The sequence below is a fragment of the Desmodus rotundus genome, chromosome 2 (assembly GCF_022682495.2).
Source record: "Desmodus rotundus isolate HL8 chromosome 2, HLdesRot8A.1, whole genome shotgun sequence".
NCBI classification, from domain to species: domain Eukaryota; kingdom Metazoa; phylum Chordata; class Mammalia; order Chiroptera; family Phyllostomidae; genus Desmodus; species Desmodus rotundus.
Window position 1 is genome coordinate 207,285,493 of NC_071388.1, and position 123,428 is coordinate 207,408,920.

Genomic DNA, 123,428 nt, shown 5'->3' on the forward strand with positions numbered 1-123,428 from the left:
CCATCCGGACTGGGACTCGGCGGGCGCCGCTCTGAGCCGCGTGCCTGCGCTCCCGCCCCCCACCCCCGCCCCACCGCGCAAACCCCTCTCGGCCACCCCGTCCCCGAGAGTCCTCCACGCCCCGCGGAGGTCCCCTCTCCGCCCTCATCCACGGCCCTGGGGCGGTGTCTCCAGTGGGGGTCCACCGGCCCCCGCGCCCCAGGCAGCCAGCGCCCCCGCGTCCACGCGCCTCCGCGCCCCCAGCCTCCCAAACCTCCCTGCGTCTCCGAGCTCACGGTGCCCGGCCCGCGGGTCCCGGCGCCCGGCGCCGTCCCCCGCGTCCCCGCGTCCCCGGCCCGCGCCCGCTGACGCCATGACGCCGCGGCGGAGGGAGGGGCTGGGCGCACCGGGGCGGAGGGGCCGCGAGCGGCGGGATCGACAGGCCCCGCGGCAGCAGCGGCGGCGTGGCCGATGGACATGGGCACCCAGGGCGCGGGGCGCAAGCGGCTCCCCAACCGGGAGCGGCTGACGGCGGAGGACGATGCGCTGAACCAGATCGCCCGCGAGGTGAGCGCCGGCGGCCGGTTCTGCGGGGGCGGGGCGCGCGCAGCTGTCAGGCGGCTGTCGGTCGGTCCGTCCGTCTGCGGGGGCTGTGGCGCCGGCCCCGCAGGGTCTCGGCGGGCCGGGCGCCGGTCCAGCGGCCCCGGGGACAGGCCGGCGACACTGACCCTCCCCCGCCCCGAGCTCCCTTCAGCTGCTGCCCCCTGGGCGCGCGGAGCTGGGGCGCCGCCCCTGGTGCAAGGTGGCCCCGGCCGGCGGGTGGGGGACAAGCGCCCCGCTTTGTGGTGCCGCATTATAGGGGTGCTGCCGGCCAGACCCTGGAGGCCTGCGGACGTCCCCGGAGGCCCCCCGGCCGCTGCGGTGACCATTTGTCGTGGTTTGTCACACAGGGTGCGGCACGGGCAGGGACGCGCGGTCTCTGTGGCTCCCGTGTCAGGACCGAGCCTGTCGCCGGGTCCAGGCGCCGAGGTTCCCCCAAAGTTTCCTGGGCAGAGTCCATCCTAACGCGGTGGGAGATGCCCGTCCCCGCGGCCAAGGCGCCGGGTGTGCAAACCCGCACACGTGCCTCTTCTCCCAGCAGGACCCAACCCGGAGGTTGGACAACCCCGGACACCCGGGGGGTGGGGGGCGCCCAGCAGGCGGGGGCTGGGGTGGGCCGTGGGGCTTCGGTTTTCAGAAGGTACCCCCTTCTGTACCTTCTCGGTGGTGCGCCGTGCATCTGTGCGCGCGCAGACACACTCCCAATAAAGGACGCGCACGCACATGCGGGGCGACCCTGCGACCCCTTCCAAGTGCTGGGGCCCTCCGTCCCCAGGGCATTGTTCTCCCGTGGAAAGCTTCCCCGGGGGAGGCTGCCGTGTCAGGTGGCATCAGTCAGCTGCTGAGTCCACTCGATGACCAGTTCTTAGGTGTTTTTAGTGTAAATTTTGCTGTTATGGGCACATGGCTGTCTGTCGGTATTTGTTGAATGCTGAATGAATGCGGACTTTTGTTTCTCTCCGTATGAGAAGCGAAAGGGCTTCCCAGGCAAACTCCTCTTCATCCCTCAAAGCCCAGGCTGGGTTTGGTCCTTGTTCACCAGTCTGTCCCCCTGCAGAAGGTGACAGCCAGGCAGGCGGCATCTCACGTTGGCGTCCCCAGAGCTCCACACAGAGGCAGGCACAGAGTAACCGCTCCTCAGTGCCTGGTACATTCACGAATTTAGAAAAAAAGAGCTGCCAGGCGCTTGGAGTGCACTTGGCTAAATATAGCCATTTGCTAAGTGCAGTAGCTTGAATGTAACCCCGCCCCCTTCACAGACAGGCATTCCCGTAGGTGTTTGACCATAGGACCGAGCTCAGCTCCCCAGGCGGCCAGGGTGACCCACATCCATCGGTGGTTTCGGGACAGGGAACCAGGAGTGATCCCAAAGTCTGCCTCGTGGCCGCTGGTTTTTATGAAAGTAGATCGAAAGGAAAAGCCCTGGGCTGGTGTCCTGAGATTCTGCGTAACAGGGCGCCCGGAGTCCTGCCCCCCAGGCAGGGGGCCCCCATGGGCTGGGGATCAGACGTGGGCTTTGAAATGGCACACGGCTCCACACGGACTGTGCCTCCCCGGGCAAGTGGGCCCCCAACCCCTCAGCCTCCCTCTCGTCGTTTCTGAGCGGGGAAGGGGAACCCCCCTCGGCCGTCAGGATTGAAGCAGGTGAACCCCGCCGTGAGGCGAGTCAGCAGGGCAATGGAGAGCCGCCCCCACGCACCCACTTGCAGTGGAACCAGCCAGGGAGCTGGGCGTCACAATTGCTAGTGGGGGCCGGGGGGGAGGCGCACTGGGGTGAGTTTTACTATAAGTTGGATTCTGTCTCCCAGCGGTGAAAATAAGACTCACTAGTCAAGTGGCGAATCTTCACCGTCGAGTTCTTGTGAAAGGGAACAGAGTGCTCTGCAGTTCAGCACTGTTTGCTCAGTGATTGGGGATGCCCGCGTGCCCCCCAAACCCTGTCCTCGGGGAGGAGGGGTGGCCCTGAGGGGCACTGGCCCCCAAGGAGCTGGGTTGGGGTCGGGGGTGGGGGGTCTGACCTGGAGATGAACAGCAGGAAGACGTGTGATGTGAAGAGAGTAGGCTCTTCTGTTCTGCAAGTTTGGAAATGGGAGTCAGCACCTGCTGACGGGGCGAGGAATGGCAATTGGAGGTGACATCCTGGAGGAAGTGGCATTTTGAGTTATTCTGGAGGAAGTGGCATTTTGAGTTTTTTTTTTTTTTTAAGATTTTATTTATTTTAGACAGAAGAGAAGGGAGGGAGAAAGACAGGGAGAGAAAGTGTGTGGTTGCCTCTCACGCACTCTCCACCAGGGACCTGACCTGGGCTGCAGCCCAGCAGGCATGTGCCCTGACTGGGAATCGAACCAGCGACCCTTTGGTTTGCAGGCCGGCACTCAATCCACTGCACCACACCAGCCACAGTCATTTTGAGTTACTCTTGAAGGGAGAGAAGTCCTAACCCAGTCGGGCCGCCCCATGGGTGCGGATTCCCCGCTGGCCTCACCAAAGACGCTGCCATCTCTGTCCTCATGACCCCTGCAGCCAGCTCCGCTGGGCTGTCCTCTGGGGGCGGCCTTGTCCTCGGAGTCACTTGCTTCCAGGAGGCTGGCTGCTATGTTCCCAGGCTAACCCCGTGAGCCCACCCCCATCTCTCCTAAGAGTGAGGAGCAAGTCTCAAGCCCTCTTTCCCAGGCTGCTGCTGACCAGCAGCCCATACCAGTCCCTATGGCGGTGGCCAGGGTTGGGGGGGTGTCGTACCCCGTAACCAGTCAGGACCACCCTGGGACTGGGGGAGTTGACTGCCCGGGAGCACTTGGGGAGGGTGGGGCCCAAATGAAAGCTGGGGAGCAGTGAAGAAAGTGTCAGGGGCCACACGGGCCTGGCGTCCAGGAACGTGCCCTGGACGCTAAGTGCAGAGTTCCAGGCGGAGGTGGTCACCAGGCAGGGAGGCGGGTCCCAGTTCCGCTGGAGCCCGGCTAGGCCGGCTCCCTGCGAGTGATACATTATGTTTCTGCAGTTACATTGCGGTTCATCTAGGACATTAGGAGGAAATGGAGTTGCAACTTTCGGTCACTGCAGACGTGTTTGCAGGAGGAGCTGGCTTCTCACTGTCTGTCTGAGGTGGCGTTTGGGTGCGACGATGTCGGGACAAAGGCCCAGGAGGCACTGTGAGAGCCGGCTCCGCAGGAGGCACAGGCGGCGGGGGTTGGGGGGGGGAGGAGGGGGGGGGCTGTGTGCGGAGCAGGCACATCTTTCTCTAGTCCGCAGCATTCCCCCACGTGGAGAGCGCCTTTCCCCACACCCACAGGGGGGCCCTGTCGCAGGGAGCTTCTCGTCCCATCTGTGACCACATGAGCCCTGGTCCCTTCTGCTTCCTTACCCACAGTGCCGTGCCCTGCCGCACAACTGTTCCCACAGCCTCCTCTCTGAGGCTGTCCCATCACGACCGTGTCCTCTGAACACAGGACCCCTGCAGGGGGGCGGCTGGTGGCCGCCCAGGACCCTGACTGGCAGGGGTTTATTTCCTGGCCTGTGAGTGCTAGCTGTTGGGGTTCACAGCCGCCCCCCTTCACTGGAGATGCTCCATGGCCCCCAGGAGTCACTTTGGGGGGAGGGCCATGACGTCCCAGCCCTGGGACCACCTGTACCTACCACATGGGGAGGTGAGGGCTCAAACAGGCCCCGCCAAGTGGAAACCACTCGGGGGCACATCCAGGCTCTGAAGCCCCCATGGGATGGTGGGGTCGGGTGAGGGATAAGTCCAGCTGAGGCCACCTCCACCCCTAGCCCCACTGCTCCCCGCCCCCTGCTGGCTCCACCCTTCCCAAGTCCCTGCCTTTGCTTCTGCGGAACCCCCACTCAGGGCAAACCTCATGCCTCACTCTGGGGAGCCCCATAATAAGTACAGGACACTCTAACCCTAAGTCCCCTGTGTCCTTCCCAAACCGCCCTCACAGGTCAGCCTGTCGGAAGGGCCCTGTGTCCTCCTCTCCTCCAGGCCATTAGAGGGCCCAGCTGGGAGGCTGGCCCAGTGCAGGACCTCCCCCCCACCCCACCCCCATGTGTCCAGGCTCCTGACTGAGCCCAGGAGGCAGGATGCACTCCTGGTGCCCTGCCTCGGGGAGGGGCCTCGGGCCAGCATTTACCTGAAGGTGGTCTGGGGCCCGTCCCCCTAAGGCCCTTTTTCTGAATAAATCTGCTCTTCCGAGGCCAGCCAGCAGATAAAAGCTGCTGGAAAGTGATTGGATGATTGTGTCACTTAGTGTCACCCACAGTTTGTGACCAGGGGAGGCGAGGCGGTCACCCCTGGCCCTCAGACTCCACTCACAGGAGTGCTGACCTGCACGCACCCCAGCACAGCCCCCCGGGGCTCCAGGCCCCAGCTCGTCTTCCTTGGACAGACACACGGTCTCGAGCATCATCCACAGGCATTAGGAATGTGACTGCGCGGACATTCCAGACAGACTTTTGTCACCCTCTGGGCTGTCAGGGGAATTGCAAACACAGCGCCTGTGACCTTGGGCTGCTTCCGTGAGTCCCAGCAAGATGGCCTGGCTGGAGGTGGACGCAGAAACTCGGCTGTGGGCAGTGCCCGGGTCGCTGGTGGCTGGGGCCCACCCACGGCTGTGTCTGTCGGAGAGACAGCTGTCCCCTGTCCCTGTTGTGCGTGGACCTTCAGTGACTTGCCCGTGTTGTGGTCAGGGCTGTGACTTGCACGCAGGAGACATGAAGAGGTTCCACGGGAGCGTGGAAATCAGGAGACCGGGATTCCAGCTGAGTCTGTCCCCCACGAGCCTGGCCAGGGTGTGGGATCAGAAAGTGGGGAGCAGGGAACTGGGGTTGCTTTTGAGGTGATGGTGTGCCAGGTGTCCCCAGGAGCTCCACTCCCGGAATTACAGTCAGTGTCCTCAGAGGGGTTTAGAGTTATGGAGGGACTTGCCTGAGGCCATTTTATAACTAAGAGGTTCGGTCCCTCATCCAGGCCACGTCCTGGCTCAGTGTTTGGCTCCGTCCACAGCCCTATCCCAGGCCGTGCCCTGCAGTCCGCTGGCTATTGTCCCCAAGTCACCTCTGAGCCATCAGGCGTGACGCTTCGTGGGGGGGGTCCCAGCATCCTCCCTGCATGCCACATCGCTCGTCTTCTTTTCGTTCCCACGTCTCGGCAAAGCTCATTTTTGTTCCACTGAAGTAAGACGCGCTCTGCCCCTCCTCCCGCATTCTCAGGCCCTTCTCCACACAGCGCGGGGCGAGCCTTTCACCGTGTGGGGTCGCGTCCCTTCCCTGCTCGAAACCCGCCAGTGGCTTCTCTGGTCGCCGCGCGGAAGCCGGGTCTGCAGTGCCCTCACCGGACCCTCACCGGGCCCTGGCGACCGTCTGGTGTCTGTCAGTGACAGGCGCACGCCCTGTGCATCGGCATTTGGGTCGTAGGTGCGATCCGGTTTGCTGGACGAGGACCTGGACGCGTGGGGCCAGCTCAGGCCCTCTCCCCCTCCCCTTCTCCTCCTCGTCACTCCACAGCGATGCTGTAAGTTTAGGCTGGACAGTCACGGGAGGACCACTGGACCCGCAGCGGGGTTCCCAGGTCAGGCCCTGACTCTGCCACTTGCCCCTGAGCAAGTTCCGTCCCCACTTGGTGCCTCTGCACCCCATGTGTGAAACGGGGGGATTTTAAGAGTTCGCTTCTCACAGGTCCTTGTGAGGGTAAAGGAGGCGTTTTGGGACGAGCCCTCCGAAGGGTGACTGACACACAGGGAATGGCGGTGGTGACGACGGGACACCGAAGCGCCAGCTACGGAGCCAAGTGGTGCAGGCTGTCGTCTCTCCCGGAACGTTCTGCCTTCTGGGGGCTAATTGTTTCTACTCTTCCCAATGCCCTTCTGTCTACTTGTCTACCGTTTCTGATTCTTCACACACTTTTCAGCAGACCTCCTCACAACACGATTTTCTGTAGTTTTAAACAAATCAGACCATCTGTCAGTTCCACATTATTCCCGCCTGGACCCGCCTCCCTGGAGACGTCTGTCCTCGAGCCCCCGTCTGCCCCCGTAGGCTCTGGGTTTGCTGCCGCTGTCTTTCCCTTCGCACTGTTCTGAGAGTTGCCTTTGCCACTTTCCTGCCACTGTCGTTGTATCTGTAGTGGCTGGATTCTGTATACATTGTCTTCTTCCATAGATTACTCTCTCGTTTTGCTGGAACACATCCTTCAGTGTCTTTCAGAGACAGGATGCCTTTCTAAATGTTTGCATATCTGAGAGTGTCTTATGTTACCCTAGTACTTGATGGGCCAGTTTGGCTGAGTGCTAAAGTTCTGGGTTAAAAATAACTTTCAGAGAAACGACAAAGATTCTTGTGTATTCCTTGAAATGATTTCCAGCACATCTTGTTCACGCAAAAAGCCAGAAAGTGAGACCAGCCTGCTGTCCGTCTGTGAGAAAGCTGTGGTTTGCATGAACCCTGGCTGAGCCCGGCGAAAGACGTGTGGGTGGAAGTGGATTTCGCAAGTGTAACTGTTCACACTCTTGATATCTGAGCCAAGTGGCTGACCGGTTCAACACAATAAACTCATAAACATCAGAAAAGTAAACTTAGAAACGATTTTCTAGCATAATTTTAAGGCACCTTTCCACTGGATGCTCGCTCTCGAGGGTGCGCTGGGAGTGCCAATGTCTCGTGCAATCGCGGCATCTTGCACTGTGTACGGAGTCTTACCCTCCAGAGGGTCTCCTCTCGACCCTCAGTGTTGTGCACTTTTTCTTTCGGGGTTTGTTTGGGGGGGGGGTTGCCACTTTTTGAATGTTCAGTGGGTTCATTCAATCCGGAAATGTGTCTTCTAAAATTCTGGGAACTTTCTGAATGTTCCCTTCCCCACCATTTCCTCATTTTCAGAAGTGCCTACTGTTGAGGATAACTTCCGGTTCGGCCCCCATTGACAGATTTTTGTCTTCCATGGATGCTTAATGGGAGGTCGCTCAACTTTCTCTGCCACTCCTTCTACTGGACTCCTCTGTTCTATATTTAATTTCCCAGTGGTTTCTGTTGTTCTTTGCTTCTTTTTACAGCATTCTTTCTGGACTCACTAATACAGTGCCTGATTCTGAGGACGTCATCCTTTTCCCCCTGAACTTTTCTTTTGCACTGTGGTCCGTTTTCTTTTGTCCTTCGTCCGTTTTGGTCTCTGGCATCTCGGAGCCTTCCCCAGACGTGTGGTGAGCTGTTCAGACACAGGAGGAGGCACTCAAGCCTCCGAGAGCCATCTGAGCGGAGGCATGGAGGGGTCTGCCGCAAGGCTGTGACCGGCCGCCCCCCAGGGGCGCAAAGGCGCAGCTGCGGCGCTGGCTCAGGCATGGAGCAGTGGCCGGGAGACACGGGCACAGGCCCAAACCTGAACCAGGTCCCTGTCACCAAGGCCGCTGCCCTTGCCCACGGCCTGATGTTGAAGGAAACGCTGCTGGATGCTGAGGATGCTGACGAGCCGCCTTCTCTGATCTGGTGCCTGTGGGCAGAGTTTCGTTTCCGACTAAGCGGGTGGAAGGGACTGGGAAGAAAGCTGAAAGCTCATGTGAGCCTTATGCCAGGAAAGCAGAGTTCATTTCGAATGTCCAAACAGCACCCACAAGGGGGCGGGTCATCCTGATACTCCTCTCCGGAGAGTGGAATAAAATGTCAAATTAGGTGAGCCAACAAAGGCGGTGATAAAAATACGATTTTCATAGCTTTGGACGTCAAGGATAACCTGTTTATTTGTTTGGAACATTCTCGGAGAGCTGAGGTACACTTTCCGTGAACCAGGCACGAAATACCTGGAGTGTTTAGGTCGGCAGAATGCGATACGGCCCTGGCAGTGGGCGAGTCCGGTCAGCAGGCCGCGGGAGCCAGCACTGGCCAGGGCCTGCAAGGCAGATACCCCTGCAGGCTGGTCAGGCTTCCTGTGGGGACAGAAATACTGTCCCTGTGCCCTGCGTTAGGGCAGCACTAGTCCTAAGCCTGTGAGCGCCCGGAATGTGGCTGGTACAGCTGAGAACCAGGTTTCTCTCCATTTTCATGTGTTTGCCTTGAAAGAGCCACCTGTGGCAGCGCCCCCTACAGGACAGGGCAGCTAGGGCAACGGTCAATCCTTGGTTGTGGAGCTGGTAGTAGAGGCGCACCCTGTAATGCAGGATTGGGATCGAGGGCCACGGAGCTGCATGTCACTCGTGATCAGGCACAGAGGAGCAGGGACACGGTGACACAGGTGGCTGCTGGAGCTGCCCCGCACAGGGAAATGTTCGGGTCAGCAGAAAGAACTCAGCCTTCGTAGGTTGTGTGACCACAGACACAGAGACGTGTCCAAGTTTGGGTTCCTTTCTCTGAAAAAGAGGAATCTCCCCAGGGTGGGGGCATCATCACCCGGGGTGCACAGAGCAGGCTGCCCGGTACCTGCCGGTGCCAACAGGGCGCTGGCTCTGCCGCGGGTGACTGTGTTCTCTCCAGAGGGAGGCTGCTTGTCCTGACCTGCGGGCAGGGTGAAATTCCACCATCAGAGGAGGGCAGAGAGGAGAGAAAAGGGAGCCAGCTGAGGTCAGCCATAATCGAAAAAGGAGCATAGCATACGAAAAGAAAAAAGAGAGAGGGGAGGGAGAGTGGCAGGAAAGATGGAAAGAAGAGAGCAGTTTGAAGGAGAGACGAGAGAAAGACCCAGGGAAGCCCAGGCCCCGTGGGGAGGGCACCAGCGCCCCGCACTGGGTGGGCACCCCACACTGGGTGGGCGGCCTCAGCACCAGCCCCGGGGCCAGTGCTCTGTCTCACACAGGTGTGCTCCCAGTGTCAGAACCTGTGGGCGGGTTTCCCGTCTGTCACTGAGCACCAAGACGGGAAGGACCCTCCGTCCTCAATGCAATTTCTGCTGCTTGGCCTTGAATTGAAGACTCAGCAGCGAGATGCTGTCGGGTTTCTCCAGCTGCTTCATGGCCAGAAGCCTCCCCCACCCCACTGGGTACCGAGCCTGCAGTCAGCTTCCTGGAGGTCGCCACCGGCCACCCTGCCAGGCCCTGCCCAGGTTTGTCTCTGGTTTGTCTTCGGGCCCAGCTGCCCTCTCAGGAGTGACTCCATGCCCCGCCTCTTTTTAGCCCAGCCTGAAGCCCGCTGCAGAGTGAGGTGGCCATGAGGGCTGCAGGGGAGCGGGGGCCGCACAGTCCCCCAACCGTCCCTTCTGTTCTCGAGTTTCCTCTTCCTCGTCAACTCCATCTGGGCTTCTCCGCCTCGGCCCTGTTGACGTGCCGGCCAGAGAAGTCTCTGATGTGGGGGCCGCCCCACCCGCTGTAGGGCGTGTGACAGCATCCCTGGCTCCTGCCCTGCAGTGGCCCCCAAAAATGTCTCCAGACAGCGACGCACGCCCCAAGGAGGGCCCCTGTTCCGCGTTTCCGTCCCTGCGTGGGTCGGAACCGCCAGTCTCCACTCCAGAAGCTGCACCCTTGGCGTGCAGCGCCTGTCGGTGTGCGGCTGTCCTCCACCAGGACACGCCGTGCTCCACCTCCCCAGACTCTGCCCCGGAAACGTCGGGGCAGGGAGGGGAGGCCACATGCCTGGAGGGCTCGGGTGGGGCAGGGTGGGGGAAGTGGGGCCCAGGCAGGATGGCGGGCATCAGCTGCCGATGGATCGCACTCTGCTGAGTTCCAGAGGTCCCTGTTGTGGGCCGGGAGCAGCGCTGAGACGCTCTTGTCCTCTCCAGGAAAGGGCCCAGCTGCACCACGCAGGCGCGCTCCAGGAATGGCAAGCAGCGGCCCAGGCAGCTGGGGCTGCGAGGGCTGCTCAGGGCCGCCTCTGCCCGAGAGTCGGGCAGCGCAGGGTTGGCATCTGAGCCAGCGGGGGCCACGTCCCCACGCTGCTCCTGGACTCTCCTGATCCCTGTGGCCTTCCAGGCCAGAAGTCGACAGGAGACTGAGGAGGGGACCCTGTGGTCAGGGGCTGCCTGGACACTGAGCTGGGAGCTTCCTCCTGCAGGCCCTGTCTGCTGTAACCCTGGGGCGGCATTGCCATAGGGCCCACAGGCTGGGAAAGGACCCGGAGTGAGGCTTCTGTCCGTCTGAAGACCCCCGGAGGGCAGGGCATCAGCACAGTTCAGTAGGGGCTCGCCTGCCACTGGGAAGGACAGGAAAGACGCCTGACCCTCAGCCTCTCTGGTGGGGGGCAGGGCTGGCCGCCCATTAATTTTTTCAATCCTCACCCAAGGATGTGTTTACTGATTTGAGAGAGAGAGAGACAATATGAGGGAGAAACATCAATCAGTTGCCTCCCACACCCCCCTCCCCAGACCGGGTGCAACCATCTGGCAAACAGGACGATGTTCCAACCAACTGAACCCCTGGCCAGGGCAGCGGCTGGCTGCCCGTCTACATTCCAGACTCCCCGCCCCCCCCCTCGGAGGCCCACTGCCCAATCGGGAGGGGGGGCTGGCTGTGGGAGGGGCCTGGCTGTGGGACAACAAAAAGACCAGTGACAGCACATTTCCAGGGGATTAGCAGGTCCTCATACCTCCTGTGAGGCACATTGCTTCTGCCACTTGCTGCTGATCTTAAAATAGCTCTGCAGAGCCCTGGGCCGCTGTGCTGCAGAAAGTGGCCTCTCTCCAGTCTTCCTGTCCCGTCCCGGTGACAGAGCCTGAAACCCACTGTCCCAGGGCTCACTCCGTTCCCTCCCAGCCCCCTGTCCCCAGGCGGCAGGGATGAGACAGGAAGTGGCTATTCCCCACATTAGTGCTGTGTCCTGACCCGCCCCCTGGGGGTGCAGACGGCTAGCTTTGTCCTGTGACAGAAAACACAATCCCCTCCCCAGTATCCGTCTCATTAACTGAAAATCCAGCTTTGGGTTTCCTTTTGGTAGGATCCACCTTTTTCCTTGGATGTCGGGCTTTTGTGAGCGCTGTCAAAATTGCAACCTATTTTTCCTTTCCTAAGCCTCTGTCAGCTCTCCTCAGGACAAGGCCGCGCCGAGTCCAGGCTGCAGCGGGGCGCGCGCCTGGGCGGGGGGGGGGGGGGGGGGGGGGGGGGGGGCTTGCTCTTGATGTGAGTGCACATAGAAGGCGCAGCAGGTAAAAAGCATAACCCATAACCTGCCCCAGACACCGTATCGCTATGATTGATGCTGCTCACACGGGTTTGTGTGCGCCATTCAAACACTCCGAATGATTTCAGAAAAGGATCGCCCGGCCCTTGGAGTGCTTCCCAGGCTCCCTCCCTCAGGCCCTCGGCAGGCTCTGGTGGGTGACTCATTTCTCCGGGAGATACCCGGGGTGGGCGCAGGTGGGCTCGCTCTGCCGCCCACCGGGACAGCCCTTTGAGCCACTGAAGCTACCGCAATAACCAGAACCCGCATGTCCTGTTCCATACGAGCAACTGGGAGCCTCCCGTACTTTGGCCCATCCCTGACCAGCAGGCCCCGCTCTGCCACTGACTGGATCAGGGACAGGGGTCCTTCGCCTTCTCAAAGCTTGCGGTTTGCATGGGGCTGTCCCAGACGCTGGCCGGAGGCTGTGTCTTTGCCGAGACCACGTAACATTCGCCTCCTCTGCGCCTTCGTGGGTATGTACCCGAGAAGTCGGCTGTTCTCAGAGTAGCAGCCACCTCTGCCCCTTGGTGTTCCCAGGACCTGGAGGACGCCGCACTTCCTCTTTTTTTTGATATTCTGATGGGGCTGAGACGGACTCTGAGGGCAGCGTCTCAGGCCTCATTTTGCCATCTGCATTTGGGGTCTAATGTCACATTCGTCTGTTCCCACGTCAGAGTTCTGTTAAAGTGACTCATTGCTTCTCCGTCAGCTGTGGACGGAGGCAGCCTCAGGCGCGACCCAGCCTTGCAGCCTCCCCCGGGGCCCCCCGCTGCAGGAACCGGGAGGCCAGAATAGCCGAGGCTGCCCACCGCGTCTTCCCGGCATCGGCGCTCTCTCCTGACCCCCGGATCTCCTCTGTCCCTATTTGGAGATTGTCCCCCTCGGAAACCGTGTGCCTGCACCTCCGAGGCCTGTCGAGTTCCCAGTGTCCCGAGTGTTCATTTTCACCTGGAGCGATCGACACCCGCCGTTTAGAACACCTGTGGTCCCCTCGCACCTGTTAGGACGTTTGTTTTGTGACCCTGGGCAAACCTCTTTGCGTCTCTTGCCTTTGGGGGGTGAGCAGCTGACACCCTTTTACCTAGAACCCCCTGCACCCCCATCTCCCTGCCCGAGCAGTGTAGATGGGGGCAAGGGTTCAGAGCCTCAGGGTCCAGAGAGGGTCCCCCAAAGCAGGATGAGGTCGGGGCTCCGCAGGAACAAGGGAAAATTCTGAAGTCAAGCGGTTTATTACCTCTTATCTCAGTTTTCAAGTTCCCAGAAGACTGACATCTTTTCAGGATTCTCTCCCTTTCTCCCTTCTGCATGTATAATACGGTGCGATGTGCTGGTTCCGGCTGCCTGCCAGTGAGTTCTCAAAGCAGACGTGACAACCACCAAGAGGTGGCCTTTGCCCTGCCCCCCACTCACTTTCACGGTCAGGGTGGTGGCTGCAGCCTGCAGCCTCGGCAGGGGCAGGGGGCGCCATGACCCCAGCTGTGGACCGAGGGACAGCCTGGCGGTCGCTCCCTCCCCACCCACGGAACAAGTGCTATTTAATTAGCTATTAAACAGCTAATGACAGGTCATTACATGCCATTACCAGTCAAGCTGCGGGCATTCTCAGCGTATTCAGACTTCACTTTCCAAAAAGAAGACGGTGTTTTGCAGGCTGCTGACGATGGCGGACTGTGCGGGATCCAGACGTTTCTCAGTTTCCACCTTATTCCCTGAGCCGTGGCTTTTTCTGCCCGTCCCCTGGGTCCAAGCAGCCGCGGGGGCTCGCTCCCCCAGCTCCACCCCCTGTGGTGGCACGAGACAAGGTTTCTTTCTTTCCTGAGGCTGCGTGCCGTCCCTCCCCGCGTGCGGACGGAGCGCGTCTTGTCTATCCGCTCCCCAGCCCGCGGACACCTGCTTTCTCCGCCTCTTCACCCGTGTCGTTGCACCGTGACAGATGCCGCGTGAGCTCGGTGCACCCACGTCTGCTCCAGACCCCGGTTTCGATCCTCCTGGGACGTGCCCACAGGTGGAATGCTGCACCGCTCGGCACGGTGGCCTCCCCTTGCCTGTGGGGGTGCACGTCCCAGGACCCCCAGGGGAGGCCCGAGACTGCGGCGAGCGCCGAACCCCACCTGTCTCGAGTGCTTTTGTGCTCATACGTGCCCACGGTAAAGTGGGATTTATAAAGCGGGCGCAGGAGGAGAGCAAAGACAAGTACAGAAATAGACCGGTGCCCCGTAGTAACGCTCCATGGACCTGGTCTCTCCCTCAGTGTCTCCTTGAGCTCCACTCCGGGGGCTTCTCTCGGGCGTCTCTGAATTTCCGGCATCACGGCTGCTGTGCTTTGGGGCCGCCGCTAAGGGGAATAAGGGGACCTGAACACAGGCGCTGCGATGCCGTGACAGTTGATTTGATGCCCGGTGACTGGGGGTGGGAGGAGGGACAGTGATCGGTCCGGGGCGGGCGGAGAGGATGGCACGTGGTTTCACCCTGCTACTCAGAACGGTGTGCGACTCCAGACTTAAGAACTGTTTAATCCTGAAACTTTTCATTGGATATTTTCACACTGGCGTTGACCGTGGGTGACTGCAGATAAGGGGGGACCCGAGGAATCCTTTGCTCTCCTGAACCTCCTCCAGTGGAGCGTCCGCCCCCACCGGTCCAGGGAAAGACCAGTCCTGTGTGATTTCACTCATGGAGGTCCCTGGAGCTAACAAAGTCACAGAGACAGCAAGTGAGGTGGGGGTGCGGGGGAGGGCAGGGTGGGGAATCAGTCTCTATCGGGGACAGAGCTTCAGTCTGAGAAGAGGGAAAGGTTCTGGAGTGGACGGTGACGGCGACTGCACAACAGCGGGAATGTGCTTAATGCTTGAAAGGTTCACTTTTATGTTACCACAAAAAGTGGTAGGGGGAGATCGGGATGCTGAGGCGGGACTGCCGCAGGGCCAGGCGCCCGGGGGGTGGGGGGGGGCCGGGGGCGGGGGAGGCGAGTGCTGCGTGAGAGGCGGGGTGAGACCTGCACACCAGGGAAGAGTAGAAGGAGGGCCTGGCTGTATAGGGACCAAGGGCAGCACAGAAACAATGTTACAAAGTGAAGGCAGGAAGCCTTGCTGGCAGCTGCTTCTCCATGGACCTGGACGCAACAAAAAAAATCCAGTGACCTCTTGCTACAGGGTAACTTTTAGGTGGGGTCAGAGAGCCCACCCAGCGCACCAAGCCCCAACCCCACCACACGGGACCTAAGGCAGACGGACACCCCCGGGGTGAGGGCCCCGCTCTGAAACTGCGGTGAGGGCTGTGCCTCTCTGTCCGTTCACTGACCACCCTGGAGCTGTGCCCATGAGGAGGAGGGAGGTTATGATGTGGAGTGTACGATCCTGCTTCCCAGGTCCCCGAGTGTGTCCCTCATGCAGAGGCCGTGCCCCCAGCCCCCGTTTCACCAGGCACGGAATGTGGTCTCTGGCCATGGGCTGTGCCTCCCGTATCCGCCCTCTGTCTGGGCCCGTCGCTGGGAAGTGCTCCGATCTGCACGTGGTGGCCTCATCAGAGGCGACTCCCTAAGTGGCCCAGCGAGACTAGCTCCACTCCTGGACACCCACGAGTAAACCTCCCTGCCAGCGGGGGCCGTCAAAAGGGCTCCAGCAGGTGGCAGCTCCCCGGGCTGCCAGCCTCGTTTGCTGGCCGTTGGCCTGGGCAGCCCTTGAGGAGTCTTAGAGGGTGGGCCCCGGCATCCCCACGCCCGCCTGTCCCTCGGACCGTCTCCACCTGGCGGTGTCCGTCTGAGAAGCAACAGCCGGGTCAGCAGATAGCAACTCGGCGCTGCGGTCCTGCAAACGGCTCTGAGCCCTGCCTTTGTTTCCGAGCCATTCGTCACCTCATGCCTGTCCTCTCTGTCACCGGGCCCTGGCCCTATGAGGACATGCCTCCGGGGGGTGCTCACTGCTGGGGAGGCATGCTAGCCGGCCACCGTGACGGGGGGAAGAGCAGCTGTTCCGCCCGGTGCAGGCTCCATTAAAGGGACATGCTGAGCAACCTCACTGAGCTCAGGCAGGACAGCTGCTAAGCGCTCTCCTCTGTGAATGGCAGAAAACCAGTGAGTGAGTCAGAACTGGAAGGAGTATTAGCGATTGTCTGCACCCCGTTTCCTTTACTTGAAAGTGCAGTTCAGAGGCCCAAGGACACCCACCAACTGAGGGTCCGGACGCAGGCTCGATCCCACGTTTCCCGACAGCTCCCGGCAGCGCTGCTTCCATGGCATCTGGCCCGGTGCCCCCGGCACTATTTTTAAGTGCTTCGGTGAGGGCGTTCTTTCACGCCGGCGGGCCTGCCCGTCCAGTGAGGAGGCCGTCTTCCACGCTCCGAGTCAGAGCAGCCTGCGGTGTCGGGAGACCCGAGACGGCTGCGACTCGGAGTGCAAGCAGCGTCTTCGCCGGGAATGAAATGGATTACGGTGGAACTGAGCCGGCCCCATGGCCGTGTGGGAATGTTGGCCACTTCGTTTCGAAGTCTCTTAGGTATTTAGTTGGTTTCCGCGTTCCCAAGTGTCCGTTTTATAAGTCAAACCTGGCACACATAGAACATTCTTAAATGTCAGCTTTTATTTTATGATGTGAGTCTCTAACTTGAAAAGCAGCCCGCGGTGGCCGTCCTCTGGGAGAGTCACTCAGTCTGGGTGGCTCGGGGCCCCGGGTGCGGCTGGCGCATGTCAGTGACTAAAAGCAGCGTGTTTATGGACAGACCTGCACCGGACCTGCTGCTCTGGGGCACCTCAGTGTGGCTGTCTGTCCAGCCTTGCCCTCCCTGCCAGCCCCCCCCCACCCCCGGCAAAGGCAGGAGAGAGAAGGTCCCTGCGGCCCATCACCGTCGGTGGAATTTAAAGTGAAGCTGACATCTTGTTATGGAGATGTCTAAGTTCATGGGCACATTCCCTCTGGGAGGAAGGCTGGGTCCCAGGTGTGATTCGACTGTGGCAAGCACACACGTCAGTGCGCTGTGCCCGGGGACAGCTCCAGAACGACAGGTGGCGGCGTTTCTTCAGTCTGCCCCTGAGGGACCTGTGGGGCAGGCTGTCCCAGCCCAGGCACCTGTACATCCCCAGGAGAGGAGTCACCAAGATCCTTTGCAAAAACTGTGACATCTGGCCGAAGATGGTGTGCCGAGGGCCAACACAGGACGACACATTTGCGTTGGTGTCCAAGGCTGCCAGAAAAAGTTGCCCCTGACCAGGTGGCCTCAGACCAGACAGATGTTCTCTCACCGCTCTGGGGGCTGGACATCTGAAGTCCAGGGGCCAGCAGGGCTGGCTCCTTCAGGAGGAGCTGAGGAAGATTTTCCCAGCCTGTCTCGTCACTCTGGGGGTCACCCGAAACCTCTGGTGTCTTCACGTGGCATCCCCCGTGTCTCTGTCCACATTCCTCTCCTCTTACCTGCACACCCGTCCTCGGATGATAGCCCATCCCGACCCAGGTGGCCTCACCTTGGCTGGGTCGCAGCTGCAGAGCCCATTTCCAAATCCGGTCCCTGCGCAGGTTCGGGGCGGAGGGGAAATTTTTGGAGGACACGGGCCGATGGAGTGATGTTCTAGGCCCCACGAGCGGGCATGCGTTCCCCAGGGTGCAGGGGTGGCCGGGGCCAGGGGCTCTTAAGCCCTCTTCTCCGTCCAGCTGCTGCACGTGTGTCTCTCTTTCTCCCGGCCCTTGAAGATGCCCAGTGGTGTGTCCCCAGCTGACCTGAGATACTTGTTGGTTCCGCAGCAAAACCCATTAACAACACCTCGCAACGGGGACAGTTTGTGCTTCTATTCTCAATCTGGCTATTTATAGTGAAACCTAATTTTCTCTGGATTAAAGTGCATTGGTTAACATTAAAACAGGAACTGGTTTAACAAAAATGACTAGAATTCGTGGTTTTAAAGAACGATAAAGATGGCGGCCCTTCTGCGGGACAGGGAACGGCCTGCCTTCCAGACCTGCAAGGATGTCCATGCCAGGTGCTGTCTGTGGAGCCCGGGACTCTGATGGGTGAGGGCGGGGCTGGGGGCGGGGCGGGGGCACTTGTTCTTCACTTTGGTCTCTGGCCTGCTTGCTGCTTCGGACGGCACCTCCGGCGCCTCCTGCTGGACACCTTGGCCTCCGTCACAGCAAGATCACTTCGAGCCGAGAGGGCTGTTCTGGGAGCTGGCACCCTTGGAGAAGCCCTGCCTGGCCTTCACTGAGTGATGGCTTCACACCAGGCCTCTTACCTCCATCTCCCCAACAGTGCCTGGGACACGGGGAGACGGTCAGGGCAGAAGCCAGCAGACGCGGAGGCCACCAGCTGGGAAGCAGAGGAGCCGGCCGTGGACACCCTCCCCGGGCACCGGCATCGGACACGCTCCCAGACGGCCCTCTGGTAGGAGCAGCCTTCCAGGGCGCAGGCGCCCGGGGAGGGGCCAAAGTGTTCTGACGCTTGGATGCCACCTTTGGAATAAGCAAGTGATGTTCTGCATAAAGACAAAAGCTCCAAGGAGGGAGGGTTTTATTCCGTGTAAAAAGGAACTTTCCAGAAAGTAACAGTGCTCGAAAATGGACTTCTTCTTGAAGGTGTGAGGGTCTGGTCTCAAGAAGTGAGGTTCTGCTTCCTTCTTTGAAATTTTCTGTTTGAATTGTTAAATTTGGAGCAAATACCGTTTTATACATGTCATTCCAGATGTCCCCACTAGCTGCCCCCTACTCTGCCCGTGTTGACCACAGTTTACATGTTGAAGGCCCTGCGTCCCTGGCTGTGAGTCACGTGCAGACGCACGCCCGCATTCAGTCTTTTCGAGCCTCGTGGTTGCTGCTGGGGTGGAATCTCGGGGCCCCAGGGCCGCAAGCATCTGTGAAGACTTCGGAGCCCGCTGGACACCCTGGCTCTGTGACTTACTTTTCCGTCGCATTGCAGAATTTCGTGACAGCCCCAATTTCCGTTCACAGAGTCGAGTGCGGGGTTCGCTCTGGAAGCTAACGAGTGACTGCAGACTCGCCATCTGCCCCGGACGCTGCGCTGACTCCGATGTTTAAGTTTCTCACACATGGTAGAGAATAGTTACGACTCTAGAGATTCAGGAAGCATTTAAATAAGCTTCTTCCTCGCTGGTAAATAAAGCAGCATTTCTCATTGAGAAATAAACTACTCACTTCTGCTTCCTGAGGCTGACGAAACTAACGTCTGAGAGTTTCGTGTAAGTGTTAAGGGGATATATAGTAACAATTTATCCCCGACTCCTCTGCTGGTGGTGGTTAGGAAGCCAGGGCTGGGACCCACACTTCCCGGAAGGATGAGGGGGCTCCCAGATGTAGCCAGAATATCTTTCTTTATGACACGCACAACATTTAAAGTTGGGGTTTCATTGTGAGCAACTCATTTCAGGCCCTGGAACTCCCAAAAGCTCCTGCCACAGCAAAACAAGTGCAAGCTCCCCGCAAACTTGAGCTGCCTGAAGGCTGGAAGCCCCGTAAAGGCGTCGCTGCGTGTTTGCGGAGGGGGCGTCGGACACTCTCCAGCCGCACAGGGCTGGCTCGCAGAGTCCCGAAGCCCCGCAGCCTGGGCGGGTGACACGGCCCCTGCGTGGAGCAGGGGCCGCTCTTCACTGTTCGGAAGGAGCTCAGACTGCGGTCAGCACAGGCCCTTCGGGGCAGGGCCTTCCTTGCAGGATCCATCGGCAGGGCCGGCTCTGACAGTCTGTGTGGAAATGCCAACAGTTTCCATGACAACTCAGTCCAGCCCCAGTGACCCCTCACCCCCATTGTCTTTGGTTCAAAATGCCCAGGACCCCGCAGTGTCCTGTGGAGGGTCCAGGTCCCAGCCACACCACCGAGTAGCCACACCTTAGGGCAGGCTGTTTCGCCTTTTGGTGCCTCAGTGTCTTTACTTGAAAAATAAGAGCCCGGGCCCAGCGCTGGGGCAGAGCCTGGTGCAGGGCAAGCTCTGGAGTCGGCCCGCCCCTCCCTCCTAGAGCGCACTGCCGGTCCACGTAGAGTGGGGTGACCCCGGGGTGACCCCGGGGCATCATGTGTCAGCAGCCCCGGCTGCTTGGTGCTTTATTCTTCTTGCCCCACTTCTCAGTACTGGGACTTTTACCTCCTCCTGCAGATGGGGGAGGCTCTGAGGGGGCCAGGGCAGGGCAGGGGTGGAGCAGGCGGGGGCCAGCCCTGGTCACGCTGCAGGGCCCACAGGAGGGTAGAGCTGTTCAGTCGGCCACGTGGTCATTCCACAGTCCATTGTGTGGTGCCCGTGGCATCCATTTAAAGGTGACCTAACCAGGAGACGCAAGACTGGCCAGCACCCCCACCTGGCTTCCTGACACCATCCCTGGGTCCCCTGGGTCCCCTGGGTCCCCTGGTCCCTGGTTGCCTGTCCCTGCCGATTGCTGCCTTCCAAGGTGTTTTGTGCGCTCTAGTCTTTTTCCTTCATCATACCTGCAGTTCCAGCGGTGGCTCTAACTCCCCTCCATGGCTCCACGTCTGCCCTGACCCCCGCCACTGAGCATCCTCATCCCCTGCCAGCCGCTGCCCCTCCGTCTGCGTGTCTCTGTCCCCAACTCCTCCCACCCCCATCTCCCCCCCAGTCACCTCACGTGGCTGTCTCAGCAGCCTCCTAGTCTGCCTGCTTCCACCATGGACCCTGCCTCAAACCTGTGGTCCCTAGAAAATACACGCCTCATGCCACGATTCCCCTCGCTACCCTCCTTCGTGACTCCCTGTGGCTTCCAGGATGAATGTAAAGCTTTTTATGATAGCGCCAGAAGCGCTTAGCACCTACCCACTCCCGCTCCATCTCTGTACCTCCCACAGCACCTTGCAGTCCACCCGTCGCTTTCCATCCCTTCCCTCCTTCCAGACTCAGTTCCCCTTCCTCCAGGAAGCCCTCCCTGACTTCCCCAGGCTGGAGTAGGAGCCTTCTCACTCAGGGCATATTAGTCACCCTTGCAGCACTTATTCTGAAGTCTGGCTTACAAGTTTTGTTATTGTTGTTGTTGAATAAATAAAGAAATTACCAACAAAGGTAATTGTTGGCGAAAGAATGCATCTAATTTATTATATTAACTATAATACATGTTTATGGTAGAAAATAATAAGCAAAAGTCAGACAACAATAGGAAATAAAATTATGCCTTGTCCTGTGACCAAGCATAAACCGTGTAAACATTTTATTTTATTCCCTCCGCTCTTTTATCTGTGGACATTTTTAAACACAGTCTTAATTATGTATTTGGAAACACTGCACTTTCATTATCTTTTTGAAGGAAAAGAAAAAACACAACCCTTGTAGCAAACGCAAACTTACAAGTACAAACGTGGGGGGGGGGGGCTGGCGCCTGCTTCCAGGGGCTCTCCTGGGAGGTCGCATCCCTCGCACCTGCGCCACGGCGCAGCTCCCGCCGCGGGGAGAAGCGCTGTGGCTCCTCCCAGCCTTTCACGATTAGCTCAAAACGGGCAGCTCTTCGATTCTCATTGTTTGAAGTTCTTTTTCCGATTGTCAAAACATGTCTTGGAGTGTGGGCATGTATTTTTTCCGTGATTCGTAGGTTACGTTTGAACCCTTTTCCTAGCTGTTGCAATTTTTTTTTTCCTGGTCGAGATTAAGAATTGCCGAAGAAAATATGCCCGGCCCCTCACCTGCAACCCTACACTGGATTCTCCACACTTTGTCTTGTAAGACTCGGAAGCCAGCAGAGGAGGGAGCAGAGGAAGGCGAGCAGGAAGCAGGAGCTCCTGGGACCAAACTGATGATTGCACCTTGGCTAAACCCTTAAACACTCTCCTCTCTTTAAAAACAAAACCATGATCTCATTAAACACAGACTGTCTGTTCCATCAGCTGTTCCCTGGAAACGGTTGCCGACAAGCAGAAGCCCCCATGTGAGATGAGTCCGCCTGGCACAGAGGCTCATGGGTCGCCGCCCGGAGTCAGCCTGAGTCAGACCGGAGAGCGTGGACGGCTTTGAACGCCAAACACCAAACCCTCCGTAGAAAACCAGCGGGGAGGGGCTGGCTTCCCGGTGTTCCTGGACACCTGGCGAGTGGTAGGTGGCTAGAGCTCGAAAAGGGAAAAAGCAAAGCCTCCTCCAAGGAGTGGTTGCCAGCTGGGCCCTCACGGAGGAGCGGACAAAGTGGGGAGTGTCCCCAGTGGAAGCTGTTGGCGGAAACACCGCTGGCGGGGCAGAAGGTGCTCCTGTGAGAATGCTGGTGGCTCCGTCCTGGGAAGCCTGCATCCGAGCCTCGGGGTGTGTGCCGAGCCGTGTGGGCTGGGGCAGGTTGCTGGCAAGGCTGGAACACGACACCTCCTGTCAGGAGCAGCGACCAGCCAGATCTGGTTTGGAGGCCCCTTCTTGCTGTGGTTGCAAGAAAGCACAGGAAACCTTTGTCCACTGGAGGCCGGGGACGGGGCAGGGAAGAGCCGGGCCGGAAGGGCCAGCCGGCTGAGCTCCGGGTCCGGTGGCACCACCTTAGGCCTGCGCCGGCCTGAGCTGGTTACTCAACCGGAGCATCAGTTTCCACCGTGGAGCCGCAGGAGCATGAGCAGCCTTTCGGGGCTGCCGAGGCGGGAATGAGAGAAAACACACAAGGAGCCCGCCTGGCGCCGGCACACGGTCGGTCAGTGTTCAGGTGTCCACCGAGGTCTCTGTATCGGTGTCTGTGTGACAGGGCGCGCCTGGCGCGGGTCTGGCCGGTGGCCCACACGCTGCAGACCTCGCCCTAAACTGGAGAGCGGGTGTCTCCTGTTGAGAGGGCTGTGGCGAGAAAGAACAGAGCCTGTCAGGCGTTCGACAACCCCAGCACGTGGAGTTGGCGCTTGTCCTTGTCATTGGTGGAGGTGGGGCGCCCAGCATGGGGGGCGGGGGGTGCCCACAGTGTGGAGCGCAGCCCAAGTCCTCCTTCCGAGGGCTGTGCCCACGTCTGGTTTCACCTGAAGAGCCTGCAGCCTGTTCACGCTCTGCGTGGGAAACCCGCCTGTTGCCCCGAAGAGGGTCTTGGGCTTTGGAACCAAGGGGACCCCCTCCGGTTCATGGGGAGGTTATTGCTGTGACACCAGGGGTTCCCTTCTCAGGTGACGAGCAGGGAGCTCACGTCGGCACACAGGCTGTGGGCCCCCGGGACGCCCCGCACTGCACACGCATCCTGCCGGTGGCCCTGGGGGTCGCACGCTGCCCCCGAGGTGCCCATCCGAGAGCCAGAGGCTTTCGAGCCAATCAGGCCCTGAATCATCGACCGTCCGCCCGTGAAAGCGAATCCAGCACAGCCCGCAGTCCCGGGAAAGCTGGCCGTCTGTCACGCCTCAGACACGCAGGGCGGCACGGAGCAGGTTCTCTCTCGCCGGCCGTTGGACATTTAGGTCGCACGCTTTCCCGTCACGGGTGAACCACCACGATGACAGAAGTTGCGTCCAGCCTCTCGTGTCCTGGCCAGGACCAGAACTGTGGCAGGGGGGTGGGGCCGGGGCGGGGGGTGGGGGTGGGCTGAGGCTCGGGGCCCTCCCTGAGCAGAGCCGGCTCCCCGCCCCTACTCCCGCTCAGGTCCCCTTGGAAAAAAGTGGCCAGGGGCTGGGCCCATACCAGTCCCCTCGCCTGGTCAGTCCTGGCTTTACCTAACTAAGTGCATGCCCATGGGCGTGCCGTGCGCATGTGTGCGCCCATGCATGTGCTGTGTGTGGTGACATCGTGTGCACACATGTGTGTGTGTGTGTGTGTGTTCTTTTGGAATATACAGGGTCCGGCACAATCACGCCCCATTTTTATCACAAAACCGTAAGCGTGTCGCTCCATGATATGACACTGTCGCACTCCAGCACAGCGTGTGACGTTTCAGGGGACACGTTCACATTAAAACTACACACTAGCACACCCATGTTCTCACCCTGCCCACCGCGTAAAGCAGGCCTGAGCTTGGCCAGACCCTGCGTTACACAACCTCTCTGAGTAAATTCCACTTTGCGACGAGACTCACCGGTCTGGCAACACAGTTCTGACGGCTTTGTCGCGGTTCACCAGGGCCAGCTGCTGTCCTCATTTTGATCTCCACAGCTTTTACTCAGTGAGACGAATGACACTGTGGAATCCTCCCAGATGCCAGGATTCCGTGGAGGCACCAGCAAGTCACCGCTGTCTCGGGACCCCTTCGCAGAGGACGGGCCAGGGCGCTCCACTCCTAGTTCTGTCCGGGACTTTTAGACCCAGCACACGGCCCTGGGCTTCTGAAAACAGGGCCGGGAAGTGTGATTCGTGTACAGGAGAGTCGGACTTTGGTGTTCACTGATAACTTAATATTTGAAAATAAGAATTGAGTATATTTAAAAGATTCAGACATTCTTGGCTATCCCTCACGGCCATACTACTTGATCAAAATAGACAGCAGAGAATTTTCTGCACCCCCATAGCACAAAATTTATCTTGCCCTTAAAAAATAATGACCTGAGTTTAGTTTGTTTTAACATTGGTTTATTATTCTCATTATTCTAAGAGAATAACTACTTTGTCATATATTGAAACAACATCACACAAATAGCCAAAAATGGATGGTATATATTTTTAAATATCTCCTGTAGCATGATGCTCGAAGCAAAACCTCTCTCTGGGATTTACCCTGTATTGCCAATATTGCTGTGGAGAAGCCACAAAACCCTGACTTCCGGTGTCTCTAATAAACAGTCGCCGCTCTCCTTTCTTTACTGACCACCACGAATTCGTCTAGTTTAAGAGCAATCGTTGTGTGCGTATTCACCCTAGGAGACAAGTGGTCTTGTTTCCGTATTCAATGAAACTGAGACATAGACCAGGTGTTCACTGCTAAGTTCTTCAGCTGATTAAATGTTTCACTGTTAGATGTTTCTAAGTCTGAGTGAAATAGATGAGGAATTCACTCTGAAAGTCTGGAAGTCACCACCAGGCGGCGACACAACAGGCTCCGCTGTCCCGGGTGTGCGGGAGTCAGCTGTGGGAGGGAGGGTGGAGGGCTGGTGGCAGGAAGCCAGGGCCACATGTGGAAGAGCAGGTGGGCACTCTGGAGGACCCTCTGCCCCCTACCCCAAGAGGGACGCTTTTGAGGGGTTCGCACAGAGGCCTCCCCTCTTCCTCCCCGCCACTCCTCACGTCCCCAGGAGGCACAGAGCCATGGCTTCTGCCTGCGCTCCCTCCACCAGGCACCCGTGGGGACAGTGATGATTAATTGCTTATTGTGCGGTTATGTAACTTCAGTCTCCCTCTGGAAGGTATGTGCGTCCCTCGTTCGTTGCTACATCTGCTGGGGGCAGGTGTCAGGCCCTCGGCCCATGTTTGTGGATTGAAAGAATGCGTGAATGAGTGAGTGAGTGCGTGAATGAGTGATAGAGATTACACCAGCAGCAACATGGGGTGCGGACTAGTGGGGATCATTCCCATCATTCTGAGCAGCCTGATAGGAGGCAGCGGCCTGGGGTGCACTGAGCGGACACTGAGAGAGGACGTTGAGTGGATGCTGCGCCGAAGGGGAGGTGCAGAGGGGCGCTGTCTGAGAAGAGGGCCGGCCGCTGGCCGGTGCGGGCGCTGGCCGAAGCCAGGGTGGTGTCATCTCATTGAGTCCTTAAAACACCACCCCAGGTTCTCACGAGGACTGTCCCTTACAGGTGACTTGGAGCAGAGGTGCAGGTGTTGAATAAGCCTTAGGGGGAAGTGCAGGAGAAGACTCAGGGGCAACAGGGGTCTGTCTGGGTTCGTGCAGTCGGAGACGCCTTTGGAGATTCCAGGCAGAGAAGCCCGGCTGGCTGGCGGGTGGGCTGAGGCTTGGAGGAGTAAGGATTGGAAACACAGCCCTGGTGCTCGGGGACACGTAGGCCACGGTCACAGTGGTGGGGCTGACAGACCCCAGGGAGCTCTTGCGGCCACCCAGGGGTCCGAGTATGTCCCCCAACCCACCCCCCCACCCCCCCTGCCGTGAGTATGGGGCGGGATGTGAGGGCAGTGGCGTGTGCTCCCCATTTTCCATGGCAGTCAGAAGTGGGTCAGACACAACCCATGAAACGCAGCAGGGGCTCTCGTGTCGGTGAAATGAGAGGTGTGGACAAAGGCAGGGCCTTGATTACATCTCAAGAGCTCCTTGAACTTAGATAGGAAAAAAAAAAAAAAAAACCAGCATCATCACCAGTCAGGAATGTGGGCCAAAAACTGTGGTATCCATGTGTGTGACTCTGTCACCGAGAGAACTCCCCGGGGACTTTCACGACACTTTGCAGTGGTTGCAGACCGCTGGGGACACCCCTGTGTCGGTGTCGTGCTTGTCACTATTGCAGGTGAAGAAACCCGTTCTTGCGCCGGCTGTAAGCCGGTGCCTGTCTGGACCCTCCCTTCTTCGCTGCCCTGAGGTGCCAGCCCAGCTGGGCACACCGCCTGGTGCCTGGCTCTGCCACGGGACACAGGGGAGGCCGGAGGGAGCCGGAGAACGAGCCTGCCCCGCCCTGTCTGCTTCCTGTTTCTGGGAGCTCTGACGCAGCGAGGCTCTGCACCCTGGCAGCTGCAGCTGCTTCTGTTTCTAGTGTTTTCCACCTGTTTGGAAATGACCACCATCTCGGGGCCTGTCAGAGCTTCTGAACCCCCACCCCCCACCCCCGCCCATCCCCACCAGGGGTATGACAGGGGTATGACAACCCAGCCCTAGCTGTTCCCGAACTCACTGCCCTGTGTCACCTGAGTCCCCGTTGAGTCTCAGTCATCCAGCCCTGTGTAGTGGGCCCCTGTGTTCAGCTACTTCCGTTAACATAGCTGGTGCAATACCTTTTTTCCCTGCTCTGATTGATACAGTGTATCACGATTTGAAATGTATTTTGATAATGTGTTTCAGAATGACCCATTTCCTTTGTAACCTTCTATACTTTGTCGTAAGCACTTAAAGACACTATTCTGAGACTGGCCACAGGCTCCCCCAGCCTGTCGAGGACACCAGTCCTGCAGAAGCCAGGAATGGCTCAGAGCGGTCGCCCACCTAGCCACAGCCTCGGTCAGCTTTCGAAGCCTCCAGGAGCACACAGCACAGAGGGGACCGTCCTCTGTTCCTCCTCTCTTTCTTGGCAAATACATGGAGGGGGAAAGTGAGCTCCGTGTTCTCTTCCCTGTGAAAGCCATGCACGCTCATCGAGAAAACACTGGAGAACAGACGGAAGAATGGCTTTATCGGTAACCTCACTAGGACGTGAAGACAACCACGGCTCTGTTCTGATGGGTCCCCTTGGAGTCCTGGCTGGTGGTATTTCTTCAGAGGTGCTCTTCGGGGGGGGGGGGGGGGGGCGGGGGCAGAGAGGAATACTCACGCACCCTCAGCGTCGTCATAAGCATCTGCGTTCTCTCGTGTACTCGTTATAAGTGCTGTCTTCACAGCGGGAAGGGGTGCCATGAAGTCTGCATCCCAGGGCTGACCTGGCCACTTTCTTCTGATGAAAGACTTTAAAAATCACTTATTTGTATATTGTGGTAAAATGGACACAAGGTTGAAGCTACCACCTGACCGTTTCTAGGCGTAGGATCAGTGAGTTCCCATTGTCATGCGGCCACCACCATCCACCCCTAGGATTTCCATCTTCGCAAATCGAAACGCAGTCCCCATTAAACAGCAAGTCTCCATTCCCGCCCCCGCCCCAGCCCCCGGCACCCGCCATCCTACTCTCTGGCCCCATGGATTTGGCTAACGTGCCTTTTTGCTACAATGTGTTTGCTTTTCCAATAAAAGTTCACAGCGAGTGACTTACGTGTACGTCCTCTGCGCGCACAGGGTTTGCCCGATGCCTGCCCGCCGTCCTTCTTTCTCTTCTAAAACATTAAATTAGCCACTGTGCACGTAGGCTGCCCTCTTGCCGGCCTCCTTGTGCTAGTTTTTCCGATGATCTCTGAGAAGTCCCGGAGGCCGTGACAGCTCCAGTCGGCCCGTTTCTGTGCATTTCCAGCACAGCGAACTCGTGGCAGGGAGCTGGCTTTTCGGCAGAGATGCGCTCTGCTCAGGCCAAATTCTCCAGAGATTTCTGTCCACCTAGATTCTCTGATCCCATCGTGGGGCCGATTTCACATGGAGACTATTACAGCTCCCACCATCCCACTTCTGTTTTCTGGGGAAAACTCCACCCTGGCTTTTCTCTTCCTCCTTTTGAGGTCTTGCATAAACAAAAGAGTCAAGTTTTTTTTTTTAATTGTGGAAAAATGCACATAACTAACGTTTTAAACGCACACTTCCGTGGCATTAAGGACATACACGCTGCTGCACAGCCGTCCCCACCGGCCCCATCCGTGGCTCTGGCCATCTTCCCGAACTCCGTCCCCATGAACACTCACTGCCCCCCCAGCCCCTGGCCCCGTCCTTCCGCTCTCTGCCTCTCTGAACGCCACGGTCTGAGGCGTCTGGTGCACGTGGGGCCGTGCTGTCTGTATCCTTTTGCATCTGGCTTCTCTCCCTCCTTCCTTGTTACTTCACATGCGTCGAGGTCTCTCCCACGATGCGGCCTGTGTCAGAACATCCCGCCTTTGTCAGGGCCCCGAATGGTCCCTCACGGGAAGAGGCCGCAGGGAGCCCGCCCGTCCCTCTGTCCACGATCGCATGTCCACTTTCTTCTTATAAAAGACTAAATCGGTTCTTGTATTTAACAGTAGTTATTAGGAATATGAATGTGGGTTGATGTATCAAAACAGGTGCTGACGCCCCTTTTCATCACTGTGTTGGTTACCTGTACTAGGAAGCCAGCAGGAGGCCTCTAGCGTTAGGCCCCTTGGAAATGCTTAGCTGTGGCCAGCAGGGGGCAGCCGCTGGAGTGTAGCCACCACCCCCCACCACAAGATAAATGTTTCCCTCTGATTCCTCCTGTTTGTTTCTCTGTCTGCACCCCTTTGCTATCTCCCAGAGATAAAGATGCTAAAAGGTAGAGTTGCTTCTACTATGCTTCATACTAAGTGGAGGGCAAACATTTTAAATAATCATAGAGTATTAGTGCTCAAAGATTTGAATATTTTTGTCTTTTCGATAGTGTCTTAGTTGCTTCGCTGTGGGCAGAAAATTTCTTCTTTTGCAAAAACCTATGCCCTAGGACAGTCCCTTCACCCCAGAGGGGAAGTTCATGTGCTCCCCTTGCCCAATGTCTCCTTGTCTGGCTGGAGAAGTTCAAGTCCAGCCATTTAGATCATAACTCAGCCAGGAAGTGGCTGGGGGCCTGGAAGGCAGCAGGTGTCACCAAGTTCGGGCCTCTCGTGCTAGAGAGAAACGTGGTCCCTCCTAGTAGAGCCCCATGACTTAGAATGCGGGCCGGTGTGGGGTGTCAGCTGCTTGTCTGCACCAGGATGCACAGGGCTCGTTGTGGTGGGTTCTGGGCTGTGGGTTCTGAGCTGTGGAGAGGGCTGGTCACATGGGCCTCAGGGGCGGGGCAGGAAGGCAGATGGGGAGGGGCCCGTTGGTCTAGGACAAAAGTTAACTCCCATGTCTCTTCGTAAATGATGACTGGATACATTAGAGTTACATTAAATGCTCCTTGACCCATTTCGTAAGAATGTGCAGCACGCAGACCAACAAGATGGACAGTTAGTGTTTTACTCATTGACACATGATCACGAATAATCGCTCACTGAACGCTTGTAAACCCTGTGAGCTAAGTACCATCATCACTCCCGCTTTCAGAGGAGGAAACTGAGGCAGAGGAGAGGATGTGTAGCTAGCTTGTTCAAGGCCAACAGTCAGTCTCAGGCAGGGCGGGGCTGACCCTGCCCCAAGCTAGTGCACTCCCCGCTGCGCCCCTCCCCGTGTCGCCCCTCCCTGCGGAAAGCAGTCCTAGCCCAGCTGACAGCTGACTTCAGCACTCTCCCTCCCCAGGCCTCTGTGCCCACGTGTCTCCTGTTGGTCAAAGAGTCTATTGTTCTGGGACTCGTAATTGGTTTCCTCCCAGGTGCCAGCCAGGTGACTGACAGCACTCTACCTGCAGACGAGTCCGGTCAGGCTGTGACGGCACAGGCACCCACTCACAGAGCTGCTGTGTCTTCATTGGTTCTCTAGGGGCAGGACATCCAGCTGAGGAAGAGACGGGCCAGCCAGCGCCACTGGGGGAAACATCACAATCATGGGGGTCCTGGGGCTCAGCCGGGATCGAGAACCAGCACCTGCTGCTGCAGATCCCATCTCCACCTCTAACCCGACCTTGACCTCAGACCGAGTTCAGCGAAACAGTTTGTAATGACATCAACAAACCCCGGAGCATTCCCGTATCCCCCAATGATGGTTTTTAAAAAATAACAGCAAAATGGTAAGATCCCATTCAAAGCAGAATTTAGGAATAAAGAAATAAGCCGAACCCCCTGAAAGTAATACAATATTGTATGTCAACTGTAACTGAAAAATTAAAAAATATAAAGCATTTTCTTACATTAAAATAAAAAGAAGAAATATGTAGGACCTATATGGAGAAAAGTATAACAGCCCTGCCTGGTGTGGCTCAGTGGATTGAGCGCCAGCCTGTGAACAAAAAGGTCACCAGTTCAACTCCCAGTTGGGGCACGTGCCTGGGTCCCCAGTAGGGGGCGCATGAGGGGCAACCACACATTGATGTTTCTCTCCCCCTCCTTCTCCCTCCCTTCCCCTCTCTAAAAATAAATAAATAAATCATTTTTAAAAAAAAGGAAAAGTGTAACAATATACTGAAGGACATATCAGATTTAAGAATGGAGACAGAGCTACCTTGTTTCTGAATGAGAAGACTCCCTGTTGAAAAGATATTAATTAATCCCCAACTAATTTATAAATACAATGTAACGCAAATAAAATCCCAGCTCAGGGGAGAAGGTCGGTTTAAAGTTCACCAAGTAAACCCTCAAGTTCATCTGGAAGAATAAATAGCACGACCAACCAGGAAGGTTTCGGAAAAGAATCACGAGGGTGATTTTCAGTCTTTCCGGGCGGGAATCTGCAGATTCTCTGTGCGAACGGAATCTCACCTCCCTGTTCAGATACTTCCAGTGGGCCCCTCACTCTTCCTGAGTCAAGTTCTAGCTCCTTCGCCTGAGTATTGTCTGTCTGTTTGTTTTTAAACATCTGACAAGACCTGAGGGAGCTCCGGAAAGCAGCGCAGCTCCCCAAGGCCCTCTCGCAAAGAGCAGCTCTTCTCTGTCTCTCGGTTCCTCCCCGTCTTGGTCTGGAAGCAGGTTTCCCCATGATCACAGGCACGACACAGCGGTGGAGCACACCGACACCAAAAGCTTGGCTTTGGGAGTAGCGAGGAAGCAAAGCCAAAATTATGGGCTTGGAGGTAGGCAGCCGCCTGGGAGAGGGCGAAGCTCGTGAGGGCCCGAAATGCTGATGAAAGCTGGAAACCTCACCCAAGCTAATTAAGTGACGCCAGGCTGCCCCTGGCCTCCCCAGACCTACGTGCAGACGAACCCCAGAGCCCCTTGTTTTGCAGGAAAGGCCCCCTGTACTTTAGAATAACGCACACAGTGTCTTCATGCCGGACGGGGCTCCCGCCGTCACCTGCTGTCCTGTCTGGTGGCTGTGTCCGTCCCATCTCGCACAGGAAGCTGGAAGAGGGCCCCTGAGTGCCCGGAACTGCAGACTAAGAGGTGTCAGAGCAGAGGCTCCGAGCAGTTTTTCTCCCAAACCGCCGCTTCGGCGCTGGGAGGACTTCCTGTTCAGTCCCCACCTTCTTTGTGTGGGCCACGCAGGTGGCCTCCCGCCATCAGGTCTCGGACCTCGTCGCTTATAGCATTCTTCTTTCCAGCCCACCTGCGCGATCACACCCTCGGCCTTGGCATGGCCGTGCAGGCCCTGAACCTCAGCTCCCTTTCCACCCTGGGGCCCCCTCCTGTCCCTGAGGGTGGGGTGTTCTGCCTGACCGCAGGAACTACGGGGGCCTGGCATTCTTACAAGACGAAAAAGGGGGCCACCGGGGTTAGGTCACGTGTTGGAGTGTTCCCACCTGGGCCACGAGCTCTGTGCAGGTCTGGCTGCGGTTCACATGACTTACCTGCACCAGCTCGTGAGTCAACCTCCTTCTACAACGTGGGCGCCCGGGATGAAGGCCAGTGCCATCTGAGTAGCTAAGGTCGAACCCCCGGCTCAGGAGAAGCCTTTGGAAAGCTGTCCCGGGCCCAGGGCCACGCCCTGCAACAACCACAGGCGGGAAAGCTGCCCGGAGAGGTGAGGGCGGTGATGCAGCGCCTTTAATTGACCTTCTGTTGGTCCTCGGAGATGACGTGGTCAGGAGCAGCTATTTGATCTCCAGTTATTCCAGAATTTCGACTCGCAGACCAGACATGTCTCTCCAGATGGCTGTTCCTTGCTCGTCCTCAGACTTCCCTTGACGGCCACCCAAAATCATCGTTTTTCAAAGGTGAGGGCTCTGTGTTCTGTGTCAGTGGCTTCTGCAAAGATATCAGTTTGTTCAGGCAAATTGATGGTGTAGAAGGTGCTGGTGATCTGGACCCTGGTGGTGGACGGCTGTTCTTTGAACTCTGTTTCGGGGCTGAGTGCCGAGGGGGACCCCTGAGACGCGGGTGTGGGCGTGTGTTTCTAGCGCTGTGCTAAAGTGAGCTGTGTCTCTTTTCCTTCAGAGAATTCCTGCTCTTAGAAAGGTCACCACAGTGATGCTGCTTTGGGGCGTCTGCACCTTCGGAGGGAAAGGGGCTCCCTCCCGCTGTCTTTGTCCCTGAGGCAGCTGAAGTCACGCTGCTCAGCGAGAGCTGCGGTCTTTTCAAACCCCCGGATTCACCCTGAGTGCCTCTCTGTTTCCCTGTTGGCGGTGGGTGCTGCTGGGTGCCGTTTAAGTTCAGATAAAGTCCTGTGCCCCGTGCTTCCTTTCTTTGTCTTCAAAATCCTCACCCAAGGATACATACTTATTGATTCCAGAGAGTGAGGGGGAGAATGAGAGAGACAGACAGACAGACAGACAGGCAGACATTGATTGGTTGCCTCCTATATGCACCCTAACCAGGGACCAAACCTGAAACCTAGGCTTGAGCCCTGACTGGGAATCGAACCCACGGCCTTCTGATTTAGGGGATGATGCTCCAACCAACTGAGCCCCCCCAGCCAGGGCCCCCCACTTCGTTTCTAGGAGTGACATTTGTCAGTCATGTCAGCAGACTGGTTGATTTCTGGGCTTCCCGGCTAGCCAGGAAAGTGTGTTTCGTAGATGTGATTGTCGGGAACCTGGGTCTTCCCTGCAGCGTCACCCCCGTCGGTGGCAGGATCTCTGGGGCCACAGCGAGGTAAGAGGGTGAAGATCTGGGGGGGGACGTTGCTTTCACTTTTCATTCGTCGTTTTCTACGCCCGTCCATCTTTCGTCGGTGGGGTGCTCTGTTGGCTGGTGGGTACAGTTGTCGAGAGTAACGCCCGTTCCCCGAGTCACTGTTCCGATCGGAGTGTTGTAAGTGGGCTGTCCTGGCAGCGCAGAGAGTTTTCCCCTGAGCTGTGGTTGACTCGGGGGGCTTTCGGGGCATACCCATAGACCGCGGAGTGCAAACCAGGGTATGGATTGTGGTGGTTTTGTGATCGCTAGCTTCAGACAGCAACCAGCGCACATTCGCAGTGTGCCACGTTCATGAAAAATGGAACCGGTTTTCCCGGGGACGCCATTCCTGGGTGACAAGACGCCAGGGCTGTCCCTGGGCTCGCCGCCCCGCTCTGGCCTCGAAGCCCTCCAGTGCTGGGGGGCGGGGGGGGACTGGGGACAGGTGTGCCTCTGACCTTCAGGACTGCTGTGGACTCATTCCTGGACACTTTGGAGATGAACCTAATTCCAGAGGAGAATGCATTAGAATGCATCTCGGTGTGAGTTAGAGTTCACCCTGTGGTGGCGTTACTGGGCTTTTCCTGAGACTCCGCGGACGGGCTCTGCTCTGGCCCGGAAGGCAGCGGCACGGAAGGCAGCGGCACCCCAGCCGGGTCAGGCAGCACTGTGACCGGTCCTTCCGTTTCTGTCCCACAGTGCCTGCTGCAGTCTGTGCTTCTTGTCATCTGTCCTCTTCCAGCCACTTGGCTTTCTCTCGCCGTTTAGCTCAGAACCCTAAAAGCCCACACACGTCCTGCCTGCCCCTTCCGTCCCCTAGTCAGGGGTGTCTCTCCAGCCCCTTCGCCATCTCTCACAGGTGCCCAGACCATGGAGCGCTTTTCATTGTAGCATTTGAACACGGAGTGCAGTGGCCAATGTTTTCCTGGTTGCAAACGCGATGCTGTGCTCACACCAGCATGCAGGGGGCGCCAGGGAGCCCTGGCTGCCAGGAGACGCCTCTGGTTTCTGTCCCTGTCACCTCCCATCAGCCTGGACTTGTCCCCAGCACACCTCTAACCCATTCGATGTGCGCATCCAAGGCTGCCTCTCCTCCAGGCCCGCTACCATCTTCGCCACCGCTTTACAGCAGGTCCTACTCCTAGGGCTGAAGCGCCCAGGGCCCCTCCACCCACTTCCTGCCACCCCCTCAGACTCAGTGCAAACGGAACTCCCCCTCTACCCCTTCCTTGGAAAATCCAAGGGGATTTTTTTTTTTAACTCCAGGAGATGAAAAAGAAGTTGGTGAATTGCTGGGTGCTGGGTAGTTATGCAAAACTAGTAATACTAATTCCTGAAGATGTGCCACTTTCCAAGATTTTATTTTCTTATTTTTTTAGAGAGGGGAAAAGAGGGAGAGAACCAATGATGTGTGGTTGCCTCTCACATGCTCCCACCTGGGGACCTGGCCTGCAACCCACACATGTGCCCTGACTGGGAATTGAACTGGTGACCCCTTGGTCCACAGTCCAGCACTCAATCCACTAAGCCACACCAGCCAGGGTGATATACTGCTTTTAAAAGAGAGTTTCCATTCTAAGTTGCTACAGAATATGAAACATTTGAGATCAATGAGGGTCTGTTATGACCTATCGAAGTCCTCATATTATTAGGAGAATCATCCCTCCATCACCATTTATGAAGTGATAAGAATGTGCCCCCATCTGGAAGAGCCCCCTCACCATCTGGGAGGAGGGCAGAGGGAGGGCGGGGTCATGGGCAGCCACGAGGAGGAAGCGCGGGTGACACCCCGGCACCGGGGCATGCCCAATGAGCAGGCGCTGTTTCATGCTGGACACGAGCCCAGTTGCTTCACAGCATCTCGCTCCCGGATGCTCTGCCACTGGAGGCGGTCAGGATCCTGGCCCGAGGGTCAAGTTCACTGTGGCCCTGAGCTGGCCCGGCTGACTGTGGGGTTCAGCCTTCTCTGCCGACGGCAGGCAGGGGCTGGTTTCCCCAGCTGGTGCCCCCGTCAGTGGCCCAAGTCGTCCTGGGTGTGTGCACCGCTTCGCCAGCGCCCCTGGTCCAGGCTGAGCCCAGGGAGACAGCTGAGGACACTCCCAAGCCTGTCTGTTGACTGTTCCCAGTGAGGACCCCTGGCTGGCTGGGTTGGGGGAGGGACAACTCTGCCAGGCCGTGCCCTGGATGCTGAGCGCTTAGGACTTTTTGTGGGGATTTCGGTTAAACCTGGCCTCACTCTTCAACATGCAACCTGTGTGTGTGGACAAGTCACACAACTTCTGTGGGCATGGCTGTGAGTGGAAAACACGGCATGAGCCGAAAGGCACTGTGCAAATCTGGGCGATTATGTCACGAACACCTTCATAACATGAAGGGTTTTTGATACCAGTCAAAAGGACCCACAGGAAGTAATAACAACACTTCTGTTTGCAGAGGTAACAGAGAAGTTTATTCTGCTCCCATCAACATGGCTAGTGATTCGTGGAAAACACGTTGTGGCTGCGATTTAAAAGAATGGTTTCGTGTCACTCGTCTGAGTAGTGGGGAGGCCGCCTGGAGCCCCTCTGCCCCGCCCCTGGCTGCCTTCTGCTCTGCGAGAGGGCTTCTGGAAGGGCTTGTCTCTGTGGCTGCAGCGCTGAGAGCCACACCGCAGCAGGAGGCGAAGCTGGTGAACCTAGCAACCGAGCAACACTGTGGAGACCAGCAGCCGAGCTTGGGTGTGGCCCCACACTGGTGACACGCTCTGGCGTTTGCTGGAGCCACAAGTTCCTAAAAGAAAACTAGGCCATTCTATTTACCTCTTGCTCTTTTCTTGAGAAGGAAATTGAGTTTCTGCATATAACCATATTGTACATCAAAGAACTGCTTTTTTTTTTTTTTTTTTAATTAGGGACATTGCACTTTTGTTGAGCGGCATGGCATGAGGGCATTTAGGGGTGCCCAAGACAGTCAGCTCCCCCCAAACCTCAGGCCCCCTTGGCGCAGAGTTCTGGGTTTCAGTAGTGACCGCGCATTTATGGCTCATTCACCGCCCAGCAGCCCGGAAGGGACTGGAAATTCAGAGTCGACCCATCAGAAGTGGCATCCTGCCCAAAAGGGCCTGTGTCATTGACCCAAGGGGTTCACACACAGGTCCTTATGTATGTTTATGTGAGGGCCCTGGGCCCTGGCTGGCGCAGTGCAGGCGGATGGCCTCTCCCCACCCCAGCCCCCCCCCACCATGCTGCTCTGACCAGGTGACACGCCCTGGGCTCCTTCTGCGGACCTTCCTGAGGATGGAAACCGGGGCTCTCGTCTGGTTTCTTCTCACCAGAGACGCTCAGGTCACTTCCTTCTGTCTCCTTCAAGGCGGAGGGTGTATGGTATTCTGCCCAGCCGCCTCAGAGCCATGAGCACTGAGATGAACATCTTGTGCCCGCCCCCCCCACCCCGTTTCCCAGTCTGTTCACACAGCCACGCCCCTTCCTTTGGCTCTTAGAGGACTTTTCACAGACCAAGTGTGTAGGTTCCACCAGCCACTCAGTAGCCATCGTCACAGTGGCCTTGCCCTCAGTGAGAAAAGTAAAAAGGCTTTCTTAGCAGGCGGCTGGCTTCCACGCGGGACCCTTTTCCTGAGAGAGCTGCTCATAGCAAAGTGGGCAGAAGGCAGCCAGGCCCTCCGCGCTCTGCTGTCGGGCCTGGGGGCTACCGTGCAGCACCAAGCAGCTCGAACTCAGCACTCTATGCCCGACAGCCAGCCCTCGGACCGTGGGCTGAGACTCAGCGACAGCACCAGGGCAGCTGGGCTGAAACGCGTCAGAACATAGCGGCCTCCCGTCTACAACAGCGATTTTCCACCGATGTTCCACAGGAATTTTTAAATCGTGCCATGCCCAATATTTAGTCAGGGGCACTGACCTTTTCCCCTCGGTTCATCAAATTAAAAAATGGCAACAGCCAACACAACAATAGCAGCCTGATGTGAATGAATCAAAATGATACCTATTTTTTTGGTCAGATCAGCAAAAAATATATTTCTGGTGTGCCACAGAATTTCGGTAGTCAGTTTGTGTGTGCCGCGCGATGAAAAGGCTGGAAACCGCTGGTCGGGAAGCGTGTTGGGGAGAACAGCAGTTCCCTCCACCAGGCCACCATTCAGCGGAATAAGGCGTCTGGTGCACCTGCGGTCACTGCCCTGCTGGTACTGTCAGCTCCCCCCCCCGGCCCCGAACCCACTCAGCGGCTTCTTGCTCCTGCACTCTTGGCTTCTGCGGCTGCACCCGCCCCCCGCCGTCAGCTTTTGCGGGAGCTCTGGGTTTGCTTTCCCTCCTAGGTCTGTCCAATCTGTCCAGACCATCCCATTGTAACTCACTGTTGCCAGCGTCCTTCCTGCTGTGGGCAGGAAGGCCTGGGCACATGGGGTGGGGACTTTCTGGGAGCAGAGGGAGGGGTGTGGGCTCAGAGGCTGCAAGGCAGGTGTTGGTTTGAGGATTCGCCAGGCTAACGGGTCTGCGTGCCCACAGCGTGTCTTTAGCCCTCTGTGCCCCGGGGCCACTACCACTGCTGGCATGTCTCAGTAAGACTCCACACACAGACAGGGGCAAGGTGACTTGCTCAGGATCCCCCAAGAAGTGTCAGAGCCAGGAACCGGACCAGACGGCTTTGGGACAGAGCTCACTTAACCGCTTCCCTCCCTGGTCCTTAGGCAGCTGATAACTACCAGGCGAGGGCCACCAGGGGAGAATTCGGTGCTTCCCAGCTCAGCCTCAGAGACAGGCGGGTAAATGGGACCTGCTCCCCATGCCCTGCCCTGGGAGATGTGGTCTCGGGACCCTGACTTCCCCAGCCCGCACCTCCCCCCAAAGCCCGTGGGAAAGGCTGTGCAGTCCACAGTGGGCACATCATGCGCCAACATGTTACCAGGAGCTAGGTTATGGGGGCAGGGGGTGGGAAATTGGGGAGCAGTAACATTTAAAACGTTTAAGTGTGAATTTGCGGTCTCTCCAGACTCCTTTGGGGGCAGCCTTTGCGAAGAATTAGGCCAAGCGGTTCCGTTGAAAGTTCCCCTCTGGAGGCAGGGAGGTGGTCATTCTGAAATGAGCCTCCAAAATCCTGTCCCCGGGGCATGGGCTGAGAGGGGGCGACACGCCCTCCCGGCCTGGCCAGAACGGGTTGGTATTCTGATGAACGCCACAACGTCGTTCTGTGGCTTCAGCCCGGCCCCGGCGAGGTCGGGCAACGTTCCGCTGCTTTGCCGGCAGGACTTTTCAAGAACGAGCGGCGCATGTCCTGTGTCTGGAAGAGGCGCGCGCGGGGAAGTCGGGTCCCCTTCCCCGCACGGGAACGACTCCACCCCGCGCCCTGCCTGTTCGGCCCGTGCCCCGAACGCCCTCCCGGCCGGACCCTGGACGGTGCGGCCTGGCGGTGAGCCACCGGATCCGCGCCGAACCGCTGGCGACCGCCTTCGTTGCTGCGCCCGGATTCTGATGGGGAGGCGGGCGGGGGGCGCACCGGCCTCGGACGCTCGTTCTCCCGGCCTGGGCCGCGCACTCGTGTCGTCCTGGAAGCCAGCGTCCCCCGGCCGGCAGGTGCTGCTGGGCCCGGCCGAGGTTGCCAGGTCCGCCCAAGCTCCATTTGGCCTGAGTTTCGAGGAGGCTGCTGGGCTGTAGCGGCGGGAGCCGGCGCTGCGGCGGCCACGGCGGGAGCCGGGATGGGGGGGAGGGGGATAAAGAAGGCGCTCGCCCCGCCCCCACGCAGGCCCCGCCCAAGAAGGCCACACCCCCTCAGCGTGCTGTTACCTCCCGCGCCTCTGGGTGGGGTCGGCTGGGGTCTGCTTTCCCACCGCTTTCCGGCGGAACGGAGGGGATTGGGCGGTGATTAATAACCGCGCAGACGGGGCACGCACAGAAGACCGGGCGGGGGGCGTGGAGCGCAGGCGGGGGGGCGGGCCCCTGGGGAGGGGCCTCTGGAGGGTGGGGCGGGGCCATGGCGGGCGGGGCGGGGCCTCGGGAGGGGCGGGGCGGGGCCTCGGGGAGGGGCGGGGCGGGGCGCGAACGGTCGGGCGCTCCTCCGCCCTCCCGGCCCCCTCCCCGCCGGGAGGGCCGGGGCCACCTGCGCCACGCCCCTGGGCCGCGCCCGAGCCGGGGAGCGGAGAGCGCGCCTCCGCCTGGGGAAGGACGAGTTCGGTGCCGTCGCGGGCCTGTCGCTGAACCGGAATCCGCCGCGCTGGGGAGGCGGCTGCGCTGAGAGCCTGAGCCCGCGGACCGAGGGCCGGCGCTCCCCGAGGTTCTGGCCTGGCTGTGTGCGGAGCCGGACGGGCAGCCGGGCAGCATGACGAACCCCGCGACCGCGCAGAACAAGGAAATAGACTGCCTGAGTCCAGAAGCGCAGAGACTGGTAAGGGGAAAGCCCAGGAACTTCGGTGCTGACCGCGGACGTTGGGTCCGTGTAGACGTCCCAAGGTCCAGGGCAGCGGGCGCCTTCGGCCGCAGGCGTCCGTGCCCGGTGCGGTGTGGGGCGCGCGCCACCTGGCCGGGGCCCCCCTGGAGTGAGCGTCCCCACGCGAGGATGTGCGGCTGGGAGGGGCCCTGCCCTCTGCTCCGTTCGCGGCTCCGCGCGCGCGGACCCCCTGCGCGGAAGGCAGGTGTCACTGGACGCCGCCCCTCCCGGGGCGGAAAGGACCAGGGCCGCTCGCCTCTGCCTGGGACCGGCTCTGCCCAGCTGGGTGACCGGGCCCTGAGGCCTGCGACCTGCGCGCTGTCGAGAGCCTAGAGGGAGCTATTAGTTTGGAGTCTGACAAAGGACAGCGCCTAGCAGCAGCCGGTGCGCGGAGCCAGGCCCTCAGCCTGCGGCCGGCGGCGTTGGGCCCGGGGTTCAGAGCGCTGCCCCTGCGCTGGGCCTTCCGACCTCTGGGGACTCAGCCGACCTCCCCACCGCCCCCAGCACCCCAGTCTCCAAGTAGACTTCGGCGGGTCTCCTGGGGCCGTCTGGGTTTGGACAGGGTCCCGCAGGGTGTCACAGCTATCCGGCTTGACACCTGTGGGCATGGGGTAGTTTGGTTACAGCTGGGCAGGGGGTGGGGGGCTTCGCCATTGCCCGTTGTCATGCGGCTTGTGGTTGATCAGTGCCAATGTTCAAAGCGAAAAGGCGCACTTGGGAAAAGAAGCATTCTGTGAAGCGAGTACTGCAGACACCCTGGTTTCCACGTCACTGGGCCTTCGTGGGAAGTCGATAAAAGTGGTCACTACTAAAACTATCACTCCTTCACCAGGTTGGAATTAGTGATCACCTGCTGGGTGTCTGGGGAGACTCCAAAGGAAGAGACTGCCTGACCTTGGAGGAGCTTAGCAGTAGATAAACACCACAGAGGGAGAGAAATGGGCTGTGATGAGCTCCCACTTGAAAGTCACCTCCCGGGGTTGCAGGGCGGGATTTTACCGCCCATGCTGGTGTGCTGCCTGTAAGACCTCGCCTCCAGCTGGGGGCCGGACCTTCGGAGCCATTCTTGTTTCCAGGGGCCTGGGAGCCTGTAGAGAGATCCTGGGTCACCCCGGGGCAGAGGGCTGCAGAGGGAGGTCTGTGTTCCCCAGGAGCCACCTTGGATGGCCAGGGCAGGGCCACGCCAATCCTGGGCAAGACTGAGCTCAGCTCGAGGAAGGAACTCTGGGCAGGGACTTTCTGAAGAAGGAAAGCCCACGCAAAGGAGAAGAAGGCCGTGAGGAAGGGAGGGAACTGTCCTTCAGAGGGAAGAGTAGAAACAACACCTGGCTCCCAGGCAGCGGCTGTGAGGTCTCCGGAACCCTTCACTTAACCCTTGGATTGGGTCTGATGGGCGTGCGTGCGTCGTGGAGTTAGAGGAGAGGGCAGTCTGGACCGGGTTCTGATCGAGACGGCCCGCCATCAGCACTGGCCCCCCACCCCCTAATCCAGCGATCCCCACCCATGCGCACAAGAATTTTCGCAACATGAGGAACCTGACTGCTTGGTCAGGGGCACCGGCCCCTTTTCCCTTAGACTGTCAAATAAAAACATGACATCAGCCAACACAACAGTGGCCGTCTGGTGTGAATGAATCAAAACTATACTTACTTTTTTGTCAGCAAAAAATATCGTGTCTGTTTTTGGCGTGCCGCAGAATTTTAGTGATTGGTTTATGTGTGCCCTGAGACGGAAAAGGTTCAAATTGCTGCCCTACCAATTCCAGGACCCAGGAAGCTCTAAAACCCAAAAGTTGTTGCTTGTGTGTGTGTGCGCACGCGTGTCTGTGGTGAGTTTGTGGCAGTATTCATGGGGCAGCGAGGCTGGCCCTGGCGGGCGGAGGCTGCTCTCCTCAGTGCGCTTCCTCTCACACTCCCTGCGGCCCTGCTCCAGGACTTGAAGTGGGCTGTTACAGGGTGCATGGGGCTGCACCTTAGCACCTTTCTCAAACACGAAGCTGTTGAATTCTGAAACATATTGGGTCCCAGGATTTCCAGAATGAAATTGTGAACCTGTAGGAGGCTTTTTATTTTACTAATAAGGAAACCTCTTTTGGAGTGAAAGCGGGAGCAGAAGTTAAGCCGGCCCCTGTGTCATGAGGGGAGTGGTGTCCTCGGAAGGAAGCATGCTCAGTAGCCAGCGGGGGGCACAGATGGAGGTGGGGTGCCTTGGAGGGGCGTCACCCCGTGGCCACCCTGGGCAATGCAGGGCGACCACTGGGCATTTCACACTGGTCTGTGCCACTTGTGTTCTGCTTGAAGTGACTCCGTTGTCCTGGAAACAGGCATCTCCCGTGAGGGTGGAGGGCTGGGGGCCACATCAGTGCCAGAGGAGAGCTGGGGCTGGCCTTGCCTAGGGAGGCCGGAAAGCGGGATCAGGGCAGAAGCCCAGGCCCCTCCCATGGCCCTCAGCGGCAGCCCCAGAGCTGTTGGGGAGGACAGTGTAGAAACCACACGTTTATCTAACTTTTGTAACTTCCCTCGTGTGACATGGGTTGTGTCACCTGTGGTTACTTTCCACACACTGACTGGCGTGAACTGACACACACCAGCCCTGTCCTTCCGAGAGGCGGGCCCAGTAGGGCGCCAGCCCGGTCTCCAGGTCCCAGCTCAGGTCCGTCCCTGAGCCAAGGTCCTCGGTCTCAGCACGCAGGCAAAGGTGTGGACGAAGGTGGGGCTCAGGCGGCTGGCCCTGCCCGCAGGATGCACCGCTGGAGATGTGGAGCCCTGGGGTCACATGGCTGGTTTCAGATCGGTCATTCCTTGAGGCAGCGCAGATACAGAACACTGAGGGAGGTGTTTTCGCCCCCTGTTAAGAGTGCCCCGCCAGGGCGGAGATAAGGCTGCATTTCCCTTTTTCTTTACAGTCAGTTTCTGTTTGGCCTGAGCCAATGTCACAGAGCGGAAGCCTCCTTAGCAACATTTTTTTAAGCCCCTGTAGCCTAAACTGCCACTTACGCTGAGCACAGGAAATCGAGCTATTTATAAGTGCAGAGTTCTTTTCTCTCGAAGTTGATTGGAGTTTTTATTACCTATTAGAGTGAGGCCTTATCTCGTTTCTGCAGAACCACGAGGCGCAACATTGGTGCCCCGTGTTTGCTCCTGAAAAGGCAATGTTCAAGAGGCATGCCTTATCCCTGAGAAATCGGGCCGTGTGACTCAGCGGAGGAAGCACGATGACTAGTTAGTTACTCATGTGCCAGAGCTTCCAAAATCTCCGTCCACAGTTAGGAGCTGGAGGCCCAGAGCCCAGAAAGTGTGCGTTACTGACCTGTTGTGGAGAGCACCCCGGTTCGCGCAGCTGTCAGGTCCACGAGGGCTCGGCGGGAGAGCGCTTTTTATTACCCCACAGTTCTAACTCCGAGCCTCCCAAAGTTTAGTTTGCTTTCTGGAATAAAGAAGCTTATTTTCATGGACTGAATTTACTGAGACTTTCATTATTCCAACTACCCAGATAAACTTAAGTGAATTAACTTCTTTCTCCTAAGTGAAAGCGTTATTTTGACTAGCCCCGACCCCCAGCCACACTTCAACACAGGCACCAGAAGCAAGCAAACAAACAGGAGCCCACAGCTCGCTCATTCATGGGCTGACTGGACAGAGCTTGGCGTGGTTCTCCCCTTAACGAGGAGACTTGGTAACTTTAAAGCAGTTTTGCTTTGAATTTAAAGAACAACTACTTTGTAGCAAAGACATAATTTATCTTCAGTTACTGTGATGAGCATTTCCTTTTAATTTTAGCCAAAATGTTTCATTCTCACGTTTGTGTGATAGAGCTGGTGAAAGCAGCCTCAGCCTTTTTTCTTGTCTGTGGCATGTGGGCCTGTGGCCCTGGGGCGGGGGTGAGGAATGAGGAGTGGGCTGTCCCCACCTCTGCTCTGACCTCTCCCTGCACGTCCTGAGCTGAGTCCACACTGCTGTAGCACTGGTGACAGTGGGTAGCGTTTCCCGTCACCCAGCGCCCCACCCCGTGTCAGCCTCTTCAGAGTTTCCTGTGGGCGTCTTCCCCAACGCTGGCCGTCACCCCATCTCATGAGGGCTCGGTTACCTCCACTTACAGATAAAGAGGAAACTGAGGCTCAGAAGGGTCGGGGACTTCCCCAAGTGCACACAGCCAGCAGGCTGTGGGGCCCTAGGACTCTGAGCCGGCAGTGACAAACTGTCCCCACGGTGGCAGTGCTCCGGGAACAGGAAGTTGCTGTCGGAAGCTCCTCTCCTTGCAGCCCCGGGCCTCACAGCCCAGTTTTGGTTCATTAGGGCAGCCTCTTCAGACGCAAGGCGTTGCCCCTGAGTGCCTCTCGAACAGTGGTCATTTTATAAATGTCTCATTTCTATTTCTGGTAGTTTTCAAAACTTTTCAAAACGAAAGAACACTCAAAGGACTCAAGTTTTCTAAATAAGGAAGAGAGTACCAGCAACGGGAGAGCTGCAGACGCTTCTCTTTTTCCCATTTTGTGTACCTGCTTGATTTGTCCTGTCGGCCAGCGTCAGGCGACATGGGGACCCCGGGCAGCTGAGCCTTGTCCCCTGTGCTGTGGAGCCCCTGCCCCACGCCTCCCAGACAGACAGGCCCCTGGAGGGGAGAACAGACAGCGTCCGAGTGTCCCCTGGCCAGTTGCAGGGCTGTCACACGGACACAGGGAAGGAGGCCAGTAGCCGTGTCCTGCAGTTGTGTCCTGCCCAACACGGGAACGCGAGGTGCTGCCGCAGAGCCAGCCTGACTCTCAGAAGGAGCCTCGGCAACGCTCTGGTGGGGCCTGCGGGGCGACCCTGAGTGGAGGCGGGAAAGCGAAGGGAGTGGAGCCCGGATGCGTTGGCTGCAGGAGACATGTCCCCAGGTGAGCCTCTCAGGTGCGCCAGGCCGCTGTCACTTGTCAGCCACATGCACGGTTGCAGGTGGCCATCACGCTTTTGTTGGGGGTTCCAGCGTGTTGAGACTGTTGAAGGAAATGTGGCCATTCACTCCTCTCAGGAGAAAATGTAAAATGTAGTAACAGCCAGAGGAGGAATTTATTTGCATGGAGGCTGATTTATTCACCGGCAGGATTGTGCGGTGAAGTTCGAGCAGGTAAATGTTCTAAAGGCATTGGCTCCATAAGGTAACGTGAGTAATTTTGTCCCTGGGGAACACAAGTTGGTTATTTTGGTATGCAGGGTACTTGGAAGGCGTTTATTATTCTGAAAACTACATCAGGAGAGAGGCTGGCTGACTCAGCACGCGGGCCCTTGCCGCCTGGTGTGGGGACAGTGCGTCAGCCCCTGGCGGTCCCGGGGGCCGGCCCCCACCCCCACCCCCTGGAATGAGGGCCGATGTTCAGGAGGGATGCGGTCTCCCGAGCTCACGTCACGGTTAGCGGTAGGGCCAAGACTGGGGGCGAGGTCTTGAGACCCCCTCTGGACAGTCGCCCTCTGCGGAAACTCAGGGCCAAGCCGAGAGGTGCGGCCTAGACAGAGGTGGCATCCACGGCTTTTTGGGCTGTTCCGTGAGGTCCCCCAGGAGCAGAGGACAGGGCACCCAGGGCTCAGTCACGACCAGCCCGGCGAGCCGAAGGCTTTTTTGAAGGCTGCTGTCTTATCACAAAACTCCATGGTCATTTTAATCATCTGAGTTGATTTGGGGGGAAACATAGCATTTTAAATAACAGTTAAACTCTAGTCTTTGACACTGCGTCCTCCAAATCTCCCAGTAACATCGATGAAGGGTGGCTTGTTTATTTTGTGGCAACACATTTTTAACATCTTCATTATGAATCTGACGTGAAGTTCGTGGGCCTAACATCTACCCGTGTACATGGTATCAGGTCGATAGAATGTTTAACTGTAACGTTGAAAATAAACAAAATGAAGGAAATTGCAACACTGGAGTGGGAATTTCGATACCTAAATGGTGTTCCAGAGGACAAACGCAGTTGTCGGATGCTCGCGCAAACCTGAGCCCGGCACCACCGCCCAGAACGCAGCCTGGTGCAGACGCGCGGTCCTGGCGCCCGAACAGCACGGCGTGCAGCCACTGGTGACTTGACGTCCCGAAATCGTGACTAACTCTCCGGAAAGCTCTGCGCCAAACCAAGCACACTCTCCCCTTGCTTTCCTGCCGGGATAGCCAGGGCTCGTTAGGACCGTGCGGGACATATCCTGAGTTCCTGTGTCAGCTGGAGTCCGTGCTCAAGTCTGAAAATGGTCCGTGGTTTTTCTGTCTGCTCGAGGGGCCCGTGCGAAGGCGCCTCCTTGTTCAGGCCTGTCTCAGCACAGGGTCTTTGGCAGGCCACGCCTCGCCCCTAAATGCCATTAGTCTCCCCTCCAATCACTGTCACCTCCCAACGGGCCCCCCCACAGCCTTTCCAAAATGCTCTCCTAGAGCTGCCACTCCCCCCACGGACAGCTGTTGTCCCTGTGATGACCACATGATGGTCTTGGTCCTAAAGAGAGGCCCCCTCGTTGGGGGAACTTACTGTGACTGCCTGCTCAAGGGGTCTGGAAAGATGAGACTTAGTGACAACAGTCAAGTGCATGGTGGCAGCCGAGGGACCTGGGGATGGTGGGCACATGGCACAGAGGGCAGCATGGGCCACGGCTGGGAGCTGACGGCCTGCCGGTGCCCGCTCACAGCATCACAGGCTGCTCCCCGCCCAGCCCACTGGGCTGCTTTGAATGGCGGACTGTTTGTAGAATCTACTGCATATGAGGGGCTGGGGGTTTGCATAGAAAACAAAAGTCGGTGGCCGTCTCCACTTCTGTCGCAAAGGCGGCTCAGGGAAGGGACTCTGGCCCAGCCTCACGGTCCCCATGCACTGCGCTGTCTGCTCCGGGTGGGATGCCGCCCCGTCCCAGCCGTGTCCCTTTGTCACCGCGGGAGAGACTCACATGTGGAAGGAGGTCCCTGCGTGTTTCTCCGTCACCACCTCAGGCGTCAGCTGGGTAACCACCGTCTTACGCGAGTGAGCTTGAAATGCCTCCCTCGGCGGCTCCCGGGAGGCTGTGCACTACACTCGCGTCACTGGCCTGGCAGAAATCCGGCCATTTCCCCGCTCTGCACGGTCTTTCCACCCGGAGGCCAAAACGAACGTGTACAGTCAGCACCGGAACTTCCCGCCGTGCCGCGCCGTCCTGTGCAGCTGCGAAATGCTCATGTCCCTGCACCGCCCCACATGGCGTCCTGTTCTCTTGGCCTCTGAGGCAGCACCCCAGGGAGGCGGCCATCCCCAGGGTCCCTCGCGGGTGTCTGAGGCCCAGTCGCCTCTCCGTTGGCCCAGGTGGTATTTGTAATGTGCGCTGACAGTCCCCTCCTAAATGACACCGAGAATGTCAGCGCCCAGCGCGACAGGCGGTCCGTGGGCTGAGTGTGCCCTGGGCTCTGCAGGGCGGGACCTGGCTTCCTGAGCTGTCATCTCGGTGCCTTTCCAGACCCTAGGGCTTTCTCTGGGTGGGAGGGGGGAGCGCATCTCAGCCCATTTCGGAAGAGTGGCCGTCGAGCGGAGTGGCCTGCGTGCCCCTCCCGTGCCCCAGGTAGAACTCCGGAGCCCCTGGGTGCAGCTGCAGCGTTAATAGCAGAGAAAGAACTGGTTCTCCGACTACAGGGTAGGGTGTCGTAGGGTGCGGAATTCCACACTCCCAGGGAAGCCCCGAATCTCAGGACAAGTACAAGCAGAGCCAGGAACCCTGAAGCGTGCGGGGTGCCTCCTGCCGCACCCCATCCACTCCAGGCAGTTGGGACTCGGGCCCCTGGCATCCATCATGGTTCTGTTCTCTGAGGCTCACCACGTGGGCCCTCTGGGTAAGTGCGCAGGAACCGCAGGAAGGACACAGACCTCAGTGGAATTGAGGCGCGGGCTGCTGGGGAAGGTGTGCGGCCACCCCGCCCTGGGGAGCATCTCCTACTGCGCAGACCCCCCACCGCAGGAGGGAAGGCAGGTCTGGATGCAGCCACACGCAGCCCGGCCGGCTGGCTGGGGACTGGGTGTGCCTGCTTGGGTTTCTCCTGGTGCCCTGGTCTCTTTCTAGTTCTGCTCGGCCTGAGTCCACAGCCAGAGCGGGCTGTTCCAGTTCCTGGCCCCGAGGAAAGCAGCAGCCCTTATCTTTGGCGGAAGCTGTTATCTTCGGAATTCCTGGCGTGCAGGGCAGGCCTGTTGGGTCCCTGGTGGGACAGGCCTGCGTCTGCCTGTTTAGCCGGAAGCCTTTGTGTTCTGCTCCTGTGAAAGCCACCTCCGCTCTGCGGCTGGGTCCAGAACTACCGGTCACCAGCCCTTGGCACTGCCCAGGGACCCATCCCCGAAGTGACTGCTGCTGTGGCCACGGCTCCTCCACACAGCTCTGCAGCCTTTGTCCGGACCGGCCCAGGTCTGTGTTGCCCCAGGAGGGCCGGTCACAGGGGGCAGGGCCCCATTAGGGTCTGTCTCCCTAGCCAGCCCATGCACCCTGTGGCGGGCCTCTGTGCCTGTAGCCTGGACTCCGCTGGGCACTGGGGGCCCAGCCGTTTGAAGCCACCAGGTCAGGAGGCCCTGGGGCTGGGACCTGGGCTTCTGTGTGTTTTTAGCCTCTGTGGTGCCTTGCGTGTGGGAGTGCTGACTTTGTCTGCTATCAAACAAAATGTAGAAGAGGAGCTTTGGAGGCGGGGTTCAGCTTTTTAGCAGTGTAATGAGACAGCTTAGTACTAAGTGATGTCTCTGCCTCCCCACCGGTTGCCCAGGTCTCTAAGGCTCTGTGGACGGGATTGGGGCCAGGACAGGAGGGTCCTTAGGGGAGGGCCAGGCCCTGTCACTGGAAGGCAGGTGTGTCCCCTGTAAGCGGCGTTCCCCTCCCACATTGTGGGCGGTCCTGAGAAAGCCAGGGGTCCTGGATCTCATCAGTGTAGGGGGGGGGGCCCTCTCAATGCCTCCCTCCCTGGACTCCAGCTGACCCTGCAGGAGGAATCAGAATGGGTGGGAGTGGGGGTGGGACACAGCAGCGCGGCCGTCAGAGCCACCAAGCCCTGGCCACCTTCTTGCGGGAGTGAGCACGGGCACCTTCGTTTCCTCCCTTCCCCCCCTTGTCTCCCTCCACCCGCTGTCACCCTCCCCCTTCCTTCCTTCCTTCAAAAAAGTTTGCAGTTTATTTGAAAACTGTCAAACAACCCAGACGTAGATGGGATGACAGAAAGCAGAGGCCCCCACACTTGAGCAGTGCCAGCCCCCCTCCCCACCCCGGGGGTGTGGGTGTGCTGAAGCCCAGATGACTGCCCCACCCCCAGGCTCTGACTGAGGGGGTCTGCTGGAGGCTGCAGCTTCTGCGTCTCTGACAGATCCCGGGTGATGCACCTCTGCTGGGAAGGACACTGTGACACCGTTGGTGTAGAGAGCCCCAGAGCCCCACGTCCCACCTGCAGCCCCAACAGCTGTCAGCCCACAGCCTGGCAACCCATTCCCTCCCCCACTCAGGTCATCATCTCACCCTCCAACGTTGGAGAGTGTGGGCGGCACTGGGCAGAGGAGGCAGGGCTCGGTGCCCAGTGCTCCACCCCTTCCTGAGCCCCTTGAGGGGACTCGGGCTGAGGGCTTGCAGCTGCCTCCCGGGGTGGCCCCTGCAGGCGGGGGAGAGAGTAGCCCCGGACCTCCAGAGCTGTGCCCTGGGGGCCAGAGCCTGAGGTCCGAGAAGGGGCTGGGAGCACACTGGGGTGGGAACTACAGCTGGTTCACTGACTCCGGTCAGGGAGTGCCCATGGTCTTGTTTCCAAACTTTCTTTCTGAAGCCCCGAGCAGTCTATACAATACTTTGTCCCCTAAATTCCATAAATCCATCTACATCCCTCTATCTGTTCTCATCTCCTGTGAGGCTGGGGGAGGGGGTAACTAACACAGAGGGGCTCCCTGACTCCCAAACCGCCAGCGCCTTCCAGGCAGGAGGTGTGTCCAGGTGTCAGTGAGCTCTGTGTGTGAGTGTCTAGGTGGTAGCTGGGCGGCAGGGCTGCTTCTGGGACCACAGGGGCGTCCCTGGGACTCGGAGCTCCTGACCCCCTGCAGTGGCCTCACAGCCTTACGTCACCCTCGGCTGTGCGTCATCCTCGGCGGCGGCCCAGCCAGCCCCACCCACTTGTGTTCCCGGGCTCGCCCACTGGGATACAGCCGCTTGGCACTTGCTGGACTTCCTGCTGCCTCCCTACCTGTTCCTGCACCAGCATTCCAGACAGAGGTCAGAAATCAGGCCCCGCTGTGTTCCTGCTGAAAACCCTTCCGTGGTTCCGCATGCCTTTAAGATAAGGGTCCAGACACAGGAGCTGAGCACCGGGCCTGGACCTCAGCCCTCAGGACTTCCTGCGGGGCCACGTGCCTCGTCCCTCCTCCCTGGCCTGGCCGTCCTCACTGCCACTCGGGGTTTGGCCTTGGGCTCCTGTCCTCCTGGAAGCCCTCCTGACACCAGGGTTGGGTGAAGTCCCCTCCACCCCCCACCCCCATGTCACTTGCCACTTGTACGTGGTCACCAATTGCTTTGTGTGCATCCCAAGTGCGGGGACCCAGACCGCACTGTGCAAGTCCTTCCCGGCCGCCTTGGGCAGCTCTGCGAGTTTGTGTGGCCGGGCTGGTGGCAGCCGGTGAGCGCCGGTCCCCTACAGAGTCCAGACAGTGACAGTAAGCATTTGGAAACTCTTAGCCCCTCTGACTGACTGTGGGCCCAAGCATGCAAGTTCACGCTTCACACTCTTGTCGCACTGTGATGGGTCTGCCCTGCACTGTGGAAGTGCTGGCTGGAGGCCCACCGGCCTCTGGTCGCGCCTCGAGGCCTGCGGAGGGCGGGGCAGGGCCTCACACGGCGTGTTGGCGGGATGAGCTCCTGTTTGCGTGTTGCCATGGGGGGCCGTTGCTGTTGTGTATCCTCTGCTCACTTGCCGACTTGATCGCATCGGTTGCAGTCTGGGTCGTCTTCGGAGCTCGCGCCCGCCCAGAGTAATCCGTCTTGTGATGCACTCAGCCGAGTCTGCCGACAAGGGGCCTTCATTATCTGTTGGTGCCTTTCTCGTTGCCATAGACTGCAGCCCGGTCACAAGAGTGGCTTCCGTCATGCCGTGGGGCCCACACTCAGGGGAGTGGGTTGTGGGGAGCACGCGGCCTCCCTGGAACCTCCTGCCCCACTGCTGTCTCCCTCCGTCGCCCTCTGGCAGCCTCTGCCCCTCTCTGACATTCCCACTCCCCTTCTTCTTCCCCTGGCACCCTTCTCTTTCCCCAGCTGGCCCCACCCAGCTGATGGGCTGTGGCTGCAGGTCGGCGCCGGCAGGGACGCAGGGCCAGCAGGCTGCTGGGAGGCTGCTGCCCGCCCGTGAGGCTGGAGGGAGTCCCTGTGGCCAATGAAGGTCTGACGAACCTTCCCCTGCCCTCCCCTCCAGCTTTGCCTCTCACACCTTGTCCAGAAAATTGAAAACGGCCACAAAGAGCCCAAGTTCTCACATCGTCATGATTTTGACACCTTGCATGGAAGGACCTGGGCTTGGTTGTCGAAGGAGCCACATGAACAAGTTATAAAGTGAATTCCTTCTGAGGGCACAGCCGGCCAACCACGGACAGATCAGCTGGGGGCCAGTTTCAACTCAGATTAGAATGTAGAAAGCAGATGAACTTGCAATTCAATGCCAGTGTAGGGCGGGGTGACAGATGTCTCTGACACTGGGACCCGCTGTCCTGACATCAGCCTGCGGTGCAGGGGTCCCAGCCCCTGGGGGGTCACCTCCAAGCACCTCACCGCTTGCTGGCCCACTGTCCACACCAGAAGCCTGCTGGCCGTCTCCGTTGGCCCCAGTTCAAGGTTATCCAGGGAACCTGGAGACATCTGAAAAAGTCTGCAAAACTGGTGGGAGAATTACGGGTGTATCCCCGAAAAAATTAAGTGGAAAGAAGGTGGAATTTGACACCAGAAAACCTGAACCCTGACACTGGCACGCTCACCTCCCTGAAATAGCGACTGAGTGCGAGATGGGCGCAGCGTGAAGCAGCGTCCAGGTGTCAGGTTCAAGGGTGGGGTCGGCCCTGGTCAAGCATTTTAAATGCTCTCATGCAGAATGTGGAAAACAGCCAAGTTGGCAGATAGTTAAACAGAGGCAGAGATATATATCTAGAGAAAAGATGGGCTTCCCGGTGCTGCAGGTATGGAAGAGGAAGCTGAGGGCAGCAGGGTGCAGCAGAGGGGACTAGAAAGGAGCTCTGGAAATTGGGGGCAGAGTCCCAGGCCTGTGCCCTCGGATGTGCCTGGCAGCCTCTCCAGGCCTCCACTTCCTGCTCTGTAAAGGGAAGGGTGGGACCAGTGGCCCTGCCCTGCTCAAATGCTTTGCCTCGAGCATTAGTCTGTTGTAGCTCCAGAGGAAGGCAGACTGCCCAGCCCTGCCACTTATGGGCTGTGTGACCTTGGGCATGTTACTTACCCTCTCTGTGCCTTAGTTCCCTATATATAACCTGGGGATGATAACAGTATCTACTTAATAGCACTAGTTGGTAACAGTATCCACCTAATAGAGCTGTTTGGTAACAGTATCTGCCTAATAGCGGGGTTGCAAGTCTCCATGGCATACTGTACCTGAAGCCCATGGAATAGTGCCCACGGCCTTTCATGGGCTCCATCAGTGGCAGCAATCATCAGGACTTATAACTGCTACTACCGTTGGCCCTTTTAACTCTTCCAAGCCTGTGCTGCAGTCCCGTATGTGTGTTAACCTCTGAATAGGGTTTTCTCTCAACAGCATCTTTGTTAACCATGTATTTGAAAGGGGCCACTGGTCCATCCTCTAACGTGATTTCCGCCTGTGTTTCAGGCAGAGGCCAGGCTGGCGGCGAAGCGAGCAGCCCGCGCCGAGGCCCGAGAGATCAGGATGAAGGAGCTGGAGCGGCAGCAGAAGGAGGTAATGCGGGCCTCTTCCTCGGTTCTTTCTAGGCGTTTCCATTTCAGGCCGAGCGTGCGAATGCGGGGGCCCTGTCCCTGTGACACGCTTGCAATCAGAATGCACGTGCCTGGGACTTCTGTTCCCGGTCAGGCCGGGGAGGGTGCATAGCTCGGATGCCAGTCGTGCCTGCCCCAGACTCGACCTGGGGGATCCGAGACCAGCCCCCGGCACCTGACCACCTGCCTGTGTAGGTCTTCCCAGCCCGGCTTTCTGGCTCTGAACTTCAAGGTCTCACTGCTGAGTGAGAATCCCGATCCCCTGAATTAGAAGTGTGAAAAGAGAACAGATGATTATGTTTCTCAACTAACTAAACTGTTTTGTTTAAAAATATGTCTCCTGAGGTTCCACAGTTTTGAACAGGCTTCACGGAGCCTGAAGCCCGCACGGGGTACAAAGCACAGCGTAAACACCGTGGGCGAAGTAGCCAGGGAAGAATGTGGATGGCAGTGTGTTTGCTCACCTGTTGATGGCGTGTGCTCCTTATTTGCATAACCTTGAACTGGAGCCAGAGTCCTGGGCACAGCCGAGGGCCCTTTAACTGGCCGTTAGAGCTGTGAGCTTCCCTGTGACCTTGACGTCTTGGAGGGCACAAAGGAGTCCCTGCCCAAGGGACCCTGTTCTCCTGTGGGCCACGCCCTTCGAGAACATCCCCCCCCCCCCAGGCCCCACCCAAGGCTCTGCTTGTTCAGAGGTTTTGAGTTGAGTGCGTCAGGGAGGGCCAGCCAGCTGCCTTCCCCGGGGCCAGTTTTCACACACAGTCTTGTCCAGCTTACCCAGCCAAATTTTAAAAGTTGAGCCAATGTTTTAAAATTTGTCAGCTTCCAGGAAAAAAAAAATCCCGATTTCCAGTTTCTCTTAAAACTATTGCAGATTCTGCCACTTCCCTGTGGGGTAAGGCCCTGGGGCCAGTCGCTTGGGGCCAGTCGCTCGGGGCCACCCTCTGCCTGAAGGGTGCGTCACACCCCCTGGGAAGCGTGCCCGTGGGGGAGGGGCAGGGCCAGATGTGAATTTGGGGAGGGAAGCACTTCCCTGAGCTTTGAAGGATAGGTTGAAGGTCATTAGAAATAACACAGACCAAGACGATAGCCAGAAGAGTCCCACCACAGCCCCGATAACAGGAGGGGCCGCAGGCAGCCCCACAGTGCTGGGGACCAGGGGGTTGGGGTGGTGGGAGGTCCTGCTGCTGAGGGAGAGCCACACCGCACTCCAGCGGTTGTTGGTCGGGAAGTGGCCGCCTGTTAGGTGTTGTTCGTCCCGTGTTTCCATGGGGACACAGGCCACACAGGTGTCTGAAAGCAGGTCGGCGCGTCCCCCTCCTGGTTGGAAATGTGAATGAGTTGTAAGCAAGTTCTGGCGTTCATGGTACTGGCCCCTGGAGTGAGTTTAACACTTTCATTGTTTGTCCTTTTTTCTCTTAATTTACTCCAAGAAGCTCGGGTTTAGCATTTTCTTAATGTGCCCTGCCCCCAAATCGCATTTCTCATTCCGAAATTGGAAATAGATGCTCCGGAATTTTCACGTGAATGATTTGGACTTTGGCTCTGTTCCCACGGCCTGATGGCCTGCTGGCAGCTCCTCGCCTGCCCATTGTCTTGGTCCAGGGCGAGGGGTGGGACCTGGCCGACACCCGGCCACAAGCTCAGGGCGCGGCCAAGAGTGACTGCCGAAGGTCACTCAGAGGCATTTCAGGTACGAAGACGGGTGCTGGAGCCGGGATGTGGAGAAAGCTCAGAGCAGGTCTTGTTTGGAGACCTTCGTCCCGTGCCTGTGTCACCTGTGCTTAGGGGGCTGTCCTGGCCCCACACCGCTTCCGCCTCTGGTATAAATCAGTCGTGGGAGGTGGACAGGAAAGGTCTTTTAGCCGGAACTTCTTTTTAGTAATCAGTATTTTGAGCGACAAATTGCTTTTTCAGACTGCCTGGTTTGGTGCCTCTTTCAGATGTCTCTGTTCATGCAGTAGACACCCGCAGGCCCACTGGGAGCGGGTCACCAGGGGCCCCTCCGCTCTGCTTTGGAGCTCAGAACGGCAGTGGGGTCAGGACGCTTACTCGGTGGGCAGCAGGGTGAGGGGTCAGGGGTCAGGACCTTTGCTCGGTGGGCAGCGGGGTCAGGGGTCAGGCACACATACAGTGGGCAGCGGGCAGCGGGCAGCGGCCCATCTCTCAGGATGTATCACCGTTTGAGGAAGCGGTTGCTTCCTTCTCCAGCACCAGGACCACCCACCCTCCCCTCGGCTCACAGTTTTCATGGGCTTACCCCCCACCCGTTCCTAGGTCTCGAAAGAGCTGTGGGAAGAATTCCCCCACATTTTTGTTGCCACTCCAGCTTTGCCACAGCCGGTTGAGTTTCAACCTCGACTCTCCCCCTCCTCCCTGCCTGTAAGAATTTCTGGTGGCCTGTGACTGGGCCTGAGCTCTGTCGTCGGAGCCGAGCCACAGACTCGGGAAAGCTGGCAGTGAGTCTGTGGGGGCCCTGCCTTTGGTGTCCACGGCGGCCTTAGTCATCGTTTTATTCTTTGGCTCCCATTTAGGAGACAGTGACTTTCACCAAGTGCACAAGTGTAGCCTTCCCACAGAGTCAAGGTGAGCACAGATTACAGTGTGCGTGCGTGCACATCTGTCTTCGAATCATACATTTAGGTGAAATGCACCCTACCCTTAATCACGGACGGCCTTGACCGAGCATGCACTTCATAACAGGAGTGGGCTCCTGCGGAGTTCTGTGTGAAGTCCTTGATTCAGAGAGCCCATGTGGGGAGGGTGTGAGGCAAGAAAGCATGTGTTTGCTTGGCCTCCTTTCGATGGAGAAACGCAGCCCCATTTCTCCGTCTGAGTCAAAGGAAGTCGTCTTGTTTCGTTTTAATTCTACAGCCTGCAAGTAACCCTTCCTGTTAAGTCCGGGCCCTGTAATTTTGGTAGTGTGAGAGGGGGCTGGAGGTGGGCTGGGGCCTCGGCAGCTGCCACACAGGGATGCCCCCAGGGTCACCCTCCCGGCTGCGGGCTGGCGGCACCAGACTCCGCCCAGGCCAGGGACCAGGTGCTGTGCAGCGTGGCTGCCCTCGGGGCTGTGGTGCCTGCTTAGGCTCTGGGGCTCTGCAGAGAAAACCTGATTAAAACCTGGAAGTCCGGCTAGAAAGGTCACCGCTGCCTTCCTCAGTCATACACACAAGTGTCACTTGGTTAGCAGGTGGCCTAAGAATTCTGAAACCCTTCATGTCCCCGCACGCTTCACTTCCATGCCGAGCACACTCCAGGGGTTCATAGGGAACAGAGGTTTTGTCCCAATCCAAGTTCATGGGCTGGCTCACACGGAGGCAGCCTGGTAATTTGGGACCCTCTGAGCACTGAGCCGTCCCGCAGAGAGGCTCTGAGACACAGGACAGGGTTTCCACGGGTGGCATCGAGTAGTGCAAGGACACGGAAGGGCACATGGCATCGCCGTGAGCAAACGCCTTAGGTAACGTCCTCTTTCTACCTGTCCTTCGAAGGCTCATTCTCCGTGGGGCACAGGCTCCTACTGGGGTCAGGGTGCAGGCCTGGTGACCATCCCCACGCGTGTGGTCAGGGTGTGCAGTGACAACCCGGCGCGAGCTCGGGAGGAAGCAGAGAAACGAAGTTGGGTCAGCGCAGCCAGCCCCCGGGAAAGCCCGGGCCCCCGGGAGGGGGAGCAGGGCCAGGCGGGGGCCCAGGGTGGTGGCAGTAGCCCCGCTTGTCCCGGGGTCCGTCTGTGGCCGTGGCCTGAGCCCAGCAGCTACGTGGCTTACACGGACGACGACTTTTCGGTCCTGCATTTCGGGCCTTCGGAGTAGGACAGCACCACTGTCGAAAGTGTACGTCTGCTCCTTCAAAAACGGGATTGGAAAGGTTTTAAATAAAATAGAGGGGTCTTTCATTACTAGTCGAAGAGACCCGGGGAGGGGCAGAGGGGAATGGCAGAGACATCCTGGAGCCCTGGCCACGTGGCAGCCCTGGGCCCAGCGACTATCACCGTCTGGGAGGGGAGGGCGGCTGAGTTTTATTTACAGGGCAGAACATTGGGCTTTATCGAGGCAGACGGTTTTACCCACAGTGAAGGAAGCAGCCACGACATCAGGCTAGATCTGAAAAAGCAGCGAAGTTGTGGAGTACGCCCTCTGCCTCAAAATCCCGGTGTGATCGGCACTGAAGCAGGCGGAGAGGCAGGGCAGGAGCCCGTGTGCTCACCATGGTGTGGGTGAACCGCTGGCACTCACGGTGGGGGCGGCGGGGGGCGGGGCAGGGCGAGCCACGTGAGCCAAGTCCGTGGAAACGTACCTTGACAAACAAGTTTTCTCCTTGGTGCTGAACTGGAGGAACAGTGTAATCAACACAAAACAGACCGTTCTATTAGCAAGGGTTTTGCCGAGAGCAGGAGGCCGTATCTGGGGTGGGGGAGTGTTCGTGTATGCACCTGTGTGCACGGGTGTGTGCGTGGTGTTTGTGTGTATCCGCAGACAGGCTGGTGTGGCCTGAGCCTGGGGGGGCAGGGGGGCGTGCGTTAGGGTTTGGGAAGGCGTGCAGACCACGCCTCTCAGCCTCTCCTCTGTAGACGGCATTTCTGGGCCTATTTTTAGAAGTAGCCCCGGCGGCTGGAGGTTTTACAGTCTGCTCGCCCAGGGCGCTGGCGTTTTAAGTTGTTGATGAAGTGGAAATGCGTATGTCCATAAGGTCAGTGTGGAGCCTGAAGGACTGAAATTTTGGTGTAAAAATTGAGAGAAGGGATTCTGCCTTCACTGGGTGGTGAGTCAGCCACCTGCAGGGCGGGTTTCCTGGGGAAGGAGCCCAGATCGGCTGAAGGTGGACAGAGCCTGTGAACGCCCAGAGCAGAGGTGACTCTCCCTGGCGGCTCAGGAAACCAGGATGCTGGTGACGCTGTTCGGGGGTTTCCGAGACAGGTTGTGGTGGAAGCCACCCTGGGGCCTGGGACCCTCCAAGGAGGGTGTGGAGAGTGTGCAGAGAGGACAGGTGAGCAAAGGGACACGGGTGTCCGAGGACTATAGACCTGTCACCCAGCCCCAGCAGGCCCGGGCCAGCCCCACCCCCTGTCGCAGCCCACTGCACCCACCAAACGGGCCTTGTCACCAGCACAGACAGTGAGAACTGACCACAGCCGCTGTGCCCCGGGCTGTCTGAGAGGGTTGGGCGGGTTCATTAAGGAAGAAGGTGTGTCGTCCGTCTTCGGGAAACCCAAGTGAGCCTTTCATTTGAGGACCTGCACGAACAGGGACAAAATGGCAATGCCACGGCCAGGGGATATGGTGACCCGGGTGCATCTCTTCCGCGGCTACTGACGCGGTGAACAGTGTGCTGGCGGCGCTGTGTCTCACACAGTCGTAATGTTGGGTGTGCTCCCCTGCGCCCACCCGCGTAAGGCTGGAAACGCCAGGGTCTCATCTTACAGTTTGGTAGTGCCTCGAACAGTGGGCGGCCCCGGTCGATGTTTTCTCAAATGAGGGAGGGAGGGCGGGAGGGCAGCACTTCTCAGTCTTGCCTGGGGATGCCTACAACCTAGGAGGGACCCCGAGCAAACCGCTACGTCAGCGTCAGCGCGCGATAATAAGCTTTTACGAAACGCACTTCCGTCCCATTCTAGCGCACGCTGTGTGGCTGGGACCTTCCCGATGTTCTGTTCGTACCCTTGGGGTCAGAACCGGAATGCGTCTCTCTCCGCTGTTTGTGGATTTGACCAGCCGACTTCCCCGTTAAGTTTCCATGCTTTCTTGTTACACTTTTATCGCTGTGAAAAGGAATTCTGAGCTGATGACGAAGTGCTTTTTCCACGCATGGTGACAGGTTGCCGCACAGCCTCCCGCTGCAGAATGACGGCAGGATTCTCGCAGGGACGCGTGTGAGACCACCGTGTCCCCCCAGGGTGCCTACCCTGAATGTGAAGGAAGCTCTGGAGTGACCGAGGATTTCGTTGAGACTCCGAGAGTTTTTAAATTCATACTCTACCAATTCTTCCGTTTTTTCCCCTTACGGCTTTTATTCATGTTGCTAGGTACTTACAAAACCTTTCTCTCTGATGTTTCTACTTTTTAAATTGATCTCATGTTTCTCTTTCTATTTCTTTCGCCCTTCCCTGTAGATCTATCAAGTTCAAAAGGTAGGCTCTACCTTCTCCGTTTCCTCACAAGCATGTACCGGGTTTTCCTGCCACGTTTCAGAAATAACACCTTTCCCCGAAAAGGCACAGTGTTCTTGCCGCTTCTCCTACTGCTTTGCTATGGCTTGGCTTCCCCCAGAATGCGCTCGTTCTGGTCCGCACTTCTGTCTCTGCGAAAAGCAACTCTCCCGGACACGCCTGTGCCCGATGCGTTTCTCATCTGCGTTTCTCTCGAGAAATTAGAAAACTGTCTCTTTGAGGACAAAAAAAACCTAATTCTAGGACAAAATTAAATCCCATTTCACAATTTGGGAAACCTGTTCAAATCAGGTATTTCAAGAGAAAGATGGTCCTTCCATATAATTTTATTAGAAAACTGTTAACATGCAAAGTACCGTATATTAAGAGATGATTGCAGACTATTAAGGAAATCTGAGTAAAAAAGAAAATGCTGACATAACAATGACACTCAGTAGTTCCCCATAAGCCCGCCCTCTGCCTCTCGTATTCCAAGTGCTGGTGTGCAGCTGGGGTTCCGGAAGCAGCGCGCTGAGCAGGGCAGATGGCGGAGACGGAAGAGAGGGGACAGCTCTGGGCTCAGCCCTGACGCGGGAAGGAGGGAGCGGGTCCCTGGGAATTTCCAGACTGTGCCCACAGCCTGTCCCGCACGTGGGTTTAATCTGTCACATGTGACACCTCTCCTAGCTGCGGTTTATGTAAATGGATTCAGTTCCCAGATCAAGAGCGAGAGCCACGGTTTTTCTTTTAGAGCAGCTAGGCCCTCTACGCACACTCTCAGGAACTGCGAAGTGCCGTGCTCGAACTCCCTTACCAGCCACAGCCCCGGGTCACCGCCCCTTCCTGCCCGCCCCCCGCCTGGGTGACCGCATTCCGTCTGCAAAGGGGTCAGTGAAGGGAGCGCCGGCACGGATTTGTGCTTGGCTGGTGTTTGTAGGGTCCAGGAATTAACAGGTATGTGGGCGCTCGAGCCACACGTGCAGGGTCTCGGGAAGAAGTGAGCGGGTAGAGGTGTGGCTGGAACCCTCACTGTGACTGGCAGGACAGACTTAATTGTCCCAACCCTAGACAAGGGACGCCATCCGGAAATTGCCACTTGGACGCACTCGTGACTGGCTCTGGGCAGCAACACCGCGCTAGAACGGGGTCAGGGCGGTCACCGGTGCACAAAGTGTGACTCGCCCTCAGCAGAAACGCAGGCACACGGGTGGACGCTAATGATGGTCCTCGGTCCTGAGATCGTGACGAGGAGGACGAGGCAGTACATGCTCCCTCCCAGCCCACATGGCCATTTCCAGGGACGGTTTCTCTCGTCTGGAATCAGAGCTGTTCCTGAAAGTCAAGCCCCTTTTGCACCCTTGGGGACCCTCCCACCTGCATGCCTCGCCTGCTGCCCCCGCGGGCTCGCATGCGAAGTTTGGTGCACTTCTGGGGTTTGCTGGGCCGTCCCTCGAGCTAGCGTCAGCATGACCCGCTCACGGCACTTCCTTACTGTTTGTCTCTGGGGCCTCCTCCCCCCCACGGAACAGCTCGGAAATGCAGCGAGAGTTACTGCAGCTACTGCAAGGCCCCCTGGGAAGGAGGTGGAGGGCTCCGATCACCGGTTCTGACATCTGGAACAGAAAGAGCGATAGGTGGGGCGCAGCATGCAATGAAGACGGGGGCAAAGGAGACTGAAAGTGGGGGAGCCGATCGTAGATTCCTCTTTCGGAATTTAAATACGACCTTATGAATTTATGTAGGCCCGTCTCCGGTTCGAAAACCCCTTATCCGCCTCTGTAGTTCAGCGCGAGGCACAGGAGGTGGACAGCCTCCCGTCTTACTTGCTGGAATCGGACAGCGAGTTGGATAATACTAACTGGAGGCCAAGGAGCTTCGAGCTGTTGCATGTCGCCTGATCAGATGTTAAGACGCCCGGGAGGTGTTGACTATTCTGCCTGCAGTTTGTAGTCTAGGGAAAGTCACCTACAGACAAAGGTCAGGCCCACGTGTGCTCAACACCACCGTTCTGTGCAGGTTGAGTGCTTAAAGCCTCGTCCAACCCTCCCTCCCGATTTTCCCTCTTCCGGTTTTCTCCTCGAACCACCGCGAAGAGGCAGGCGAGGCCGTCGCGCAGCCTGAGACCTGACATTGGGCCGCCCCTCCAAAGAGACGGCAACTGAGCCAACATGGCAGCGGCAGAAAACAACGCCAAAACTTGTGCTTCTCACACCCACTTTTCCCTCCTAAATGTAAGGTCTCACTGTGTAAAGAGGAAAATCTCATCTATGTGGTGGAGCTTTGCTTGACTGTTCCTTGATTTTCCACCTGGACATTGAGGGCAAAGTGAGGAGGAAAGCAAAACCCCATCATCTGTACCTGGGCTCCCCCTGTCTCGGGAATGACTGTATTTAGGGACAGTTAGGGCCAGTTGGGATCCATTTTCCTAATTCCAACTAGGATGCCCAGCTTAGACAGGCGAGGCAGAAACACGGAGGCATGAGCGGAGGGACACGCAGGGCGGGACTCGAAGACAGGACTTCCTCCCTGTCCAGAGGCCTCTGTGTCTGTGACTCTGACAACACCCAGAGTTCGCCACCTCCTGCACCCAGCTCAGCACAGGTGTCAGGCAGCGGGCACAGGTGCACGGGAAGCCGGGGCGGTCACAGTGGCCCCCTTTCCACCAGGTTTGCTCATTCCTGGGTGGCGACACGGGATTGGCCGTCAGCCGCTGTCCCTCTGAACTGGCACACAGGGCTCAGGGTCCATCCTGGTCTCTAGGGAGCCGCCCCGCCCCCAGCCGTGCTTTGCTCCTGCTCCCTGGGTCTACGGGCGGGTGGGGGGCCACAGGGAGGGTGTGCCCAGGCTCCCGGCGGCGCTGCCTCTGCAGAACCCCACCCTCTGTCACAGCTTTGTCTTGGCGTGTGACCTGCACCGTGTGGCTTGGGCAGCAGCTGGGGAATGCATGTCACAACAGTTCCTCACGCAGTGACCATTTCACTTCTTGCCTAATTTTCTCTTCCTTCTGTCTGTAGAAATACTATGGGTTGGAGACGAAATGGGGAGACATCGAGCAGTGGATGGTAGGCCTCGGATGCGGTTTAAGGAGCTGCACGTTCCCAGTGTGGGGGTCGCACAGAGTAACTGCATCAGGGGCCCCTGTTGCCCCATAACTTAATACCGAGGGCTTTCCGCAGGTCCCTCCAGCGTCCAGCCTGGTGGTTCGCGTCCGTCCAGGCCTGGTCAGAAGGGCCCTGGCCAGGCGTGTGGCCCAGTCTGCTCAGTGCCTACAGTCTCCAGGCCGGCGTTGGTGGGGGGCCTCCGCCCTCTCTGACCTCCTGGGGCAGAGGACTGCCCACTAGGGACACTCGGGCGTGTGTCCCCAGTGAGAGAACTCTCCCATTTCCATCCTGCCTCCCCGGGCTCCAGCTGGAACCCGGAGGTCACAGTTATGCTCTGTCTCCTTCATTCGCCCTTGCAGTCAGCGGGCCGGTTGCCCTCATTCTGACCTTTTCTGCCTTCAATGTCCGCCTGCCCCCAGCTTGCCCGCTAGGCCCACCGAAACCGCTGCCGTTTGGTGCGAAATTCCTTTAGCTTCTTACCACTTCCCAGAACAGCTCCTCTGTCTTCCTGTGTCCGCTGAGAGCTGGCTCACCCCTCATGACACCCTGTCCTCCCGACTCGCCCCAGAGGACGTGGTGCTGTCCACCGTCCCCGTCCCCAAAGGCCATGGCTCCCCCTCATTAAGTCACGCTGCTGGCCGTATTCACCACCCCGTCCTGGTCTCCGGCCTCCTGGACGTCATGACGTGCCTTCAGCACTCGAGAACATGGCCAGTATGGAAGTGTGCTGTTAAATGTCCCCCATACGTACTGATAACACAATGTAAGGGGACGTGAAGTTACTCCCTGACCTCCTGGACGCCTGTCTAAAGTAAGAAAGACACTAGCGTTCTGGGACCGAGAGGCGCACGCTCCCTCTGTCTAGAGAATGATGAACTTCGCCCTTTCCTGCCGGGCTGCCTGGGGCTCCGCGTGTGTCTCTAACCTTCGTGCTGTCTCCTCCTTTGCTCTGGCAGGAAGACAGTGAGCGCTACTCACGCAGACCCAGAAGGAACACCTCGGTTAGTACTGCGTCCGTGCGCTCCTCAGGCCCTTAGATGGGAGCCTAACCTGTGTTTTTAGTGGCTGAGATACATGTACACATGTATTTTATATATGATTACACGTGTGTATACCTCAGTGATGTTTATTAAAGAAACTAAAGCTCCTATTATTACCTAAATGAAAACTATGAACTCAGCTTGTAGCATTTGGACCTAGTCTGGGGGAGGGGAGAATGTTTGAGAAACTGCCGAGTAATGATATATTCACGACAGTTTGGGAGCGTTTTTGCTACCAAAGCCCCCTGAATACTTCACAGAGTAAATGCACAGGGTAATGTGATACACGCAAAAACGTGTTTTCCTTAAACCTTCCTAAAGTGCTCATAATTACCTTTGGGAAAATGTGTGCTTTGGGAAGTGAAGTGATATCCAGTGAAGTCAGTAGCCGCACTTTAAAGAAACTAACGTAAAGCCGTGTTAGCCCGAAACAGCCCTCGGGAAACAGAGGTGCCCAAGCGAAGCCCGAGTAGGTGAGGACCTGGGCTGGGTACGCTGGGCGCCTGGAGGCTGCCTGGGGGGCCCCTGCTGTGGGGTGTCAGCCGCCCCCGGCCCCCCACCAGCGCGGTTTCTCTGTGTCCCACCGCGGCATCACGCCCATCTCGTCCTTTCTCTCGCTAGGCTTCCGACGAAGATGAGCGCCTGTCCGTGGGCAGCCGTGGGAGCCTGAGGGTCAGTGCCCGGGCGACCGAGTCCGCCGCATGGGTCAGTGTGTGTCCGGGGCCCTCGCTTGTTGCTCCCTGTGCCCTTGGCGTCAGTGTTGAACCGCCAAGACGTGTATGTAAAACCTACTCAGGAGGTGGACGGAGCGGGGAGGGCATGTGGGGACATCTGCAAGAGTGCCAACAACAAAAAACAAATTTTAATGGAAAAAAAAATCTAGGGTGGGAAGTGGGGGTGGGGGGGTGGGGGGAGTGGTGGCAGGAAAATAGAGACAATGGTACTTGAACAACAATAAAAAAAGAAAAGAAAAATCTACTTTGGTGGTGGGATGGCCCCTTGTCGCTTTGGGGACAGTCCTGGGAGGCACAGGCAGCACCTCTGTGGCATCTTTCTCCAGGAGAGGGGGCCACTGTGTTTTTACACGTCTGCCCCGGACAGGACGGCCACCCCTTTGCCGGTCAGGTCCATCTGCACGCCCACTCCCCAGCACCCCGGGGTCGTTCGCTCCGAGCCGGAGCGAGTCTTACTCAGCGGTGTTGCTGCGGAGCGCCTCGCCGGCGTGCGGGCTGCCTGGCAGGAGCCGGGGCGGCGGGTCCCCGGGGCTGTGTCTGCTCTCCTTCAGGGGATGCCCCTTATGTCAGCTGGATGAAACTTCTCCATCACGGCTGCTTAGTGGCTGATAAACACAAAAACCTGTTTTCCTTAAACTTTCCGAAAGGGTTCATGATTACATTTGAAAGCTATCGCCTGCTTTGGGAAGTGAAGTGGGGAAGCGGTGTTTTTAAGCCGGCCCATTGACCTGCACTGTCAGGCTAGCTCACCTGCGGGTTAAAGTTGCATCCCGGCTGGGAAATAGTCAGGTCTCGGAGCCGCCGCCAGGCCCGAGTGGAAGGCTTGTCTTTGATCACCAGGACGTGACACCTGGATGTCACTCGCAGACTTCTGTGGGCTCCAGGTATGCCTGTAACTCTGCCGTGTAGAGCAGTCGTTATGCCGAGGTGCCACAGGGTTGTCGTCCTTGTCCCTGCAGCAGCCAGGGCGGACTTTAGAGGAGGAAATGAAGTTGCTCTGACCGCTTCAGATTCAGGGATTCCAGCAGCATTTGCCGAGAGCGTCCTAGTCCACGTTGAGGCTCCTTTTGCAAATGCACGTGCGGTCCTAGAGGTCACGAGAAAGTTGACGTGGTGCTAAGCTGTTCAGGATTGCCTGCCCTGTGGTGTTGCTCTGCCTCACTTCGTGTTTTAACTGGCTGTGGCCTCTCTTTTCTGTCCTCCCCCTGGTCCGTCCCGCTCCGACAGCCACAGCCCGACTTGGAGTCCGGGGGACCCTACGCCTGGGTGAGACAGTTGCATGATTTGCTGTGTGACCCCAGCGGTGTCGTGTGACAGATATTAACCGGTGTCACCCCACTAATCTCATGCGTGTTTGTCTAAAACACCAAGTGCATCTTTGTCAGAAAAGATATACACGCCACCCACCAGTCGCCACCTGGGGACCACAAGCCAGAGGCAGATACCCCTACAGTTCCTTTAAAACATTAAATTTAAAGTCACTTCATTTGCTGAAAAAATCCACTGTTTTCTAATCCACTTCCATTCAAATTAACGTCGGACCAGGCTCCTTTGCCTGAAAGGTCCCAGTTCCAGCAACAAAACGAAGGCTTTCCGTTCGAAGTGGAAGTTGTTCCCTCACACCTACCCAGGAGAGTGGTTGTGCTTTCTGAGGCCCGCGAGCGCAACCCACAGGAAGGAAGGTCTCGTCTCCGCAGGAAGCGCACTGGGCACGGTGCGGTGCCGAAGCTGTGGGAGCAGCTCACACCCTTCACTTTCAGAGCTCTTCTCAGACTGTGCCCCGCCCTATGCATTCTCGTACACCTCACAGTTCTTTACCAAATTCCTGGTTTAAAAGCACTTACCTTTAAGGTGACAATCAGTGCCATCCACTTGCCCCTGAGCCTCCCGGTGGGGCTGCTCAGCTCCGTGGAGGAGACTGGAGGTCCAGCCCGGCCGTGGCTCAGCCACCAGAATGAGGGGGCCGCTGTGGCACTGGACGAGCAGGGGCACGTCAGAGCTGCAGAAAGTGCTCTTCCCAATGACACTGGCAGGCGAGAGCATTTCTGTGACAATGCCGTGGCCGCTTTTCCATTTTTTAGGTCATTAAGTGCGTTAGTGACACCTTTCTGGGTGTGCGGCCTTTTTATTTCCAACGGAAAGCGAGCCGCACTCAGGGCCAGCCGGTCCCCGGTGCAGTGGGCTACTGCTGCATGGGTTGGCGACAGGCAGGAGCAACTTTGGGGTTCGCTTTTCTTTCCCGCTTTCGTTCCGCCTCGGTGAAGGGCGGCAGGTGTTGCACGTGAGGGTTTCGTGTTGTGTCCTCCCTTTGTTCCCCGTCTCTCACGCCCCTGAAGAAAACCATCCTCACATGGTTAATCAGAAAAGCTAGCGACCAACTCCTGCGTGGCCACATGTGAGGTTGGTGGACGCGTTGAGAGCCCTGACCCACCGGTCACGCACCACTCCCCGTGAGGATGGGTGGTTCGGGTGGGGCGTTAATCCTTGCATCGGATTTTTCCTCTTGTAGCAAACGTGAGTCTGTGAGTCTGTTGTCCTCTCTGATGCTAGCTGCCCCACGTCCCGTGGGTGAGACTCCCCATGGGGCTTGTTAAAATGCAGATCCCAGGCCTCCGGGTGATTTCCCAGGTCAGGGCCCAGAGTGCTGAGGAGCAGGCCAGGTGACGGCGATGTGGTGGACGGCACAGCAGGGAGCGGGGAAAGCGTTCCGTAGGAAAAGCTGGTGGAACAGCAGAGACTTCGGATGAAGTTGGCCCGGGGTCTTTGGGCTTTCTATCCTTGTGTTACCGTTAATTCTCACCTCTCCCGACCCTATTATGGCACAGGAAGCAGTCCCACCCACCTCCACACGACTCCCAGAACCACCTGAGAGCAGAACACTGGTGGCTTCTTCAAGGAGGCCAAAGAACTTTTCACTGTAGATGTTAACACCCAGTAGGTTTGGGAAATGTCCCAGGAAGGTGCTCCTCATGACCAACTTCTGCTCCAATGCAGAGGGGTGCATGCTCCCTGACGCCTTCGAAGGCAGAGTCTCCCAGTGTCTTCATGGAAGGCCAGAGGGAAAGGATGACAAATGGGAGGGGACGCTCCCCAGCCTCCCCCGCCCTCTGCTCCCGGCTGTGGTTCCCGTTGGAGGAGGAGACCAAAAGGAAGGGCTCGTCTAAAGCAGTTCCTGCTTTATTGGCAACACTGGAGATGCAGAGTGTTTATATGGGATCCATTTTTAATTCCTCACTTAGTAAAGTAAAAGTAAAAGTTACCTAAAATGGATCACTGTCAGCCTTCATTGTTATGTTTTTTCCAGAACCTAGTGGGGGTTTTTTAAAGATTTTATTTATTTATTTTTAGAGAGAGGGGAACAGAGGGAGAGAAACATCAATGTGTGGTTGCCTCTCGAGCACCCCCTACTGGGGACCTGGCCCAAAACCGAGGCATGTGCCCTGACTGGGAATCAAACCAGTGACCCTTTGGCTCACAGATTAGCGTGCAATCCACCGAGCCACACCAGCCAGGATCAGAAGCTAGTTATTAAACAGATACCAAGAGAATAAGGTCAAGGTCTGAAATACGGAAGTCAGTGACACTCATTTCCATATCAAATAATCTTGTTGGTCAAGAGAAGAAATCAGACCATTAGACTGAGGAAAATTCCTGACAATCTCTAAACAATTTTTTCTGCTAAATTTGCTTCAGAAACGTTTTAAAATTTCTCCTAGAGTTTTCCAATTGAATGCTGAGAGATTTCTCCACACTCTATTTTACTTTAGAAACTTCAAGTTGGGTTTTGTGGGGGGGGGGGTTAGTTGTAGCAAAAGTAAATACAGACTTTTAATAGTCCAGATCTCATGAGCCTGGATTTATACTCTGGAAATTCATTTATTGATTCTATACTAATGTCATGGCCACAAAATATGTGCTGAGCGTCCCCTCCCCATTTCAGTCAGGGCCGGTCCCCCGGTGGCCTTGGGAAGTACAGGATACTGTGCACGTCCGCACGGCCCAGACGGGCAGGGCCCCGGGGTTCAGTAACCCAAGGGCCCGTACCGGGGCTTCTGCTGGGAACCTGGACTCTGTCCACGAGCCTGGCATCTCCTTCCCTTCCCACCAGTGGTGTGGCCCGCCCCTCCTTCTTCTGCCACTAGGCGGGTGTGTCTTTGTCGAGGGACCTCTGCTCCGCAGCAGAAACCCCCTTAGGGATGAACGAGAGCTGCTTAGAAGCCCCGAAGCACGGGGCTGGGGGAACTTGGGCCGGGGGTGGAGAGAAGAGACAGGCATGTACACAACGCGATCTTTCTCTTGTTTCTTACTGGAAGACGAATTGTGAAATAAGTCCTCAGATTTCATTTTGAAAGAAAAAAAAAGTAGGAAGACTGGACGAATGAAAAACTAACGTGGAGGACGGACGTAAACCACTATTCTTCCCGATGCGCTTTTACGTTTAATTGTGGATTGACCAGAAGCTGCGTCTGAACTTTGTGAACACAGCCTCCTCGTGGGCCACGCGTGTGGAGGACTTGCCCGAGTGAGGCCTGACAGCTGACTGGCTCCGGCCGAACCTCCACCCCACTGCCCAGGAGCCAGCCTCCTCCCAAGCTGGGATTTTCACAGCACAGCCGAACAGCTGGAAACGAGAAGAAACTGCCAGAAAGCAACTACCCCCAGGCCCTCGGCTGCCTGCATAGGAGTTGCCCTGTAGCTATTTACAGGTGGCCCCGAGGGGACTCCCCTGAGCTGCAGAGGGGCGGGTGGAAGGCAGGAGGTGTTCAGGGCTGTGCTAGGCATCCGGTTCTCCTGGGCTCTCCTTCACCCGCTCCGCTCGGAAAGCTCGGTTTGTGCCTGGCTCGTTCCCCCTGCCGATGTGCAGCTGTCTGTACACTGTCCCCTCTCGCACGCTGATGTCACGTTTTCTTCTTTTCTTCCTTGAAACAGACGAATGGTTATGATGGAGACTTGTATGGATCGCAGTCCCTGAGCAGAAGATCTGGCAGGGTCAGTATCGTCGGTGTGCATGCCTGGAACCCGGACAGGGTGCGGCCGAGCTTTCTGAAAAGATGGCGCATTGTGGCCGCTTTGTCTTTGCTGTGTTGTGGTGGGTCTTGTTCCACCCCCCGCCCCAGTGCATGACAGAATGAAAGCTACCGTTTTTCAGTAAGCTTCTTAGAATATGAGTCCTCTGACATTCTAAGTGTCAGTGTAAGAGATTCATCTTCATCCAAATCTCTAAATTTAAAAGATGTGGAATTACAGATCAGCTCCTCCGTTATTTTACCGCCCTGGGTGTGTGTGTGGGTGGTGTGTGCGTCCTGTTGGAATTCGACGTGGCCAGTCTTGCGGCCCTGGTCTGCGATCTTGAAGATAGCAGAGCCTGTGTGTTCTGGACCTGGGGGTTGGAATGCTCACGGGCAGCGGCGGGAGGCAGAAGGGGGCCGGCCGCGTGGTTCTCTCCCGGGGAGGGGGGTGTGGAGGGTTTATCCAGGAGGGCTCCGTGGATTTCAAAAGGTTAAACTGGATACACTTTTCAGTTGCAAGGCCTGCCGCAGATGTGTTCTACATTAAGTTGCTAGACTCTCCCCGCACTTCCCATTGCTTCACCTTTCTGTAGTGATACATTTTACTAGCTGTGCAAAATACTATTTCTTTAAATGTATCTCAGTTGTATTAAGACATCTCATCCATACAATAAATTATATGTTCAGGTTTCAAAGGGGGGCGCCAGCCCCACCCTTGCTTCCTGAGAGCTGATAGGTCCCCCCTCCCCCCCCATGAGGGATCGCATACGCTCTGTTTCATAACAATCCTCCCCCACCCCGTTTGCAGCTCTGTCCTCCTGCTCGGCCGCTCTTTGTGTGGCTGTGCTGTGGACTTCCTCCAGTCTGTCCCGTGTTTCCCTGAGTGTCCGGCCACAGAGCAGGTGGCTCGCCCTCGTGCCCCGCAGCCTGTGTCGTGCGGGCTGTCGGGACGAGAGCCGCCAGGTGTTCTGATGGCCCCACGGACTGCTCCTCGGGGTCGTACTGGCTGGTTGGCGACTTCCCCCCCTCAGCGCATCCTTCCTCTGTAACTGAGCACGAAGCTCCGTGGCCCGGAGCTGGAAATCACTGCAGACGGGCTTTCGTGCAGCTTTCACCCAACACTGCATTCTTCTCTAGAATTCTGCCTCAAACGTGGAGCTGTCACCTTTGTGAGAGATCAGGGTGTCTCCAGGCTCTGGGGCCTACATGTAGCCGTATATTTTATTGTTTATCGCTTTTATTTTTGAGTAAAATTTTTTACTGTATTTTTTCCACTACCATTTACCCCCTTACACCTTTTTCCACCTACAGCTCTATGTTAATCTTTGATTTTTACATTAAACCAGTAACAGTGTGCTTTATGATTTATTAAGATTTAAGTCATGCCCTGAGAAATACACGAGACCTTGATTGTAAAACTGTTCACCACAGAGTAAAATTGGACGTGAATTTGATTTCATAAATAATCAAAGAAGCACGATGATCGAAGAACCAAATCACCCACAGCTCAGGCAGTGGCGTGTGTGGGCAGTCCCCCCAGCAGGACACCCTGAGGATGAGTTAGAGAAAGGCTGGGTGGGGCTGGGAAGCCTTCTCGGCACAGGGAGGACCTGCCGTGGGGGGAGTGAAATGCCCAGGCAGAAGGCAAGCGTTTGCAGGTATCGTCCGCTCTGCAAGGGGGCCCACTCTGCACAGGAGGGCCGCTCGCTTGTCTGGATCCCCGCCTCGCGGCCTCGTCTGCCCGTCCAGATTCTGGGCTGGATCTGAGCTTTTTGGAGTATATACCCAAGACACCACGAAGACAGCCGCAGGGCCGTCACTTTCTGTGGACAGTGGTCCTCAGCTGGAGGGGACGGCTCTCTCAGGCCCCCCGCCTGCGCGGGGCTCAGGGCCAGGTGGCAGCCCTCAGGTGTACTGGCCTGGAGGGAGATGGGAGATTTTGCCACAGATGGAGTTTTAGTTAGCTGAGAGGGCAAGGGATACCGAATCCAGACTGGGAGGCGATAGTCCGTCCCTTGTAAACTTCGTAAGAGACACTAGAGATGGGAAATTGTGAAAACGGTCGCAGTTCAACCACACGACTCTCGGAGACGTGGACGCCGGAACGTGAGACGCAGCTGCAACCACGGGTTGCTTAGAATCTCTGCAGCGCAGACTCTCGATCCTTCCTGTTCCCGAGGGCTGATGCAGTGTGGCTGTGTCCTCTGTACTGTGTGTTCGCCTTGGCCCGGGACAGGTGGGCTTTGGGGACAGACCGGAGTGCGCGCCACTTACAATGTCTTCTTTGGTGCCCAGAATTCCAGCTACGGCGGTGACGGCAGGTCCTCCACTTTGCCCTCATCCAGAGAGGAAAAGCTGGTTGGTTTCCCTTTAAATCTTTCCCACCCGCCCCTCAGAAACGGCAGGTTGGCAGCATGCGGCCTTGCGTGTGTGCACGTGAGTTCAGCTCTTTCCGCTTTTGATGCCCGTGTTACAAACTTCCCTTGGACGGATGGCAGAGTCCGTTCCGGAGCACTGTGGGCGCGCTGCATCTGACTCTGACTTACCCACGGTCCTTCTGAGTCCACATTCAGCTGTCGGACAACGAATTACGGAATGCAGCTCGGTGCAGTGACGGGAAGTGTTTACGTGGCTATGTTGCAGTTAGAATTAATCAGAAGAAAAAATGTATAAGCAAGCCTTGATGATCTTTCCTTGAAAGTCCCTGAAAACAGAATTACTTTGTAAGGTGCACGCAAACTTGGAGCCAGTTTCTCAGGGAGACTAGAACTTGGAATGGAAGTCAAGTCCCAATCCACACGTCTACACGTCAGTTCCTCCCCATTGTCAAGGGTGCGCCTCCGTTTGGAAAGGCATATATTGCTCAATTCTTTAAGAGCCTGGAGAGGTAAGGCTTGTTTTCCCAGGTAAGGTTCATGTTCACAGCGAACAGGTAAGATCAGGTAGGAGGAAGGTCACTGACAGCCGAGTTTCCTTCTGGAACAGAGGACACACCTGCCTGCCAGGTGCACCTGTGCCACAGTAAACAAGGTGACAGGGACAAACTTGTCTTCAGCAAGTGGCACGCACAAGACCATGCACTCAACTTAAGGTCTAGGAAAATGGGGTGGGCGGAGAAAGAACACGTGGAAAGTGACCAGGGGGACCCATAGGGGTCTGTCTCCTCACCTCTACCAGGCCTGGTCCCCCCCACTTCCTGCTTCTACTTGCGGGGGCAGCAGGCGGTGGGTCCAGACACTGCTGGCAGCTCCCTCACCCCCGGCAGTGTGCTCAGCCCCTCTCCAGATGCCCACCGCCCATGCCCACCGCGGCCGGGCGGGATCCGCACTCCAGCCTCGCTGCCGGTTCTGGCCCTTGCTTCCCCCAGCAGGTGAGCTTTGAGTGACTGTAAGTAAGGCCAGCTCCAAGCCACAAAATATGGGTGGGTATGAGCAGCTTGAATTTGGGGGATATTGTGTATATTTTCTTAATTCCAGGGAACTGTTGCTATTGCAAAGAGCACTTTCTCCTTCAGAGGACTTCTTCCTCCTCCCTTTCCACATGGAGACACTGGTTCTCCAGTGGAAGAGGGTGGGGGAGACCCAGTGCCCCAGTGAATTAGTCACCAAAGCTCAGCACTGGAATTCATTTAAGAGAAATAACCCACATCTGAAGTGTCAAAGTCAAAATTCTCGTCAGAACTTCCCCCGGGCCACCTGTCCCCACGCCGCACTGCCCGGCCTGTTTCACTCGCCCGCCCGCAGAATCTTCCCGGGACCCTTGTGCGCTGCAGACACCAGTCTGCTCCTGCGCAGGTGCCTCTGCTGGTCTGCTTCCACTGAAATCTGATCACCGCAAGGTGTCCCTGTAGCACATAGAGGTGACGCAGTGACACTGCACGAAGACCCTCTCCAGGCTTTCAGATGCGTCAGACACAAATCCTGGACTGGACCGCACGGTGTCAGAGGCGCTGTGGGCGCTTTCTCCCACGTGGCCACGCAGGCCTCCGGGCTGTCAACACAGCCCCTGGAACAGTCGCAATATTTGTGTTAGACCTTAGGAAGCATCTCCCTGTCCACCCCAGAATTCCACCTGCCTGCTCCTCGGGTCCTTTTGGTGTCACTTATTCGAGGCATAGGAGTGACAGGCACAAACCATGGGACCTTCAAGGGGTGGGGGAACATCTCGAGGTGCCACCCAGTTCCCTGAATGGAACCACTTTACCTTCAGGAACGGTTCTTGTTCTCATATGATTAGTGGAATATTGCCGACATAGAAGCCTGGGCAACACAATTTATTGGAGGAGATCACTAAGTTACAGAGGAGTACTCCCTGGAGATACCGTAGAGACCCTCGGTCTCAGAATTATCCCGGATTTGTGGTGTCTGCTGTGCGCTGTGCGCCCCGGCTTCACACGACTCCCTAGGGGCCAAGCCGAGCACCGTCTCCGGTGCAGTACCCCACTGGGTAAAGTAGAGGCCGCTGCCTCCGCAGAGCCTTGGTTTTGAGCTTCTCCCACCAAACTTTAAAAATCTGACCTCGAAGGACAAAGACGTCCAAACCCCCCACGGTCTCGCATCCAGTTGAGAAGAACGAAACTGGGTTTTGCCTGTGTGTGGATTCACGAGCCCTGACTCGGTTCTGCCGCCCCCGCAGTTTCGTCCCTCAACGGGACCATCGCGATTTCCCCCTGATGCTGCTGCGTTCTCCTGCCTCTGCACCTACATGCCTGTTGCTGGTTTTGTTGTGAAAAGTGGTTTTGTGTGAATTTACAATGCCATGTGCCTTTGAGATGAAACAGCCGCGGTCCCCTCCTGCCGGTGTTCTCCGGAGCCCGGGACTGTCCTGCTCTGACCCCGGCCTTGCCCCGTCTGCCCAGAGCGGAGACCGGGTCTGCCTCCCCCCCTGTCACGCCCCTTCTTCTCCCTTCTCTTCCACGAGCGTCACCTGCATTGCAGAGCGCGTGTGCGGACTCCTCACCCTCCTCCACGTGAAGTCCAAAGAGCCGAGCCCCGCCAGGGTTTTAATTGGCTTGATAAACTTCCTAAGTAAGGCTTTTCTCCGCCTTTAAAAACACTGTCGAACATAACTGAAGACCTTATATAGAAAAAAGGAACTTAGGGAAAAGGGGACCCTAGTCAATGCGTATTTTCTAAAGCTCTGGCCCCCAAAATTGGTCTCTTGGGTCTCTCCTCCTCTTCCAGCAATTGTTCCCCATTTGGGGTTTCATTTGTTTTTTAAAAATATTTTTCTCTTGTCATTGTGTCCAGGAAGCAATTTGGGAGGCTTTTGCGCCTCATTGGACTCCCGGATCGCGGAGGCGTGGCGAGGCGGGCCTGCTGCTCTGGCTCGCTCTCCCCTCGCTTCCTGTTTGTGCTGGGCGGCTCCGGGCACCCAGTCTGGTTCTCACACAAGGAAACCCGGGTCAGAGCTCTAAGTACGGACCACGTGGTGGAGGCTGAATTGTCCTCTCCTTGCATTGTCCTCTCCCTCGCGTCGCTGAGTGATTCATCCGCGGTCGTGCGCCTTCCAGGACTGGCCCCCGGGGGCCCTGTGCTGTGGGCCTGCCACGGCCATGGCCTGGAAATGAGTCACGGTGCTATTCATGGCAGAGCTCAGTGGCGGCCGCCCCAACCTTTAGGTGCCAGCACGTCCCAGTGCGTGCGGGCGCGAGCCGGCCCCGGGCTGGCACCTGGGTGGAAAGGAGCGCGCTCCCGCCCCCTCCGGCTGGCAGTCTGTGGATTAACGCCGGTCCAGTTGCTCTTGGTCCTGTTGTTTAGCTTGACACCTTCTGTGCAGCCCCTCGCCTCCTCTTCCAGGAATGCCTGGAAAAAAATGGCTAACAAAGAGTCACGTGTCAAAGATTCCGGGGAAGGCTACTGTTTTAAAGTTAAATCTCGTGTTTATCTTACGCGTAAACTCGCGTTTGCATCCACTTGCGTTTGGACTGGCTGAAAGCATGCACTTTGCCCTTGGCTGCCTTGCTAACTGAAAGCATGGAGATCACGCCGACCGTGATTTGTTGCCGGGTTTTTTCAAGGCTTTTAAAAACTTCCGTTTCCTTCCGTCCTCCAGCCCTCCTATCTGCACAGCGCTGCCGGGCCGTCGTCGGGGAGCTCCTGGGTGCGTGCGCTCCCCACCCCATCCGTGCGCCAGGGCCTCCGCCCCGCCCCACTCCCTTTGCGCACCACACGTGCGCGCCCCACCCGCGCACCTGCTGTCTTGGGTTGAATTCCCCGAGGTGGGGCTTGCACGTGCGTGGTGCCTGTCCGTCCCCTTTGGCCAGCTAACAATGACCGTCACCCCGCTTCAGTCTGCAGGAAGTCAGTATTTGTGTAGAATTATTGGGCAGGGATGGAGCAAGGCGTTTGCCTAAGTCATCGGCAGAAAGAAAGGTGGTTTCTTATTGCTTTGCTGCGAGGTGGACAGGTACCAATCCCCTGTACTGCGTTACTTTGGAAATGTCCACTTCTACATACAAGGGACTTACACCACGCAGGAAACTTAAATATCCAAAGTGGCTACGCTGGATCGTTAGCAACCTGCTGACTTTCCTTCAGATCGTGCGCTTATGAGTTGGATTGGCATGTACCTGGCCTCGCAAACCAGCCGTGTGGGGGAATAGGGGAAATCGGAGGGTCCTCGGCACGGGCTGGGCAAAGGCTGACACGGCCGCTCGGGGTCGTAAACTCCTGTTCTCCCTCAGAGGTTAATTACGTAGGGTTTTCAAGCTAATCAGCTATTCCGTTTGCCAGCTTATGATTTTTAAAGAATTACAAAAATCGAACTGTAACTGGCACCCTTTTTCATCCCAGAGCCACTTCCCGTTAGAGCCATTTCCTAAACGCCAGGTATGAGGGTGCCGTGACGGCGTCCAGGCCATTGGAGTGATCTGCTCTTATTAAATCTGGATTAACACATCGTCCCTTAGCCAGGCGTCTTTTTCAGAGTAACAGATTTAAAGAGTCGCTTGGCCCTTATATCGCATGCGGGTGACAGCAACCACGCCGTGTGTCCCTTAGGTGTCACACCTCCCCACCCTGCTGCCTGGCACTGGGCCTGTTGTGGAGGTGGCTGGGGGCCCTCCCTGCACGTCCCCCATCTCGGTGTTTTGGGGGCATGTCCCTGGCACCTGTCCGTCTTCCTTAGCCTGTGTGTCAGTCTGTTCTGGGTGCTGGGGGAGGAGGGCGCCCGGTCTGACAATCTGTTTCACTCGCAGGCATCTGGGTGGGATGACAGCAGCCTCGGCGGGGCTCGGCGGGGAAGTGTCTGTGGCTCGCAGGCGGTAAGGCCCTGTCTGTGTCCCTGGACTTTTCTCCCGTCTGCTGCATGGCCTGGGTTGGCTCGCTCGGCACCGTCCCCGCTGCAAGAGAGCACTGGCCTGAGCGAAGGGTCGGGCGGGGACGATGTGACTCACGATGCCCGTGGTTGTTAGTTGAACGTCCTCACTCGTCAGTTTCCGTGGCCCTCAAAGGGGGAGACTAACCTTGTTTGAGCTTCCTCCGCTCCTTCCCTGCCACACGCTGGCAGCACTTATGTAGTGAAGGGGCCACCTTAAAACAGCAACGGAGGTGGGGTGGGGGGCGGATTGGACAGGCCCCAAATTATTTTCACCTCCGGGTAACTGATGAAGATGAACAAATTCAAAGACCCAGAACGTGGTTGTTTCCTATTTTTTTGTCTTTCGTCTTCCCACCTCTTCAGAGGATTGGAAACGGTATCACAATAAAGGCTTGGTGATCGTGCAGGAAGTACTTGTTGAATGAGAAAGCAGGGTGCGTGCATGGCAGAAGGAGGCAGGTAGAGAACCGATCCGTCCGCAGAAGCGCGCAAGCTAACGGGACGGCCCTGAGGACCAGCTGCAGCAGCATCAGCCCGGTCCGCCCTCCCCTGCGGTCAGTGCGCCCGCACCCACGGCGCCCCCACGAGGCCTGCAAGGACCCGCGAGCAGGAGAATTGCTTGCTGAGAAACACTCGGAAGTGTTTTCCTAATTTTGCTTTCGAAAATGACTGGCTACATCATAGATTAGCCAAGTAATCCAATGTCATGACTTTTTAAAATTTCTGCAGTCATCATCATGAATACTCAGGGCTCCTGACAGAGGAACCGGTCTCACCTGCAGCTTTCTCCGGGATGTAATTTTTATGAGTATCGTATCTAATAACTCATTGACACAGCATTAGTTCTCACTGACATCTGATTAAACGTTGATCAATTTTATATTGTGCAGCATTTCTCCTGGCGTGCAGCCTGTGTGTTGAATCTTCTTCGCAGCTCTCAGATATTCCTGTAGGCCGTTAAAAAGTTCGTGAACCTAATGGAGGAAATGCCATATTTGCCATGTATAATGCACACTTTTTGCCCAAACTTTTGAGGGAAAAATAAGGATGCACATTACACACGGGTGTAATGATTACATACCATGGGTATAACAATCCCGTGTATAATGTGCATAGAAACGTGGGAGCGTGTTTCTATACACGGCAAAATACGGTAGCTCTCACTTCTGTGTGATGGGTAAATGCAACGAAGATTTTCTTTGATTAGAAGAGAGACAGCCTGCTGGCTCTTCAAGAGCATGGAGCTTCCCCGGCACTAAGTTTTCAGGTGCCCGAGGTTGAACTTCTGAAGACTGCAGGGGGTGTGTCCCAGAGGTTCCCTTTAAACGCCACCTCGGTAGCTGGACCTTCCTGGAGCGGCTGGGCTCAGCCTGCAGAGCACGGCCCCTGGTGTGGCTGACCGCTCTCCGTGCAGCCGCTGCTTCTGCGTTTCCCGCCTCCGTGGGACTCGCCCAGGAGGACAGCTTCAGCAGAGTGCAGGAAACGAGAAGTGTCGTCCTGGTAGCACAAATTCCTAAAATACGGCCGCACGTCCCTGGTATCCAGCCGTGCCGGTGAAATAAAAGAATAAGAAGAAATTCTTCCTCCGCCTCATGGTGTGCTCCCCCACCAAAGGAGCTCAGCGGGCGTATGCTGACTTCAACTGGGCAACGTGAACCCTGGGGCGTGGTCAGCACCGTCCTGACCGCCATGCAGCAGGCCCACAGGGAGGCAGGGTCAGCGAGCTCCCGCCCCCACCCTCAGGGTCACTCTGCAGCAGACAGCCAGGCCCCCACGTTCAGGAAGGGGACTTGGGGGAAGAGCTTCCCCAGGCTCTCCCTCCGCCCAGCGAGTGGCTGTGCCCACTGATGTGTGCATGCACGGTGTGAGCCAGTGGGGGTGTCCACCCTGTCCTGAGCCCCGAGAGCTGCGACCTCAGAGCCCGGACTGACCCCGGCCTGCATGAGACAGTCGTGATCTCAGAACACCTTGCTGCCTCCGTTCTCCCGGGAAGTTAGCCTCCCCCACACTCTGTGTTTACGGTTAAATGACTCCATCACAATTAAATGATTAAATGAACCCGTAGGACTCGTTTTCAAAAGTATAGCTGTTTTGCCTGAAAACCTTTCTATCCAACACCTTCCTTGCTGTTACTGAGCTGTGTTCGTTCTGCAGAACCTCGTGGCGTTTCGATGTGCTGGGCAGGGGCCGTTGCCGCCTTCTGATCGGGAGCCACGGAAGATGTCTCTAGCAGCAAAGTGAACCACGGGGAAAGCCCCCCGCATGCTCTCCTGTGCGGTCCTCGGTGCCTCTGTGTGGTCGGGGTCCTTAATTCCATGTCACAGGTGACAGGCTGACTCACTGACACCATGGTGTCACCGCCATTAACAGACGGAGCCTGGACCAGAACACGGGTCTCTCCAACTTCCCCGAGCGCCCCATGAGCCACGCCGACTCCCAGCCACAAGCAGCTCCCGGGGCGAGCTGTGGGCCATAGCAGTACCGACTGGAAACGTCTTCTGTGCGGCCCGGTCGGGTCGGTGGGTCGGAGGCGGTGTCTGCCTAAGGAGCTGGGGAGACGGGTCGGCAGTGAGCTCCGTTAACACCCTGTCTTACGGCTGCACCCCCTCCCAGGGTGCAAGTGGCAGGGTATGGTAGGAGGCAGGCCTGTCTCCGGAGGAAGGCTCCGCTCTGGTGTCAACAAACCCAAAGGTGAAATTCTTCCGCCTTGAAGTGCGCAGGTCTCGCGTTTTCCTTTCTTTCTCACGACGAGGCTACTAGACGAGGCCAGGGACACTGTGACGGTTCTCGTGTACCCCTGTGGCTGTGGGCCAGACGCACGGTTGTCTGCGCTCCCGAGACAGCGCGGCGCCTGTGAGTGCGCCTGTACCATAGACACTCGTCAGAGGGAGGGTGGGTGTCGGTGGGATGGGTCTGGGGGGCTTACTCGTCCTGACCAAGGCTATTTGTAGTCTAAAATTGACATTTTTCATTCAACAAGTATTTTTTGAGTGCATGCCGTTTGCCAGGCCTCATCTGGTCACTCAGGACTCAAAATACATGCAGACCTCACCCTCAGGGAGCCACCTGCCGGTGGGAGAGCAGGCCGAAGAGGAGGTGGCAGGCTCGAAGGCACTGTGGCCCCTGAAATCTGCAGTAGGGGCGATGCCCACAGGCGCCCCGGGCGGTGCTGGTGTCGGGAATGCTGCCCGCAGGCTGCTCCCCTGGCCACACCATGCCCGCTGGACGCCTGGGTCTCAGCTGGTGCTGGGACCCTGCCTCCCCTCCCCTCCCCAACCCTGCCTTGCTCAAGAGGAAAGTGAGAATTTTTAAAAAACAAGACAATATGAAATGTGCCTAGGATGAGGACAAACGAGAATACCAAAGTGAAAAGTCGTGGCTTCCAGATAAATCAGTTGCCGCTGTTTTCCTCTCCTGGGAGAGAGATTGTAGTTGGGTGGACGGACAGACCATTACGGGCGCCTGAGAAAGCCATGCCTGATTTTTGCCTGGACCCTAGCTCTTTCTTTGCTTTCACTGGAGAGGTAGTGGAGGAGCAAACGTCTCCTTTGCCCAGCACCTGGCCCGGTCAGGCTCTCCAGGCGCCGTGCTGGGCTGGGAGGCGGCTCCCAGACGGTCCTTTCCGCAACGATGAGGTGGCCTCCTGTGCGCCCCAGCTCAGCGGTGCTTTGTGTCTCTCTCCCTACTAACCCAGCTCTCCGTTCTTCCAGTGTGTCGATGGACGTGTTTTATGCTTCGCAGCCTTCGCTTTCCCAGGGAGGCCCGCGTGCCGTGCTCCCCTCTGTCCTCCTCCGCGCGTGTGGCTGGCCTCTCTGCAGAGGGAGTGCTGGGCGGGGCCTCCTTCCTCCTGCACCTCTGCTAACCCTGTCCCTTTGTCTCTGTCTTCCTGCGGCCCTGCGGGCTGTGCGGGCAGCCCTCGGAGCACAGCGGCCACCTCAGCTCCAGCTCCCGTGCCTCCTCCAGAGCCAGCTCCGCGCGGGCCAGCCCGGTGGTGAGTGAGCCTGCGTCCGCCACCTCTGCTTCCCCTCACCTGTCAGTCCTCTGCCCGCCTCCACAAGTCAGGATGCGGGAGAAGGCAGCAGGGCTGCGCCATCATCTGCGAGGTCTGAGTACCAACACAGGGTGGGGGAGGCGTGCCGCCCTGTTTGGAACGGCCCTGACCCGTGACGCCGGGATTGCCCTGCCGAGCTGCTGAAGGGCCCCGCAGGGGGTTGTGCATGGTGCTGGGAGGGGGGCCTTCCTGGGAGGAGGGGCCTCCGAACAGTGGGTGGTGTGTAGCCAGGTGCGTCGCTTTTATGATTTAAAAATGGGAAGGACTGATGTTCAGTGTTTTGATGGACACACTCTTTGCTACTGGTCCAGGTGGTTTTGAAAACACACTTGGCCTGTCCCGTGCTGGGAAGCACACCCCCGCTCCTTGAGCCTCAGATGCTCCGGGCTGCGTGATACTCCAAGCCCCTGGTGCCATGCAGCAGGGGTGCCCACGTTCTGCCTGGGAGAAGAAGGGGCCCTGCCACCCAGGCCTCACCCGGAGTCTCGTGTTGCGTGTGTTGCCTGGAGTCTGGGGACTGTTAGGCAGTTTCTCCTCATCTGCATAGGAGGCTGCTGCACAGTCTTTGAACAAGAAGGGTCTGCAGGGTGGCTCTGCCCCGAGGACATCCTGGGGGGGGGGGGGGGGGACTGTGTGACCGGAGGGCGTTCAGTGAGCAGGAGCAGGGCCGCATGCGTGCGCTCAGCGGAGGGTGGCCACTCCAGCCAGTGTCGCATCCATGATGAGCCCTGGCTCAGGAGGGCAGAGCTGGGCCACTTCAGGCTGTTGTCTCTGCTCCTCGTCCTGGGGAGGCCTGAGCGCGGTTCTTGGTGACCCGACACCAGCCTGAAGTTTAGGCGCTGCTCTTTGTCTCCGGGGAGAAGCTGGGGAGCTAAGCTCTCCACCCACACAGATGCGCCCACCAGCTGGGGGCTGGTGACTTGTTTGTCCTTTAAACTAGATACAGTGTTTCAAAGCCCTGAGGGTTCCTACCAGATGCAGATGTGGGCTGCGCCTGGAGAAGCAAACCAAGGGATCCCTGGAGACAAGCAAGTGCTGCCGAATCGGGGCGCAGCTTCAGTGCCCACTCCCTGACCATGACGCCGACGCCAAGGCCTAGGCCAGAGCTGGTCATGCCTGGTGTGTTTCTGATGGTGGGGAAATGTTCCTCTCCACTACTTACCCGTTCCGGGTGGAGCGGGGGGTCAGGGGGGAGGGAGAAAACAGAAGGTGGGTCGAGAGGGCAGGTGTCAGACCAGGAGAGCCCCTCTGTGTGAGCTGCAGACACCACCTCTGTGCATGGGTCACCTCCCCGGCCCACCCCCCGCCCTGTCCTGGAGACCAGCCAGGAGGGGACCAGGGGAAGCCTGGTCCGGAGCGCGCTCCACTGGGTGGTGAGTTCACCTATAATGCCGGGCGCTCGCCTCTCCGCAGGAAGAGGGAGACACCCAGCCGTTGGATGTCATGTAACTTCACTTTTTAAAATCTGGGAAGTGGCTCCCCACGGACACTGTGTCCTCAACCAAGGGGAAGTGTCTGTGAGCTCAAATTCCCGCCGGCAACCGGCTCGGCCTGTTTCCTCAGTTTTCACAAGCCAGTGAGCCCTTGGAACTGCTGCGAACAAACACCCTCCACGGGGGCTCACGCCGACCCAGTCCTCAGCAGGCACAGTCCTGCCTCCCTCGTCATCTGGGACGAACAGCGCATTCAAAGTTGGCCGGACAGGGCCGTGGCTGTGCTGCCCGAGACCTGGCCCCGGAGTACAGGGCTCCGTCTGGCTCGGGCGCAGCCCGGAAGCGTAAAACCTGTGAGCGTTCGGTGTTGAGGTTTATTCTCGCGTCGGGATGAAATCACAGAAGGACAGGACTAAAGAGATTGATATCGGACACACGTCGTTATCAGAAGCTTCCAGATTTGCGACAGACGTACTTACATAACCCAGGTTTAGTAGGAGACCAGGAACTGAGAGCGAGGCGTGAGATGTGCCCCAGGGTCTGGGGACAAGAGGCGGGCGGTCTCTGCCCCTGGGGACCTGGCCAAGGCTGAGCCCCCACCCTTGGGAGCTGTGGACGGGGTGGGGGGTGCTGCTTTCCTCCAGCTGTGGTCAGGGGAACAAAGAGAGCAGCAGGTGGGCCCCTGGCAACTCCTAGTCTCTTTAACTCTGAGCTCGTAGCCAAGGGGACTTGTCACCTGCCTTCCCACAGGCCCTCGGTGCCCGGGGCAGACAGGTGCTGACCTAGCTGATTGGCAGTTGCTCACAAACAGGAATCAGTTCGATCCTGTTTCCCCTGAGTCCCTTGCTCACTTAGCAAAGGTCGGCTGACGGTCATGTTGTTGACCCATTGAGGGAGCGAAGGTCAGCGTCCTGCAGACTATGGGACAGGCTGTCCCCAGGCCCCATCGGAGCACCTCCCGGGGCAGGGGGGAGGACTCCAAAGCTGAAGACACCTCTGTGTGTGGTCCTTAAACCGCAGAGATACCTCCGCACCTGGCAGGGCAGCTCCCCAGGGGGTGTGGTCACAGTGGCACTTGGCCATCTCGAGGGCAGGAAGCAGTGAAGTACAGAAGACAGAGCTGAGCTGGCCCTCTCTTCTGCGAGTCCCACGACTCCCCGCCCTCTTTTTGTTTTCTGGGTCCTGGGTGGCTGCACCGTGGGAAGGCGGTGGGTGTTGATGTCTGGGGCTCCCTAGACCCGCGGGGAATGTCAGCAGATGTGTTCGCCCTGTTGATTGCAAAGGAGCCAGGGCCGCCCTGCCCGGGAGGGAGGGGCAGCATTCACAGGCGGCGCCCCCCCCGCCCCCCCCCCCCCCCCCGCAAGGCCCGCGGGGCCAGTGACCCTCCCAGCCTGGCCTCGCAGAGGGCCCCGGAGCAGGGAGCAGGAAGGGAGCAGGGAGTCACCGGGGCCCCATGTCGCGGCTCTCCTTCCTGGTTGGGCCACCGGCCAGGCGCATGAGCTTCCTGAGCTTCACCTGGAAAGAGCGGTCATGAGCCCTGAGGAAACGAAGCAGCACAAGAATTGGGCATCAGCGGGGCTGGAGGCGTGGCCGTGCGCCGCAGCTCGTGGGACATGACCCCTGCCTGGTGATTCGTCAGCACTCTGAATCCAGGGGCTGAATTACAGACGCGAGAGTTCAAGGGCAAGCCACTCAGGGTAATGTCAATATTGCTGGATTTAAAACCAAAAATGTCTGCCCTGATGGTTGACGCCATTGCTGGGTATACCTGAAGGAAGATGGCCCCGAGGATGGGCGTGTTCTGAGCGGTGTTCACTGGGGTCGGTCTGTTTGTCGGGAGGGACGATGCAATGACCTTGTTTCTGTGGTCCCTTTCCCACCGGGGTCTGGGGTTGCCGGCTGGGGGCCGGGGACACCCCGAGGCAAAGCCCTCATTTACCTGGCCCCCGTGCTGGGTCTCGCATGCCCACAGACTGTGTGCTGCCATCAGGGAGGTGGGCGGCCAGGTCGTGGCGGAGACCCCGGATGTGGCCCCTCACCAGACCAGGTCAAGTGAGTCACCTCACAGACAGGACGTTAGGAGGCTGGAGTCAGTGACCCCCTCCGCGTGCTCCTGTAAGCGTCTGTTTTCAAAAGGACAAGCTGCCACGACCGAAAATTTCACAGACGTTTTTTAGAAGTGACCTCTCCAGAAGCTGTGGAGGCTGTCCCCAGGGTGCACTCAGCGGGGACAGAAAGCTGCAGCACGCGTTTCCCACCCCCGTTACCGCGAGGCCGTGGCGCTGACCTAGGTATCCAGGGCGGACGTCTCAGAAAACAAGAGAGATGGACGCAGCAGGCTGCGGGAGGCGTGGCGCTGTTGCCCGCTCAAGGGTGAGGGCCCAGTCCCCTCCGTGGCGGTCCCCACCCTTCGGCACGCGGCGGCCACCGCAGCACTCTTCCGTTTGGTTTCTTTGTGTGTTATTTTCAGAGGTAAAGGGCTGTGCCGTGTGTCAGAATTAACACACCTTCTGGGCTACGTACTTGGCGCTTTGTTTTGGGAACAGCAGGGTGCTTCTGCAAGTGGGTGCCGGTGCCTGCTGGCTGGGCACACTGCCATCTAGTGGGAGTCCAGGGCACTGCAGCGGCTCCAGGGAGCTGGGTCACTTTCCCAGGGGCTCCAGGTACTTGTGTCTCAGGAGGGCGGGCGGACACACCTGTCCCTTGTGGTTCGGACAGCGCACAGAACACACTTACTCCAACGTGCGGAATAGCAATCGGAAACAACCGTTAAGCACGAACTGGCCATCACTTTTCACATTCTGAGTCCATTATGTACGTGAAGCAAAGGTTCCTTAAAAACTGCTTTAAACTTTTTTTAAATCCTCACCTGAGGATATGTTTATTGATTTTTTAGAAAGAGAGGGAGAGAGAAACATCGATCGGTTACCTCCCATCCGCACCACGACCGGGAATCGAACCCGCCACCTTTTGGTGCACTGGACTGTGCTCCAACCAACCGAGCCACCTGCACAGGGCCCTTTAAAACTCGTTTTCAGATTAAAGAGAGGACTGTGGTTTGGGTTCTTCTCCCTCCTTATTTGAGAACTACGGGAGCAGTCTTTATGGGGCGAGTGGAACGATGCAGAGCCAAGTGTGTTAAAGCCGCACGAGACCCAAGCTCGGCTCGGCGTGCATTCTGTCTCATCGTCCTTGCAAGAAATGCTACCCAAAACATGGGGTCCTTCTTTTGCGGGGACGGGTGTCTTTATGGGTGGACGCAGTACTTCTGGAGCTTCGTGTCCCTGCTGCTGATGACCAGGCAGGAAAGCTGCCCTTTCAACCACGAAGCAAGGCGCAGCAGGCTCCTTGCGGGAGCTCGATCGATGGCTGTTAAACGGGACCTTGTCATTCCACGAAGGGTGAAATGACCCTCTTTCTTTTCATCTCGTTAACATTTGTTCTGCAAACCAGCTCGTTCTGGGGAATGAAGGTCGTAGGCCCAGGAGGTTTAATGAGTTGATTTCCGGCAGACCAGGCGACAGACAGTTAGCTTTTCCTTAGTTATTTGAAATTCTCGGGAACATTCTTGGTCCCAGGCTGAGAGAAGGCCCACGCCCGAAGGGCTAAAGTCACCACGGCTCAGAACACGGGTGCGGGGCGGTGAGACAGAACCCTCTCGACACCAGAGTATCAGGGTGCATCGACGTGGCACGCGCAGCAGAAAGAACCACGATGCTGGGTGTGCACCTCTACGCGGGCAGGCAGTGCCGTGCACAGCTGGAGCGCCAGCCCCCTGTTACGGGATGCGGCTGCACTGCCCGGGGGGGAGGGCGCCTGCGGGACACACAGGCCTGCTCTGGTCATTGGAAGACAGCAGGCAGAGGGCACATGGGCCACAGGGTGCTCCAAGCAGAGGGAGCACCAGGACCGCAGGCCCCACCCAGGGGCTAATGTGGGAGTGGGGCCAGCCTGCCCTCGGGCGCAGCCCCTGGCCTGAGGGATGTGACCTCCACTCTCATTTGCTCTCCTGCTCATAGGAGGCTAAGGAGACTGTCAGAGGAGAGCAGAGAGTTCTCCGAAGGCCCCAGCGTGGGTGGCTGGGTGAGACCAGGTGCCTTGGCAGCCAGAGCCTGGGTTGGACTTGAACCTGGTCGTCCTGAGCGGAGAGCTGGTCTGGGATCGCCTCCTTTCGGAGAAACGGAGTACGTTGTCCGGTTCTGTGACCCCTTCGGGTGGCTGATTAGCTGTCACACTTCGCTGCATCATTTTCATGGTCCCCTCAGAGAGGCAGTTGAAGGTGCAAGTTTGGAGAAGAGCAGGTGGCAGTGATCGAGCCTTCTTGGTGGGGACTGGACGGCACGGGCCCGGGGCGGTCGTCTTTACGGGACATCGCCCCCTGGCCGTGCCGACCGGGGCTTGGCCCGCATCCATCTGCTGCCCCGTGAACGACGTCACCTCACCGTGCAGGCAGTTGCGCCGCTGCGGGGGTTTCTCAGCCTGCAGTGTGCACCAGCTGTGGGGCAACGTGCAGGGGTGGCCGCGAGTCCCGGGTCACCGATGAGCTGACTGACTCAGGTGCGCTCTGCCCTGGTCAGTGCATCCGTGGAAGACCCTCTGAGCCACAGGAGGCAGGAGAGAGGCGCAATGAGATGGCTTTTCCGGGAGAGCGTGGAGAAAGCGGGGCACAGGGTATTCCCGTCCTCTGTGAGCCTCCCAACAGCCTATGGAAATGAGCCCTCAAGGAACCAAGGGAGGAAAAGAGAAAGAAAAGAAAAAAAACCAAAATGCAATTTCATTGCTCAAAGAAAGAAGTAGCACCCTGGCCAGCGCGGCCCCTTGCCGAGACCCCCTCGCCACACAGGGTGTCCCGGGGTTGGGGTCACGCAGCGTTGTGGCTGCTCTGGGTCCCCACGAGGCCCCCACCTGCCAAAGGGAGACGCCAAGCCTCAGAGACACATCCAGGCAGCAAAGATGAGAAAAGCCAAATTCTTGGGGTCCCACTTTTCACCCAGCAAAGTCTCCTGTACCTTCGGCTGCCGCCCCCGCCCCCCAACCAGCCTCCCATGTCTGGCACTCTTCCAAAGATGCTTAAACCAGAGTCTCGCACGACCCAGTCACTCGTGAGAAGTAGGAAAGGTTACAAGCAGCTCGCTGCTTTCTCTGGCTGCCCAGGCCGAGTTCAGGGAGAGTCGAAATTAAAACTCCTGCGGTTGCACCTGCAGCCCCCAGGCCCCCTGGGGTTCTGGCTCTCTAATCACAGTCACGCAGAGGGCAGACAGGCGTGGAGTGTGCCGTCCCCTGCCCCACGACGTCAGGAATCTGTAAAGCCAACCTCTGCAAACGAGTTCACTGACAAGTCCCCATTTCGGGCCTTTGTCTGACCGCGCAGCTCTGACGTCCTCGTGTTCCTGGGGAACTCTGGGAGCTGAGATGCCCCAAGGGACCTGCCTAGCTCTCTGAGCTGCTGCAGGCCGGCTGGACCCGCCCCGCCCCGCAGGGGCATGCCAGCGGGTGTTGTGGGCAAAGCGGATTTTAAATCGCAAAGGACGCTCTTGTGTTATTTTATTGTCACCCTCCCCCTGTGTCCGGAGGCCCATTTAGTGCTTACATGTGACATTTGTGCACTTTCCTCTGCAGGTTGAAGAGAGACCAGAAAAAGACTTCAGCGAAAAGGTGAGGAATTCTGCAAGCCTTCATATCACGTCATTGGTGCACCTCGTGGGTCCCGGCATTTAGGGGTAAAACTGACAAGAGAATATGTTGCTTGATCTTTGGTAAAGACCTTCACCGGTGAGTGAGCAGAACCAGCATGCGGCCCACAAGCCAGCGTCACAGCCTTGGGGAGGGTCCCCAGGGGTCACTTCCACTGCGTGTGTTAAGCCTCCAGAACAGGGGAAGGGTTGACCCTGACCCAACCGTGGAGCTTGAGGGGAATCCAGACAGGCTCCCCAGCCCGCACGGCCCCCCAGTGCGACCCCCTCTATACTGCTCTCCGCAAGCTCACGGAAGGCGTTCCAGGTAGGAAGCTGGATTCAGGCGAAGGTGGCACGACAGCAGATGTGTGGGTAATGTGGGTTTTTTCTGAAACTATGTTTGGTCCTTGTCTCACTCCAGGGGTCCCGTAACCTGCCCAGCCTGTCTGCAGCCACCCTGGCATCGCTGGGTGGCACCTCCACTCGGAGGGGAAGCGGGGACACCTCCGTCTCCGTGGACACCGAGGCGTCCATGAGGGAAATCAAGGTAACACCCCCTGGCCACGTGGGGCCCTTCAGGAAAGTCTGTCTTCCAGGGGGACGAGGTTTCATTCCCAACGCTCCAGCTCTTTCCTCCCCGGCCCGTCCCCCCTGTGTCCCGCGGACAGGTGTTCCAGTACCACCAAGGCTCAGCTCAGATTTGGCCTCCCCCAGGGAGCTGGCCCTGACTGCCCGCCCCAGCAGGACGCCCCCCAGCCCTGGGGCCCACCTGTGTCCACACTCACCAAACCGCGTGAAGGCGCTGGGCCACTCTGCCCACCTGCCCTCTGCACTCTCTGTCCGTTCCTCCTCTCCATCGTCCACCTGCCGTGGCGTCTGAGTGGTTTTTTCCTCTCCCTCTGGAATGTGGACTCTGTTCTGTCACATCCCGGACACTCGCGGCCCCAGAGCGGAGTGCGGCTCTGCTGGTGAAAGTAGCTGCGTCCGAAGAGGAGGCCCTGCGAAATGGGGGGCGGGCTCTAGAGCGTGTGCCCCCTGGGAGCAGAGGGAGGCGCCTCAGGGGTCAGACGTGGCTTCATTTACAGAACACTTTCTAATATTCAAGCCGGTGAAGGAGGATGAGCCTCCACCATGGGCCCGTTTGCCGGGGAGGCCGGAGAAGGGGCTCAGCGTCGGCAGGGCGCCCAGGTCCCCGCGGAGGTGCCCTCCGACGCCTGTGCTGTGAGAGCACGTTCTGACTGTTGTCCCTCAACAGCCCCACGCACTGTCCACACAGCTCTGTTCACTCCTTCGAGGCCGAGTCTGCCGAGGCCCGGATCCACCACCGCGCCGAGGCTGTGAGCGCCGTTCTTTGGTGCAGCGAGCCTTAGGGAGTGCCTGGCTCCCAAGGACGCTGGGCACCAGGGATGTGGCAGCAGGGACAGGCAGAGCGAGACCGGGGCCTGTGAGGCCCGGCCCAGCCCTGCGACGTCTCTCTCTCCCGGCTTGCTTTGCCAGCACGATGTAGGGACTGCAGGAGCGAGAGAACCTCCAACCAGGAGGGACGTTTCTTGTTCCGCTTCCGGCAGCTCTTCTGCCTGTTTTATAAAACTGCCAAAATATCATACAAGAGAGACCTCAATGTTACAGAAATCGTGGGAATATATCATGAGACACACCCAACTTTTAATCTTCGTAACATGGAAATTTCTCTTTTTTTCCTGGCACTTCGCAAAAGCCGAGGGAAGCCCTGCTCCGACTACTAAGGGCGGGCCAGGCACCGGATGGCCCGGAGCCACCCCCTGTCCCCACAGGCCTGTCCGTCCCCGACGTCACTCGCCTGTCTTGCCCTTTCCCCCAGGAACTCCATGAGCTCAAGGACCAGATTCAGGATGTGGAAGGCAGATACATTCAGGGGCTGAAGGAGATGAAGGTGCCGGTGTGCGGAGTGTGGGCTCACAATACTAACCCAGCTGGCCGTGAAGGACCCAAAGGGGGCGGGCGCTCAGCATGCATGCTAACCCTGCAGACGCCCAGGCCCCCCGTGGTGGGAGAGCTAGCGTGCGGCGTGCACGCAGCGTACCCCCGCGCAGCCTTCAAACCACAAAAAACCCACTAACGCGATTCCCGATGCACGTCTCGTCCTCACACAGCCTCCCTCCCCCGGCCAGAACCAAGAGCTGCGGAACACTCAGGAAGGGTGTTCGGCGTTCTTGGCCTCCCTCAGCAGCCTCATGCACAGTGCCTCCTGCCGCATGTGTCCCCAAACACCTGATGTCTGCAGTGACACTGCTGCAAGGCCGTGCTTTGGGATGCTGAGAGGGGTGCAGGTTTTAGCGCAGTACTAACAGCAGTGGTGTCTGAATGCACTCCTGTGTTGGGTTTGCTGGAGCGAATGTACACCGCTCTTGGGAGGCGGAAACTGCGCTATGCCAGCCGGGACATTCGGTCGCCATTCCTCGGTGGCGAGGCGGTCGGGCTGCACTCTGTCTTCACGGGGCAGCGGTGGCAGACCACGGCTGTAGCCTTTCACTGCCCCTAGCTCCCCAGATAGTCTGAGTTCCTGTCACAGGGGCGCCGAAGCAGGGGACAGATCACATGGCTCGTCGCTGTTGTCGTTGTCACCTCTTTTTAAAAAGGGGAGAAATGAGCACGCTGGATTTTAACCCACGGGAGACAGGAGCCTGTGGTGCAGGCGGCAGCCACGCCCCTCCCTGCCCGAGTCGGTGCCTGGCTCACAAGTGCAGGTGGGACCGCACCAGGCCCCGGGAAGCCTGGGACACCCGTCCAGCAGCACCTGCCCTTCTGTAGCTGTGGGTGGTTTGTACCCGGGACTCTGCTCTCTCTTCCGGAGCTGCTTCCCCGATCTGTTTCGGGACCTGAACGCCACTGTGCTCTCCCTGTGGCCTGACCTGTGGGGGTGCAGGCCAGGTGGGGCCACGTGGACTTTGCAGGCCCCTGTCCCTTCGAAGGGATGACGGTTGTCTTTCCAGAGCCTGCCCACCGAGGCCTGTGCCCCTTGTGTAGTTGTTCTCCTGGGGGTTGAGAATGCAAAGCTCCACCTACCTCTTTCCTGGTCCCTGAGGTAGGCAGGCCTGGCAGCTCGCGGCAGGGCCCGGTTCTCCCCGCCCTCCTGCTGGCTCTGTGCCCAGTTCTGGTCACTTGTCGGGAGGGGTTACTTCGGAAACCTGTTGAGCAGCCTGACCCACTACACCCAGCCCCCGGGTTGTGGGGTCAGGGCTGGACCACTGTGACCAGAACCCTTCCCGCCAGGTGTGTCCCTTGTCCTTGTGGCTGTTGATTTTCTTTGTCCCTCTGCACAGTGAGTAACCGATTTTCTGAGTGAGGAGAATTCGGTCAAATTGAAAAGGACGAATTTCTTAGCTTTTGCAATTGCTGTGGTTTCTATTTTGATTCATGTATTCGAAGAATTAAAGTCTAAATTTAGGGCTGAGTTTTTTGTTTTTAAGAATACAGAACTAGCCCTGGCTGGTGTGGCTCAGTGTATGGAGCACCGGCCTGTGAACCGAAAGGTTGCCGGTTCGATTCCCAGTCAGGGCACATGCCTGGGCTGTGAGCCAGGTCCCCAGTTGGGGGCGTGAGAGAGGCAACAGATGGATGTATCTCTCACACATCCATGTTTCTCTCCCTCTTTCTCCTCTCTCTAAAAATGAATAAATAAATAAAATCTTTACCAAAAAAGAATGCTGAGCTGGCCCTGGCCCGGCAGCTCAGCTGGTTAGAGCGTCATCCCAATACACCAAGGCCGCGGTTCAGTCCCCATGCAGGGCACACGCAAGAGTCAACCCATGAACGCGTCAATGAGTGGAACAACGAGTCGGTGTTTCTCTCTCTGTCCCTCTCTCTGCCTTCCTCTCTCTCCCTCTCAAATCAATTTTAAAAAAAAGAATGCCGAACTACTCTTTATTTGTGTTTTCTTACTACAATTTCCAAACTGTGGCCCAATTCCCGCAGGACTCACTGGCAGAAGTCGAAGAGAAGTATAAGAAAGCCATGGTGTCCAACGCCCAGCTGGACAACGAGAAGACGAACTACATGTACCAGGTGGACACCCTGAAAGACGCACTGCTGGAGCTCGAAGAGCAGCTGGCAGAGTCTCGGCGGCAGTACGAGGAGAAAAACAAGGTGAGCTTGGCCATGGTGAAGAACGGCAGAGGAGTGTACGAACGGAAAGAGACGGGGGTGAGGGGGGTGTCTTCTGGGCTCCACGAAGTTATCAGCTTTTTAAAAAATAATGTCTATTTTTTAGTTTTCAATGTCTGTGTGCATTTAACAACGATTCTCCACTTGTGTAGGAAGCCCAGACCTCTGAGAAGCACGCTATGCCCTTTGCCCAGGGACTTCCGATACTGATGTGCAAATTTCCATAGTAAAGTAGAGGTTATGTTACTAGGAGAACATTTGCGTGTTCCGTGTAAGGTAAAGTGAGAACCGTGGAAACACCCGCCTACAAAAGAAGCAGCTCCAACCAGGCATGATTGGGTGCTTTGGGGTCTTCCTGTGCAGACCCGTTTCCTGGTTTTTATTTTCTTATCCCTTAACACTGTAGACAAACAGCCAGCTGCAGGTATCAAAGATTATAAGAAAATTATATTGATTTATTTTCTACTTATTGGGAAATGCACACTTACTGCAATGAAGAACTAAATATTTCTCTTAAGCCCAGAGAAGGCTGGCGTCTTACTCGGGCTCCCGTTACGAAGCGCTGGAATTAGTGTGATTTACGGCATCGGCGCGCAGCACGGGCACGCGCTCAGGTTCATGGCAGCAGACTGGCCCTGTGATCCGCCGCGTTCACCACCCACAGAACAAGGGGTCCTTAACGTTCGCGTTTTGGGGAATTAGTTGGTTCCTCAAACCCTCGAACATTGTCCACTTTTCCAAATTTGCTGAGATAAACAGAATATTTAATTACTGCATGTCGTTATCTTGGGAAAAAACGAAACAAAAACAAAAAACCTGGCTCTGTGCTGTAAATCCCAAGGGCTGAGTCAAGGTTCCGTGGCCAACTCCAAGCCCCGTGCCCCGCCCCTGGTTGCTGTGCAATTGAGTCAAACGCTCGCGGGAAGGCCCCTGACACCGGAGCTCTGGAGGAAAGAGAGGAGAAGCCTCTCGCGAGGCCCGAGGTCCCGTTGGGATGAACGAAGGAGCAGAGAGCTGTTCTGACCCCAACTCAGGGGGAGGGGTCTGTAAAGGGTCCTTAATAATCTTCAAGTGGCCTCATGTGGGCATCAGGGGGCCAGGGACCCTCCAATCTAATTCCACAGAAGTTGGGTCGTCCTGGAATGTTGTCCCAAGGAGGAGACCGTGGGCCAAGCAAAGCCCGAGAGACACACCCTTGTCACAGCTAGGGGGGACCAGTGGCCCCAAACTTCAGAAGTGGATGAGCAGAAGCAAAGTCCGATCCCTTCTGAAGTAACCCAGCTGTCAGGCCCGGGGAAGACGGCCCCTGAGCTGCTGGCAGTTACCAGACCGTCACTGGGGACGGCGCTGCTGGGCAGGGCTGAGCGGGGGGACCAGAGAGCCGCATTGCCGGGTCTCTGGGGCAAGTCTCGTGCAGGAGGGGTCCGACGCTGCCCCACCTTCTCGGTTTTGTCCCTGGAGCGTGGCGTTTGCCCAGCCACTGTTGACGACACAGGCCTGCCAGAGTGGACACGTTTTCGCCCCTTTTGTCCCAAAGAGTGTTTCCTTGTCATATTTCACAATTGGGCATGATTTTAGCCCAAGTCCTTTGCAAACCTGCCTCCTCACTCGGGCCGGCAGCACAGCCAGCTCCATGGAGTCGGCAGATACCCTGACAGGGGCCCTTCCTGGGGCGTCACCCACCAGAGGGGAGCCGAGAACTGCCACAGGCTCCCCCAGCTGCCCCGACTGTGCAGTAAACCACAGGGCGTCTTCTAGAAAGTCCAGAGAAATGAGTTCATGGTGTCGTAAGGGCCTGGGACGCTGTGCTGGCGTGGTCGCAGGTAATTCGTTCGGAGGCAGAGGGGAGTCGCGGGAACGGGAGCCTGAACTTGAACGATGCACCTGAGTGCTCTGCTCTGCCCCTCCTTGCAGGAGTTCGAGCGGGAGAAGCACGCCCACGGGCTGCTGCGCTTTCAGCTTGAGGAGATGAAGGCCGCCCTGCAGCAGAGAGAGGAGATGCTCCAGGTGGGTAGCTGGCCCTGTGTCTCTGGTGTGTGTGTGTGTGTGTGTGTGTGTGTGTGTGTGTGTGTGTGAGAGAGAGAGAGAGAGAGAGAGAGAGAGAGAGAGAGAGAGAGAGAGAGAGACAGACTTAGGAGCATTTGGCTGGTTCATTACTAAAGTCACAGGGCTTCTGGAAAATTGGGCGCCTAGGCTAATTCTCCTTGTGACTTTCCACGGCAAAAGGGCCCTTGTGATGGGAGATGTCCTGGGTTTTCTGGGTGGGCCCCGTGTGTCACGGGGCCCTAACAGAAGGGAGGTGGAGAGTCAAAGGCAGGAGAAGGGATGTGACAACAGAAGCAGGTGTCAGAGCAACAGGAGGAGGGGCCATGAGCCAGGGAATCGGGCACCTCTAGAAGCTACCAGAACTTTCTCCGTGGGACCCCCCGGAAAAACCCCCAGGCCTGCCCACACCTTGACCTCCGTCCGCAAGGCCCACCGGGGCTCCTGAGCTCCAGCGCCAGGAGAGTGCGCCAGTGGTGTTCGGGCCGCAGAACGCGTGCTCACTGGTTTCCGTGGCAACAGAAAGCGTACAGGGTTGACTTTTACCTTTTTAATTTTTTTTAATCCTCCCCCAAGGAGGGGGCAGGGAGGGAGAGAGAAACATGGATCAGTTGCCTCCCATTCCTTCCCTGACCAGGGACTGGGGACCAGGGACCGAACCCGCCACCTTTTGGTGGACGGGACGATGCTCCGACCACCTGAGCCACCCGGCCAGGGCCCCAGGGTTTTTAACCTTGTTAACTTGATCCGAACTTGAGTGCCTCTCAGTAAGAATTTCACCCAGTGGGGTTCTTTCTGCCCTTCTGGGGTGGGGAGCAGGACCCAGAGAAAGGGTCGCCTTCAAAAATGAGCTCTGGAGCATGAGCGAGTGTACTCCTGCATCCCCGGGCCTGCCAGCTGGAGGACAGCGCTCAGCCGGCCAGTGTGGTCAGCACTTTGACTTCTTCCTGCTTAATCCTTTATCTGCTTTCTTTCCATCTGTCCCTGTTCTTCAGGAAATCCGGCAGCTGCAGCAGAAACAGGCGAGCTATGTCAGGGAGATTTCTGACCTTCAGGAAACGATAGAGTGGAAGGACAAAAAGATAGGGGTAGGACTCGTGAGTCTTTGAGAGTCTGTTCAGAGGGGCCGCTGGCGTAGCTGGTGTGTTGCTTGCGGAGTCTCTGGCTTGCTTGGACGAGTGTGCATGCGGCCCCCACCTGAGGCAAGCTCAGTCATGCAGCGCATCCATGCCAGCCTTCCCGAAGCGATGCTGACTCTGGATGGGAAGCTGGCGTCCAGCATGGCGAGTCTCCTTAGGTCAGCGTGAGCTGGGCTCTCCAATGCCCTGTGAGCTGCCTGGGGCTCATGGAGACCGCCCCCACAACGAGGGAGGCCCTCGGGCAGCTCTGGTGTGTGGGTTTCCCTGCCCGTCCTGCCTGGGCCTTTTCTCAAGGGGTTCCAGGAAGCTTCGAGGCAGCAAGGGCTGTGCCGCACGTCACCCCAGCTTGAAATCTCCCCAGAGGGCCCTCAGACCTCCTCCCTCTCACCCACCTGCAGGGAGGGGTGAGGAGGAGGGAGGAAGGGACCCCTCACAGTAACGGCTGTGCTTCCTGACTCTGGCTTCCAAAACGTGGAGACCCAGGACACCACGTAGCCGAGACACCCGAGTGTGTCCTCGGGGGGTTGACAGCGTGATGCCGCCCTTGTCCTCTCTCCCGTGTGCTCACCCGCTCACGCAGGGCCTGTGCACGTGCATGCCTGTTTGCTTCAGGGCCCCTTCCTGTTCACCTGTGCCAGCAGCCTCCGGGAAGCCGCATGGGGAAGCAGCCTGGATCGCTGACATAGTTGTCACTGGGCTTCCGCGGCATTTCTTCCTGCTCTGTGTTTACCCCGCATTCAAATGGGGGGCCCGTGGCCCCTGCTGATTTGCTGACACGGCTGTGAAACCCAGATAAGCTGGACCATGATGCTGATGAAGCCCTCCCACTGCCTTCCGGGGCTCATGTCCTCGGGGGAGCACAGGCGGCTGCATTTCCTGGCTGAAGAAGAGTTTGTCACTGGCGTCTTGTTTGTATCTTCAAGCACATGCTCTCTCTAATGCCCCGACTGTCGGCGTTCTGCCTAGCAGGAGCCGCCTGCTTAGTCCGCTTCCGAAGTCCGCCGCTGACCTATGCGACTCCTCTCTCTCTTTGCTCTGCCGCACGCTCAGGCCCTAGAGAGACAGAAAGAGTTCTTTGACTCCGTCAGGAGTGAGCGAGACGATCTCAGAGAAGAAGTAGGCGTGCTGAAAGAGGAAGTAAAGGTAGGGCCCGTGGACAGACAAGAGGGAAAGTTCCGGCGACGGCCGCGCGCTCTGGGGTGCTCAGGGGCGTGTCCGCCTGTGGGCCGGCGTTGCTTCCTTTCGCGTCGCTGGCTGTGGCTCTATTGATAAAGGCAACTCTAGGATGAAGTGTCACCGAAGAGACATGGAAAGCGAGCCCGGGTTCCACGGGGTCTGCCCATGACCTTCAGATGTTCCCAGACTATTGGAGCTAGAAAGCGACTCTGATTTCCCAGAGGTTTCCATCCTCATCAGTCAACTCCCCGGGCCCCAACTCGGCGTTAGAGAAGCACGTGTGTTCTCTGAAAGGCTCAACCGCGAGGGCTTCTCCCGCTGAACAGGGGGCGGGGGCGGCTCCTGCCGGCTGCACTGGTACACCCACGGGGTTGTTGGAAGGTCGCGCTCCGTCTGGGCCGGGGCTGGGACGCTTCGGCCACTGTTTGGGCACCAAGTCCAGAAACCCAGCACCCAGTGCGGGGGTCAGAGCTCTGGGTGGGCTGTGCACCCTGGAGGAGGCAGGGCTGAGGCAGGGCATGGCCATGGGCAGATATGTCCTATACAGTCAACGGACATATCCGTGTGGCTGCTTATTTCCAGGGGTCAAGGCCAGCATGGTTGAACCAGAGGGAGCAGGCTTAGGGCACAGGTCCGGCAGACTCACCCCCAGAGCTGAGAGTGCATTGTTAGGGCTCCCTCCCAGCACAAGCGAGGGAGCTGGGGCGGCGGAGGGCCGGGAAGGAGTCGTCTGTGGTCAGGGGGACCCTGCAGTCATGACGTGCAGTTGTGAGGGGGAATATCCCAGCCATCCTGACCCCTTGTCCACCCCACCTCTCAGATCAGAACACACACACGGTCCTTTCTTTGTCTCTGTGGCTCTTTTCCAAGAGCGCGGCCCAGGCTTGAAAAGCCAGGGTCATCCCCGGGCTTGCTCGAGGCCTCCCGTCGTGGCACCTGCAGCCTCAGCCCCAGTCCCAAGGGTCCCCACCGAAAGTGCCTGGTCGCCGGCACATGAGGATAGGGTGGGGACCCGAGCAGGGACGCTTCCTTGCCGGACGTGCCCCGGAGGGGTGGGTGTTGGTAGAACCTGCACAAGGGTGGTACCTCGCTCTTCCTGACGCTGCCAAATTTTCCTCTGCACCAGGAAACATAGCTTTCCTTGGAATTATTATTAATAAAAGAGAGCGTAACCTAGTATCACTCGGCAAGTATTACAACGAGCCTGTTTTTGTCCCCAGAAACATGGGATCCTCCTAAACTCGGAGGTGACTACCAATGGAGAGGCTTCAGACACTCTGACGAGCGTTGGACACCGAGGTCCCACCAAGACGACGAAGGAAGAGCTGAACACCCTCCAGGCGACCGGGGACGGGCCCCTAGGTAAGTCCTTGTTTTCCTCTGGACCCTGTCACCATCCAGCCAGCATCGAGTCACCTCCCACGCACTGTCAGAGTCCTACTCATCCTCACTGGCCATTAACAGCCGCACAGCATGCCCCGCGCTCTGTCTCGTCATGGACGTGCCCCGCCCCACGGTGTGCCCACCCACGCATGCCATCTGGCCTGCCTCCCCGTCAGGGCTCCCCACTGACGCTGCGGGTGCTGAGTGAGACTGTGGGTGCCAGAAAATTGCCTCGAGGTTAGGCGACAGTTTTGGCTGTTCGGTTTTCCCCAGACATGTGCCAAGTGTGGCTTTTAACCCCGTTGCAGAGCTGTCAAAGGTCGGAACAGCGGAGGCTGTGAGTCCAGTTAGCCGACCGCATCTGCAAGCCGAGTGGCGCCTGCTGTCAGCACTCGGGCAGGAGGGCTCGTGGACAGGGGGTGGAGGCCAGGACACAGGGTGCCGCGGTTGCCTTCCTCCACGTAGCACTTGAGAGGGGCAGGCAGCCCTGGGCGGCGAGCAAGGGACGGGCCCCAGGTGTTGGTGTGGGCGGTGTGGAGGGCACGCCACGCCATGCCAGCGAGTCTGAGTGTGCCCGTCCCTCCGGCCATGGTGGCGTTTCTCTGGGAGTTGTATCTTTGCTTCTGAAAGGGCACACACTGGGGGTCCCAGGAGATGGCGGGGATGTCCAAAAGACCCACCGACCGCTGTTTGTCCTCGTGCTTGGCCTGGGGAGGAGCCTGCAGAACCTGCTGGCCATGCAGCCCGAAGCTGCCCCCGTATCTGAGGCCACCCTGGCCACTGGCCGCCAGCGTGTCCCGGCTTTACGGGGAGGCTGGAGTCAGGCCAGGCCGCGGTGTCCTGTCCCTGGGAGGGTGACCGTCCCACCTCTCGTTCTTTATGGAAATGCAGAGACCCCAGCTTGCTCCCCAGGCTCCCTCCCTGCAGAGGCTCCCTGCCCTCACACCCACGTGGCAGCTGGCGTTTGCTCTCTCTGCTCTCGTGCAAACACGCTTTGTGAATCTTCGGTGGTCGTTGTCAGACACTTGAAGAACCAGAAATGTCAGTTTTGTAGGTGGCCTCCATATGGGGGTCTTCCCAATATTTACATTCATTTTTTAATGTTTTTTAAAAGGTTTTATTTATTTAGTCTTAGATAGAGGGAAAGAGAGGGAGAAAGACAGGGAAAGAAACATCACTGTGTGGTTGCCTCTCGAGCGCCCCCTACTGGGGACCTGCCCTGCAACCCAGGCTTGTGCCCTGACTGGGAATCAAACTGGCGACCCTTTGGTTTACAGGCCGGAGCTCAATCCACTGAGCCACTCCAGCCGGGGCTGCATATTTATTTTTTAATTTATGTATATGATATTGTATTAATATAAAATGTCCATTGTATAACATGCACTCATAGACATTTTTAAAGGGCAAAGCAAAACTAACTAACCTCCCTTGCTTTCCCTGCGATAAGTGCACCCCTGGGGAGACCCCCGGGTCGACCCCCAGGCCCCGGCTTCACCAGCCTTTGCCCTGCAGTGAGGGTACCTCCCACGCTGCGGTTTGTTGGGTGGGAGAATCCAAACTACAACTTCATTCCAAAGCAGTGACAGGTTTGGTCCTTCACGATCGGTCACTCGATGAGTCACTCCGTATTTCGGTAAGTGCTCATCCAGATTTCAGCGTTTGCCTCCCGCTGGGACGCCCTGTTCCGTTCGAATGGGGGCGGAGCGAAGGTATTTAGGGTGCAGGCCGCCTCCTCAGGGGACAGTGATCAGATGGAGGGGGTGGATCTGTTTGGACCTGATACAAGTTATTGCAAAAGTGTCTTCCTTGAGACTGACCGGGAGGCTGTTTCTTAACGCGATTTGGAAGCCGCCCTCGGGGCTGTGTGGTGTGAGTTGTCCCGACGTGCGTTGGGAAGTGAGAACGGGGAACGCGATCCCGTGTCCTTCTCAAACCCCTCATCCCCGAGGGTCCGGCTGCCTGGCCCAGCGCGTGTTCTGCTGGTAACTGCTTAACTTCACTCGAGATGGCACCAGCAGCCCCCTGCCTTGAGGTGGTGGCGCAGGCCTTGGCCGACAGTCTTTGCTGACGCGGTGGCTGCTTGGTGGCACGGGGCTGGTGGAGACTTCGCCCTGGGGACTCTCTGCTGACTCTCTCTCTCTCTCTCTCTCTCTCTCTCTCTCTTTCTGTCTCTTTGGGAACGGGGCCGGGTGGGAACAAGAACGTGTGTCTACGTTGCAATGTGCGTGTTAAGCGGTCACCACATCATGGGGTCCCTTCCGTTTTCTCAATGGTCTTTTAGGAAAAGCCACTGAAGTGGAGGTGAAAAATGAAATTGTGGACAATGTGGGGAAAAGAGAGATCTTGCAGAATACTGAGGAGGACCCCGTAGAGGACGGTGTGGACACAGAGGCCTTACCTCCTGGTGACAGTGCCAAGGACCAGAGACCCTCCGACAACAGTGCCCTCTCCCTAGCAACAGTAGCAAATGCTACAGATGAGGACCAGGGTCAAAGCCAAGTTCTAGCAAACATGTCCATCCTTGAACACACAGAGCAGGTTGGGTCCAGTGAGGTCACAAGCACCCCAGGTGCTGGGGCCGGGGCTTCAGAGTGTTTGAGGGAGCTAGATGGTGACATGTTGGGCCCCGAGGCGGAGCAAGGTGGCTGTGATGCCTTGGATCCCGAAAAGCAAAGTGGAGAATCCACAGAAACACAGGAACAAGAAAAGCAAGATTGTGGAAACAGTTTGGGAGAGGTTAGCTCAGAACCCCACCAGGAACCAGCTCCCTCGCAAATCTCCGAGGTTGACAAGGTGAGCAGCTCCCAGAGCTCGGTGCAGGCAGGGCCCACTGGGTCAGGGGAAGCAGAGGGCACAGTAGCCTCCAGGCCTCCTAGGGGTAGCGTTGACACAGCAAGTCAGGATGACAAATGTGTGGCACATGTCCCCAGAGAGGTGGATGCCAGTACAGGGTGTGGTTTAGAGACAGAGCTCACCAACCAGGTAGCAGCGGAGCCCAGGGAGGCCCCAGCACAGAGCACAGGACTCGGGGGGTGCAGAGATGAAGAAGAGGCGGAGTTTGAGAATGAGAAACCCTCCCAGACAGAAACCCAGACCAGCCCCTCTTCTGCGGCGGCCACACACAGTGTGCAGGAAGCAGCAGGCCCACGCACAGCAGATGCCAAGAGCAAACCCCTAGATGCGAAGGAGCCGGGTGAGGACAGCAACGACCCGCAGGGAGAGGTACTGGATTCGCCTCAGAAGAAGACGAAAAACAAGAAGAAGAAAAACAAGAGGAAGAAGCCGCCAGTAGCCGCAGAAACCCGTACGGATGCGAAGAAAGAGCTGCTGTCTCAGAGCCCAGACCTGAGTGAGGTTCAGGAGGAAGAGCAGGCGCGATTCACTGACGAGAAACCAGGTGCAGAGACAGCAAACGAGGCCTCTGGAAGTCCCAAACGGAACTCGGTAGCAGGAAGCAGGGAGACCCAGGACGTTCCGGAAAGTCCTAACGTGGAGGTGGATGGAAGACTTAACCCCGGAGATGGCGATACAGACACGGAGGTGGGGAAAGTGACCACCAGCCGAGAACAGGCGCTGCCAGAAGGGGACGCCGGTCAGGCCTCAGGCTCCATAGCGGGTGCGGGAGGGCTGGAGGAAGGAGGCGGAACAGACCGTGCTGAAGGAGACAGTGCCACCCCACACAGGCCCCCAGGGGACGCCGACGTGCCCCACAGTGCCCTGCTCGGCGGCCAGCGTCCCTCTGAGGACATCGACAGTGCGAGTCAGGGAGTTAGGGAGGTTTCCGAGAGCCTTAGTCCAGAAAGCGACGGCTTGGCACCCGCAGAAGAGTTGGGGGACTCCTGTTCAGACAGCAGAGAAGAGGCGGAGGGCCGGAGTGAGAGGGACAAAAGCAAAGAAGACTGCACCTTGTCGTAGGTGAGGCTCGCCCGTCAGGTGGAGTGAGAGAGGGGCCACCCGTGACAGCCCCCGAGCGGCCCTTGACGTGGTCCGGCTGCAGGAGGACAGCCGACCACCCCGTTAGCTAGGACCCTGAGTTATAGACTGTTACTTGTAGATTTGTGTGTTGTGAAGGCTAGCACCCAGATCAGGACGAGGGACACATTTGGAGTCGGTGTGAGCTCTAACCGGGAGCACTCCGGCTTATCAGACAGCAGTGCTCTGCTTATAGCCCACACTCACCATCAGCGGAGTCCCACCTGCCTTAAGCTGGTACGCACGTGGATCTTCTTGACCACGTATGTTGCCCTCTAACTGAAACGCCCAAATAGCTTTCTGAGATTCCCACAACAGGAGTGGAATCGATCTTTAAATTCACCTGTCCCACTCAATTACATGTATTTTCTTGTTTGCTTTTGATATGTGCATTACAACCTGTGGGGCGTTTTATGTAAAAAGGAGACGAACAGCCAGACAGCGTGTAGGTCACTGAGTAAGCCCTCGTTTTAGGGATGACGCACGTCTGGAAGCCCTGGGCGTCTTACCTCACATGCAGACTTGTCCTCAGCTCCATGGACCTGAGCTCACAGCGCGTGCGTCTGTTTTGCAGACTTTGACTTCCCGTCACGCCAACCACGTGCCAAAGTCATTTCATACAAAGACTTCTAAACACTGTTTTCTGGAAGAGGTGAATGTTGGCATTGCATTTCCTAGAGTGTTACAGGGTGGGGGGGGGTCACGTCTAAAGTTTATTTTTTTAACCTTAAAGTCACTTCTCTGTCTAATCATTATTCCAAAGAGCAATGGAAGACGGGGCTTGTTATGCCGTGGGAACCACCAGTTAAACTACAATAGGGGGTCTTAAATTGTTCGGGCACTTTTGGTATTTTGATATAAATATTTGCCTTTGTTGTTTGTCCATTTTATTGGAAAATTCTTGTTTTGATCTTCCTGAGCAAAATATGCATTGTCTACATAAAGAAGCATTTTTTTTAATAATTGTAACGTTAAATTTAAAATGATTGTGAAGCAGTGAAAGCACAAGTGGACGAATGCTGTTAGTGCTTGTGGGAGTCTGTGAGCCGCACTGCGGTCGTAGGACACACGCGAAAGGACCAAAGCCTCGCAGTGTTCAAGGCGAATGTGGTGTCATTCGGTCCCAATAAAGACGTTGCCGAGCGTTGCAAGCCTGTGGTTCCGCTCTTTGGGCTGCGCGGATTCCGACCGTGGCTGCTGCGGCACAGCACCCCACCCCTGCGGTAGTGCCCACCTCCAGGGGCCCAGTCCCTGGCGGGGCTCTGGGAGGGGCCACGCCTGATGCCCATTGTCAGTGAGGACTGAACTTCTCTCCTGGCATCCAGACCATCTAGGTGGGGCTGGGGCTGGGCCATCACGGGGACAGGGAGGGGGGCGGGGGGGGGGGCCAAGGAGAGCTTCCGCCACAGCGTCACCTGTGAGCTTAGGGTCCGAGGAGGAGCCCCCATGGAGAACAGCATCCGTGCCGTGTGCCGGGACAGGGGATGCTTTCAAGAGCGTGGTGACGTGGCAGGTGCACATGGCCTTCCTGTGTAAGTGTCCTGAGTGGAGGGTACTGGGGCCACCGTCCTCTGTCCACCTGGGCCACAGGAATAGAGGAAACACAGGAGGCTTGGTAGGGAATCAAGTCCAAGGGTGGAGAGGCGTTTCAGGGGTTTGGCTGATGCCTCGGACCTTGGAAAAGCTGTAGTCACGCTGCAAGGCACACTGGGAAACGGCTTAGCCCTGGGCCCAGACTCACTGGAGGCTGAGGTCCTTAAACCACCGTGCGATTGCTCCCGTCTTTCCCGTGTTGTTTACCGGCACACGCAAGGATGGTATGACACGCTTCACATCCCTCGAGCCAGCCAGCAGCCTCACTTGGTCACTCATTCATTCCACAAATAAATATTTGACCGCTTCCTATATGGGAGGCCCGGTGCCTGTGAGGGAGCAGGTAGGACCCAGTGTCTGGGGAGTTGGGGGGGAGCTGAGAATCGGGCGTGAGCGCCACAGAGAGAAAGGGTTCTGAGCCCTGAGCCGCTTCCTTGTCCTCTCGGTCCGCACTGTGACCATCAGTCCCTCTGGTCCGAGTGGGACAGGATGTCCTAGCCCAGCAAGTGGCTGATGTTCCCAGTGGAGCCCCTTCAACACTCAACACGGGGTGACCGGGGTCCGTGAGGGTGAGGAAGGCATGGAGGTGGACCAGGCATGCGGGGACGATTTCAGGGTCAAAAGAGTCAGAATCAGACAAGAATCCAAAGGTGGCCCGTCCTGCACGTCCCCCGGGGAGCCCAGGCCACGAGCGCCACCATGACGCTGAGCAGAGGAGAAGGGCAGTCACAGTAGCGGGCCCCAGAGCGCCCCTTCTGCAGGCGCAGACAGCCGGGGCCCCTGTTTTCTGTCGAGAGACTCCTGACCTGGGAGAGCCCTGACCCTGCGTGCCGCCGAGGCCACCAGACCAAGGAAGCGGACGCCATGGTGAGAGTTGGTCTGGACGTCCGGGCTCCGGAGCAGAGGAGGGGCTGTGTGTGCGTGCGGGCACGCGTCTGTGTGCATGTTCCCTGCGTGTGCCGGCCACACGCAGGGAAAACTTGTCTTTCGGGAAAAAAACCCTTTCTCTCGTCCCTCTTACACCAGAGAGGACAGTTCTCCAGATGTTCACCTGGAAGGAAGGCCGCGGGGCCGGTGGGGACAGTTCCCATCTGCAGACAGACCCCGGGCCCTGCGAACAGGGGAGAACCGAGCCCTCCGCAGCAACCTGTCGGCACCTGCCTTCCTTTACAGGAAGTGGAGCCGTCCTGCCTGGGCGGCTGGCCCAGGGACCGTGAAGCCAACTGTATAGCCAGACTCAGTCCAGCGAGGAGGTAGTGGGAAAGCCGGGCACTCGGTGGGCTTCTGGAGAGACCTCAGTCTCCCCTTGGTACCTTGGCGAATGTGGACAGGAGGGGACTGTCCCCTGCCCACCGCCCGTGCTTCCTGAGACCAGCACAGGAATGAAAGCTGCACTCCTGATAGGGTGTTGTCACCTGCCAGCTATGTGCCCTGACGGGGCCTCATTTCGCGCCCTGAGAATAGGGTTGGAACCTGCCTTTCAGAGTTGTGGAGAGGGCCAGGTCCAGGCGCAGCACTGAAAGAGTGACCGCTGGATGGCACGGCTGTCACTGGCTGTTGACCTGACCGTGCCCTGGGTGAGCTAGGTGGCAACGTGAGGCCACAGGAAAGCAGCCAGCGGGCTCGGAGAATTCCAGCACGAGCTCAGTGGCCCACGGACTGGCCGTAAGCCTTGGCTGTTCGTGTCTCGTTCCACGGGCCTCTGAAAGGTGCGCTGGAAACATTGTGCGAATTCAGTATAAAAACAAGATTTTTTAAAAACGTAAGCTTTACCAGTATTGCTAAAACACTTTCATTACCACCTCATGTTCTTCTCACTGTTAAATCCCTAAATTTGAGACATTGTCACTTCAACTACTCTGACGACTTCTTTCCGAATGTAGTCACGGGGACTTTGAACGGGTGGCGTGCTTGTGAACTGGGTGTTTTAGAGCGACGGTGAGCGGCACCCGCCGTGAGCACAGGGCGGCGACGGGCTCGAGGTGCTCTTGTTAACAGTTACAGTAAGTATATTACTGACTGGGCGCCAGCCAGTCAACGAATTAGAACACCGATTTTTAAAGCTCTAAAAATGTGCTCATTTTCTTCCTATCAAATAATCTTGCTTCTTTCTTGTTTCCATCGTCTTAAAACTATTAAGTTTTAATCTTCTTTAATTCCACTTTAAAATTTCTCTTCCTTAAAAGTTTCATTTCTTTCTCTCTCTTTCATTTTCTTGCTATGAGTCTAAAGGTTAGATTATGCTTATTTTTTTTCCTAAGGCTATTATTACATTCTAACACTTGCTTTGTTACTCACTATCCAGAGCATTTGAAGTCTCCTAACAGAAAAGTAGTTTAAAAAGTTGTCCAATGCCTACGGGAGCTCCGAGACCACTTTCTGACACACTCAGCACTTCTCGTGGTTTTGTGTGTAGGAATGTGAAATACGTCAGATCAAATAAATAAAAAGTTATGTTGAATAAAAGGTCTCGGTTTATAACTACAGAAGTTTTTCAGTGTTGGGTGGATTTATGGAAGGGAAAGAATGAGTCATCCTAACATGTTCTGGTTTTGTTTATTTTGTTACCGTGCCTTCCAAAATACCAGTTTGGGGCGTTCGGAAAGAACAGTCTGCGCGAGCGTGCCATTTGGGTCAGGATGTGGACACACGGCTTTTCAAATGAAAACAAGGGCGCATTTATATGAATTGCTTCCATTTCCCATGGCCAACCAGAAGCTGGGCAGCCTGAGGACGCCGGTCCCTCCAGAACAGGGCCCTTGGGCCGGGGGTCTGGGCCCAGCTCCGAGGTCTGAGTTCAGAGCTGGAAAAGCAGTGGGGGGTCGGGGAGGGGGCAGGCCTCTGGAAAGTTGCTTAATTGTGCTGGGCGTTGGGTCTTAGGACCTAAGAGTAGTGCCACTCACGGGCTCCGGGGGTGAAAACGGGTGACGGCCGTGCCGGCACACACTGGGGGCCAGCACACGTGAGCGTCGCTGTCTCATCCTGGTTCTCCTCGAAGCTGCTGTAGGATTCGGCCCGAACCCCTCCACCCACTTCGGGCTGGGGTCTCCCCCATGTACTGAAGACTCAATCCTCAGCAGCCCTTCAGGGAGAGGTTTAGGGAGATTGCTAGATGCTTCTGTGCCGCATCCTGATATATCTGGGGGGAGGTGGGGCGGAGGACGGAAACCTATTGTTACTGCGTTCTTCCTCAAACAAATAGAAGTGTTTGACAAGTGGGTGAGCACAGCAAACTCTGATTTGCAAATGTGTAGTCAAAACTCCGACCCTGGTGAGCTAGGAGAGAGCCACCTCTGGGGTGTGCACTCAGGAGGTGCGGCGAGTGCGCACGCGCACCTCGCCAGGACGCTAAGCCGTGAAGCCTGTGAGATTTTGTGTTGCAGCGTGGTTTGGCCCCAGCGCCCCTGCATGCTAACCCCCGGTAGAAGACGGGCCCGTGTGCGTGTGGCCGGACCTGCCCCTGACGAGACAAGCATGTGCTGGGAGGCTGGCCGCCGCAGCCTCCCGTGGCCGAACTCTCCCCCACCCTGTGTGTGGCCTCATTCGCTGTGGTACGTGTGTAATGCCCTCATCATCACCTCCACTAACCTGAACGCTCCGGCTCCAGTCCAGCCGTCTGCTGGGACGCACGGCCCGCCGAGAACCCTAAACCTGTGTCTTTCTCATTTCTTCAGACATCAGGTTGAAAAAGCTTGTCGATGAACGGGAATGCTTACAGGAACAGGTAACGATCTTTTCATTACTTCGCGAGTCCTCCAGTGGGGCTCCCGTGCCCGAAAATAACGATCAAGCCAGCCCCAGCTCTTGCAATTTTTTTTTTTAATCCATCTGAGTCACAGGAGGTTTAGAGAGGAGGTCTCTGGGACCCACGTCCATGTACTGAGTTGGATGGGCCCCACACAAATTGCTGCCTGACAACGATATTTAACTAGAAGGCTCGGATGATCCATAAGACCAAGGGTGTGACTGAGCTGGTCTGGACCCCACATGGAAGTCCGCTTTGACATCGCTCAGTGACCAGCGCCCCCTTCCGGCCGGCACATCTGTCACCGCCGACCAAAGTTGTTTTCCCCGTGGTTTACCTTCACCACTCTCAACAAATACAAAGCGGTGCCCTCTTTGGTCTTTTTCCGTGCCGGGTAGCTGTCCAATCCCTCCACAGTCACTTTCCAAGGAAATGGGGGTTCCTCTCACTTCCCCTCCTGAGCCTAATCCGAGGCACCTGCCTCACTTTTTCCAGCTCCCCTGGCGATTTCTCTCAAAGTGGGGGGAGCTCCCAGTGTGACAGGAGGAGTCTCCTGAAGCTCCTTTGATCTTTCAGTCACCTGTATCCGTGGTGCTTCTGTACTTGTTTGCTTAAAGCAGTGTGCACGGATGGTTTGTATGTGCCGGGGGCCAGCCTGGGGGGCTTCCACCTAGTCTGCAGAAAAGGTAACAGGACAAGGGCTGGTAGCCCCCCCTTACATAGCAGAAAATCCTACAGTCATGGCGGCTCACCGCACCCCCAGCCAGAGAGCGCTGTCCAGCTGGCCACTCCCACCAGGCGGTTCTCCTGCAGCTGCACCGGGCTCGTGGGGAAGCGCCGGTTCTCCAGGGAACTCCGGTAGAGCCCTCCTGTGCCTGGAAGGCTCCAGGTGGCCCTTCCTGGCTCCTGAGTGAATAGAGCAGAGGTTAACAGCGCCCTGAATTGTAACTCTCAGACAAACAGTTAAACCATTTTACATACCATCTCCTCCTGAGTTCGAGAGGAATCTCAACCTTAGAACAACTTCTCTGGTACCAGAGTTGCAAGAGAACCCACGCCTGATAGTGTAACTGTAGTCGTGCTTTCATCCCTCATACCTGGTTTCTGAGAAGCGTGCTAACTGGCAGGAGTTAGTCCATTTGCTTCTTTGTGTCGGTTCCTTTATTAAAGGGGAAAGATTCCCTATCTCCCTGGTGGACTGCAAATCTTTTTCTGCATTGCCCTTGGGCTGCATTACATAACCCCTGTCTCTCTGGCATCCCAGAAACACAGGAAATGACTGCAAGGTGACACCCGGTTGTATCAATGGGGCGTGTTCTCCCTCAGATGGTGCTTCCTTGCAATAGGCTCTAAGCTCCGCTTTTTAGTCTTGTTTGGAGGAGAGAAATTAACATCCTTTCTCGGTGGGTGTTTTCAGATTAAGAAACTCAAAGAGCAGCTGGGGGAAAGACAGAAGAATGGCAGGCTGGACCCGCTGCGCCCCGAGGACGGAGTCTTAGAAAACGGGACAGACGTGCACGTGATGGATCTACAAAGTAAATGTCCGGCCGTGTGCTGGCGCAAACGCTTTGACACGTGTGGTTTTAGCGTGCTTGTGTGGGAGGGGAAAGGCCCCACCCCCCAGAAGTCCTTGATTACAAAGGCACGGAGACATTTTCCTCTGTATAAGACAGAACAGGATGGGCAGGTGGGCGAGGCAAGGGTGTTTCTGTGTGACCTAAGAAACAGAACAGGCGCCCCAAAGCGTGCCCGCGCAGAGATGCCCCCGTAGGGCACGCTGCAGGAACCACGCTTACTGTGCTGGATGCAGCCTCCTTTTGAGCTGCTGGTTGCAGGGAAAAACCGGAAGGTATTTTTCTACGCCAGTAAATGGGAAGGAGGCTTGAGGGGATGCAGTGAGGCCCAGTTTCTCTGCTCCCTCTCTGCTCCCCGACCACTTCTTTGTCTTCTGTGCTCCCAGGTGCTCCCTCTCTCCTGGGCACCTCCCGGCTTGGTGCATGGAATCAGTGCCCTCCTGTCTCAGCTCAGGAGGGCTCAGGGCCACTGGCTGGGATGTGCAGATATAAGCTGGTCACAGAGTGAGGGCTTGGTTCCCAGGAACTATGGTTCTAACGTTTTAAAAGCCCAAGCGCTTAACGAATTTTCCTTCTTTTTCAACCTTCAGGGGATGCCAACAGACAGATCAGCGACCTCAAATTTAAACTTGCAAAATCTGAGCAAGAGATTACCGCGTTAGAACAAAATGTACGTGCACATGGTAGGCCAGTAACGGGCGGCTAAGCCGATGACTCACCGGAGTTGTATTTGCTGGATCTTGCCCCTGGAAGTCTGAGGACAAGAAAGAAGCAGATATTTTTAGAACAAAAAAAAAGGTCCTCGGTGTATTCGCTGAAAAGAGAATGCAGAGAAAGAAAGGTCATTCATTCTTGGGGTTTGGGTTGTATAATCGATACTAACCCTTTGTAGAAAAAAGAAGGAAAGAAAGAAAGAAAAGAAAAACATGTAGAAAGTAGCTAATGTGGCTAAGGAGGGGGTTTTGGGGGGATTTTGTTGTTGTTGTTGTTGTTCTTTAAAAATGATTTTTAAAATACTAACTTAATTTAAAGAGGCTCCCTTCGGGGATGTCACTGTCCCTGACCCGTTCCCTCCCGGCCGGGCCACTCCCTCGGTTCCTGCAGGTGACCACTCTTGCCTGTAGCGTGCTGGGTGGACCTGAGGCGCCCTGCGTCCTAACCCAGGGACAGAGAGCAGAGGTGCTCTTCCCCCTGCATTGTGGGTGCATGTGGGAGAACTTCCTGGTCTTTGTATAGGGACAGAGGGAGACCAGCTCGCAGAAAGTGACGAGTGTGCAGAAGCTGCCTAGATCTCTGCAGAATGGGAGCCTCCGGCAGGCAGTGAATTGCCACCCCGCGGCCTCTTCGCTCACTCCCGTCTCAGCTCTCTGCCTTTCCTCCTCCCTCTCCTGCCTCCCTACGCCCACTCCCCAGGCCAGATTAGATGGAGCAGAGGTCCTGGTGGGGCCTTTGCCTTCCCAGCCCTGTTCTGCTTGGACTGGCCCGGGTCCGGCAGAATCATCCGGTAAAGAGAGGGATGGCAGCACCGTGTGAGTGGTGTGGGCCACGCTTTCGGACTTGGGCCAGAGAGGAATTAAGTCCCTAACAGGAGTCAGTCCAGGTTGCTCAAACACAGGAACAGATAGCTTGCTTGGCTAGAACCTGTCCAATAATCACAAAGGCTAGGCTGTAATTCTCTGCACGGTGTATTCTCCCATTTTATTAAGTGTACACCCTTGGATCTCGAATGTAATAAAGCAGAGAAAGAAAACAGGCCAATCCACGTACACAGATGGTCTTTCCTCCCTTGTAGGTAATAAGGTTAGAGAGTCAAGTATCTCGTTATAAATCAGCCGCCGAAAATGCAGAAAAAATAGAAGATGAACTGAAGGCTGAAAAACGGAAGCTCCAACGAGAGGTAACTGTTCTGGGCTGTTTCTGGGGGAAGAATGGGCACCGATACTCTAGTTGGCGGAGCGGAGAAGGGATTTACCAAGGGGGACCCAGCTGCTGGGTGACTCGTCGTCCCATCCGGCCACACCCCTGGAGGGCTGCAGCCCATCCCACAGGAGCCCCATGTGGGGCAGGAGCCCGGAGCCCGGCCACGAGCCCTCGGGTTTTGCCTGCGGACAGTGCCCTCTGCCGTGTTATAGGGGGGAGTCCCGTGTTATGGGGGGGGTCATCGTTACTCATTCCACTCGGCATGTGTTACGGTTCGTGGTCTGTGAAGTCTTTTATCTCAATCGATTTTGAACGTTTTTAACCATGATGTCCTCACGTCATTCCCGACCTCTGGTCTTTCCACTGCCCCTCTGGGACACAGAGGTGGGAGTTTGCCATCGCAGCCTGCAGGACCACCCACTAGCAGGCTGCCTTGTCCAGCTCCCCTCCCCTCACCCGTCTCCCAGACACACGGTCTTGCAGAGCCCTCCCAGCTGCCCTCCTTTTGTTTTTCTAAAGAGTGTCCACTCCCGGCAGCTCCTGGAGGTGTGGTCACACTCACTCTGTTTCTCACCCGTGCCCTCACTCTTTAAAGGTGTCGCACACGGCTGTGCAGTGTTGCGTGCCTGGCGACTGACGCGCATTCAGTCTCATTCTGTGGGGTTTTGCTTCTGCTGACTCCAGCGGTTTGGTGTTTTGTGAGGTTGTTTGTGTGTGATTTTAACGCGTAGGAATACTCCAGGCCTGACTTGGAATTTCCTGCAAAGAGGGCTTGCAGGGCCGTGGGGTTGAATCTCTCCCATGACCCCAACCCTCCTCTTCCAGGGCTTTGGAGCCCAGCTCCCAGGTGTCACCACCTTGGCCTCAGGTGTTCCTGCTCTGGTTTCTGCCGGGGCGGAAGCCTTGCCCTGGCTGCCCAGGGCTGTGGGAAACACCCCCTCCAGCCATCCAGGCTCAGCTCCTGTTTTTGTTTGCCTCGCTTACCTTTCATGACCTCATCAGGCTCTGCAAGCCCACTCCCTGCCTCGGGTCAAGTTGTTTCAGAGAGGAAGTTGCCTGCGAGGCCAGAACCCTGTGCCTTTTTCAGTTGCGAAGCTCGGGCATTCACACATGTACGTCAGTACATGTGCTCGGGATGTCAGGGGCCCAGGTTTTAAACTGGGGTGCTCAGTAGGACTGAGATCTCACAAGCCTGTTGTGTTTGGAGAAGCCGGGTCCTCAGAGCTGCCTCTCCTCCTCGTTCCAGCTCCGCTCTGCCCTGGACAAGACTGAGGAGCTGGAGGTGAGCAACGGCCACTTGGTGAAGCGCCTGGAGAAGATGAAGGCCAATCGCAGCGCACTCTTGTCCCAGCAGTAGCGCCAGCCATGCACAGCAACCGGCCAGCGAGGGAGACGGTGTAGCAGGCTCTTCTGCGCTCCTGTCCCGGAGCCGCTGCTTCCCCTGCTTCTGAGAGGCCACCCCGTGGTGGCTCAGCAGCCTGTGAGGAGGCGCCCGTCTGCAGACCCCAAGCGGGCCGGGCGCCTCCCCCGGGACCCGAGGGTCTTGTGATAAGCACACTGGGCCTGGGGATCTGTACCCGCCGGTGCACCAGCCTCTTCATGCCATTCACAATGGTGGTCAGAGTAAAGATTAAAGGGGGGCTTGCGTTTTCTTTTCACGTGTCCTGATGAAAACAAGGGGAAATGTTACAAGTTGGGACTTCCTTTCAGGGCAGAACCCACAATTGGAGCGGTTTCAGTAGTATCTCTTAGCCTACGCTTTTCACACACAAACACTGTGGAACCCGAAGCCATTAGCAAGCAGAGCTCTTCCACTGGAAACAAGGGGACGGTCTACAAGTCAAAGTGACCTTAGGAAGACTCCTTCCAGGCAACAAACGACGCTTTTCTAAGGGGTTTTTGCATCAGTTCGATCATAATACTTTTTCCCAGGGAATTAGGCAATAGCTTACCGAAAGTGACAGATTTCATTTGCATTATTTAATCCTTATATTTGGAATCGAAGTTGTTAACTTCTTTTAAAGAATGTGCTATTAGAAAAATTAAAAAAATGAAAGTTAAAAACTTTATAGCTGTGTGGATTTTTTTTTCACTGAGAAAGAAGGTCTTGAACTGTTTTAATTATTATGTATACTTTGGGTCTTTTTTTTATTTTTTAAGCATATCAAATCAATTCAATTTTCTTTCCCTGTTTTCCAAAAAAAAAAAAAAAAAACAAGGTCTGTTCCTAATGAATAAGAACAGCGCACTTAGAAGAATCGGTGTTCTTAGAAATAACAGTAAGCTGAGGAAGTCACGGGCCGGAGCGGAGACAACTGTGGTGTCCTCAAGGATAAAAGGAAAGAACGTTCGGCCGCTTGCTAATTTTTAGCTACTCTTTGTATATGTTGTGTTTCAAATAAGGCTGGTTAAGTAAGACAGCTTTTCAGGGTAAGAGTGAGTACGAACCAAGAAAGACAGTATCACCCCAAACCATATCTAGTGTTGACACTCGGAGAACGCCGGGGTGGGGGCGTGAGGTGAGTATATAAAGTTAGGAAAACGCTCCCAACGGCATGCCACAGGCCACCCGGGCCGGCCCCCAGCATGGTCTGGACCCGGCATCCACAGGCTGCGCGTCGTCAGGTGGGAGAGAAGCTGAGTCCCTTGTGCCGAGGACACTTCATGCTCAGACCCTCTCCCTGAGTATTGCGTAGACAAGGCAGCCCCGTCACTAATGCACGGCAGTGGCCGCATGCCCGCTCGAGCTGCGCGTGTTCAAAGCCCAGGAGTTCCCACCGAAACCCGCCCTGGCTGCTCCCGGGGAAGCCGCCCCCTCCGCAGCAGCACGGCCTTACGTTCGCCTGAGACTGCGAATGGAACGGCGCTTGGTTTCCAAAGAGTTCCGAGTCTGAAAGCCTACTTAGTGAGCGTTGTGCGTCCCGAGCTCTTTCAAGAATACGGCAGACTGGGGTCCAGCCCTACATGAACACCACCCAGTAGTTTAAACCGGGGACTGGACACAAAGAATGATTAGCCTGCTAATCGTTCAATAGGGGATTGACTGCTAAGGATGAAGAAGGCTCAATGATGCCCTAGGCTGGGGGAGAGAGGACCCCAGGAAGGGACAAACCGACTGAGACCTGATTGGAGGGGTTGGGACCGCTGTCCCCGGGGGGTGCCAGGGGCTTTGGCCAGCAGGCAGGAGCCATGGGCTGAGACTGGCAGCAAACATGGCCGGGAGCAGCACCACCACACTGCATCACGAGTGCCAAGTGAACCAGGAAGAAGGATCCATGAAGGGGCCCTGCTTCCCGCACTGCCTTCTACCTACACTGGCCAGATGGCAAAGGAGAGCTGTCCGCTCCATCATCAGATCTTTACGGGTCCTCCCACAACATCGTCATGCAGACACGGGTAACCAGAAGACATCCACGTAGCTCACAGAGAACACCAACAGCCGCCAACGCTGGTGCGGCCCTTCGACGCATCTGGCAGCAAACTCGTACGTGGTCTCACTCATCCGATCTCCAGGAACACCCTGAGACGGCGCCTCCCAAACTCCGCCACTTCATGGCACGCATCAACCGGTGACCAAAATCCTGCGGCACTCCAAAAAATAAGTTCTTTGCCGATCTAACAAAAAAAATAAATAAACGTTTGATTTCTTTTTCCTTTTTTTTATTGTTGTTCAAGCACAGTTGTCTCCATTTTCACACCACCATGCCCCCCCGCCCCCCATCCCCACCTCCCACCCTTGAACCTAACCCCTTTGGCTTTGTCCATGTGTTCTTTTTTTCCTCTTTTTAAAAAATATTTTATTTGTTTATTTTTAGAGAGGGGGGAAGGGAAGGAGAAAGAGGGAGAAACATCAATGTGTGCTTGCCTCTCACGTGCCCTCTACTGCGGGCACAAATTGGCTTGCAACCCAGGCATGTGCCCCGACTGGGAATCGAACTGGCGACCCTTTGGTTCATCCATGAGTTCTTCATACATGTTTCTTGGTGGCTCTTCCCCCTACAACTTTGATTTCATCCACACTGGATGGCTGTGGTTCTGTTGGCTGTTATTTTTTTATTTGACAATCTAAGAGAAAAAGTCCTTGCCCCTGACTGAATGGTCAGGTGTTGCGTGTTTTAAACATTCTTGTGGCATGCCAGTAGAAAACCGCTGCCCTAAGAGGAAGATACTGTCATCAAATCCGTCCTGCAGGTGAGGAAACCGGAGTCCGGGGTGGCACGCTGGCCGGCCGGAGTCCCACAGCTGCAGCCACTGCTCATGGTTGTCCCCCCAGCGCCAGGGACACGGCCTTTCTCTCCCAAGTCGGCAGCTCCGAGGACGTCAAAACTGCCGCCTCTACATCTCACACCAGTCCTGACGGGAACAGCGAGTCCGCGTTACACACCCTAACCCAGAGGGAGACAGAGTATGACTCTTCCACTAATTTCATAATAAACTTCTTCCTGCCGCCATAGCCATTGGAAATTTGTGGCTGGCTGTTTCATCCCTGTTATCCAGCATTCCCCACCTCACGCTACTGACATCCTGGGCCAGATGAGCGGGGTCCCTGGGTCGGCCCGCCAGATGCAGATGGCCCTGACTCCCATCGTGGCCAACACAGGTGTCTGCAGACATCGCCAGATGTCCACGGGGAGTTGGGGGTTGGGTGTGGAAGCGCCCCGTTGTGAACCACTGCTCAACCCTGACTCAGAAGAACGAAGAGAAGTGGTCAAACACCCAGGCCAGGATGCCTGTTACATGCTTTTTGCAAACCGCTATCATTTTCAGAAACAGAAAGGCGTTTAGAACATACAGCAATCCACTCAAAAGACACCATAAATGCATGTTCAGAATTGCAATGAGATGTTATTTTCCACTGTGTTTTAGATTTCCGGTTTTCATAGTCCAAAACGTAAACTAGGGCATCAAAAGTTACTGCTGACATTTTTAAATTTATGTTACTGTTCAGCCTCCGTGGTTTCTGCTTTGTGAGTCGCTGAGCTCTTGGGGAATACCAGGTGAATGCCTGCCTTGGGAGCCCGTGGTTCTGAGGACCAGAGAGGCCATGTACGCAGCTGCACAAGAAGGCGGCATGGAAGGCGGGGTAGGGAAGTGCCACTGTTGGCCAGGTGGAGCCAGCCAGCTTCACGTTTTCAAACTGGCGTGCAAGAACAGGCTGTGTTTCTCCAACGGCCCCGATGGGACATGGCACACATGTGCACGTGCCCATCTGGGTATTTGCAAGTGACAGAGCTGCAGTCCACTGACCTGCCTGGCTCCCTGCACCTGCAGCCACAGGTAGGGAACACCTGATCCCCACCCTGCATGGAGGGTACTCAGAGGTTTGTAGGACCCCAGCTTAGTAATCGGGGGTGCTTCCCTGTTCCCAGGAGCCTCCAGGGCTAGATTGCCACCCAGCTGCCAATCTCTCAGGGACTCCACAGTTGGCCCCAAGCCCCAGGCCCATCCTAGATGACACTGCCCATCCACTGGCTGGCATGGATCCCTGTGTATGGCTGGTCTCCAGCCGCCCTTGCCTGCAACTTTGCCCTCCTGCTAGAATAGCCCCCATCACCGCTCGCTGGATGGCTCCAACCCAGGCCCCAAGGTCACTAAAGGCTCAGCAGGCCCCACTCGTCCAGAGTGGAATGCCACTGGCCATGGTTGGGTTTGTCCCCTTTGCACTTGCTCCTGTCCGTGGGGGCACAGGAACAAGAACAACGCAGACTTGGGCAGAGTCTTGAACTAGAAATGTTTGAATTCTATATTAGTACCTCCATATCCCAAAAGGTTCCAAGCCCGTATTTAGGATAACGAGGAGGTGGGATCTTTGGGTCTGTGTGCATCCCTCACCGCCAGCTTTCTGGACCCACCTCTCCCGTGGCTCCCAGGGACCCCACCCCACTCTGCCTTCTGAACACAGCACCCAGGTCCAGCCCTCAGCGGGTCAGATGTGTGGAGACCTTCCGCTGCCCGAGCTTCTCTCCTGTAGTTACCAGACGGTGCGGTGGCCCAGGCAAGGCCACCTTTGCTCCCTGCGTGGATTGTCCCACGTGGACTTTCTCGCCTGCCTCAGACAGCATGGCATTTTGTGGCCGCCGGGAGCAGAAGTTCTTCACCCACCACGATTTTGTTAAATGTGGTTTTAAGATACTTTTGGATATTTCCATGTTGTCCAAAGCTTTTAATTCACTCTTTTAACAGTCTAGGTCTAATTTGCTCCAGATGCCATAAAGAGAACAGGACAATTACTGCTCCCTCCCCACTATGGGCCGTTTGGGCCATCTGGGGGTAAAAAGGGGTGTCTGGCTTCTGTGTACCCAACGTGAAAGACCCGGCCTAGAAAACACTGCCCAGAGAACCCTGACGTGGCACTGTTGCAAAGCAGCAGCGTGCGAGAGGCGAGTGTAAATGCACTAATGCGCCAGCAGTAAGAGCACGGGTGAATGAAGACAGAAGGCGCGGGGCAATCTAATTTAGAGCCGCTGAGTCTCACCTCCGACAGGGCTGCCGTGGCAGGAAAGGACGCCATTGCTGGAACAGGCTTCTCCTACCTGGAGCCTCTCTTGTGTCAGAAGCAGGTGTCTGTGCTTTACTGCGATTTCGGGAGTGTATTTATGTTTTTGTTCTTACCCTGAACACCTAGTACGTGTGTGTGTCTGTGTATTTCCGCGATTTTATCGAGAATGACTTTGCGAGTTTTCTGGAGGATGACCCTCTGGAGTTTATGATACTTCACCAAATATTGGTCAAGGACTTACCCCAGTGCTGGGGATGCAACCGCCCCATTGCAGCGAGGAGCGCAGATGGCAAACCTGTAACACTTCAGATGATGAACATGATGAAGGCAGGTGACAGAACAGAGTGACTAGTGTGAGTGTAGTGAGATGCACATAGTTGCTGCTTGAGCTGGGTGGTCAGGGAAGGCTTCATGGAGTAGGTGACATTTAAACTGAAACCTGAAGGATGAGAAAGTCCTGACCATTGAATCTCTCGAGCAGCGCTGTCCGATAGAAACATAGTATGAGCCACATGTGTAACTTAAAATCTTCTAGGAGCTATTTTTATTTTTTAAATATATTTATTGATTATGCTATTACAGTTGTCCCATTCCCCCCCTTCACTCCACTCCATCCTGCCTACCCCCTCCCTCCCACATTCCCCCTCTATAGTTCATGTCCATGGGTTGTGCATACAACTTCTTTGGCTTCTATATTTCCTATACTATTCTTACCCTCCCCCTGTCTATTTTCTACCTACCAGTTATGCTACTTATTCTCTGTACCTTTTCCCCCTCTCTCCCCCTCCCACTCCCCTACTGACAACCCTCCACATGATCTCCATTTCTGTGGTTCTGTTCCTGTTCTAGTTGTTTGCTTAGTTTGCTCTTGTTTCTGTTTTAGGTGTGGTTGTTAATAACTGTGAGTTTGCTGTCATTTTTACTGTTCCTATTTTTGATCTTCTTTTTCCTAGGTAAGTCCCTTTAACATTTCATATAATAAGGGCTGGGTGATGATGAACCCCTTTAACTTGACCTTCTCTGGGAAGCACTTTATCTGCCCTTCCATTCTAAATGATAGCTTTGCTGGATACAGAAATCTTGGATGTAGGTCCTCGCCTTTCATGACTTGGAATACTTCTCTCTAGTCCCTTCTTGCCTATAAGGTCTCTCTCTTGAGAAATCAGCTGACAGTCTTATGAGAACTCCGTTGTAGGTAACTGTGTCATTTCCTCTAGCTGCTTCTAAGATTCTCTCCTTCTGTTTCATCTTGGGTAATGTAATTATGATGTGCCTTGGTGTGTTCCTCCTTGGGTCCAGCTTCTTTGGGACTCTCTGAGCTTCCTGGACTTCCTGGAAGTCTATTTCCTTTGCCAGATTAGGGAAGTTCTTCTTCATTATTTGTTCAAATAAGTTTTCAAGTTTTTGTTCTTCCTCTTCTTCTTCTGGCACCCCTATAATTCGGATGTTGGAACGTTTAAAGATGTCCTGGAGGTTCCTAAGCCTCTCCTCATTTTTCTGAATTCTTGTTTCTTCATTCTTTTCTGGTTGGATGTTTCTTTCTTCCTTCTGGTCCACAACGTTGATTTGAGTCCCAGTTTCCTTCGCATCACTATTGGTTCCCTGTATATTTTCCTTTGTTTCTCTTAGCATAGCGTTCATTTTTTCATCTAATTTGCAACCAAATTCAACCAGTTCTGTGAGCATCCTGATTACCAGTGTTTTGAACTGTGCATCTGATAGGTGGGCTATCTCTTCGTTGCTCAGTTGTGTTTTTTCTGGGGCTTTGATCTGTTCTTTCATTTGGGCCATTTTTTTCTTTTTGACTTGGCGCACCTGTTCCATAAAGGGGTGGAGCCCTAGGTGTTCACCCGGGTAGGGTAACGCTGGCCCTGTGCAGGCAGAGGGGAGGGGCCGAGAGGCAGCAATGGTGCTTGCTCCACTCTCTGCCGGATTTCAGTCACTCCCTCCACTACCCACAATCAAACTGGTCCCTCTGGTGCTGATTCCCGAGTGGGTGGGCTTGTGCATGCTCTAGGCCCCTGTGGGTCTCTCCAACAAGCTCTCCTGTGAGGCTGGGAGTTTCTCCTGCTGCCGCCTCAACCCCCTCGGGTGTTTTCAATGAGAGGTTTGAGGCTTTATTTCCCTGTGCTGGAGCCCTGGGTTGTGAGGTCCGCTTCGCTCCCTCTGTTCCTCCCCATTTATCTATGTGCGAATGTGGAGCCGCAGGGTCTGCTAGCTGCAGCCTGGCCTGCCCCATCCGCTCCACAATCCGCCACCTCTCTGGGTCCGCCAGCCGCCGCCCCTCACCGAGTCCTCTCCACCCCAGCTGCCCAGCTCTGCCCCTCCCACTGGTCTGGGTGAGTGTTTCTTCTTTATCTCCTTGGCGGTCGGACTTCCATACAGTTCGATTTTCTGTGAGTTCGGGTTGTTTTTTGTTTTTAAATTGTTTTTGTCCTTCTTTTGGTTGTGTGAGGAAGCACAGTGCCCAAAAGGGTCTTCAGGGGTTCTTCAGTGGCGGGCGCCACAGGACAAGCCCACCATTGAACCACTTGCCCCTCACCCTCTTTTGCACCAACTCGTCCTTGTTCCGCCATTTTCCTGTGCTTCAGAGCCCGGTATTCTACTGCCCCAGGGGTTAGATATCCAAATGCATGAAGACGGGTAATTGTCCCCCTTCCTAAGGAGGGTAACGGGACTCATCCTCAATCTTGAATAAATGAAAATAATGTACTTGTCACGTTACTGCCTTTGGCCACAGGCTGCAGAGCGTGTTTGGCCAAACTCTTTAGGGTGTTTGTTACAGCAGGGCAGAGCAAAAATTAGGATGGTTTTCATGGTCTGCTAACGCTCATCCTTATTTATCAATTAGAATGAAAAATCATCAATAAATTTTAACACAGATCAGATTTTACACCCTAGTAAAAGACTAATTCAACACAATGTCAGCCTTGTAGATAGTTTAATATTAGAAAAAACAGGAGGCCCTGGCTGGTGTGGCTCAGTGGCTGAGCGCCAGCCTGGGGACTGAGAGGTCAATGGTTCAATTCCCAGTCAGGGCACATACAAGAACCAACCAATGAATGCATGAATAAGTGGAAAAAGAAATCGATCTCCCTCTTCCTCTCTCTGTCTAAAATCAACTTTAAAAAAAAAAGAAAAAGAAGAGGCAATATTAGGAAATCTATCCATTCTGCTAAGAGATATATGACATGAAAAACTCTAAAGATTTATAGTAAAATTAAATATCATAAAAACGCGACTTTCTGCCAAATGTATAGATCTATACATTTCTTAAGAAAATAAATCATTTTGACATTTTGGGGGGAGAATCTCAGAAGATTGTTACGATAGTCATCTGGAAGGTTTTTAAGAAACAAACCATCACGACTCCCCTAGGTAATATTTAAATCTGTAATACAAAATTTGGGGTGCTGTTAGAAAAGTGTAACGGGCTTCCTGGGGGGCGACCCGGACCTTGGAGAAACACTGAGCTGGAGTCAGCGGCTCGGTCTCCCGCGTCCCCTCTGGCCGCCATCATCACGCCTCGCCAAACCTGCTGTTCGGAGTTTTCCCGAGAACAGCATGATGAATACATCTAGGACGAGACTCCCAGAATAATTAAGATTAAGAAACTGATTATTGGCTCTGAACACACAATTATGGCATCTAAGAGACTTACCCTTTGTGGTTTTTTTTTTAAGATTTCATTTATTTATTTTTAGAGAAAGGGTTTGGGAGGGAGAAAGAGAGGGAGGGAAACATCAGTGTGCGGCTGCCTCTCCCACGCCCCTCACTGGGGACCCGGCCGAGACCCAGGCAGGTGCCCTGACTGGGAATCAAACCGGCGACCCTTCGGCTCGCAGGCCGGCACTCAGTCCACTGAGCCACCCCAGCCAAGGCCAGACTTAGGCTTTGAAATTGACACCAACGTGGGAAAATCAGTTAACATTTATCCAACCACAATTATAATTTTGGCATCTATATTAAGAATCACGTCTTTGAGGCCACAGGTTGGCAGTGGCAGCTGAGTTCCAAAATGACCACTTAAAGTCCCAAATGCAAACCTGCAGTCTTTTCAGAAAGCATTTCCTCTCTTTATACAGTCACATGGCCTGGAGAATTGACTGGGGGACGGGGCGGGGGGGGGGGGGGGGGGGTCGGCGAGTAGCCCGTCCCAGGTTTCTGGGTGACACACAGGTGCCAGGACCGATGGGTCTCCCGCCGAGCTCACACGGGTGCCCGGCTGCGCCCACCGCGCATCCCGGCTGTGTCCCCAGAGCCCCGGGGCGTGGCTTCCGCGCCTTCGGCGGCCGCATCTCCTCCTAGGCCAGGGACCCCGGTCCAGGGCAGCCGGACTGGGCTTTCTCCCGCAAGATCTGCCTTGAACTTGGGGCTTCGCGGCCTGCGCGACGCGGGGCAGAACCTCAGCAGCGCTTGGGGGTAAACAGCGCCCCCGGCTCCTGAACAGAACGTCGCTCAGCCAGGGCCGCGAGCCCGGGGAACGGGATCCCGCCAGTGCCTCTCCGCTCCGCAAGCACCCGCAGCGAGGCCGTGCCGAGTAGGGGCACGGGGGTTCTAGTTTCTTCTGTACATTTTTCTGCATGTTCTATAAACATGTGTGACTTCAATCTTGTTAAAATAGTTAACTCATATTTAAACAAAATGGCCAAAAGCAATTAACGAAAAAAACTGCGATGAAAAAAATGCACATTTTAAGACAGAATAGCAGTGCCTTTTGGAGCCCGGGACAAAGGAGAAAATTAGGAGTGCAGATTTGGATGTCTCTTTCAGCCAGGAGTTTCCATTACTTTCGATTTTTTTAAACGACTGCATTAAGGTAAGTATTTATCTTGACAACTGAGTTTTTAGGTGCCCCTTACATTTTGCACCAAGGCCAGTACGTGTTTTGCTGGCCTTGCGGGCGATACTATAAAGGGCTGGCGGGGAGAGGGCACATCTGGTGGGCACGGACACAGCACGAACACGGCACGGGCGGCAGCAGGCGCGGGTGTGCAACCATTGGGCGCCCGGGCGGCCGGACTGAGGGGGATGGGGGATGGGGAGAGGTTCGTCCCAATGTGCGGCCTTCGCATCCGGGGGGGCTCCTCAAAGCGGTCCAGACAACAGCCTGGGCCTACAAAGCCGGAAGAGGGCTCAAGGCGCATGTGCAAGGGCAGGCCTCCTTCCAGAACCCTCTCCCCGCCACCTCACAGTACAATCGCAGTGGGTGCCAACGTTCCCTCCTTCGTGCTCGCACACCGGACCAATCACAGCACCGCTCCTCTTTGCGCTGACCAATGGGAGTGCATGAGGTTTCAGAAGGTGGGAGGGCCTCCAGCGGCCGTTACCCAGCGTGCCCTGCGGCTGCACGAGGAGAGCACTCGCTCTGAGGCTGTGGCCGCGGTCGGACGCTTCGCGCCAGGTGACGGCAGCAGAGAAGGCTACGGCTCAACTCTGAGGTATGGCGGGTGGGGCGCGCTGCGGTGGGGCGAACGTGGAGCCGGGCTTGAGGGGGACAGGGCAGTGAACCCCGTTACAGAAGGTCCGGGTGGCGAGGGCCTGTCCCTGGGGCGGGCGGTGGCTGTGGGAAGGAGGCCCTCGAGGGCTTCCCCAGGGTCATGGAGAGGGAGGCGGACGGGGTGGCCTCCAGGATTTCCGTCTTCGCCACGTGGCCTTGGAGGTCCAGAATCCCCCACTTTGGTACCTTTACCTTCGGTTGCGAGCAGGTCTGCCAGCCGCACTGCGCAGGCCCCAGGGAGGACTTGCACCCCTAAAAACTCGTTTAGTGCCTAGTTTGGGGGCTGGTGACTTATGCATTTGGTACCTGGGGAAAGGTGGGGAGTCACTCGTGAGTTCATCGTTGCGACAAGCATGTCGTTATCTACCCCGGGCCGGCACAGATACGGCAGCAACCGCGAGAAATGGACGTTAACTAATTACTGACACGGGTGCACGGCATGTGCATCAGGCGTTCTCGGGGACAGAGGGTCGTGACCCGATGCCGGGGGCCAGGGAGGTTTCCAGAAGAAGTGAGTGTCGGGGTGTGATCTGAGCTTGAGCAGAGTTTAAAGGAGGTTGGGGGCGGGGCGCGGGCGGAGGCCACGCGTGGCCGCGGTTGGCGTGGAGCCCAGGCCAGTGGAGAGTCTCCTGGGCCGTTCTGGGAGTTTAGTCTTCACCCAAAGGACAGAGACAGTGTTGCCGAGTTTTAAGCAGTAGCGTGAAGCGATGAGGCTTGCGTTTCGGAAAGGCCATTCTGGCCAGGGGGTCACGTGGAGTCGGGGTTTCCGTGTCCAGACTGACGAGACCCGGGCGGGGCCTGTGGCTTCCGGCTCGGTTCTGGGGCCGGAAGCGCAGCAGGGAGTCGTTTGTGAGCGAGGAGGAGGCGAACGGGATGAAAGTGGCCACGTCCGGGGCCATCTGTGCGGCCCGCGGTGAACGCGGCGCTCTGCTTCCCGCAGCAACGGGAGGGCTGCGGTTTCTCCGCGTCCCGCCAACCGAGCATCCCACGGTTGGTTGTGTTTTCGCAGCCACCCCAGCGGGTGTGAACAGGCGTGGCCGGCCTCTGGGCGTCTCTGGGTCACGCCGCAAGAGGAGGACTTGTCTGGGCCACACATCAAATAGGTTGCAACCCGTAGTCACAAAAAGTCGTGTGTTAAGTGAAGCTAGAGTTGTGCGTGGGCCGGACAGCGCGGGGAGCGTGTTTTGCTGACCTCGATCTGCATTTCACTGAGGAACAGTGTGATTTTGTGTGCTTATTGGCCATTTGCGTGTCTTTGGAGAAATGCTTATTCAAGCCCATTGTTCTTTTTAAAATTGCGTTGTCTTTTTTGTGAGTTGTAAGAATTCTCTCTATATATTCCGGACAATAGACCTTCATCTGATACATGATTTGCAAGTGTTTTTGTTATAGTAATACTACTCCTTTTGTCATAGTTTTTGACCTTGACTCAAGGTTTTTGACCATACGAATCTTACAGCACATTGAACGGAGATCGCAATGCACAATCAGATAGGAATTACAGTCCAGCTTGTTAAGACACAGATTGAAGAGATTTGTGAAGTGTAAATGTTATTCTCACTAATTTTTTGAAAATATTTTTTAACTTAAAATGTTTATGTTAGTAATAGGTTATCATCATATATGAGTAAACTAAAATTTTTTTAATTTTTTCTGTTTTAATATCTCATATTGTAGTATTAATAGATATTACTCACATAAATGAGTATTTCTAGGGATTCCCAATACTTGTAAGAATGTGAAGAGTTCTTGAGTCCAAAAGGTTAAAAAAAACACTATTGTAGCCTAAGGTCAATTATTCTAATGAGCTGACTTTTTTAAAAAAAAATTTTAAGTATACTGATTATGCTATTACAATGGTCCCGTTTTTTTTCTCCCCCTTTTCCCCCTCTGCCCTGCATCCTCCACCCCCTTAGTGCATGTCCATGGGTCCTACATATAAGTTCTTTGGCTTCTCCATTTCCCATACTATTCTTTGCCTGCCCCTGTCTACTTTGTACCTCCCATTTATGCTTCTTATTCCCTGTA

General features: G+C 56.8%; 1 protein-coding gene across 23 annotated transcripts; it reads left to right on the plus strand.

Annotated features, from left to right (window-relative positions):
- The first annotated feature begins 384 nt into the window (after positions 1 to 384).
- LRRFIP1 (LRR binding FLII interacting protein 1) lies at positions 385 to 111,881 on the plus strand. 23 transcript variants are annotated; one of them, XM_053919274.2, is made up of 24 exons: positions 385 to 546; positions 52,081 to 52,167; positions 58,315 to 58,332; positions 61,365 to 61,412; positions 62,408 to 62,452; positions 63,113 to 63,268; positions 64,453 to 64,491; positions 68,155 to 68,214; positions 70,530 to 70,592; positions 75,433 to 75,498; positions 79,468 to 79,545; positions 86,658 to 86,693; positions 87,135 to 87,260; positions 88,554 to 88,625; positions 90,668 to 90,838; positions 92,771 to 92,863; positions 93,895 to 93,987; positions 95,089 to 95,181; positions 96,435 to 96,576; positions 105,837 to 105,886; positions 107,325 to 107,442; positions 108,072 to 108,151; positions 109,274 to 109,378; positions 110,648 to 111,881. In XM_053919274.2, the coding sequence occupies exons 1-24, from the start codon at positions 451 to 453 to the stop codon at positions 110,756 to 110,758; spliced, it is 2,046 nt and encodes a 681-aa protein (XP_053775249.1). In that variant the 5' UTR covers positions 385 to 450; the 3' UTR covers positions 110,759 to 111,881. The 23 variants fall into 23 exon arrangements, with proteins under 23 accessions (XP_053775249.1, XP_053775251.1, XP_053775252.1 ...); XM_053919276.2 differs by having other exon boundaries at positions 63,113 to 63,163; positions 110,648 to 111,879; XM_053919277.2 differs by lacking the exon at positions 64,453 to 64,491 and having other exon boundaries at positions 63,113 to 63,163; positions 110,648 to 111,482.
- Positions 111,882 to 123,428: the final 11,547 nt, after the last annotated feature.

What these genes read in the sequence shown, in the direction of transcription:
- LRRFIP1 (XM_053919259.2), top strand. Translation starts at nt 451, where the DNA reads ATGGACATGGGCACCCAGGGCGCGGGGCGCAAGCGGCTCCCCAACCGG. An exon ending in CATCCAGAGAGGAAAAGCTG is followed by an intron (nt 70,593 to 75,432) that starts GTTGGTTTCCCT and finishes TTTCACTCGCAG; the next exon opens with GCATCTGGGTGGGATGACAG. An exon ending in AGGGGCTGAAGGAGATGAAG is followed by an intron (nt 88,626 to 90,667) that starts GTGCCGGTGTGC and finishes CAATTCCCGCAG; the next exon opens with GACTCACTGGCAGAAGTCGA.